The sequence below is a fragment of the Ammospiza caudacuta genome, chromosome 8 (assembly GCF_027887145.1).
Source record: "Ammospiza caudacuta isolate bAmmCau1 chromosome 8, bAmmCau1.pri, whole genome shotgun sequence".
Taxonomy (NCBI): domain Eukaryota; kingdom Metazoa; phylum Chordata; class Aves; order Passeriformes; family Passerellidae; genus Ammospiza; species Ammospiza caudacuta.
This window is the reverse complement of record NC_080600.1, coordinates 26,558,794-26,684,766: the sequence shown is the minus strand read 5'-3', so window position 1 is coordinate 26,684,766 and position 125,973 is coordinate 26,558,794. Positions and strand designations below refer to the sequence as shown.

General features: G+C 37.5%; 1 protein-coding gene across 1 annotated transcript; it reads right to left on the bottom strand.

Annotated features, from left to right (window-relative positions):
• Positions 1 to 4,407: 4,407 nt before the first annotated feature.
• FIGN (fidgetin, microtubule severing factor) lies at positions 4,408 to 101,071 on the bottom strand. The gene is made up of 3 exons (XM_058809850.1): positions 100,877 to 101,071; positions 45,226 to 45,280; positions 4,408 to 6,656 (listed from the first exon to the last, which is right to left on the bottom strand). Exons 1-3 carry the CDS (start codon positions 101,069 to 101,071, stop codon positions 4,408 to 4,410), a joined length of 2,499 nt encoding a protein of 832 aa, XP_058665833.1.
• Between the last annotated feature and the right edge of the window lie 24,902 nt (positions 101,072 to 125,973).

The window sequence follows — 125,973 nt, the reverse complement described above, 5'->3', positions numbered from 1 at the left end:
AGTAATTCCTTTAAGTCAAAAGGGTTATACCACCTTCAAACTGGTGCAAGTGAAACTGTAAGAGGCCCTACAACTTTTGGTGACCTTGTTTTGTGACAAAGTGTATCCTTCAGATCTGAGTAATAAACTTTCCCTCATGACGGAGTGCTTGAGAGAAAAATGCAGGGGGATTATAAGAACAGCCCTTTACCTGAAGTAATTTGTATTTGCAGACAGTGAAAACCCTGGTCATATCCCCAAATTTTCTTTCAATGAATTAACATCTTGATGCAGGAATTAATTTGTTACTCTTTAACTAGACAATCCTCTAAAGAAACATCCTATGAAAATCCACCTAAATATGACCTTGTACCATTTTACAGAGCACAGCCTCCAAATAGCTGGTAAAGACACCCAGATGGTGTTTAGCCTATGTATTTTAGTCAGATGGTTGATTTTTCCCTTGGTAGGTTTGTAATGCTCAAGAAAACATTTTGCCCATCTATCTGCATTTGAGTAGAACGCAGACTGACTAATAGATAAATAATCCATGTGAAAGTAAATAGCCTTAAAGTAAACTGCCTTCACATTCCATTGATCAGCTCAGTCAGCAAACTTTTCTATATTGTCACTAACGTTCTAAATATTTTGAAGAGAAACATGCCAGAAGTACAGAGTATTTCCATTTCTGTTGCACATAAGGTCATTATGAACTCCTCCTTGAATTGATATTGATCCTTCAGCTTGCAGGAATATTCCTCCAATTTATTTTATTTTTGTTGCTATAGGAATTGTTACTGAAGGTAAAAAGGAAGAAAAGGAGCTGATGCAGAATGGAACCCACACATAAGAACATGACGTAAAGCATCTGCAGTGATAGCCTGACACAGCAGATGCTTTTTAACCATTTCAGGTTCCTTAAAATTCAGGGTTGCGCCAGTGGCAGAAAGCCCCAGCCAACCAATCGGACATTTCTGTGGCAGGGGCCTCCAGCTTTGTCCAATTGTAAAGGACAACAAACAGTTTTCTACCATGGAAATGTCTAAGACCAGCAAATATTTCATCCTGAAAACACCATTAAATCATATTTTGTCTCTCTTCTCAAAACCAATCCTACCCTTTGGAGCCCGCTCAAGTTCAGGATCATGCTTCAGCCTTCCTGGACGCTCTTTGACTAGAGGGCTGCTGAGAAGGGTGAAGGACCAGCAGCCTGCCAAAACCTGCTCACTAGGGAAAAAACAGGGACTGAATGTGGGGGAGAAGGAAGGAAAGCAATAAGAAGGACAGGACACAGCAGGGAATTTTGCCAGCTCAGGCCTGAATTCCATCAAAGGACTGGCCAAAAACCAGGCTTGAAGAAGGGCTGAGGTACCTCCTGTTAGCATTTCCTGGCCAAGCTCTCACCAAATTCAATAGGCACCCTCCCGAAACTATACCAGGACAGCTGCTGATAAGGAAACATTTGGCTAACAATCTGGCTCTGTTTTCCTTCCTCCACAGCAGCTGTGATAGAGTGAAGTTTTGCACTTCTGCTGCCCCAAAGCTGAATTGAGACCTGGACAACGTGAGCATGTGTGTGTGGAACCTGCATCTTTCACACCATTTCAGCTTCTGCCTGCTTCTCACTTTGGTTAACATTTGAAAAATCCATTTCCCAGAGTGACTTTTCAAAGAGAATGACTTAAAGCTGGAAGCCAAAGGGACTGTCTATAATTTTGTTTGCTTTTGGTTTTGCTACAGGATAAATAGAGCAGGAAAAAAACACTGTGCGTAGTTTTCATTTTACAAGTTGCAAAAAAATCTGTTAGGAGTATAGTCGGGAGAAAGAGTTTATCAAAACTTATCTGAGCCTTTTAAATGAGCACAGCTCAATAGCAGATATGAAAGGCAATGTCTAGGACAGAAATTGGGTCAGCAATCTGCAACAGTGTACTCGCCAGTGTGATCACTGTGAACCTACAGCTAATGGGGACATCAGCATCTCCCAAATATGAGGATGGTGGAATGACCGGGGTGAAGAAGCAGTCTGTAGAGGTTTGGGGAAGCAGAAAGACTGGGTCATAACAAGGATCATAGACTGTAATTGCTGTTGAAAAGAAAAAAAAAAAAAAAAAAGAAGAAAAGCAGGTGATGTACTTAAGTCTTACTTTCTATATCCTTAATGAAAGGCACTGTTTTAAAAATGGTACTTTTATGCTTAAAACATAACATTTTAGATAGACAAAATGTTTGCCAGGAATCCATCTTAAATTAGATTTTGGTTTATTTGCTCTGTTTTTAGCATGTTCTATCTAAATATATATATATATATATCTTAAAAGAAAAATAAAGAAAGTAATAATCAAGAGTCATAAATTTCCAGCAATATCACAAAATCCCTTGTTAGCCTTCTGAATGCTAAACGTCTCCATTGATTTAACAGAATGGACAAGGTCTGTACAATTTTTGAGAAGACAAACATGACCTAGTAACAGATTGGTATCTCTCTTCTTGGGGCTTTTCAGTGCATTTATTTAATGGTCTTGACGTACATTACTTAGGAGGAACATTAAATGCCAGTGCTTTGCAACAGTTTTGTTACTGTTTTCTAAAAGTAAACAAACAAAAAATACATTCAAAAAAGCAAGGCTGTTTTGTTCATGTGATGGCAGAGGCTTTGGGCAGCTGCAACACGCACTGCTCTTGCTCAGAGATATTACCCAACATCAGTCAGCTGTCACCAAAAGAGTTGCACGGAAAGCATTGAAGGATAAAAAGAAAGGGGGGCTGGGTGGGGGAGAACTGAGCAAAATGCCACACATGCCAGCTAGTCTTTCCAGAAGGAAGACACCAGAATATGTATATTTGGGGGAGGAAAAAGGAAGGGGGAAAGAGCACTACCACAGAGAAAAACTTGACTTCAGGGGAAAAAACAGCAGCTCTGAAACTTGTTTAGCAGGTTTGCATTCCTAATGTAATCTGACTTGTGTTGATGGTGGTTTTTGCCCTATTCCTTACTTTGCTCTCCAAGAGAAACGTAACAAAACTGAGGTAGAAATAATGGTGGGCACACTCCAGCCTGAAAGATTTCTAATGGATGCTAAATGAAGATTGCATTAAGGACAATGAAGCCATACATACACAAGAAAAACTCAACTTTACAGTTTGGGAAGGGAAGTAAATGTACTTTGAGGGTTCAGTTTTGCTTTGTTATTTGTACTGTTTGTTTGGTCACAGTCCACTGCACTGCTATAAACAGCTCTGCAACCCATAGCTCTGCCAGCAACCTACACTGATTCCACTCCCTACAGCTTCGCCAAAATAGCCTCAAAACTATGACTGGAGCCATGCAACCAAGGCCAGCCATCACAGCTTAAGGTAATTTGCCTCTCGGAATTCTACCAAATCTTACGTTTGACTGTTTCAGATGCTAACATAAACCAATTAAGTGGCTCTTTCATTCATCTATGCACCTTCTAAAGACTGTATCACCTTATTATCAAGGAGCAATATGCTGAAAACTCTTACAGTTTACCAACAAGAAAAATCATTCTGCTCTGGTTTGATGTGAGAAATTGGCAAAAGAACCATTCCTGAACACTGGGAAACGCTTCTGTTTCTATTTTTAAAAACTGTAAAGCTTCAGTCATATCACACTTTAGTTTTTTTTCCTGGATACATTCAAAGTAATTTTCCTTGCCATATTCCAATTGTTGAGGTAAACATACATATTTAATATAAAGTAACATTGAAGCCTAGCCTATAACTCTCAGCAGTACATAGTGCTTTCAACACATTCCTTTGAGGTACTGTACAAATCACAATCACTTTCCTGAGTTTTTGCAGACAGAACATTAAAAGAAATGAACTGCAGAAATTAAGGTCCAGATTATCATTACCCTGTTTTACCTGTTCTTAGTTTAACACCACAGAACAGACAGGATTGAGGAATACTGTTGCTCTTAGAATAGCAAAAATCTGGCTCTCTGTCGCAACACAACCGTTCATCTCTTTAGTCCAATAATGTTTGAAGTTAAAGCTCTTTATATTAGCACATGCCACCAATGTAATTGTGAGGCAAACAAAAAATAAAGCACCACTTCAGGCACTTGACAGCAACTAAATCTCAAGAACAGCAGAATGGAATCAACACACAGGGTTCATGTCCTTCTGAAATCAACCCACTTGCACCTTGCTCCTTGGTGAGTATTGTCTAGCTTGAACAGAACTGAGCATCAACATGCGCTTTCTGTCATGTGTGGCTTTTTCAGATCAGCAGCTCTTGTTTGATGCACTTTTCCTTCAAGTATACCCTGGCTCTTTAGAGGCAAGGTAAATCGTAGTCTTCCCAGTACCCTTTGCAATTTTAACACTACTGAAAAGGGTTCTCTACCCCTATGTAGCAGATTCTGTGTGTGCCAACATTCATTACTTTTTTTTAAAGTAGCATCACTGACTGCAACCAAACATTTTGTTCCATTCAACGTATGTATCAAGCTCTTTTTGAGATATGCTAGGCTGTATCTTGCAGAAAGCATTTTCAAAGTCTTGATATGTAACTGGCCTCAACTGGCTGGGCATAATGGCTGAAAGGTCTGTGGCTGGCATGGCATGGAGTGGGCCCACCACGGCTTCCTGACACAAGTGAGCCACATCTAGTCCAGAAAAGCCTTCTGTGCGCTGGACAAGCAGTGCAACCTCCTTGTCATTGAGACAGTAATTGTGCTGTGAGAGCAGTTGTACTATTATCTGGTGTCTCGCTGTGCTGTCAGGAAGTGGGATTAAAAGTCGTTTCATGAAGTACCTTCGAAGAGATTCATCAATTTCTTCTGGTTTACTCGTGGCGCAAATTACTACTATTTGGTCCTCAGCAGAAGTCAGTACAGTGTCCAGCTGCATAAGGAACTCGGTTCTCATCCGACTTACTGGACTATGTTCTTCACTCACTTGAGAGGAAAGGAGCATGTCAATGTCACTAACAAAAATCACCGAGGGTTGGCGACACCTTGCCACGAGGAAGGAGGCATGGACAATTTTTTCTCCTTCCCCTAACCACTTTGTGACAAGGCCAGAGCCAGTGATTTTGAAAAACGTGGCCCCCAGCTGACTAGCTATACATCTGCCCATTAACGTTTTGCCTGTTCCCCGAGGTCCAAATAAAAGGATGCTCCGAGGTAGAGCAGTCAGTCCATTGAATGCATCTGACCTCAATACTGGCCATAAAACCTCCTCCTTAATGACGGCCTTTACTAGATCTAGGCCAGCAATGTCGCTCCAGTCCACGGGAGGTCCTTGGTTGATAATCTCATTGGTAACAAGGTCAATGAGGTGTGTGTCAGTATTCTTCAGTTGCTCGTCCACAGAGTGGTTGGATGAGGTAGCTGCACGAAGTCCCGGGCCTTGCATTGGGTGAGGGAGGAGCTGCCTGTGCTCGTCACCGTGCTCATTCATTACTGGGGAGCTATACTTCCCAAATGAGTCACTTGATCTCGAACCCAGTGAGTTTTTAGCAGTACTATAGGATGGGGGTGTTAGAGCCCTACTGGACTGGCTACTGAATTTCCTTTGCTGTTCAGAGGACATTAGCTGCTTCGTTGGCTTAAATGCTAAGGATGATGTTTCAGCACTTCTGTCAAAACCATTCCCTCTGTTTGCATTTGAAATGCTGTTGTCTGGCATTCGATACATTGGACTCTGTGTAGATCTCTGTTGGCCATAGCTGTAATTTCCATAACTGGAGTCCATTTCTCCTTGCCCTGCCATGTAGAAAGCTTTCCTTTTGAGAGAGCTGGCTGAACTGTTTGTCAGGGCAGACGGCGCGATTGGCGTCAGACCGTGGCCCTGGTAGGAGTAGCTGGGGACAGTGGTTGGGGGCAGAGGGGTTGGAGCAGGGATTCCTGAAGGCAGGTAAGCTGAGGGTGGCGGGGCACCCCCAGGGCTGTACCCAGGGCCAACAGCAGTTTGAGGAGGATAACTGGCGGAAGGGTAGCTGTAACTGGAGAGATTGGAGGTCCCGTTGTAGCCAGGGACGAGGGCTGGTGGTGGTGGCGGTGGTGGGGGCTGTAAAAGTCCCGAGCTGTGCAAGGGGGATGGATGAGGGGATGGAAGTGCAGGTGCTGGCTGGCTGCTGTAACTGGTATGCAAATATGAGCCATTGTATCCTGTGGCATATTCCTGAGATGGGAGCCCTGAATGAAGACTGGGAACGGTGTGACTTCCACAGGTGCTGCTGGAGTAACTGGGTTCAGCCAGGTTACTGGCCACCCCAGGAGAGCTCCCGATGCTGGCTGAGACATCTGCGGGAGGGAGGGCTGCACTTACCCCAGCTTTGCTGGCGGTGATGACATCTGGGACACAGTTCATGGGATACACGCTCTCCGAATTCAAGGATGGCTGCCAAGGCTCACTCTCATTCTTCCGACCATTCACCAGCCCTGAGGGAGCTTCAGAGTAATTGCTGAGAATGGGTCGCTCGGCCGGGCCTTCCAAAATCCCGGAATACTTTTCTGCATACTTTTTCAGAAGGTTGGAGGCGGTCAGAGCCGAGATGTCGTCGTTGGCCCAGGCATACTGGTATGTGCGCTGCAGGTGCCCCCGGTAGGCTTCCACCTTGTGGGCTGGGGACCGGGTGGTTGAAGTGATATCGAAGTGCTGTTCTGGCCACTGGGCATGCTCCGGCGTCCACTGCATCTTCAAGCCTAGGGCAGTACGAAACAACAGTTAACACTGACCTCAGCTTTTTCCTTATGTTTTTAAATGAGTTCGCAAACATACAGTCTGTGAACTTCTTCAGCGCTCTGAAATACTGTACCTAACAGCACAAGTCCTTAAGGAGAGAAAAGGTAATGCCCTTAAGAAGTGGTATGGTTGGTTTGTTACAGGCACATCCACGCATAGACAAATTTTTTACCAATTCAATTGGGGGGCAACTTTTTGTTTAAAAAATATAGGTAATGCTGTAGCTCTCAAAGTAATTAAACAAAACTAGGTATATTTTAAACACTCAGAGTGGAGATTTACTGTAAATACACAAGGCATCCAACTGCTCTGTCCTCTTTCATCCCCGTTTCAGTTTTATATTTTAACCAATATAAAAATATGAGACACAGCTGACAGATCACATCTAGGATACCTCTCTTATTTGGTACTGAACACCTAGTTAGCAGAGTATAATGCACCCTGCGCAGAACAATATGACACAGACATAGCAGGTCATTCCATAATCCAACTCTCATCTAAAGTGGTCCACGACAGTTTCAAATCTGCTTCGTGGAGTGCAGCAAAGCAATCTCCCAGGCAGCGCTCTGTCGCTTTCATCACACAAAGCCTACAACTCGGTATGAATTACAACTGGCTCCTTTCTGCCTCTCAGTTCTGTTGTTGAGGGTCTGGAAAAAAAAAAACAAGCATGACTTGTCTGTCGGTCTCCTTGCTTGCTTTCTCTTCCCCCCCTCTGCTTCACAGCCTCCAGGGTACAAAGAAAGAGGGTTAAAGAAAAAAAATTTGGGGGAAAAAAAAAGGATGAAGAAAAAGAAAAAGAAATGAAACTAAGTCCCTAAAAGTTCTGTAGCTTCCACAGCTAGCTATAAAAAAACCCTGAAACAAACAATACAAAGCAAAACCAAACGTATAAAAAAAAGGAGAAAATGTAATTTGAAGCAATTAATCTTTTAATGACGTGATGTGAATTATCCCTCCTCTTTGTAACCCACTGCAATAGGTAAGAGCAATTTACAAGCATTAAGATAACCCCCTCCAACTTGTACCTATGCATGGTAGACACATTGCTGGGTTTTGTACAGCTGTATCAAATAGACCTCCTTAATCTCTCTCGTATTACCAAAAGTGATTTTTGCAAACAGTCTTGTGCCCTCTGGCACAGATTCCCTGATAAGGAGGAGGCCCAGTCGAAATGAAGCATCTGTGGCACTAGCTCCCCTCTGAATTACTGCAGTCTATTTTGACAGCTTCTACTCCCTCCTGTTTCTCTCTCCAACCCCTTTAGCTCTTCATTGCCTGACTCTGGCATCTGACATGGCCAGCTTAGCCTCGCTGAGCTAAACCTAACACAGCACACAGTTTGGTAACAGAATGGCATGTTTATTCCCTTCTGACTCCCTCTTCCTTGTTTGCAAAACCACTGCACTAGACACTGGAAGTTAATTAGCAGGATGATGCTGTGCTAATTGTGTTAATTTACAAGGTTTTAGTCAAAGAGAATCATGCCAGGGCTGGCACTGCTGTCATGCTTCCGACTTAATGATTAAGAAATACTGAAAACAAGGTGGGAAGGATTGCAGTAATTACACAATAAATGAATAAAGCAACAGATTCATTTGCAATTATATTTTATTGTGGTTGCACTCATTTGCATTTGGATTCTCTTTTTTCTTTTTTGGATTCATGTATTTGCAAATCACCAAATCATTTAAATTTAGGCTGAAAATGGCAAAGTACCTTTAATTGAGCCTTATATTTTATTAGTACAACTAGTCCAACTAGTAAATCTCACTCCCCCTGAGCATGCCATTGATTACTTGTGGATTTTTTTATTCCTGAGCATTCTCTTTCTCTCTCATTTTTCAAACACTTTGACAACTTGATAAAAATGTCTGTTAACAGTTATACAGTTATCCTAGAAAAGTTAATTCAGAGAAGTGCTTTTGACAAATGCAGCTTTGAAACTGAGGTTTTGTCAGATTTATTTCTATCATTTTACATTAATATAATATTTTTTGCTAATTGTTTCTGATGTTTCAACTGTTACCTTTCAGAGGGAGTAAGTATATAACGAAATTGGGAGAAATTATAGAAATAATGTATTTAAATAACTGCACTTAAAAAATGCAATTTTAATGAGAAACTATCAGAAGTTTCCAGAAATCACACTTTGTTAAAATCTGCTGGAAATCTGAAGAATAAATCACCAAGAGCCAATAATTGTCAGTAATCAATATCTGAAATTATTCTAATGTCATGAGAAATACCACAAATTATTTTAAAACCCAAAATTATTAATGTTCCTGTAACGTAGAACTGCACGACAGCATGCAAGTTCACTGCCCTATTTAAAAAAAAAAAAAAGTCAAACAAAACCAACAAGCAAGCAAAACCTATCTGTGTTCTGCAATGTTTTGCTTATAAGGTTACCAAAACACTGAAAGCTTCTGTTACAGAGATGCAGAAAAACTTGAGTAGGTTGATGTTTCACTAGATACTAACGAACAGATGCCATGGGAAAGACTTTGCAAAGAAAGCACTAAAGCAGCAGTGAAACTTTGGAAAAAGAAGGCAAAATAGACATGGATGGAGCAAAGAACCTGACAGGCTGTATTTGTACTGTAGTTAAAAACAATGTGCCAAAAGCATATTCATTAACTGCTTCTATAAGAAAGCCTATTCAATATAAAGAGATAAAAGAATGCACTGGGTCAGAGCTCAACAACATCACACACTACCTACTCTGTAAGCTTTTTAAAATAACTTTCACAAACACTTAAAAAATTTAATCAGTTGGTCTTTTTTATTTAGAATGGATCATGCGTTTTTAAAATAAAATAATTAAATTTATAGTCACAGTGGGGATGATGTATTTTGATCGTGCAAAAATTTAATTCTTTGAATTTTATTGGTCTAGATTTATTTATTTTCCTTATTACGAAGCTACAAAAGAATGTCAGAAAATCTAAATTATCTATTATAAGAGGAGGGAAAAAATCACATCATTGGCATTCTTTATTTAGAATAATTGCCAGATAGACCAGTAGTTTCACACTGTCATGCTATCTTTGGATATGCTCACTGAACAATAATTGAAAGTTTATTTATTGATGCATATTAAATACCAGTGCATTTAACAAAGGCTGTAAAGGCAGGATTAGGCTTTGATTAGATAAGCTTAAGAGAACAGGACTGTTCTCATCCCATGAAACATGAGCATTTATTCCAGCACATCGCAATCATTAGTGTTATTTGGAAGCATAGGTTAATAGTTAACCATAAGCATATTTTTTGCATTAGTAAGCAGTGAAGAAATCTGAATTTACATGAAGTCTGCTGGAATGGTCTGGACTGGGGGGCACAAAGAGCCATTTCCTCAATTTGATATTAATTGAAAAAGCAGAAAACTTTCGCTAGGTTTGACTCTATTTGATAATAGTTCACAAATTGTTTGACAAAAGTCAAAGGTGTGATTTGGGAGAAAAAATGAAGCAGCAGCAGCTGTTGTAATTTTTAATTATGCAAACATTCCCCTTCCCTCTGCCCACCCTCAGCCCCAAATTGCTTAATGTTTGTAGCCACTTCCTCTCCATATTTCAAATCGTATTTTATTAACTCCTTTTTGTTTGAGCTGATACATATTTCTGCTTTTTTTTTTTTTTTGTTAGGAATCCAAATGCTGATATAAACATCTAAAATCAGGTAATTCAGGGCACATTTAGAGGTTGCATTTTTTTTTATTTAATGTAATTTAAACTCTGATATAAACCACAGTGTTGCAGATAGTGTATTTGGTTAATAACTTTCTGAAAATCCAGAAGCAACACAAGGCTGAACGCATTAAAAAACCCCACTTTGCTAACTTAGGAATCCTCTGAACTATCGACATTTTTGAACTGTGTAAAGTGTGCTAGTATGGGCTGTAAAAGGCAAGAGGAAAGGGCTCTGTTCTTTAAGTACAGGTATGTACTTACCAGAGAATTGCTTTTAAGATAAATTTAATACATTTTATAGATAGGCAGTGCAGGCTATTTTAGCAGTATCTGTTTTTCCTTGTCCTGACAGCCTTGATATACATTCCTGTTCCATAATTCTTACAGTTGGATCTATTCAGATTACATTTAAAGTAATTATAGTCTACAATTTCATTATGGAATTACTTCAAACTAAGTGTTCAACCATATTTCCCCTTCTAATATTGTGCACTTAGCCTGAAAATGGAAAATCTAATACACAACACTTCATCAGTTGCACATATAATAATTCCATATGGCCAAAAGCCACTTAAATATTCAATTATATTAATTCAAAGTAAAAATAAACAAAGAAAAAACCAAACAAAAAGGAAAAAAAATCCCAGAGTTATGAAAAACTAACATTGCAATCCAAACATAAAAAGGAACAAGCAACATCCTGTCCAAGAGGGCCTGATCCTGCTGGGAGCTGAGATGACTTTGTGCATACAAAGAACCCCCAGTGCTGGTGCCCTCAGTACCAGGTCAAAACTTCTCATCCCCATACAGGATAATATCTGTCAAAAAAGATAAATAACTAGCCTTTGCTTTCAATTTAAATACAAGGGTTTCTGTCGAAAATAGGCATGGAAACGTGGTCCAGAAATAGGACCACACTGGGTAATACCACCACAAAGGATTTACAGTGTCTCAACTCACCAACTTGCCTAGCAACAATGTGCTTTAGAGAAAGGATACTGGGACTTTAGAAAACCTCTCATCTATTCACATCTCTAATAAAATAATCAAACTAAAATTAAATCATATGCAGCTGTGGGTTTCTGAAGATACTGAAGAGATTGCACTGCACTTCTACAGATGTTGGTGAAAAAAACCTAAATGTCCCAGAGCTGCTGTGCACAAGGCACTAGAAGCAAGGCAGTACACCAACCTTCCCAACCAGCTACCACAGTTTCAGTTTGGATCCGAGGCCTTCAACTGTTCCTTCAACATACCTGAGGCAAAAGAAAATAATTCTCTTCTTGTGGTCTCTCTTTTCCTGCCCCATTCACCCCTGCAGTGCATAGGTCCTACCTAGCACAAATCTGAAGCTTCCTTTGCAAGCATCAGGAGTCAAGCAGGTTCTTAACTTTAGGCCTGTTGTTAAACATGATCTGAGCAAATGCCTAATGCACTGTTGAAAAGGGCTGCACTGCACCAGGGGTGAAAGCAAATGCATGCTTCTGTCAAGTGCCCATAGCAGGCAGCTAGGAGCACACTGCTGCAAGGTTAGGAAACAACTCCAGAACCACAGCTCCAAGTACCACCAACCATTTTCCCTCTAGACTTGAAAGTGCATGTGAACTTCATCACTTTGGATTGTTTATACAGTTGGCCTAGGACCCCAAAAATTGTCCCTGCCCACTGAACTACTACCCTCAGCCCTGTTCCCAGTTATTCAAGACACTGAGTATTTCCACAACAGATCATAATGATTTTAGCCAAGGTTTGCTTCTTGTGGACACAAGGAGATTGGCTCTGCCAAAAGACCCACTGACTTGAATACCTGTTTCATTTGGAATGTACCAGTGCGCCTCAGACCCCTTACTCCAGTGTGGACTGAAGGTGTTAGTACCTTGAGGATCAGGCCCTAAAGTCACATTTTAAAGTCTTTCTCAAGTATGAGGCAGAGCTGAATAAATGAGTCATGCTGTAACCGCTGTTCAAGATGTAGGACACACAGCTCCCTGGATTTATACTAAATCTGATAATATTTTATAAGACTGTATACTGTCATATGTCCCATAATAATAAAAATTAATTCAAGATAAAACAATTCTTTTACACTCAATTTTTTATTAATAAGCGTAATTTCAGCTGTTTGAAGATAGCGCAACTGATCTCTCTTAATTGGAAACAGGAGGGATTTTGAAGAGTGGATTGAGCTAATTATGTTTTGCAGGAAAAAAAAAAAGGAAAGAAAATGATTCCCACATTTATTTTCTAATTACTCAGTGAAGACCTCTGCTCTAGTCCATGAGGAACTCCTTTGACGTCAAAGGACTCGCTGGGAGGATGAGCCTCCAACTGAGATGCCCAGCTGTACAGTCCCAACTTTGTAAGCTTTTTTCAGTAAGTGGCAGCCACAAACTCACAAAAACAGGCCGGGAAAATGCTCTCAGCATTTTCTTAGTAGGGGTCTGTTCTTCCTCTTATTATATATGCAAGCCCTACACATCAGTGGGAGCACGCTGTTGGCAGGGTATTTACAACGTGATTTCCATCTAGCAAGGATAGTGAAAGTATTTCAATCTTTAAAACAAAACACTTAAATCACAAGTAATATTGAGGATCACATATATGTCAACAGCACTTAAAGATGAAAGCGGTAAGAAAAATGCAACATATTTTATGTGAAACTGGAATGATTAAGAAAGAAATTACAAAATTAAAAACTAATTCCAAACTGATACACCCCAATTATCTAACTTTAATACTGTCAAATGATTATTCTTTTAAAACCACACTTTCACACCTTACAACAGCAAATTGCAATACATCTACAGCAAATGAGTTCTCTTCCCACAAGCCCCCTCCCTGCCATTTACATAAAGCAGCCTTTGATAGTCACAAAGATATTTCTGGCTAAACAGCCTTTAGAAGATCCATTAGCTTCAAAGGCCTGAAAAACAGAAATAAGGAGAAGTAATAGTCAAGCAAGCAAAGGGAAACTATGTGCAGAGATGACGCTGGCATATTTTGCCAGCAGAAGCAGGCTGGATCCGGAGGCCAGCCTCGCAGCAGCCGCGGCTGGCGGGGACTGGAGCTATTCCTGGGGCACTCCCGGGACCTCCCTGTCCTCTGCCCACCTCAGAGGCGCTGGTTTCTCTGCAGCAGCAGTCCCTGACACGAAAACATCCTTGCCGGGCAATCACACTGATGCACGATCACCGTGTACCAAACGTTAAACCATTTATGCACGTGCTTTGGAACCCATCTATGTAGAGGATTGGTCATATTTGTGATTAAATGCAGTTTATCTTTGAAATATTTTATTATGTCAGTTTGCCCTCACCATACTAATTTGCTCATAACACCTTTCTAAACCAACTATAAAACACACTAACAAAAACAGAATTGAATTTCCTTTTAGTTTATTATGATGCTTCCTCTGGCCAGGATTTACATTTTTAAGCTGTTTTTGTCAAGTACCTCTGAACAGTACCATGCCTTTAAAGGACCTAGCATGCTTTGTCAGTGCCAAATGAATAAGACAATAATAATTTCTGAGAGAATACTCAGAAAAACAATAGCTGTAAACAAATGTAAGCATAACTTACATGAAAAAATTACTTTTTGCAGTCATCCGAACAGACACAGCCATAATGTATATTTAAAAGATTTAATACACCACATAATCTGCAATTTATGCCCATATAAACATGATAATCAATATAACTGATGTAGGATAACTAGTATTGTAATTCTGAGAATTAGAATATTCACATGATAAAATATAATAATGAATGAATACAGAGTTTGGTCACTTGACACAAGTATTTATGCATATTTGAAAATGAAAAATATTTTAGACTTGGACTGTGATTGTGCTCCCACTGAAGTGCTTATGTCAAGGCTCAAATAAACCCAACTGAAGCTTTTAGAAATGCAGAAAAATGCATACTCTTTTTTTAGGCAACAAAATAGCAGAAGTAGCCTTTTATTTGGTTTTTCTTCAAGAAGAGGAGTTTGAGGCACATTTACCTTGAAAGAGCATAACACAAATCCTTAAAGCAGAGCAGACAAAATACCTTCATGCTTTATCGTGTTTCTCACGTAATCAGCTGAAGCAGGTGAAACACAAAACCCTGAACTTGTTTTTTAGCAAGTAAGTGAGAGGCAAAAGGAATAAATTTTCAGCACTAGGGAGCCTGTCATGGAACATTTGGATCTTGACCTAAAAGCTTCTAGGAAAAAAAACTCCTCTAATATCTGAAAATTCTGATTTTTAAATAATGGATTCTGTTATTTTTCCATTTCTGCTGCTAATCATGTTTCAGCAAATAATTTCCTTTTACTCTTTCATTCACCCTTAGAATTATTGCTTTGGTTCCTTGCCACTAATAAAGCTTTTTTAAAACCCTTTTCTCATGTATCGTAAATCCATTAAGACAATTTCCTTCTTAAGCTCACTTCCTTTTGCCAAATGAAGATCATCAGGACATACCACCGTGTCCAAAGGGACAGCAGAGCTAATGAATATGTATGTTTTATGTCACAACAGAGCACTCCCCTTGTTCTGCAGTATCGACCTTCTCTTATGTGAGTAAATAACAGGTGAGCACTTGTGCATGAGGATAAATGGGGTTAAAACTGCTATACAGGGACATACTTTATTTGAAAAAAGTGGGTGCACAATAAATACAGATTTAACTGATGCTGAATTATTTTTATATCATGTTGTTCCAAAATGTTAGATATCACCTTGCTTTAAAACATAAGACCAACTTAGACAGCAAGAGTAATTTAAAATATATTTCCCTTCAATTAACAGCAGCAGCACTCTGTATAAATTCCATGGTAATAAAATTTTAATATATTTTTCCCTCATCATATCTAAAAAAAGTAGGTATGTATTTCACAGCTTTATGTATAGCAACAAAAGTTTAATTCCATAGATTCATCTAGTCAGCTCTATTTGTTTTACAAACATGAAAGTAAAGTCCAATTTCAATAAGCTTCAAATAATTGTAATCAGGTTTGACCTATTACATTCAACTAACATAAGTGAAAAAGCAAATTTATATGGGCCAGTAGCACAATGGAATCTTGTAGCTTGGAATTAGGAATACTGCTTTCCTTTTAGAGCACTTATTTCAAAACCTACCCTTGTAGGATAGGTATGAACAGTTGCTTTACTCAGATTAGAGTACCTCTGCTAATTAGCTAAATGAGAACAAATACTGATTAAATGTATATATAGAAGTAATCTGATACTCAAGGAAAAAAAAAATCCTTAACATGCGTCCACAGTATACAAAGCTTTCACAAAAATTGTTTAAGTTATTTATGCTTTTTGGCAATCTGCACATTAATTTTTAATGAAATAGTAAAGAGATGTTGCGTCTCACACTTCAGTAAAAATATTCTATAACCAGGACTGGTTGACATAGTGCATTAATTCAGTGTCCTTCACTCCTGGGACCTGTGTATAATTTAGTCCAGCCTGAAGAAAATAACTTTGATCTGAAGGCTGTGGAAAAAGCTACATATGAAATGAGTTTTGGTGGGTTTAGTGTTGTTTCTTATATACAAGACGACATATGAAGATAAACTGCTTTAGAATGCTCCTGACATGGCCCAGGATTAAGAGCAGGGAGCTCTTAGCAGAGCTCATCCACTCTCTCCCTTTTTCCCATCGTACCAGACACACATCACACACATTTCTCTCTCTACGCATCAGAGCAGCTACTGCTGGCACACACTGCCTTTCCAAGGAGAAGATCCTGTGCACAAGGATTGTATTATCAACCTGTACACTGATTTGGGGTCTCCATTAAAAACCCAAACAAACAACAACGTCTGTATTACAACATGGGAGGGAGATCACGTTGTTGTAGGAAGGGATGATGTTACCACATGGAAGATGAGATTTCCTTCCCAGGGTAGGGAACACCTAAGCTAAGTCATCAGAGCTGCACTAATCATGCTCTTAGGGAAAAAAGAGCTCCAGCACAGCTCCTTCCCCGGCTCGGCCGTGCGAGCAGCTGACCCTGCCTTTCCTTCCTGCTCCCCCCAAAGCAGAGAAACAAGATTAAAAGCAGAAGCACAACCAAAGAACTGACATCCTAGAAAAACTAAGCTGAGATAAATCTTTCCCCCACTTAAACCTTTCAATTACTGTATTTCACAAATTCCAGAGATTCTTTCTTGCTCCCTCAATAAAATGTATCCGAATTAGCTACTGAAAAATGGAATATAGCCAATTTTTTGCATGCTCTTGGTTTGGGACTTACTGTATTATTTCCTGAGCATTTGAAAGGAACGATATAGATTGTTCAGTTGGCTTGACAAATTATCTGGGGGACAGGGAAAGGAGGAACAGGGAATTTTCTATAGACAAATATAGAAATCTCTCTCTCTCTCCTTCTCTCTCTCTCTCTATTTATATATTTTAGACACACAGGCAGCAAAGCACCAGAGAGAGAATGTCTCAACTGAGAAATTGAACTCTGTGTATGCTGATATTTTTTCCATATTCCTGGAGAGAGTGGTAAGGAAAAGAGACTAACTCGTCATACTAGATGTTGGTTCTCCTTTCTCAAAAAAAAAAAAAAAAAAAGTAAAATTCATCCTGCAACAGGAAAAGTTAAGCCATGTCCAAAGACATACAGGGTGTCACTGGGAGGGTGCACAAGCAGAAAAAGAGGGGAGAAAAAAAAAAGTGCTGGTTTTAAAAACAGAAAGAAATTATAGAGCCCAGCTGATAAAACGTCACACTCCTTTGCAGCTATCACACAAATTTAGCCATTTCTGTAAACAGCTTTCAAGATACAACAAAAATCTAAACCATGCAATGATTATATCAATAACTAGCTGAGTACTATTGATAGCTTAAATAACAATAATCTGTGTTATTTTTCTGTAATTTTGTCCATAGCCTTATTGCATATGTAGTCACCTAATGATGAAATACTTTTAAAATTTGCTTCAGGGTACAGAAGTCAAGCTCCACTGATTAGCATCTCAAAGCGCACTACAGGCACACATTTGTATAGCAGAATAATAGCACTTGTGTTTGTATGCTGCTAAAAAAAACCCAGCTCCCCCCCCACCTCCCCACTATTTTACTTGATGCTTGATGATGCACACTGATGAAAGTCTCCTCACAAAATATATACAATACATAACAGCTAACTGTAAGAATGTCAAAAACAAGGGAGAAAGGTAACATCACAAAAAGGAGCCAAAAAGGGGTTTTGGGGACATGCATGATATTTAGACCCCAGGTTCATGGGCTTAATTCGTCTGTCACTTCTCTGGTTTGAAGTCAGAAGAACTACTGAAGTTTACAATTTATTGCAAAGGAGATAAATGTGCCACATTAAAATGTGTTAATTACATAAATTATATTTTATTCACCACTGTTTGGGGTTTGGGGCGTGTGCTTAATAAAAATTCATCACAGAAAATATTTCATTAAGATCTTGATAGAGAGTTCTGATATTCATTGCACAAGCTCAGTTTCTGATTAATTTCCTATGTCTAATTAGGTGGCATTCAAACTTTATTGAATGTGAGCCTTCCTAAAATTTGCTGTAAACTGACAGGACTGTGTCTGATTTCAGTCACATTTTGAGACACCAGTCCAACAAACTCCCTTCAGCAGCCCCGCATCCTTCCCTGTGCATTCCCCTTCTGCCATTTCTCCAGGCAGAATACTTTATTACAAGGTTTAAGTTACAAAAGTCTCCATCTAATTTTGTATTACATATTAGAAAAGTGCACACACATAGATTTAGCATTAAAAATGCTACACACTATCAACAGGAACACTAGAATCTTACCAAGTATTCAGCAATTATAAGCTTAAATTATTTTTTATTAACACTTATCTTTTTATCCATAACGTGTAAGTAGCATCCAAGAATGACTTAAAGAGTGCTTAGCACTAATATAATTAAACTTAGCATCACTTAGCATCAAGAATTAAGTTTATAAACAAACAGATATTCACTGAAGTATGATATCAGTAGTAAGCATTCATTAAAAGTTGCTTTTACTCCAGAAAAAAAATTAAAGTTAAAACAAAGACCGGATTGAATTATGAGGTTTTGTGAACACTGTGAGAGTTTTGTGATTGCATGTAAAAGATTTACAGATCTGCAGAAGATGTACAGATAACAATTGAAAGGTGCATTATACTAATCAGAGAAATGTATAGCCTCTGCAAAGCAGGTAGGAGTGAATAATTTTAATTTTCTCTCTTCTTACAGTTTTATATTATTACACAAGGGAAGCAGAGGAAACCTAAATATGACCCTATTTAGATATACTAACTGAAAAGCCTTTGTAGAATTTTTTAAGCAAACAGGATTGTGCTTCCAACGCTGCCCATCTAGTTTTCCAATGTGTTAAATTGGATGGTTACTTGGACAGCTCTCTATTCATTACTGAACTGTGGAAAGGAAACACAGAGGTGGCATTTTCCTTTTAAACCATCTAATGCCTTGTAACCAGATTCCAAAGCATCAAGGAGAGATTTCTTTTTTTTTTCTTTTTTTCTTTTTTTTTTTTTTCTAGTAGACAAGCTGTCGTAATTGAAATGAAGTCTAATCAGACTCATTACTGTTTTCAGCAATTTGCACCACCAAAGATGCTTATTAGGTAACAGTGTTTAATAAACCACTCTTTAGAAAACTACCAGTAATGAGCTCTTAACAGCCAATCTTTAGCGTGAATGTAATGTGAAAAGTGTTCCTAGCACTGAATAGATTTTCACATTTAGTAGTGTCATAATTAAGCTCAAGGAATTGGTAGCTGTGATGATAGATATTTACTGCAATATAGACTTTCCGCCCCATGAAAATATATTTGAAAATACTTGGGGTTCAATATTTCCAGAGGAAATTTCAAAATTGCTTAACAAAAGACTGTGTGAGGCTGGATTAGGTCTATAAATGATACTTAATCATAGAGTATTTAGGGAATGCACAGAGTACTGTGAGTCCAGTATCAACTACAAAGCATGCATAAAGTTAATTCCACCTAGCTTTGTTTGACTGCTTGTCCATCACTTAAGAATTCCAGTCATTAATATACAAATAATAAATGTTGTCACCAGCTGAATAATAATGAACAAAAATGGCCAATAACAAGAGATACTTGAAAAAACAATTGTCAGCTCTCTTTCCACAGTAAAAGATGAAAATGCCCGAGAAAAAACAGCAAATTGCTTGGTTTCAAAACAAAATTACGGATCTCTAATAAATATATATATATATCTACACACACACACATATATAGCTAATGCTGTTTTCTCCTACATGTTTCACATACTAGCAAGACCTAATATGTACTTAGGACCAAAACCCCCCAAGTTCTTAATGTAAAGAATACCACAGCTTTGAAAATGAAATATTGTGACATATATTATTCCTAAAAGCCCCCCACAAAAGCTAAGTTTTTATCGATAGAAGGTTCAATTTAACTAGATGTACACCTTGCCACACTAGTCCCATCAATACTACTACCTAACAAATGCTGAAAGTGGCAAAAAAGAAAATAAATTGCATGTATAAACTCCAACTAATTAAATATCCAGAGTAAATCTTGAGGAATAGCTTCTGTTCTCTCATACCATTGATTTCAGCTTGACATAATATTTAAAGTTATCAATAAGAAATGACCGAGACAACCTTTTTCTCTCCCACTAGGAGAAATACATAGGGATGCAAACGTTGTTTTGCTTACTAGAGATTCTGCTGGACAAGGTTTGTGTTGGCGGCCAAGACTTCGGAAAGAAGTGCATAAACATGAGTAATCAATAATAAAACCACTAACAAAATGATGAAGATCAGTTCTCTCTGACCAAGATTTTTATACTGGAATTCCATGTTAAGATGTTAAGAAGAGTTCCTTGCTGAATGAGTGCTCTCACTGCATGCTTTGTATATCCTAACCCCAAACTTCAGCAGCCCTAAATGCAGCCTCTAAGCCTCTGTATCTGTTTGCAGCTTTCTGAATCAATAGGACAATGAGAACTGAGACTACCAAATTAATGCCAGTTTCATTTGATTTTGTGGTTTGTGCTTCTTTGCACTACAAAGTGGAAAAAGGAAAAAAATCCCAACACAACCCCACACCCTTAACTTGTTCCCAGATGGGTTTTTGTAGCTTTAAGATCAAAATATCTTCCAGTTTCTTAAGTCTAAAGTGAATTTTACTTAGATCCAACATTTTTAGTGTGACTGCTGTTTATCCTATTATGCAATTCCAAACTCTGCACCTTTAAGTCACATACTTAGCTCCTGCTCTTTGCAAAATAACGTAACATAAAATACGATAAAATAAAATAAAATAAATAAAATAAAATAAAATAAAATAAAATAAAATAAAATAAAATAAAATAAAATAAAATAAAATAAAATAAATAAAATAAATAAAATAACGGAGACTCCACAACTGCTTTGGACTGCCTCCTCTTGTACTTGTGAATAATGCATTAAACTTCGCATCATTTGTGAGTGACAACCCGATGGTTCAAGATGCATAATATGCATTTTGTACTGTTGATTTTAGTAAGCACAGATGCTCTGAAGCATCAATTGTTCATCAGTAAGTCCTTCAATATCATACATTATGGTATTTTTTCTAGTTTAAGACTGGGGTTGACATAAATGTAGCATCCATAGCAGGTATTTCAGGCATTATTATAAAGCTATTGTTACCATCCTTTCTTACTCCTAACACAAAATTAAAGCAGGGGGGAACCTTCAGCGTATTCCCTGTGCCTAACACTACCACAAAACAACAACAAGTTAGAGAATCACTTTTCTGCCTCAGATCCTCTGTATTTTATCAAGTCTACAAAATACCACTGTGCTCACCTAAGATGCTGACCCTAAACAATGCCTGACTTTCAACAGAAATTGAGATTTTTCCTCCTGGTATCTCTAAGCCTTCTTAGCCCGATCACAAAAGTCTGATCTGACTTTTAGAGAAGTTTCCACTGAAGAACTAGGACCTACCAAATTTCACACTACTCCAGGCTGCTACCCTGAGATAGTGTGTCATATATACATGAGTATGGACTAGCATAAGAAACTGCAAAAGCGTAGGAAGTCAGGGAAGGAGGTGAAGCTACAGGGGCAGGTTGAAATCCAGGCAGAATTTGCCTCAAAACATTGAATTGGTCAGAAAGAGCAGCAGCATCCTATAAAAAGGACAGTGAGAAAAACCTTAACGCCCATATTTAAGGTGCTGCCATCAACCAAAGCCTCCACGGTGTAGATGCTGAGGACTCTCCACAGGGCCATGCAGATGATGACAGCTTAAGTGGGAAATGTCTTCTGTCATCAAAACCAGTGTGGAGCCCTGGAGTGGCTTGTCTCAGGACAACTCCACCACAAGACAGCATAAATAGCAGAAAGAGGATTCCATGCAAAATTTATGGCTCTTTCTACAATAGCATAGACACTTTCTTCTCCATCAATTAAATTACAGTACTATAGCTCACCTTCTCCAACTAGGACCCAGCATCAACCACAATTTGCCCTTCAGCAAAAGGTCCCATAAAGAATTGTAGGGTACCTTTGAGTACAGAACACCTGAGATTTCTGTTCTCTCTTCTCTCTCTTTATGGTGACTTTTCAGTACATAAAGGGGGACTACAAGAGACCTGGAGAGGCACTTTTTGCAAGGGCATGTAGTGACAGGACAAGAGGGAATGGCTTCAAACTGAAAGAGGGCAGGTTTAGATTAGGTATTAGGAAGATGATCTTTACTGTGATGGTGATGATTCTCTCTTACTCAGAGAATCTGTAGATGCCCCAACCCTGGAAGTTTTCAAGGCCAGGTTGGATGCACTTTGAGCAATGTGGTCCAGTGGAAGGGCACAGCATGTCCGTGACAGAGAAGTTGGAACTAGGTGACTTTTAAGGCCCTTCCAATCCAAACCATTCTATAAATCCATGACTTTTCTTTTTCTTCTTTTTTTCTTTGTGTGTGTGTGAAGTAGAAAACAGCTTAGATGAAATATCATATGAAATTGTTTCACTTGATGTCCAGCATGGGCTTTTTTTGCTGGCTTTTTCAAAGGAACAAATCCTACCCCTCAGCCCCCAACCCAAAAATAAACTCAATTGTTCCAATATGAGCAATCACTTGTCCAAACAACTGCACACAAGCCAACTTTACAGACTGCCAAGGCTACTATTCTATTGTAACACATTTACAAAAGCTACATAATAGATGAGTTGCAGCAGATGAGAACATTTGTCCAACAGAACTGCAATCCTGTATCTCAAGGGAGACAATATTCCCTGCATTTCAGACTGGTTTAAACACACAGACTTGCCTAGCAGTGCTTTCTTTAAAGGTAGTCTAGTATACACTTTCCTAACTGAAATTGCTCATGGAAATATCTCCTTATGAAATGAAGGAAGCAAAAGGAACATCACCAGGTCCTATACAATACAGCTGTAGGTTTTTCTGGGGGATGGAGGTTAATAAAGCAAATGCATGTGCAAGTGAAGAACACATTTGCAGGCTTTGGAGGGATTGGGGTAAGTGCAGCAGAATGTAGTAGTCTTTGTCTTTATTTTTTATTGAGTATTTTCTCCTTCTCCACTATAGGGCTTTCTATTTATTTTAGCATAACTCTGTATCTTTGTCATTAAACAATTGAGTTCTAATAAAAAACAAAATGCAAACAGCCAGTTGTGTAATGAAAAACAACACAGGGTTGAAGGGGGGCTCCTGCCTGATCTCAGCAGCAGATTAGCTTATGCCCTGCAGCATGAGATGGGAAATACGTTCCTCACTATAACAGTTTTGATTCTGTATTTGTATTTCATGTGGATTTTAAAGAGAAGAATTATAAAGCTTTGATTCAGAGAATCTCTCTCTCTTTCCACATATACATACGTATAAATGTACACACATATTTTATTTCCCCTCCCAGAGCAAAGATGATGTTTATCTCTAGTGAAGGCTCAATGTTTAGTCCAGAATTAACACACAGAAAAATCACACAAACAGATAAGCACCCCCATGTTCTGGACTATCCCAGTGCAGACTATATCAACTGCAGTCCTGTATACATATCCTTTTGAGAAATTCTAAGCAACCCTTTTTTCAGCAACCTTCCTGCTGCACTATAGTATACTATATTTCAATAAATATTATTTCTTTTTGAGAATGATACAGTTTAAACAAAAAATGTTTAAAAAATCAGTTAATTCCTTTCATACTCAAGCCATGTTAAGAGTTTATTCACTGGCAACAAGACGGGAGATCTCCAACAGACACAGATCTTTCAGATGCATCTTTCTTCCTGTATCTGACATACATGACCTCCTTCTCCCCTTCCCCATTCCTCATTCTTTACATGCATTTCTGCACTGTCCTCTATCTCAAACTTAAAGCTGTGCCAAATCAAGAGCAGCAGTGCTAAAGGGTGGTCAGAAAATAGGACAGCAAAGGTTTTTGAAGTGAACAAAGCAGCATCCTGTTCCTACCACCTATCAAGCTTGTTTCTGGTTTCATGTACTGAAGGCCAGGTTGGGTGATTGCCACTCACTTCAGGAATTTAACTGCAGATACAGCACAGCCCTTCAACACACTCAATCCCAATGGTACGTGAAATTCATGTGGAGAAATCCCATCTCAGTCTGTCAGTGCACTTGCTAAGTGGCGAGTGAATACCTAACCTACCATACAGTATGTGGGGTTAGCTGCTCTGAAGATATAGTTAATATTGGGAATAAACAGTTAAGCAGACAGCAGGAACAAGAAAATCACATTTATGAAGACTTTAGAAACTTCAGTCCACAAAAGACAGGAAAATAAGGTAGAACCTCATACTCAAGAATTTTCTAAGTACAAAGCTAAGGTTAAGAAAAACTTAAATTTGCCCATGGACTTAGCTCAATTTTTTGTTAGCTGTTTGCATTTTCTTCTCCTTTTTTTTTAACTTCTCATAGTTTTCATTAGGCACATAATTATCTAGGCACATTATTACGCAAAGATCTTTTGTCACCTTTTCAAGAACGCATCCAAAATATTTTAAGTAAATATCCTATATTTGATTTACTAAAAGTTGCCTTGAGTCTGATCCTTTTTTTTTTTATTCTATATATTAAACTGATTTTGCCATGACTGAACTGAAAGGTACTTGATAACAAATGGTTACGGGGCATGGGTTGATATTTAAGAGGTAAGGTTGCACCAAGGTAGGTTTGATAGGCCGTTTTGTATTGAGGATAACCAGCAATGACATTTCTTGAAAAAGGTCTGGATGCTAAAGAGGAGGAATGCTCTAAATGCATCAATGAAAACTGCTGCTGAGCATGACTGCGTTTTTTAATATTTGGACTATTTTCAAAGGAAAGACAGTCACGGTACAAATGTTTTTTCAATAAATCTCTGGTGAGTACCGGGCACTTCCAAGATCAGTTACACAGCATACTCTTAAAATGATTAAACTGTCTCTCACAGCACTTTAAATGACAGACTGCCCAGAAAAAGCACAAGTGCCCCACAAATTAGGAATTGCAACAGTAGTTGATAAGCTAGAATGAGCTCTGGGGCGTTTTAGGACACACCTCACCCTCATTACTGGGCTGGCCCTCTTGGAAAAATGCTTCCCCTTGTGTAAGGTCATTCAACTAGATTAAAATATCTCACTGTAATGTTACCTCTTTATAACACCTAACATACTTGGGTATAGATGTGCTGGTTACAGGATGAACAATGAGCTTACTTTTACATGCACTGCATAAAGATACCTGTGTGATTTAGCTGAAAAGGAAAATTTCATCTGTATTTCTGGGATGGCTCTATCTAGAGTCACAAGTTGCTATAACAGAGAATTCAAATTGTTTAAACAGTTCCCCTGCTCCCTTCTTCAAGTTGTTATGAATGTCTATAATTTAGGCCTCTGTGTTGCTAACATGCATGTGGATATCTCGTTAGTCATATGAATAAAGCTGCATAATTAGGCAGTGGTGTAATTTGTAGCCTCCAACTCTTTCTTCCACCTTCCTTTCCTGATGCTCCTTGAAGAAGCTGTGATTTATGTTGGTGGCAGATCGTGCCACCGTTATTCACAGAAATACCCTTTGCTTGAAATTCTTTGAAATTAGTCACAAGAATTAAACCTTCTACCAGTCACGAAGGACAGGGATATACCGCGACAACTCCTCCACCGCCCACACGTGTGGGGACTATATTTGCTGGGATGGGAATTTGGGCAGGTGACCAAACAGTTAACTATGCTTATCCTTTCATCCTCCAAACTGACAGAGACTTCTTTAAATTCTTAAAACTTCTTTTACAGAATCTCTGTTTGACAATTTCTAAATGTGCCCAAATGTGCACCAAGTTCATCTCTATTAACAGGAAATGAAACTGAAATAAAGAGGGGCTCTTCATGTTGACTGCAGGCATTTCAGATTTCATGGCAGCCGTGTCTCCCCCAGTGCCTTTTACATGGAAAAGATAATGTGTGTGAAGAAGAACAAAATTGCAGGTTTAGTAATGTCAAAATCTGATTTATGCCAAAATAGAGATGTCAACAATAGCAGAATAAGTGACAAGTGTTAAATTACCCAAAGAAGTAAATTCTGTAATTATTTACCTCCCTGGCATGTGATCCTTAACGACCTCCAGACCTATAAGGAACAGCAGGAATCGCACACATTTTGAAATTCAGCATTTTTTCTCTTTTTTTGAGAAAATACTTTTTGCCCCCAATTTTTTTTTTATACAACCAAGTGCCATCATCAACATTTCAAATAAAACGTCAGCATCAAGCCCCACAGCTGAATATGCTGGGAGCTGAGTATACAGTCATCTGCAAATGGACAACTTTAATTCGATTCCTGGCACCAATGGCCACGCTGAGAATTCTTCTATCTCTTCACACCAGGGGTTTGCTCTTTTAAGCATTGCTCCCTGAAGGGAAGGCAAAACTAGAGAAAGAGGATTTCCAATGACCCTGCACAGATGAATGAATGTGTCAATGGTGAATATTGGTTCAGCTTTGAAACAGGGAGTCCTGCAGTGGCTTCTCTGCTTCATCCCCACTAGTGAGTTTCACTGTGGACTTCAATGTGTAGGAGGCCTTTGGGGAACACATAATAAATGGGGGGGAAAAAAGGGTGCGGGGAGAATCAACAAAATGGTTTGAGAAGAATAGAAAGGCCTTTCTCCAATTATAATCTTTAAATTATTTCTTAGAGATGAGCATCTCTTTGGCATAGCTGGTTACAGAAATTGGTTTTAAAAAAGCTTAAATAAATTAGGGGTCCTTGCCAGACAGTCAACATTAAAGGCCAGCATGCCCTTTCAGCACATATTTAATTTTGATGGGTTTCCATTTTTTCACTTGTTTGTTTCTGGTGTAAAGATGACATAAATAAGTTGTGAAATTTTTAAACTGCGCTCTCTTTCAGGGTGAGCCTGTTCCTCTGTTTATGACTGACTGCATGGTGGGAACGCTGACGTGAACCAACTAAACATGGAAAGGAAATATACCTCACCTCCATAACTCTCCTATAACTCAGGTAAACACAAGAGCCTGTGTCTAAGCAGCAGAATACACATTTACTTCTAAAAGCCTTTCAGTTTGTTTTCATTCAACTACCTATCAATCAATAATAACAACGTAATTCCCTAGTTGTGCCAATATTCATGGTTTTAGCTCTTTTTAAATCTAAAGAACATATGTTTCAGTAAGACAGACATCTAAGTATTTTAACATGATTTAGAGTAACATTTCTCTAAGGCCATATTTTTTACAAGTTCTAGCTTTCTAAAGTTGCCATATAATTTAATCTGTATAGCAAAATTTATTAAGGAAATAACACAAGCTTCAAGTAACGAAGGTTGTATTGTTAAATTCCCAATAAATGCTGCTTTTCCTCCTTTATGTGTACAAAAGTTTTATTCTTTATCAGAGAAAACCCAATATTTTCAAAGTAAAATGTACAATTTATCAATGTTAAAAACCACAGAAGAGCAGGAACATCTTTTTTTTTTTATATGTCATAACTTTAACATATAGGAAAACCAAATCAACCAAACCACAGGAACCCACTCAAACTCTGAACAAACAACAACAACAACGAAGCCCCAAATCCAAAAATCAAACAAACCTTAAACACACCCCAGGAACTCTGCACAGGTTGCTATAGGTTTGAAAATTAGATTTGCAGTCAATTACTGTCCAAAGCTGAATGCATGCTCTTTAACTATAACAACCTTATGCAAATTAAAGTTTCTTATTATAGAACTGCTAATGAAATATTTACATTTACCACTAATGTTGCTGAGAATTAAAAAAAAAAAAAAGGTATCTAAAGAGATTGGGCAGCTTTAGTCATTAGAATAATATGCAGATACTGAATATTTTTGGATACTCGGGGGTATTAGCTATACATTTCATAGATAGCATCACATATTGCTCTGTTTAAGCTAAGAAAGAACTTGGGTAATCGGATTTATATAGTCTATAGCATTTCCTAAGGATGCTGCCTGGGATTTGTCACTTTTCAAACAGTTGAGATGTCAATCTTCTTTTAAGACTACTTTTTAAATACTGAGCAACAACTTTATGAAGAGCTGTGCTCATTTCCAATTATGTAAAAATTAATTTGTTTAATCAAGCTACAAGAAATTGAACTGGAAAAATTCCATCACATTAAGTAAAGGATTATTACTCACAAGAAATATTTTCAATGTCAGACAGACTTGCAGAAAGACGCCAGCTCTATGTCTTACAGAGAAGTCTATGTGCCTGTTTCTCCTGCCTGACCAGTTTTTTGAAAGCCCTCCACAACAACAACAAAATGAACTCTAAATACAGTGTTCACTTGCTTTTTAATTTTGCTTTAATCACAACCAAAGAAATTTCCAGGGATAAGGCTTAAATAGTTACCTTTTACAAATGTGCATTTTCTTTTACATGGCAAAGTGCACAGGAAAAGGAAAGGAGATTCCTGACAAGTTGCTCTGCCTCTTGTCTCAGGAATATCTAATAAATAAGCATATTAGTTCATCTGGCCCACTCTCATTATTTGGTAATAAATGCTTCCCTTTTAAAACGTATTTGAAAACTGGTAAAAAAAAAAAAGAAAAAGGCTTTAAGTTATCACAATGCATGAAATCCTCTAATTTTATTATTCATGATCATTATCAAGTAAATTGTGTTGAAAAAAGGGAACAAAATTTTGGCATAATTTTGGGCTGATTGCAGTACAAATGAGAATTGCTCCCATAACCTCTTTCTGAATGGTGATATATGCAAAATAATCCAAAATGAGTTGCTTTCCAGTCCCTTTACAGACTACTTGATATCCCCTGCTCAAGTGTTTCAAACCTTCAGTCGCTGACTGTAACAGTGCACAGATGGAACAATATTTATTCTGTCAGTGGAAACTAATTAGGATGACACTAACTCTGAACATTAAACCAGAAGGAAAAAAAAATCACACTTTATACAGTATGGCACATGATCTGTGAGTTTACAAATAAATACTATAAATTTTAATGTATTTCTGTAACATGGGATGCATGACCATCTTTGCTGTTGCTGCTGCACATGGTAGCCAGAGATGGGCTTGCAGACCCATACCTGGATTTGTGCACAAACACCCCATGTCCACTATAAACTCACTTCACATCAGAAATTGCATCCCAACAACTCCCACTCTGCCAGAAAAGGAAGTCAGGCTTGCATATTACTTCACATAATTTTTCAGGTCAGCCACACTGCCCCTGTCACCAAGATGTCACATCACCCCCCTCAGCCTGCAGTCCTTCAGGTCCTGGCTGTGCCAATGTCAGAAGTTGGGCAGAATCAAACTCAGTCATGGAGACAACCAGCCCCCGCATTCTGCTTTTCCTCCTTAACTCCAGCCACAGGCAGGCATCAGGAGGTTGGCTGCCCTTTAGAATAAAAGATCTCATTTGGTAAATCATGAGGTCTGGTACCTATATCTACATATAGATGTGCACCCTCCATGCAAAGACTGGCTCACAGCTCCTGAAGAGTCAAGATCACACATGTGACCACAGGACTCAAACTGGTAATTTTCAAAACCTCATTATGGACCTAAATCTACATCTTTTGCTCTCTTTAATAGCTTTAAGTCTCTTGATTTTGATGTTCATCAGCTTGAATAAATTAGTTCACAAATGTTTAATGTTTTGGAGACCTCCATGGTACAGCTCAAATTCACAAGATTATAGACACACCTATAGCATGGTAGTTTACTATTAGACCCAACTATCCTATTGTCTTGCAGCACTATTCTCTTTAAATGAATGGACATGTCAGAGGAGAACTGGGTTTGTTATTAGTATGCATTTGTGAAGATTCACCATTCTAACATCTTACTCTACAATAACAAAATTTTGTAGGGGAAAAAACAAAGACGTATATGCTTAAAGCAGTGTTAACTTTTGTAATTTGAAATAGCAATTTCTTAAAGACCTAAAAAAAAAAATGGAGGAAAAAAGAATATCAACTACCCACAGTTAAGCAAGTGTTAACATTTGGGAAGTAAGGCATGATAAAAAAGTCATCCCATTAATTCTGTTAATCTAACATGAACTAGGAAGAAACAGAACTGCCTGAGAAGGTGCGATCTCAAAGGCTTCTTGTCTGTGCAATGGCATGATTCTCTAGAGGTGTTTAAAAAACTAGATTTGGAAGTGACACTTTCTCTATTGGTAGTGTTCTTCACTTAGCATTTCTCAGCAACCAGGAATGTGCTGGTACAGAATTTCATTTTGACTCCATCCATATTACGTGAAAAGTAATGGTAGTAATGAATATGCCTTTTATAAAAAAGATGTTAAGCAAACACTTCTTCAACAGTTCTGTCCAGAGCCACTAATCTAATAAAGGATATTGTCTATGTCAACAAATCTGTTTTTTTCTCAGGTCAATGGGACTAATTCTGAATTTTAATTATTTTAATCTGAAAATATTTTTTACAGCATTTCTAAAACTGGGATACTGAATGTGTTCCATGACCTTTGTTGATATTGATATTCATGTCACACCTCAAAGGCTTCTAAACAGCAAACTTACATTAAAAAAAAAAAAAAAAATTACAAACTTAATTCAAATGCAGGGCACAAGATAATAAGCAAACTTGCAAAAAATGATGAAGTGCGTCTTATTTCTAACCGATGATAATATCTTCTGTGGATGCCAGACACCATCTCTACTGAAATCATACCTTGGCTTGACAATAAAACTGGAAGTTACTCAAGTGTATTGTAGCCAACTGTCAGGTTTAAAAACAGTCACAACATACTATTAGTGGCATTCAGCCAATCTCTTAAGGAACACAATGACCCGAACTTTATTTTGAAAACTCAGTTTGAAAGCAAATCTATTCCCTAAAGTAATTTTCAGCACTGCTTAAAAAGCTTGGAAAAATCAGATTAGAGTAAACCAGATTATGTAGATGTTATGAGACTGTAACTTCTAAAAATAACTTTATGGATCAATTCAAGTAGAATTCAAATACAAAGATCTCACCTTTCACACAGCCCTGCACTTCTATGTTTTATAATTCTGGCCCCAAACTATCAGATTGATACAGTCTGTACAGTTAGTACAGTGTTTAGAAAGCCTAGAATATAAAACAACTCCTGTGCATTCAAGATTTGTGCCTTGAGAGGCTTATGTGAACACATTACACACAGTATCTGATAGAACTGATGCACTGCACGCTGTATTTGAAACGACTGTGGATGGCTAAGAAAAAAATTATTCTCTCAAATAAACAGGCATGCATATCTATTAGTATGATCTGTAACAGGGCACAAATTTCCTTCCATTTTTTAAATGAAATATTCCTCTCACTGGTGCAAACTTCCCTGAGAAATAACACTTCATACACAAACATGTATAAAGATAAAAAAGGAGATAATGCTAAATAGAGACAATGAACAAGGTCCAACCATTGAATGCTTGCCATAATCACAGAAAATGCACCCAAGTAAATGCTTAATAGAAACTCCTATGAACTAACAGGAGTGACACATAATCAATGAAACCCCTATTAAAGCATTATTAAGATGTAACCTTGTTTATTCTAGGTAATATAAAATGTAGCCACTCACACATAAAAGCCATCCATGCACTAGCCAGCCCATCAGAAAATGGTCAGATACAGTCTAAAGGAAAATGCTCACAGATACTTCAGGAAAAGCATTCACCAACACTTCAATGCATTTGATTCAGAAAATAACTTAGATGTTATTAATGTATGACAGCATATATTGAACTTATTCTTTCCAAACAGCATCAACTAAACGTCTCTGTACAATTGATTCCAAGAGATAGCAGTTTACTACTTTGTGTATTCAAATTAAGTTACTGCTTAGCTAAAATATCACATGCAAGGAAGAAATTGAGTTAGCCTCAATATGTGGCTAAATAAGATAACTTGTTTCATGCACAGCAACTCTAGAGACTTGTTTGTCTGCTGATTCATGACATCTCAATTATAATGGTAGTATTAGGAGATTTACACAGGAAAAATATCATGTTTAGTTTCATTTTCACTTCACTAGTGAGAAATACTGCATCTATTCAAAGCACTGCTTACCTTACTCATACTACAACTGAGTCTTTGAAAAGATTTGTCAACATGGAAATTGAAGTTCAGATTTCTCTGCACTCTTACACACAGTTTACTACCAGGAAAAGATGTACACTCAGCTTCAACAAAGTAACTTATGATTTAAATTAAGCACATTTACATGTTCAACATTTTGGGTGCCATCTATAAAGTCAAAATTATGCCTAATGCTTAAGCATGATAATAGAAATATAGCAGTTACTTTACCTGGACAAGTACAAACTAAGGAGCAATTGCAGTTCCTAGTGGGCAGTCCTCCTCAAGACCATCACCAGATTCCCACTGAAAATGCTGTTACTCTACTTGAAATCAGGAATTTCAGCTTTGATCAAGGTAATGGTCAGAGGTAGCTCCCAGTGAAGCAAAGCTAATAGCTGTGTTGTAATCACATGTAAATATAACAGAGAATGGTGAAAAAATTCTAATTGTATTTATCTGACCTCTATCTGAAGTGTTGCTGAACACATCAGAAGATGCAAAACTAGTAAACAAGACAGCAGAAAGGTATCAAATGAATCTCCTCAATTGCAAGAACTCAAAAGAAAAAGGATCCAAGAATGGGTCAGGTTGGAAGGGACCACAGCAGATCACCTGGCCCAACCTCCCTGCTCAAGCAAGGTCACCCGAGAGCACATGGCACAGGACTGTGTTCAGAGAGTTCTTGAGTATCTCCAGTGAAGGAGAATCCAAAACCTATTTGTGCATGAATGAAAGTTGCCATGGCATTGCATAGACTTTAGGTCCATTAGTAATTTTAAAATTTTCTTTTTCATTTCTACAGTTTTTAACTTTGGATTAGGCTATTTTCCCTTTGAAAACGATACCCCCAGTGGAGCCTTAGAATTTCATCATTATTCTAATTATTTGTTGCCTTTCTGCAATTTTCTTACTGAAATTACCTGTGTTAGCTCTGTAAGCATCTGAACTGTCTTTGTTAATTAGCTATATCTAAAAAAGTGTCCTCATACAAGTTACTCCTTGCAGTATTTTTTTTTTCACCTGTTCTATGAGATAATACAGCACTGTGGCACAGAAAAATGTATAAAATCCTTTTGTGGCTAAAAATATACATATGTTCTTCTTTTGTTAGCTTTCCCTTTCTTTTCCTCATTCTAAACTACAAGACATTTTGACTTATAATTGAATTTTTACTGACATGTTTGTTTTATGATGTTTGTTTCTTAAATCTCTATCAGAACTCTGTAGAACTGATATACACATCAGTGTCTGCTCAAAGTAACAAAAGTGCAATCCAGTGGAATTAAATGCAGCTGAGTTTTGATGCTAAAATAATCTTGTAAATACAGCTTCATTGGAAAACAGTGGTAAGAAAATCTCAGGAGGCTCAAGCAAAATCTGTTTGGTTCAAAGAAGCATCCTAAATTTTTTTTTTTTTCCTACAGGAAACTATGCTCCTTTTTCCTCCCTCTCCATGCAGAAGTCGTTCATTTAGAACAGGCTAGCTTTACTTCTCAAGAGGACAGAGAAGAGGGCTTCCTGATTGTCCAGAGAGAACAGCAGCATCTTTTCTCACAGTAAAGACTGTAATGTACAAAGAGGATAACTTTGGTATGAACAATTTGTGGAGAAGAGTTATGAGCATGTAGAAAGAATGAAAACTAGGACAATGTCTTTTCATCAGATATGCAGGAACAACATTCTTCATTTTAAAGGACCCAGTTCTCACACAGAGCCTGGGACAGTGCTTCTCTGTCAGAAATTCAAGAAAAAAATACTTTCCTTGCTTCTCCCCATTCTACACAATAAGTTAATGCAATTGATATCCAAGTAGGCTGACAGCTGGAAAACTTAACAGCTCAGACATAAATGTTCATCCCAAACATGATTACCATCAGTCCTTCTTACTAATTAAGAATAAAACAAACATTATTTACATCTAGCTGTGGGGGAAAGATATTTCCTGTGCGACATTCAGATAGGAACTTACTCAGCAAATATTTCTTTCCAGAAATAACTTTTTAACTGCTAACAAATAAAGTGGGCCAGGTCAAAGTCCCAGCCTGGAGGACAAGTGGGACAGAATGGAGGTTAGTGGTCTTTAGTCCACACTTGAGTGTATGCCCTGGCTCCATTTAATTTATATGGATGTAGCCTGGGAGACTGCAGAGGAACAGCAAAACTTTGAAGAATTTCACTGAGATGAAGTTACTTAGTTATGACAATGAAATATCTATGTCAATTTCCTACGTATTAGACATTTATTTTTTCATGGGTATGATACATGGTAGGTCAACTTAAAACACAGTGAGACATATTCCAAGTTCTCCAGAAGTCTTCACTAGAATTTATTTTAGTTTTAAAAAAATTAAGTCCAAAATAGAGAAAGAGCTATCAACAAACTCAAAAAAAATTTTCAGAAGGCAAATTTTGAGTTTTAACTTTGCAATACAATGTACAATTCTACATACTGTTTCCCCAAATTTATATTGAGATCTCTCCCTTCATTAATGAGGACACACCTATGCATATGTTCATGGTAAACTAGACAAGAAAGGAAGACTGTTGGGAGAAGCACATATTTTCAACATCTGGATTTGATTCAAGGAAGGGGAAAATCAGGAAAACAGAGTCACAATAATGGGTTCAAGAACAGAAGGGGGAATATGAGGGACATCTAGAAGAAAATAATTTTCATGCAAATAATTGTCAGTTAGATAGCATGGTTCATGAATAGACTCATTAGGGGACTGGATCCAATCAGTAAGAAATAATTTTAAGATTTGTTGTTCCGCTACTTGTGTTCCTAAACAAAACGGGAAGTTTGGAGTGCTGCATGATGAATAAAGCTATTGTAGGAAAGCAAAATATATTGAAACAGCAAGAAGGGCTGGAAGACAGATACCAAAATGCTGGAAAAACAAAAATAGATGGAAAGGAGTGTCTGATGACATTATAGACTGTGAAAACATAAAAAGGGATAAGTTGGCTAAAGCACTCAGGTCATGTCAAAATAATAGACATGGGGGGAAAAAATGAAGTGTGCTGGAGCAGTTGTAGGAATTATTAATTAAATCTCCACAGTTTTATTGGGACTTGGCAGGAATTGAGGGGAAGTCACCAGTATTTAAGGAGGCAGAAGAGGTAAATTGATCCAAACAATAATTCTTCTATTAATTCAATGCTTAAAATACATATGTAGCTATAACAGAAGAATGGAACGAAGCTCATAATGGCTGACGTAAGGCAATTCATGCCAAGATAATTTCTTTGATAATATGGCTGATTTTATGCAAAGGAAATTCTGAATCATCTAACTGCACATCAGCATATATATATACACACACACACACATATATACATATATATATGTCTGTGTGTGTTACCTTGTTACAGCTAGAAAAATAGGAATTAGCAAAAGAACTGTAAATTAGTTAGGGAAATATTAAAAGGAATATAATGACAGTATTGAAAGGACATCTAATAAACTGAAGGAAGCTTGGCAATGAAACTCCTCATTGATCGGTCTGCAAAACTCCCCTAACTTCATTACTGAGTACAAATATCACAAAAGTAGAAAGACACAATGGAAGTTTGCAGATGACACAAAATTAGGAGATATAACCAGTAGAAAGGAAAATCAAAATATCATACTGGTAAAATATCATGGTCCAATTAAGCAAGTTAATGAAGAGAAAGTAGTACTACCAACTATGAGATAACAACAAAAAAACAAAAGGTACAAGTTGAAACTTAAGCACAAAGAAGAGAAAAAGTAAAAAACTCTGAAATGTATAAACTGATTGGAAGATCTACTGTCACCAACTAATTAGATGTGAATATGAAGACAAGCTATGCAGTTGCAAAATATACACAGGAATATTTTTTTTTCCATATAGTATTAATGTCATTTCCAAGTGAAACCTCACAAGAACAGTAATTCTGATTTTATTCAGGGAAGATTAATTTTAACTGGTAAAAGGACAAGGAAGGGCTATAGGAATGACTCTGGGAATGAAGAGTATACATCCACAGAGAATAAAAGAAATTGACTTGGTCTACCCTGCCAAGACTGAATAGGAATATGACTCTTCTGTAAAAATATAATCAGCAAAGCATATACACTGGAGATGAACTATTGAAGTCAAAAAGACAACATTGGCACAAGAACAAATAAGTATAAAACAGCCATAAATATTTTTATGCTGCAAATTAGAAGATTTGTAACTCCCAGGACAATAACATTATTGAACAGCCAACTGGAGTCCTGAAGGACAAAAATAATTAGCTCATGTTAAGACACAGCTTTATCATTTTATATTATAATATATAGTGACAGTAACAGACCAGACTTAGAGATTCCCTAGGCCCTTATGTGTTTTATGTACCCATCTCAGGGCTCTTCTTGGCCAGTGGAAAGCTGATGGGACTAGGCCAATGATAAGAACATTAAGATAAAGACAGGAAATATTAACTTGGTACAGAGCCACACTAAGAAACGAACTATTGGTTCCAAGCTGGCCCAAGCTCCATTATATGCACCTCAGAAAATGGGCAAAATCCATTTTTGATTGTGCATGTCCATATGGGGGTATACTTCAAGATGATTCTGGGTATGGAAGAGTAAATAGAAATATGAATACATTTTGTCTCAGTTCTTCAGCATAACTCACTTCCCTGACCTAAGTTACCTAAAGGTTGAGCTTAGAACAACATTGCAGAGTGCAGCATTGCTTTCATTTGCATGGCACAACCATTCCTTCTTAGATATACACTGCCTGCTGCACTCCTACTTAAACATTAATGCACTTTTTTCCTTCTTTTAACTTCATCATTCACTCGTGCCCTCTGGTGTTGGCACCTACACTGCTGGATGGTATAACTGTTAATTTATATGCAGAGACCTTCAAAATATCAATTTTGAAATATATGTTTTTCTGTTGGTTGGTTTGGGGTGTTTTTTTGGGTTTTCATTGGTTGTTTTTTTGTTTGGGTTTGGTTTTTGGTTTGGTTTTTTTTATTTTCTCGTTGGTTTGTTTGTTTGTTTCTAAAACAGTTATCTTCAAATACAACATAGAGATTGTGCAAAGTGGTTTCCTTTTTATGAACTTCAAGCATGTGGCAGTGATCAAATGGGTACAGCTGTCCTTTAAGGACATTGGCAATTATTGTCATCATACCTCCTGTTAGGCAGTTCAAATTGCTTAAAACTTTGATAATGATTACTTGACTGCATTTAAATGAAGGTCGTTTACCCTTCCATTCCCTACTTATATAGCATCTTTCGTGCAACATGCCTCAAGGCCCTTTCCAAAGTACACTAATCAGTACACAAAATTATATTGAAGCAAATAACCTTGTCACAAATTCCATTACACAGTAAAAGCTAAATAAAAAATAATAGCTTTCCTGTTTATATTTAAAAATATATATCCACTTAGTGTCAAGCTTTTCAAGTAGAAGAGAATGCCACAGAAGAGAATGAATCCTACTGCACAGCAAGGAAATGAAAAGTAAAGTATTGCTATTGCTACAAAATTGCTACCAACACTTGTTCTACCTTACCAATACAATGGACAATTGCAAAAATGAGTATTCTTAAAATGCTGCCTCATTTTAAATTCAAAAAATTTTAAAGGGAATTTCAAAGAGGCAGCTGAAACCATATCCAAGTCGGCCAACCAGCCAGTGAACAGAAATTGCCTTGTCTTGCAATAACTGCTTAAAGGTTTGCATGAGGCAAGACTGGCGTCAATCTTGCATTTACTGAAGGAGAACTGCAACTGTTTTGCTCAGCCTGCCAGTTTCAAATGGAAGAGGGATTCCTCCCCATAAATAAAGGTAATTTCTTCTTATCTATGTACACATACAACATCCTACACTAGCTCAGACAAGTGAGTGTACTTCTCTTGCCTGCAAGTCCAGACAGGAAAAAAGATGACTGATAATGTCACTCCTGTTCCACAGTGGCCTTGTTGGCCACTTACTGGTAACACTGATACCAACTGTAAACACAGCAGACTCCACAAAATCCAGTAGGCTGTCTGAGTTACTACAAATTGACATAAGTAAAATATCAAGTAAAAACAGTTTGGAAATTACCTTTCCTCGAAACTAAACCAGTGATGTGATCCCCTTTAGTGGCAAACTCAGCTCTTGCCACAAGTCTGGAACCACAACAGAAACTCCAGAAAAACTACACAGACAAGAAGCTGAAATAACAAACATCTTAGTTCACTGATAGAAGGAGCATTGTATTGATAGTATTATCTCTGCTGCAGAATATCACATACACCACAGAAAACCAGGGATCATTCTTGCAGATATGTATTGTGGTAGTTTCTCATCTGAAAAAGCAGAAACAAAATGAAAACAACTGCAACCCTTCTGAAGAGAGAAAACACCTGAAAAATCCTCCCATATCCCATCCAGTTTAACTCCTGTTTTGGATGATAGAAATGTAACAGGGATGGGGAATAAAAGGAAGATTAAATACAGAGGGTAGCAATAAAGATGTCCAGAAATAAGACTGACTCACTTAAAGCTCTTAGCCAAATATTTGCCTTATTGCTGATTTTAGCTAGTGAAAAACATGAAGTTGAGAAAATAAAATACAAATTATAGAAAAGAAAAAGAACATTTGTAAAATTTATTTTGAAATTAGAGAGAAAGCAACTGAAATACAAATAAATAAAATTCACACTGCACAGTAATCCACAAGATGCCTGTGCTTAAAGTGATGAAATGGTCTTTGTTCAGAGAGTCCTGTCTGCCAACATTTAAACAGAATTTGGCATACTATGTGGTGATCTTTTCACATACAAAAACAAACAGATTTTTCTTGTGCAAGCTACAGACCTCTTCTGCATTTCCAACTGAAATGATTTATTGGCCAAGTGACACTTCTTGAATTAATTCTTCTTCAAGTATAACCTAGGAAATTCCATCTTCTATCAGTTATGTCAAATTTGACAGCCTCAGGTGAAATTTCTCCTTTCTTAATTATTTTATTATCCCATTAATTCTCTGAAACCATTAGAAACATTCCCATGTTCCTCTCTGAAGAATTTCTCTGCTTCCTTGACGTCTATAGCTTTCAAGAACCTCAAATAAACAATGTCCTCCCTTGGCAATCTCTTTGCTATACTAAATATGTTTCACTACTGTCATTTCCCTTCAGAAAATAACTACCGCTTATGCATCAGTTTTTCTCCACCTTTCCATTAGTGCCAATTCCAGAAAGAACAAACAAAGTGATCCTCTCTCAAAGGCAGAGGTGCCTGATTTTCACTACTGTGCACCATGATAGTTACATAGATATTTCCTCATCCCAGGCCAAAAGAGTACTTTTGAAAATTGTTTTTCAAACAATATATTGCAAATCATATATCACCTGCTGCCTATTGTTCCTCTATGGCGATAAAAGGTAAAGTGCACCAAATCTATATACTGAAAAAACAGCGTGTGTTTGGTGGCCATGCTGAAGGAAAGGGCATAGCACAGGTACCACTCTCAACACTGCTGGTCCCTGGGACAGGCAGCCCAGGGAGGCTGGGCACCTCCATTCCCGGAGAATGTCAAATCTCAACAGGACCAGATTCTGGCTGATCTAATTTAAAATTAGTCATGTTCTGAGTAAAAGCTTGGGGTCCCTTCCAAACCAGCTTTCTTTCTGTGAATCCTTCAAGAACACTTGATCACTCCAGAAATACAGCAGAGTAGCTCAGATTAGCTATGCACTGGGTTCCCCATTGGATCATACACTGTGCTATTATTTCCCTTGCAGCTTGATACTAGATGCAAGAAGTACAATGACTGGATCTCTTCTCCCAGCAGTGTTGCCAGGAGATTTAGGAGACTATTCAGCTTCTGTTGGACCATTTTTACAAGTTGTGAGAACTGGAAAGTGGGCTGGATTACACTGAAGCAAGGAAACGATCTCAAGGCAATATGCAAGACAGTACAGTGGCTATTACCTGAGAGAGGAGATAAAACTTGGAAATATCCATTGTTTTGGATAATTCCAGAAGGGTAAAGGTCAACAAAGCCACATATAATGTCACCATCTTTGCAAAATGATCCAAGCTCTTTCTGGAAGACAGGTTTTGGTTCTTTTAGAGAAGGCATTATGCACCTTAGGGTATATTACTCCCTCACAACTGAGAGCAAAAATGGACCCTGCCTTGCCTCAAACAATACATAACCTAGAAATACTGCTGTCATTCTAGTGGATATTAGGAATGACTAAATCTCTTCACTTTATCTAAATTTTCTCTAGAATACCCTTTTTTATGCTGACTGAATTGTAAGACCATATACTTCATCTTCAAGACCTTCTGTCCTTTTGCTACTCAGTTATGACAAACCATCAAACCACTGTAACACAGTTTCCCAGTCACAGGGATCAACTCAACGCTTTTGGGGACAGTTCCTGCTCACAACTGCATAGAGATTACTTTAGACACAACTGGAAATGGCAGAGTCCCTTTGGGGTTGACTTTTGTCAGCCTAATATCTAATACAGAATAAATATGCTAAGAGCTCCAAGTAGAATATGCTCAAAAAAAAAAAAAAAAAAAAAAAAAGAAAACAATAACTAATAAATCTAATGGCAACATAATGAAGAAAAAAAAACATTCAAAAATTAGTAGCAAATTAAGTAAGACCAAAATCTGAGAGAACAAAGACGTGCTCAAGTCCACCAAGTGCTTAATCCTAGGGAGTTCAAGCTTCAAGATATGAACATCACACAACTGAGTTGGCAAAATAAGTATATAAATCACTGCAAAACCTTGTGTGTAAGAATGTGACTACCCTAAAGTCAAACTGGAATTTTTTTTTAATTTGGGTTTAGCAATCAAGACAGCAGCTTGCCAGCCTGGTTCTTTTGAAATGTTTTTCCTTAGAGAAGACTCATATTGGTAAAATCTTCCACAATTGCATTCTCTCTGGAACTAATTAAAAGACAACATTTTTCATGATCATATTTTTAAAAGCTGATTTTCAAAAATCAGAGAGAAACAATTCATTTTTAGAACTTTAGGCCAGGCTGTCAGAATAATATAACAATGGAAAATATTTTCAACACAGGATTGAATCTTATCCACTTGGGTAAGAAAAAATAAAAAGAAAATGAAAAATCAACACTTTAATGACCTTAATGTAGAGTTTTATGGTAGAGGTGCAGTAATTATTTTGATTATCTGACAATCACAAGTTTTGATTATTTGATAATTGCAGAAGTAGGGCAGGGTTATTTCTTACTTTGCTACAAATGTGTCATCTATATTATTGTCTCTGCAAAAGGAGCTTGGGCAGCCCTACTAAAGATTGTACGTAATCCCACAGTATCATCTTTATTGTTGTACAATGTTGTATGTCACCCTCATGCCTCTCAGCTGCTATCATATGATAGATACTCTGTTTTAAAGGTGGTCACCACAGTGATGCCACTTCTGGAGTAGAGTGACATGTGCTATTAGCACATGGCAGATTATGATCCCTGAGCAGAAGAATGCTGTCTGCCTGAAAGTACTGCTGAAGAAATACAGGTGATCTTCAGTAAAAGACAAACATGACATCTTCATGACAGAAAAACCAAACCATGCAACTCAGAACCATAAACGTTTAAGACTATAACTACTTATGATATCACTTATTTAAAAGGTTATATATCCAGTGGCAAGGTAACTTTCCTACACTGTCTGGACAATTGGTTTATCTCAGTGGAACTTCGAGCATCCAGACATGAACTGGCGGAACTGTTAACCTGAAAGTAACCTGAAAGTATTGCCCTAGAATTAATTAGTTCCACTTTAACATGGAAAAGGGTTTCAGTGGGAAAAGTGCCAGAATAAGAACCATCAAAACAGATCACTGGTAATCACCAGAGAGTAGGAGTATTAATCTATCTGATTAATCTGTTGAGCTGTAATAGTTCCTCAAGGGCAGTGTGATGAGTTGGTGAATGAACCTGGTGTCATTTTTCTGGCCCCTGCTCCAGAAGGACAGAGGTCTGTACAGGAAAGCTTGCTGGCCACAGCAGTGCTCCCATTTTCACTGGACTGAAGAAAGCAGCTGGATACATCTCCAGATGCACTTGATTCTACCTTTGCTAAAAGTTTTGTAATGCTTTCACCAGATCCATAGTATTATTGTCAACACAGAATTATAGAAAGGCTTGGGTGGGAGGTGTACTTGAAAGATCATCTAGTTCCAATCCCCCTGGCATAGGCATTCAACAAGACCAGGCTGCTCAAAGCCCCATCCAACCTGGACTTGAACATTTCCAGGGATGGGGCATCCAGCCTCTCTGGTCAACCTGCTCTAGTGTCTTACCATCTTCACAGTAAAGAATTTTTTCCTAACATATCTAAGCTACACCTGCTCTCTTTAAATCCATTTCCTCTTGTCCTGTCAATACATGCCATTGTAGAAGGTCCCTCTACAGCTTTCCTGTAGGCCCCTTTAGGTACTGGAAAGTCCGCTAAGGTCTCCATGGAGTCCTCTCTTCTGCAGGATGAAAACTCCAACTCTCTCAGCCTGTCTTCAGGAGAGGTGCTCCAGCCCACTGATAATCTTCACAACTCTCCATGGGACTTGCACCAACCTTATCATAGAAGCTAATTCTAATGAAAGAATAGAATATACTCTGGTAATAAAGTTGATCAGAAGAAGTCTCTCTGCCAAGGAAACAGCACAGAATTTTGACAATCAGAGGAGAAAAACTATAGAATAAATATGATCATAACTGACTATACCATTACTATGAGCCACATTAAAGCAGGTGTGCTACATTAGTACACCTTAACATTTTTGCCTTCCACTGGATATCTGATTACTGTGAACAGCTAAGTCTGAGAAGGAAATGAGATTTCACTGTATTTCAGAGAAAATTCCCTGACCACTCTTTTAAAGAGGATAAACAATTTATATCTTGCTTCTGGTCACTAAGAGAAAACTTATAAGTCATCTGAAACTCAGATGCTGAAGAAAGCATGATGGCAGAAACAGCATTATCTATCAACTTCCAATAAGGATTTTGGTGACTGAGAAAAAATGTTTATGGTATCAATAAACTCCTACAAGCATTTGGACTGACACTATGGGTAAAAACTAAGACAAATGACAGTTAATGTCAAGGATAATCAGCTATTAAGAATTTTACAGACAAAATACAAGACAGAGGGAATACACAGTAAATGATTATTGAATTAAATAAATGGAACAAAAATTTAACTTATCAAAATATGTTTATATATATCAGAATTTAACATATCAAAATTTAACAGATCATATTCCAAGCAAAGACAAAATGACCCCAGTGACTTAAAAGCTGCTGATGCTGAATCATCTAGAGGTATAATTTCATCTGCTCAGATTCCTGATGTAGGAAATGCTTACACAATTTCTGTCTTTTAAAAAGAGTATTTCCTTCTGGGTCAAACAGAAACCAATCCTTTTTAATCAGTTGGTCTCCACTTGGCAGCTGCATATATGTAGAATATTTCTAAGAAGAAACCAGGCCACCAAGGGAAGCATCTTTTGAGCATCTTTTCTTTTACTCATTCACTTCTTAGTTTTTGCCTGTGCATTACATAATTTTCCCCGGCTGCGTTGGCCATCTTGGCTCTGGAATCAAACTGGCAGTCAATCATTTTGCAGTCTCTGACCCAGAATATTGATTCAATATTCTGACAGAAGCCATTCAGTTATAATCAGTAACCAAGCCCTAAAACTATACTGTTTTTCACGTTCATTCATTCATTCATTCATTCATTCATTCCAGTAACATGACTAACAACCTTTAACTTCTTTCGTCGACTCTGAACACAGTAACCACATCATACCAGGAAGAAAAAAAAGTAAAGCAAAACATAAACCATAAAAGTCCAAACAGGCCTCTTGGAGCATGATAAGATCACACTTTACAACACATTCCCCTCAGCGAAATAATACTAGGTATCCCTTTAATATCCTTCTTTGAAAGACAAATTTAGTCTTGTAATTTTCAAATGGGTCCATATGCCATTCTCTAAACCTTTCACAACAGACTCCTACTTTTTCTGGTGTCTGTATACAGATACCAGAGTCCCACAAAATATCCTATTAGACCCAATGCTAAATTCCAGTTTCACCTGATGTCACCTTTCATTACCACAGGCAATTTAAAGCTCAGGCATTCTGCCACAGCTGAGGAGACAGAAACAACTAAAAGTTACTTTAGAAAAATTATTTCTCAAAAAAAGTCTAGGAAGAACGTACAAGTCTACTCTCTCCATTCCCCGCCACCCCATCAGAAATTATTCAAAAATGTGTTTTTCCATTTATTTACCCTTGCATTAATAATGAAACTATTATTTTCTTAACTTTAAATGCCTACAAGACATAAAGAATTTTGTAAATAAACAAAAGGTGAAATTTGATAGAGCCAATCCTTAAGCTTAGAAATGAGAAAAATACAGGTAATTAGTTCTATCTTCTCTTCCATAGCTATACCATGTCTTGCCAACCCCATACAGACAGCAACAAGTCAGACCAGTATTTTCAACACTGAGGAGGGGGAAAGGAATCTCTCTTTTTTTCAGAGAGAAAAAGTTTAATAAAATACTTTAAACAGAAATTACTTCAGTTACAGAAGACCAAAAAAGATGGTAAAAGAAGCAATCAAATAGCATGTTGATGGATCTCAAAGCTTTTTTTCTTTCAGAACATCCTAAGAGAAGGCACAGAGAATTATTTTTCTTTATACTGTTCAATCATTATATGTTTGTATGATAAAAGTATGTAAAACAAGTATGATGGACTAAATCCCAAGTCCAAGGGTCTTGACTGGACAATCTGTAAACCCGAATCAGGAATCACTCTACCAACGAGCCAACAAGTTTGAAAGGCTTGCCTCCTCGTGGAGGCTAAGCCCAGGACAATGAACAGGCCAACAATTACTGCCTGAAACAGTTATCATCCCAAGTGCAAAGGACCATATTAAAAAAAGTATCTCCCTTTGGCATAATGAGCAAAAATAATATTACACAGTTATGCCTTGAAATAAAAATCAGACATCTAACATCAAATGGTTTCTGACTGTTGTTAACTTCAAGTGAGGAAGATCTAGGATATGTTCTCCTTCCAACCTACAGGGGAATTCTATTAAAACATTAAATTCTAATCATAAGAATCTTATACATATTACAATGGGAACAGTATCCTCTAAGTTGAGAGAAATAACTCCGAAGGATAAGTTCCCTTACCCCAAGATGAATCCTTTAGTCTCTCTTCCTCAATTCCATCCTTCTTAAGATGAAGCTTGAAAGAAGAATCCATAGTTAGATGGATACAAGTTATGCCTAGCCATGAAAATGTATCTTTCAGCAAGAGAATTTAAGGGAAGAGAAAAAAGGGTTTGAGGTTGAGCTGACAGTTTTATGGTAGATGGTCAAGAAGTCAAATCTAAACAACCTTTTCTCTCTTGCTTTTATCAAAACATAAATTGAGAAATGTTGTAAAATATGAACAGGAATTTTGAACCCTTGATACGTCTAAACAACTTCTCCTACCTAACTGCAGCAGAGTGATTTTTTTGTAGTAATTCATACTTTGCCTAAGAATCTGTAAAGTGGTCATATTCAAATATGATGGGATAGCCCATTTAAACAAGTTGTTTTGGATCCTTAGGGTTGGACCAAAGTCTAGAATGAAAGTTTTTAGCTAGTATCTACAAAGAACTTATTTGAAATGGGTGTGTGAAACTGAAGTTTATAAAGGAGAGATTTAGGACTTGGTCACTGTATTATATCAAGTCCCACATGTGTTGTCTCATTCTTTCCTCTGGACATCTGATTAGTCCCATTCCACTACAGCAGTAGCAAGTTGTAAGATAAGTGCACCAAGATGTCCAGTGCTACTCAAACAATGTAAGAATATTATCTTTGATGTGAAGTAACTACTTAGGTGAATGGCTAGATATCACTAAAATCTTGTTACACGACATAGCAGAAATCTCATTCAGACCAAGTGACAGAGATAAGGAAATCAGCAGAGGCAGAAACCAAGGGGAAAAAAAAGGGAAAAATACAGGAATAAGGGAAGGACTTACATCCATACCATTCCTATCATTTTGATGTAAATGGAAGTAAGTCATTTTCAGAGCCTGGAGAGGGATCTCAGGTCAGCAGGAGAGCAGAACAGCATAAAGGAATTCCAGCCACTCCAGCCAGTAAGTCAGCTTCACTGGGGATCCAGTTTAAATCTCCCTATACAAATTCACATAGAAGGGGGAATAAACATGGGACGTGATGAGACACATCTGCAGGTCCTGAAGAAAGTGGCAGATTAAGTGGCTAAGCCACTATTCATCATATTTTACAAGCCATGGCATTTTCGTGAAGTCCCTACTGTCTGGAAAAGGGGAAAAAAATCCCCATTTTTACAAGCAAAAAGGAAGACTCGGGATGCTACAGGCCAGTCAGTTTACCTCTGTTCCTGGCAAGATTTTGGAGTGGATACTAATGGACACAAGGCTAAATAACATGGAAAATAAAGGGGTGACTGGTCACAGCCAGAACGGCTTCACTAAAGGCAAATCATGTCTGACAAATTTAGTGGTCCTCTACAACTGGGTTAGAGCATTGATGGATAAGGGAAGAGCAACTGGACTTGTGCAAAGCATATGACACTGTTCCACATGACATCCTTGTCTCTAAACTGAGAAAGGCATGAATTTGACAACGGAACACATGGTGGATATGGAGTTGGCTGGATAGCTGCTCTCAAAGAGTTGCGGTCAACAGCTCAGTATCCAAGTGAGACTGAGACCAGTGCCAGATGGTGTTCCTCAGGGGTCAGAATTGGCACCATCGGGGTCTCATATCTTTTTCAGCAACACGTACAATGGGATTGAGGGTATCCTTGGCAGGTTTGCTGATGACACCAAGCCGTGGGGTGTGGTTGACATGCAGGAGGGAAGGGATGCCATCCAGAGGGACTTTGACAGGTTTGAGAGGTGAGACTATGTAAATCTCACGAAGTTCAGCAACTTGCGGCTGCAAGGTTCTGCATGTGGATTGGGGCAATCCCAAGCACAAATGCAGACTGGATAGAGAATGGATCAAAAACAGCCCTGAGGAGAATGACTTGAGTGCTGGTTGATAAGAATCACAGGATCATAGAACCATTTAGGTTGGAAAATACCTCCAAGACTACTGAGCCCAACCTCAACATGATCTGGCAATGTACTCTGGCAGCTCAGAAATCAAACTGCAATCTGGGCTGCATCCAGAGCCAGCAGGTTAAGGGACTCTGTTCCTCTGCTCCACTATTGAGAGATCCCATCTGGAGTACCGAGTCCAGTTTTGAGGCCCACAGTATAGGTAAGATGTGAAAATTTTCCAAATTAAGTTGTGGTTTATAGAAAATCTGCAAAGTTTCAGAGTGCAACAGAAAGCTTTACAAAAATGCAAATCTCAGTACTGGTTAATACAGTGTCTATAAGCAGCAGACATAATAAACAACTGAAGTAATATATACTGCTGCTTCACAGTGGAAGGAAAAAGCTACACATAGCTGACAGACCAAGAGATACTGCTGAATACAGGAACATCACACATTACCATCGAGACTTACAATACCTTCAACTGAAGACCAAGTCCTAGCTAGCTAGAAAAGAATAGTATTCAAGCTCAGATATACTGAGAATTCAGAATATTATACTATAATTCAGCAAAGAATATATTAAAAAAATGCTATTCAAAAGCATTAGCTTCCATGAAGACTCATACCAACATGCTGTCCTTATTTATGTCCTACAGGTATTGCAACAGCTCTGTACTGGAAGCTCATGCCATAGATGTTTTAGCCAAAGGTCTCAATAATATGATTACAGCTCTTCTATAGCAGTCCGAAATATTACTGCTTATTTGCCAAGGCCCTGTTAACAATCCCCAACTCCGGGAATCCTTTCAAACAGTTTTGCACTTTCAGGAGTCATTATGTGGGGGGGAAAAGTTGTTTTATTTTACCTGTACTACTGTTGCAAAACCAGCTCTTTTTGGTTGTTAAAACACTGAACTTTCTGAAAACATGCAAAAAAACCCAAGAGATGCTGTCTCTTTGCAAACACAGATAAAAAAAAAAAAAAAAATTCTCTGCAGAAAATAATGAGAAATTAATTACATATTTTTAATAGACTATTATCTAATAATACAATTGTTAAAATGAGGGGATGGGGGAGCCCATTCTCTAAATTCAATGGAATAACAATCCTTCCCTTGGACCCTGAGTTTATGCCTTCAAGTTACAAAAACAAAAACCCTGGAGAACTGGCAAAAAAATTATCACATTATTGTTGGCACCAAAACAAAGGAACTTTTAATCTATTTCAACTGAAATCATATGATCCAGTAGCCTGGGGGAAGGGCTATTAATAGCAGTCAGAGCAAAGCAGAGAGGACAGCAGCGTTCCTCAGCCGGGAGCAAGGCAGCAGGTTCTCTGCAGCCCCTGCGCTCCCTCCACCCAAGGGCAGAGGCCAGCGGGCTGGGCAGCCCAGCAGCAGTGGGCTTGCAGAGGCAGGGCTGGGCACCTGGGCTCGGCAGCTTCTGACAGCCATCCCCAAACACAGCCTCACACCACAATCCTCCCAATGCCAGCTGGCCCCACTGTTGATCGTAGCCCATTTGAAGAGCTTTTAGGCTACTTCTGCCACACACTGTGTGTTACTGTATTCACAACTGGAAAAGACAACAGAGGCAGCATGGTAAAAATAAAATTGCCTGTGAGTAAGTCCCTATCTCCTACTTGGTATCAATAATATATTCCTTTAATAAGGGGCAGGAGAAAAGAAAAAAAAAAACACAAAACAACCAAGGAAGATGGAGAAATGGCTTTCATCAACAGAAATGCATACATCAGCCAACAAGCTGAATAATCACAAAATGGGGGAAAACCCTGATCCAAGCATTAATAATTCAATTAGTATTCATTGAAATAACATTGATTTTAATTAATCTATTTCACATCACTGTTCATATCCTATGTGCTTTCTATTACAGTTTAAAAATCATTAGTGTATGAGCCTGCCAAGTACTCATACCTTTAAAAATAACAAAAAGGCGACATTAACTTTCTGAATGAATATTTTAAAGCCTCAAATAGTCAATAAAGAAAAATGAAATGTAATTGCTTGTTGCTGTGCATTACTAATATGGAATACACTAGTATGTTGCCAGCTGTACTATATACACAATTAGATTCATTGGAATTTCAGTATATTAAAATATTGGAAAAAACCTGCATTAACCTCCAAAGAATATTCTTACCAACCTGTATTTCACAATACATTAGCTGGCACTTTTCAGTGACTGACTGAAGCAAAACACTTCATTTATTCTACTGCTCCACTCTGAGCTCATCCAAAATACACAGGAACAAAAAAAAAAAAACCATGTTTCTGCCTGAAGTAGACACAGCAGATCGATACAGAATATCAATGTCCATGACAGAGCTTTACTGGAGATGATGTGGAACAAGGCACATTTCTACAGGAAACTCCAAGAATCACTGTAATTCCTAAAGCTCTTCACACCATGGCAAGCCAGAGCCAGCAAAAATGAGCTACTTCACTTCCTTACTTTAGGACACAATTTCTCTTTTTTTATGTTAGGCAATGCTGACACTCTGGCCTTGGCCCTTTGGCAGAGGACCTTACCAGTGAGTCCCCACCAAGTTGGATAAAAGGATGAATAGTGATGCATAGGCAAATGTAATTTAATACAGAGCAGCAAGATCAGTCTGGACTATTTGGTGTATTAAAATGATTTTATAAGAGATAAAAATAAATATGGTCTCCTTTACATTCCCCTGCCATTATGTTTTATGTCATAATGATACAGTGAATTCACAATTATTGTTACATTTCATTTTAGCTTAGTTTAGCTTATCTATTTTTGCAATATATTAAGGAAAATTGTGACTTTGGATGCCATCTGATGTTTTTCTGTCTGGCTGGGTAACTACAGAGATATGACAGTTCAAGTGCTCGGTTTCTAAACAAGGTTTTTTGCTACCTATAGGTGTCTAATTAAGCTCAGTCAATTTTTATTAGTTTCCACAGTTCAGATTTCATTGCAAGGCAATCGAAATACTTTAAATCTTTTCACTGTCAGTCATCTGTCTTTGCCTAAGAGAGTCTTTCACATCACAGCTTTTACCTCATTCTCGAACAATGCTCATACTTGTTCTCTTAATTGATACGTGTTTACACTAATGATTTCTGCTATGTGTGAAATACTTTCATGTGTAAAATAAACTGTAAGTAGCATTTCTCCATCTCCACCCCAAACTCATTATCTAAATGCTACAGGTTATTCCACATTTCTATATGCACAGAACACAGAAGTGCTGATTTTCTTATTTAGTAACAGTTGTGGTCACCTCAGGTGTGCCAACAGTTCAGCAAGGGGCACAGGCTGCCACTGCACATTATCACAGGATAATAGGACAGAAGAATTTACATTCCAGATATCTTTCCAAAAATACCATAATTGGTTTATCAACAGTACTCAACCAAGTGCAACATAAAGCTCAGGCACAAGCTTATTTTATATATGCATACATCTCAAATATATGTGTGTATAGATAGCTGTCTACATATTTTTTTTCCATATCATATGCAATATTGAAATACATTACATTTTCTATTGGCATACACACCTTCCACCAGCCTGCAGCATGTAGATACAGTAAACACTATCAGTAAAGCACAGAAATCTTCGCACACCACCCTGTAAACAACCTCGGTACACTTCAGTTTCCACAGAACTATGTATTTGTTAAAGCTCTTTTACTGAAAAAAGAAAAACACTAATAGCACCATGGGAGTTTCAAGAAAGGCAGGCAAATTATGATCACATTTACCATCTAATTTGCTCTCTGAGGCTTGTTCAAACAGTGCAAACATTGTGCTCCTCTTCTTCATTTGTTCTGACAAGCAGGATGACAACTAATCACCATCAAGAGCTTTCCCACTCTCCAGGCCCCCGTTTTCTGTTTATTCAATTTGATGCCTTCCAGCCAAGGAAGCTGTTAGCCCTCCCTGCCACCCCAACTGAGAAGGCCAGCTCTCCAAGGCCAGATTTCAACTAGAACTCTTTGTAGGGTGTGAATCCAGTGCTAAGCAGGAATAAGACAGGCTCTTTCTCCTGTGCACTATGTGATGCCACCAGCAGTGGGTTCTGTACAGGTTGACAAAACCACCTAAGGAAGGCAAATTAGTTTTTAGATTGGCACAGAAAAAGGAGACAGAGGAGAGACATCCTCTACCGTCTTCCTTCATTTTCCCCCAATGACAGTTCTGTGATCTACCAAAGCATTGCCATGCATGCCTTAAAATACAATGCAAAAATAATAAACCAAATTAAAAAAAAAAAAAAGCTTGGAAAGTTACTTCAAGAATGTCTGTCCTTTGATAGATCTTGTCTTGACAACTGATGCACTGATTTGCCTTGATAACACTCAGCCAAACAATCAAATTACCTTGATTTACGAGTTAAGCAAGTGTCATTGTCCACATGCCCCCTCTTCACCCAGAGCTTAAGCAAGACAGGACAAACTGAAAAGAAAAAGTACTAAGCCATAGTACCTCACATGCCCATTGGGTTATAAGAGCGTACAGTATGAGATGCATAAGCCACAAAGACAAGCCCTTGCAATAAACCTAAAAGTAAAAGTTATGTTGAAATTCTGATATTTAAAGATGTAGAAAGTAGGTATGTGCATGCAAACAAGGACTCACTACAATTCGACCTTATTGATCAGAGGTCATATCAAAATGGAGTAATATGTTAACATATATGGCATAAATAATTATAAAAATTTTCACTGCTTCAGCTGTCTGATATTCTATTATTTCTAATAATGCAAATAATGTTAATAGGCTAAGTTCAGACTCAGTCTTAAGAGATCTTGAGCTCTGCATTGACCAAACCCATGGCAAAAATTCTTTCTTTTGCTTTATAAGCACTTGAAAAAATGCAGCCAGGCATTAACTGATAAAAAGTACACCCTCTTACCATGAATTCTATCCCTTTACCTTCAGGTAACAGCCCATAACCCCACCAATGTCACCAGTATCACTAACCAGCACCACTGCATTAGAGTCAGCTATCCAAAAACTGACATCAGGAAGATGCCTGGCTCAAACATTATTCTGCTCTTTGAAAGGTTTTTAAATGTTTTCCTGGATCTTGCCAGCCTTCTGCTTACACACATAATTAAACAAACTGCACTAGAATGCATTTTGAGTCAGGTGATTGTTCATGAAATATTGTGAAAACTTGTCCTAATACAAAGTGACTGCATAGGTGTAGTATTTCTCTCTAAAAAAAAAAAATCACTTCTTTTATAAATGCCTGCTCAGGTAAAGATCTAGAAATATAGTATCACGTGCAAATATGTTTAGAGCCTCATACATGGCAAAGGGATACAACAGGCCATGTATAACCCACCACTTCTTAGAAAAACTATTTGAAACAGAGAGGAATTTTGCAAATTAAAGATGGCAAAGGTTTCTGTAAAAGGCACAATAAAATTCTTTACTAAGAGGCTGGTATGTTCTTGGGAAGGACAAAGTGGGGGGAAGCCATTCCCCTTGTTCCTGCTGCTTCCAAAAGTATTTGCAATCTCTTTTTCTTGGAAAATTTTAGGGGACAGGATCATTAAGACTGTTGTCTCTGCTGCACATTTCATGAGAGCCTTCAGTATTTTCTCTATTATGATGATAATACCTTCGTGGCAGTGAGAGGTTCCCTCAAATCACTCTGCCATCCATGCATTACACCAGTCTATGGACCAAAGAGGTGTATTTCCTGATTTAATGATAAATCTGGAAGCCTAATGGATTTCAGATTAGACCAGTCCTCTCTCATGTCAGTACATAGTCTTCAATAATTGTCTGAGTCTGAAGATATTCAATGCTGAGCTACTGTCTCCAGATACTTCATATGCAATTTCTGTAGGCTACGATACTTATATGGTCCACATTAAATTCAGAGGTGCCTTTTCCTTTAACCATTACTACTGTTTTCTAGTGGGCTCATTTGTGATTTTAATTTGTAAAGGTCAATTAAGCCACCATCCCCAAAGTTGCACGACACTGTAGAGCTGCAAAAGATGAGTTACGGATTTCTTTCATCTCATCAGCTTCACGGCATAAACTTCAAGGATCTGAAATTTTGAGCTTTTACATCAGACACAGATACTTGCAGAAAGAAATTGAGCCCAAAGTAGCTTTCTTTAACAATTAATATCCTATGCAACTTCAGTGATGTCAACAGAATCAAGAGTGAGGTAAATCAGTGCGCATTTTTGGCAGGTTTCCCTTTTCTGCCAATTAGAACAATTAGAGTCTAAATTTCACATTGAGCTAAAAGAAATTAGCAGTGTTGTCCTGGTCAAACATTCAAGTAAACAGCACTTGCAGCATTAATAATAATTGCAGTTCTTCAAGGTATCAATATCACATTCCCATTGGCTCATTTTCCTATGCTTACTACAGTGAATGTATTTTGATGAGTGACATCTGCTTACTCTGTGTCAAAGGAGAGAGTTGGGTTTCAGCTGCTAAAGCAGCAGGCTGCCAAAGCAGTCGGATTCACCTTCCCTAGAGAAGATTTCAAGCGCTTCTGGGAGGCACTTGGGTACAGAGGAGTAGAGGAGGTGGGAGGAAATAGTAAGAAGACAACTGATTTCAGACATTCTTCTCCAAGTGGCAGGGAGAAGAGAGCAGGGTACAGAGGTGGGTAAAAGGTAGACTTGGGCTCCTAAGGAAGAAAACACATCTGAACCCTTTGTTTATTCTTAAATGGCTCATAGGGAATACATTTTTAAAAGTATTACAGCCACCGCAAAGCTCTATGTAAGAAGAAAACAGACTTTTTTGATGGGGAGGCAGGTTGTGCTTTAATTATGGTACTCTAACTAATTTCTGACTATAGCCACTATGTATAAACAGGCACAGACCATGAGATTTCTCATGTTCTTTAATGCTAGCTGAAGGTGACATGATAGGTGAAATTCAATTAAAAACATAAGCAATATATTTTGATGTGTAATAATTTCCTCTTAAAATCGTTTGAGAGATGCTTTTTCAATACTGTAGATGTGCAGAGGATACTGTCAAAAATCTGGTCTGTGCACTCCTAGCTCTGTCAACCTCTTTGAGGCCAGCTCAGACTAAATCCAGGTGTTTGCAGCAAATGTCTTTCTGTGCTGCATGGGAATCATGAGAAGTGGAAAGCCAGAGATACAGTGGCAGCACATGGGAAAGGAAGCAGCTCTGAGCAGCCACAGACTGAGAGCTGTTCTTTGAGAGGAGTTAAACTCTGAGTCCACTGAAGTCAATGGGAATTTTGCTACCAACATAGACAAGACTTTATTTGTCTCTAAAATTCTGTCAAATAAGCAAAGCCAGTTGACTCCAAAAGAGCTTCAGCATTATGCTTCAGATACAACAATCCTAGGTGGAGCTTGAAACCATTTTAGATCACAATTTCAGGTGGAAGTCCTGTCAACTCTTTTATCCATTTAAGGGCAGATTTCCTTATATAAAAGTACTCTCTTCCATTTGAACAGTTCATGAAAACCCATATTTCCAACACATCAAAGTAAGTTTTTTTACAGGTCAATAGGTTACTACAAATTAAACAGCCCACATCCTTGCAGTGACTTACACACCATGAATAAGAACATGTAAGAATAGACTGAAGCAGAAAGGAGTCAAGAAGTAAAAAACTAGGAAATGCAAAAATTTTACCTTGTCATACTATTAGCAAATTGTTTTCAGAGGAACCACAAGCTACACAAATACAAAACAAAATATAAATACTAATTGTTCTTATCTTTTGTCTGTACTCAACATGCCTGAGGTAATATTTAAGCAAACATTAACAAGTGATCTTAAGTAAAATGACATCTTGTTTTTTGGTCTTCTAAAATGCCACTAGAATTTCTTATAAAGTGGACCAGTCACAAGAAGCCACATCACATAAAATAGGAAGGATCAACTTTCTGTTCAGCTACTTACACTGCCTATCTCAAAAGCAAAAACACCCCAAGTATATCTGAAGATGGTATATTTCTGAAGAAAAGTATATTTCTGTCTATAAAGGAAGCACTACTACAAGTCCCCTACCAAAGTACATGGGCTGTTAGTAAAGCCAGTGTAACAGCAGCATGTCAAATCTAAGGACCCCACCTGCAGAGCCACCAGCCCCATATGAATCAACACTGCTGCATGCACATGTTGGTCCAGGGCACTGTGCACCACCCTGTGTCCAAAGGACAGTCTCACCATTCTTCCATTTTTAAGTTAAAAAGCTAACTAAATCTATATTGCAGAAAAAAGTCCTCTGTAGTACATTTTTTTCCCCTAAGTTCAGTAAGAAAAGTATTGTATCAAGTGGCAGTAGCTAGGTAGTCTTTATTGGGCTCATAAAAGATTATGATTTTGTCCTATTCTCTGTATAAGTGAATTTCTTAAAATATCATTTTTAAAACGGCACTTCTTCTTCTCATGATAGTGTTTCTTTAATATATTAACTTTCCCACATCCCATACTTTGATGGTTCGGCAATTTCCTAGTTCATTTTAAGTCATTTTTTGACAAAACAATACCAACAGTTCATAAGTGTCCCACTGCATTTTGCAATTTACGTTTCTTTTTGAAATATCCTCTTACTGAATAGCTTTAGCAACTAATAAAATTCTTCCATTTCAAAGCCAAAAGAATCCCATTAAGCACTAAACTCCTGAGGAAGGGGGAAGGACTAGTGTTACTGACTGTTGAGGGCAGATTTGGGGTTTAACACGAGTAAAGCCTTTTTAAAACCAGTAATCCATTGCAATTAACAGGTTTCATGCATAACCTACTGTATGGATTTTTGTACATTTGATGCTTTGGCATACAGATGTGTACACATACTTATAGATATATGCATACAGGCATGCAAATATATAACTGTGGAGATATATATATATAAAAGTATATAGTGACACACAGGCATATATATACATGCATATCAGCCACCACTGGTGATTTTCTCTGTCTGGCTAAACTATAATGAACAAGGAAATATAGTGGGAAGTCACCATTATGAAATTAAATATATTCTTATGTGATTGATAAGATGCAATAACTAAGCAGAGTAGAACCCTGGTGAAGGTGCATAAACCTTGCTAACATAAATTCTGTCTGTTAACAGTGAAGTGAACCGCTAATAGGATCACTCCCAGTCTGTGATTTATGGTAACTACATCAGTAATAGTATGATACTAACTTTCATGAATTATGAACTCCTACTGTATTCATATTTTGGAAAAAAAATTGCACCCTTACAAAGAGCACGTGTCTAAAAGTAGGGACATAAGCAGAGGTGCAGATCCAACTTTTTAAAAAATTCACTCCATTTAACTCCTAATACGTGTCCATCCACTGGAGACAACCTTTCCCACTTGAGATGGGAGCAATTTCAATCTGCTTCAGTTCGAAGCAGAATATCTTAGGTTAATAATTTCTTTAGTTTGCCTGTGGTACCTTTCTTCAACTTCCATTTGAGAGAAAAATCTAATGGTTGAGGACTGCACCTTCCCCAAGATGTAACTGGACTTTCGCAAGAAACAAGCACTGCAAAATCAAGTTCTGTAAACATCTCAAATAATATGTTTTGATTCTAGCATAGACAAAGAATGCTTAAACTCTCTCTAGCCTTAACATTAAATAGTAAATACATCTCCTTTACAGTCTATACAAGATTATTTTCTTTTAACATGGACTAATTATTTTATTAAATACTTGTGTTAAAGAGCAAGGTCAGCTTCAGTATTCCTAGAAAAAGGGCACTAAAACAAGCCACCTAAAGAATGATACCAAGAGAAGAGCATGATAGTAATCAGATTTGAGAGAGAAAGGTAGTTTAAAAGTTTAAATTTGCGTCAGTCTCTTCCATTTTGATGAGTGGAAATAACAGCTACAGAGTATTTGCTATTTCACTATCATTCATAAGATGTTTTGGTTGTATGAACTACAGGAATATATGAATATGTATTTTCATAAACAATACATATGACAGTTTTAGGTTTAATTTATTTCACAAACAGAAATGTTTGGCCCTTTACTCTAATACCCATTGTCCCTAAAGACAACTATATTAATAACTTCAGTTTGGTTATTGTCCTGGTAAATCACAGCATTACAAAAGGGGTAGGTTTGTAAGGAGCCAGAGTAAGGTACCATAATATTTATGTTACTTATGGTAATTTATGTTACTTATGGTCACATAAATATTGCCATCATTTCTCTTTCTTCTAGACAGGATAAAATACCTGGTTAATGAATAACAAAGATGCTTCCAATTTCTCTCATCACTTGAAGCAATCAATGTAAAAGACAAAAAATTCAAGAACTAAAATAAATCCTGTGAAGGGTCTGCTTTAGTGGCACTCATTTTAGAACTCCCTGCCTTTGCACTTGGATCTATAAATGCTAATTATCAAGGTCATCACAGATTTGTGTGGTATTTTAGGTTTTTTCTTTGCTTTTCTATTAACCTGAGAAATAGAAGTGTTCGTTCTAAAATTATTATTCTAAAACTCTAGAATATCTTAGAACTACACTAGAGCTGTCTAGACACTCTTCAACAATTTCCTCTTTCCTAATTTTCAGAGGTTACAAGAATCAACTGCTGTAGCTACTGCATTGAGAGATTAAAATGCTGTTTCCCCACAACTAATAAGTCCTTTCATTGCAACATTTACTTTCCAAAGTATTAGTATCTTCTTTGGCAAACACCCACATTTGTTTTCCTATTCATTAAGGTATTTGCAAAAAAAGATAGAGTAATTCTCCTGCAGAAAAATATCCCTGAAGTAACTTTAACTAATAAATCTAGCTTCAACCAAGACCTGGGCATTCTTCATGCCCACATTTTACCAGATAATTCTGGCTTGAGGTCTCTAGAATCAGTAACAGGTGGATCATCTAACAAAAGCAAGTAACTTTGGGTAAAGCTAAGCCTGCAAAATAACTTTTGCTGCTACAGCAGTGGGCTACCATTAGGGAAAGAGAGAAACTAATGAAAACTTTCCTCCACATGCCAGGATTGTCACTGACACAATGACAATTGGCTTACAAGAGGCAATAAGACTACAGATAAATGATAATATCATGGCCTTGACCTTTGTGCTGTCCTCCCTTGTGTCTTTGGTATGTCCCTCCAACAGGCTATCTCCAGGAGTGATGAGGAGGTCTCATTTTGGAGAAAGATAAAGTGGAGATTTCATGCACTTGTCAGGTGATTAGGTCTCACTGCATACATTGTCGTACAGTGAGTGGAAGATAAGTAAAACACCCCTCCAAAAACAAACAGAGCAAATATGGTGCCCAACCAACTCTGACTTCCCAAGATAACAAATAAGCAACTGAAATTCTACTTCTGCAGAACAAAGGTGCCAGCAAAACAGAAAGGTAGTCAGGTCTGTCTCTGAGCACAGGACACACATCAGTTTTAAATAAATTCAGTTGAAAGTGGGCATGAAATTATTCCAGGATTTAAAGAATGCTGTTCTCTACACATGTGTGATATAGCAAAACACGTGACAGCTGTTCGAATTAAAACCACGGAAAAGTAGATTTAGAATGTTCTTGGATTGAAAAAGACAACCAGGGCAATTTAGTGGACATTACTGAAGACAAAAATAGTCTGATGGAAAGGATAGTCACTTACAGAAGCCAACAGACTTTTAGCATTAGAAAGAATTCAAAATACCACTAGAAATGTTACAAGCAGCATAGATCAGTATAGAAATTACAAGCTGAAATTTAACAAAAACACATCTTTGAATTGTACCTGCTTTGACAACTATTATATGGAAATACACAGGTTAATATGCAGGGAAAAAAGGCAACAATTGCATGAGTTTGGAGACAATCAGTAAAAACCCACAGAGCATGTATGGTAGGAAGAAAGTACCACTAGCAAAGAAAAATTATTCAAAGAAGCAGTAAACACCTTCACAAAAGAATATTTTTGGCACTATCTTCAACAAGACAACTTTGATGACATGAAAGATACAAAGATTTTTATTTGGGTGATAATATTTGGGACAAGAGTGGGGTGAAAAGCAATAGAGCATGGCCAGAAATTTCTGAGCAAGAACCTGTACTTTCAAAGGCTAAAGCTAACCAAACATGTTACATTCTAGAGAACAGAAACAACAAATCTAGGCAAGAAGTTAACTGGAGGATCTGATTTCACAATGAGGCTGTCACCAACCTGCTCTACTAGATACACAATGGGTATTTTGATGCTATGGAATGAGCTCTGGAACAAGGAAAATATGTAAAGAACAGGTGATTTATAGGCAAACTCTTTCTAATGAAAATCTTGGACAACACAACCAGTATTTGCATCAGAAACTCTTCATATTTTCTATGGGAGCATGAGAGATAATATTTCTGGCATAATGACCCTACAATGGTATTATCTAAACACAGAAGTAATAAAGCTAAAAATTACCTACTGAATAAGTCTTTACAACTTTTTAGTATTGAAAGGAACCCAGAATTGACTAAAATGGGTCTTAAGCTGTCTCTGTCCTTTGCTAAAAATCCTCAGCCAACTCTCCTTCCTTCCCAGGTAGATATTTTCTTTTTTTCCTCTTCCAGCAGTGGAAGATCTGCAAGCTAAGGTCAAAGCTCAAAAAGCTTCAGCAGTTGTAGACACTCTCTAGAATACTGGACAAAATTTGATTGCTAAAGCCTTTGTTCAGAATGAAACAAACTTAGAGGAGTGCCTACTCCCCACATCACCAAGGAGTTAATGTTCAGTGCAACATTGGGTATTTCAGGATGTACAATTTATTATATGTGAAAACTACTCAGGGGCTGAAAAAATATCTCAGATAAGGGCTGGAAATACCCTGAACTGGCCTAAAATGAAAGGCCAGAATTGGAATCTTCAGTTATCCCATATTCCGAAAACAACAACAAGTAAGTCAACACAGGCAGTATAAAATATTGACACTGCAGCTCTAAGTAGGATAGATTTGTTTATGTTACTTGGAAAAAAAAATACACTTCTTTTAGATTAATATTCTCATTCTGTTGAGGCAGCACCTCCTAATAAAATGACATCGAAGCTTGTGATGGTGTATATGCAGTATTTTTACTAGATACAGCACAGCTGACAGTAATATCCAATAAAGGACAACTTATTAAGCAAAAGTATAAGTTCTAAGTAATCGAGCAATTTAAAAGTTTTATTCTCAAGAATAATGGATTTAATGACAACAATAATGCAGATATTGAAAAGGGCATCTAGTTAGATTCCAATCCATGTTATAACACAGCAGTATCACTTCTTTCTTAATCAATGCAGGTAACTGGTGGCAATTTTTAAAGTGCTACCCGAAAACACATATATAACAAAATTAATAGATAAAAATAATTAACAATGTTATTAATATTATAATTTATTTAATGGGAGTTTAATATCATAATTCATTTAATGGGGGGAGGGTCCTTCCCATTGTCACTGTATATAATGTTGTGTCTTCATAGTGGGAAATATTTGTTGCAAGCCTTAAAAAATGCAAGTGAAAATATTGGAATTGCTGGGTACTGTAACATGGGAGGAATAGGGCACCCGGTCACCCGGTTTTTTCAGACTTTCTAGGCTTTCTGATGTTGACATTCTTGTAGTGAACTTTCTCACATACTTTCTGTAAATAACTTATTGTTTTGCATTCTTTTATGGAGGAAGAGAGAGTTGATGGACTGTTGGTTTGACCAGTGTCTTTGGAGAGGCAGCACTGTCACCCTCCATTCTGCTATCACTTTTGGAAAACTATAAATGTTAGAGTCAGAAAATAAACTTCCTTTTTTCCCTTCACCTTGAGAACAGCAGTGTGTGCTTGTGTTCTTTCGTTTCAGAAAGAAACCCTATTTCAGTTTCAGAAAGGAAAAAGATAAGAGGCATCAAGTTTTCCTCTTTGCTTAATGGGACTGAGGGCAAATAACAATAATGCAATAATTAGACAACTGAACATCAAAACACAATGCAGTAAGAGAAAATGGGTTTTCTGGCTTTGCTCAATACTGGATTCAACTTCTCAAGTCTAAGTAAAGCACCAAAGATCTCAAACTCTAACTGGATTAAGTAATAGAATCATTATCAGGTTGGTTGTCTATAACTTGAAATTGTGTTGAATGCTAATGTGTTTATTTAGCAAAACTGTTACAGAAACTTGGAACGAAATGGCATTGTGGACCAAATGTCCAAGTTTCTAAACCAAAAAACCAGCACTATAAAGGCTCTTCTACTTGAAGAAAGAACTATCAGATAAGGTGTAATTTTTGAAAGCAACTGATCAGGGATAAACTCATTTTCCAGACTGCTGTGCATTCTTCATCCATAGTCAAGGATGTGGCATTGGACCCTGTCTTCTGTCAGAGGAACAACACTCCTAAAATTATAATTTACACTCATTCAGAATTGAAATGCAGGGTTTATTACTCAAGAGCCTGGCAGCTGAACAGCAATATGCGGATCTACCCTGTGAACAGTATGTACTGTAGGCAGAATTGTTAGAATGAAGGAAGACTAAAGATAAAGCCAAGACTCCTGGTGAGATCTATCAGATGCTTATTAGCGCAAGAGATTTCAAAAGCTACATGACAGAAGGGATAAAACAGCTGAAAATAATCTCATATACTGTACAGTCAAGGAGGAGACACAGAAATACCAGTGCTATGTGTGAATATAAGCTAAACATTTGTAAAAGCAGTTCATCCTAACAACTAATGTAAAAAGAAGACAAAAGTACTGACCTACTTCACAGCTCTTCGTGTTCCGACTACCTCATACAAGCTTTAAGGCTAACAGGTCATCTTCATCCTCATTCATTCAAAATCATCCTCCAACTTTCCCTTTCTCTTCATCTGCCAAGAAACCTGCAAGGCGATTATTAATGTAATGCAATGTGGAAAAGCAGTTGAATGAAACAGTGTCACTGCATTCCAAGTATGGTGGAAATTTCTTCCAAGAATCTCTATCAAGTCACCTTTGATATTTATAGTAGATTTGCAGCTCCTTCCCCCCAGTTAGCAAACTTCTGTGCATATCTACTGAAGAAGAAAGAAAGAAAGGGAAAACAGTGCCTTTGCCTCAGGATAAATGAAAAGCTATTTCAGTTATGGTTGTTCTTGACAGTGTCTGGTGTGATAGGAACTTGCTGAAGACCAAGTTCTCAGCAACATACACAGGGAGAGTGACCTTTGAGTGTAACAATAGTTTTGTTAGGATGTTAATTAAAATCCATATTGATTCACAGAGCAAAGTATACAATAGAAAACTGGGATATACTATATCTGGTGCTGGAAAGTCATTCATAAGAGTACTCAGGCTCCACACAAAACACAGTGCTATCACTGACACAATAAAGGGCCCAAAACTAAAATAAGTTTCATGGCCATGACGGCACTATGGGCACTTGAAAGACAAGGTGGGGAACTATGATTCTATTCTAACTCAATGGCATAAAGCAGAGAGTAGAAAAAAAATAGGACACGTACTACGTGTTTATAAAGACTTCAAGGGAGAAGTGACTTAAGCAAAATTCTTTAATGGAAAAAAAGCAATATGCCAACAACTTTGTCTAAAAGCTCCTGCACAAAATTGTCAGAATCAGATATATTGCCCTATGTTGTTGTGTATATTTTTTCTTTTTACATAATATATCACCACAAATATTGATTTCAATAGTGTATTTCAGTGTATTTCAATTACACACTATGAACTATTTTAATCTCTGCTGGAGATTAAACAGTAAGTACCTTTTCAAAAACAAAATACAATCCATCCCAGTATTTTAATGGGTAGATAACAAATTTCTTTGTCACAGGGATTCAGACTTTCATGCAAATGTCAAGATATTTCTCAGTTTAACTACCCAATTTTCAAGTATCTACAAGTGAACTATACATACAATGCACAGACCTTACATGATTTCCCCTCCTCTGAATAGCTGGAAAAGACAGAAGGTTTCAGAGTAATTTTGTTAGAGGACACTCTTATATAACCATGACTATATACAGTAAAGAATCAAAACATATGGTAGGAACTGCAAGGTCCAAATTGTTAATCCACCAAATGGATGACCAGAAAATGCAGCATGTATTTACAGTGTTGATTAGGGCAAGAGAATTGAGAACATTCTGAAACACATGGAGCCCAACAATGCAATATACCCAACCAATATTTATCGCTGCCTCTCTAGAAGCAATTTCCATTTTGATGTGTTCTCTCACACATGATGTTCTGAAACAGTTAAGTAACATGAAAAATACAGGTTCAAGACTATATCTGTCACAGATGAAAATACAGCATTTATGCAGCATTACATAATAAAGCCTCTGGCTGACGGACCCAAGGTCCTCTCAGGACTGCCACAAATCTACATATTGTCACACATGAGAGATTTTTATGTTTGCTTATGAGAATTAAAAAGAATCAACATAAAAAAATCAAAGGAAAACCCACCTAGTTATTAAGTCTAAAGGGCTGAGGAAATTTAACAGTGACATTTGGTTGCCATAAAGGTCACTAATTAGTTCACAAACATCTGCCTGGAAAGCCACCTATTTTAGCCAATGTTTTATAGAGAAATCAAGGACCATGTTAAAAGCAGACTGGGGTGAGAGGGGGTGGACAATACTGAGGGTAGATCTGTATTTGTTCTGAACTTAAATGACAGCAGAATTGTGAGAAGGGGAAAAAATCGTGGCAGCTCTTTGCACACTTATTTTAGAAACTAGGGATGAATTAACCCGATCAAACTGTTTACCTAACCAGTATATCTAGCTGAATTTTCTACTATGCTAATGTAATTGCAATTAACACTGATTTTTGCCAAATTAAAAATAAATAATCAATGTTAAGCATGAAGCCCTGTAAATTTATGGAACCCAACAAATTTAGGGAAAAAATCATATGGCATGCTATCTGCAGGAACAGATGACTGGACTGATGATCCTAGAGGTCTCTCCGACTCATGTTTTCCCAAACTACTACATATAAATTAGATACCAATTTTCACTAGTAGCTCAACCAAGTTTTGGACATGTATATTTAGAGTTGAAACATGAATGCATCCTCTCAGTACATGATCTGGACTATAAGATGATTATTTCTGCTCAAGTCCTGCACAGCACCATAGCTGTCCCCTTCTGTAATGCTTTATCTAATGGCACAATTAGTCCAGTTAAGGATTAGACATTACATCCAGAATTTTACAAGACTTCTCCTAACCCTAAGTATCAGAGAATGCAAAAAATACATCAATCTTGCATGTCTTAGCTGGTAAGAATTAAGTACTTTCTACCATATATAAAAATTAGCATGAAGAGATACTGCTACAAAAAGCTGTACCTAACCCAACATTTTGATACATCTAAATAAATTTTAGATGTATAACATAAAAAAGTATGTATATACACATAGCTATGCACATCTGTATATATTGCCACATGATTCTGGAATAGTATATTTGACAAACACACACAAAAAAGGAGGCAAATACTCCATAATTTACTAGTAGCATGCACTTATTTAGAATGCTTTATCAGGTCCTGATTTAACCTACCTGATATCCCTATAGAGCTGGAAAGTATAAACTAATTTTTAAGGCACCAAAAGAGAAGTAAACAAAAAAAAGGCACCAAAATAGGCACCAAATCCCAGGTGTTCCAGTTTTTAATAGCGAACTTTAATCCACTAAAAAGATACAGGTCTTATTTTGGGATATTATCTTCAGTTTTTGACCAATTGTTAATGGAAATCTTTCAATCCCCCTATCCCATGAGGAAAACAATATATTCAATCTAAGGAAACCACTTATGCTTTTTAACAGCCTTATCTGACACAGAATAAGTCTTGCAAAAGATGAGATGCATAAATGGAAAACCATTCAACATTTGAGAAAGGTGACTAAATTCACTACCGTAGTGTCAATTTTTACTTCCTAGGTTGTTTTTTGAGGTTTTTTTTTTAAAGGCCATTCATGAAATATTAGAGATGCCTGTCTTATATTAATATTGTGTCCTCTGACATCCACTCAGTGAAAGATAAAAAGATGGCATTAAGTTTTAGCAGTGAAGTGAAATGTTGCATGGTGCAAGGTGACCCAGTCTCATTTAACAGATTACCAAAATATAATCAAATAAAACCTATGATCTTTACACTGGCAAAAACAGTGCAGCAAGAGGACAAATGTGATTTTAAAAACTTAAAAGACCAATTGAAATGAATCATGTATATTTTTACAATGTAAGTGAGTCCTCTGCAGCTATCCAGTCCTTGTAAGAGCATCCATATTGAGGGCAAATTTTAGTACAGGCAGGTTCAGCTTTCCCTACAATCTTTCCTGCCACTGTACCCAACTCAAAGCAAATATCCCAAACTCAATTAAGCTGTTTGATTACACTAAAAATAGTCCTTGCTCTTCATCTTATTCTCAGTATCTGCTGACAGATAACTCATAGTTCACAGGGAATGTATTGTCTAACTGCGTTAATGCACATCTGGGGGAAAAAAAGGGAAAAGAAAATTCATGCTAGTCTGGTGATGTATGTACATTTCAATTATACCACAATAACCTCTTGTGGGTTAAGATTACCAACAGAAATCTTTAGGGAGCACAGATTTTGTGAAACGGATCTAGACTAATTGATAGAATTCTTTTCACACAGCTTGATTTTGATTGCTACCACCATTTCCATACACCTTTCTCTAATGTGTTTTCTGATAGCTACTGACAAACTGGAGATATTTCCATGACGGACTTCAGCTGTAATCCACTATAACAATTCCTCCTTCCCAAATCCTCACATTTAGTCCTTCAAATCCATTCACTGAGAGCTGCCTCACCTGCCACTCTGATTGCAATGCCTCCCAGACCCTCATCAGCTCACCTCATCTATCCACTGTCACACAAACTTGGGCTCGATTTGTTGAAATGGAGGAAACTTCTCCTGGGGTCGAATGATGTAATTTGGGGCTGAAATTAAGTGAAGCTAGCGGGTTTGGATAGAGAGTTAGGTGAAATTCTGTCAAACAAATCCTGAAAAATAAACCAAAACAGAACTATGAATTCATGCCTGTATTTTGCAGGCAACAACTTGTGGTTGTGGCAAAATAATTTTGAGTTTTAAATTAATCACAGGAGACCTTAAAAAGCATAAACAAGATTATATGAAATTAAAAAAAAATTTAGATTAATTTTTAGAATTCATTTTAAATATCCTTTTGCAAAGAAAGTAAGGCAGAATATAAGAAGAGTCAGTGAGGGGAGAGGTGACTGAAGCTGCAAAGTTAAAATACCCACGAACATCCACAACTTCAAAAACGTCCTCTTAACACACTGGGAGATCTCTCTCAGATTCATGCCACTGAACACAGAGCTTAAGAGCCTGAAAAAAATATCCAAACATGTGAAAGTAAAAAACACCCCTCCATATAACAAAACAGCGGTAAAAATCCCTTACCAATTTTTCTACTGTGTTCTCAAAATAGGACCAGCGTCTCTTATGCCCTAATTTTATCATTTCCTTTGCCCCATGTTAAAACACCAGTGTAATTATCCTTTATAAAGGTTGACTGAGGTCCCTGAGAAAATCTGCTCAGGGTGATAATTTAGCTGGCTTTTTTATTTGTGGAATTTAGGCAAGAATGTTTCGAGCTTTTTGTCGAAATAACTGCTTGATCTGTTTTAGTATTTTTTAATTGTTAAAATAATAGCATTTCCTAATAAAGTGAGGAAGAGTAAGGTTAAATACTCCAATTACCAACCTGCAAGAAGAGTGAAACATAAAAGTTGTGCAAAGTGATTCCCAATATTGATGTACTTGGAGTCAATTCTTAATATTTAATGATATCTGGAAATGTAAGTCTCAGTAACAGGATATTAGGGAATATTCTTTGACTTTCCACAATGCATTGAAGTGCTACTGAAAATGTTCTGTTTGTCATTAGAAATTAATAAATTCATTACTTCACATTCTAATGACTGTCAAAGTGCCAGACTTCAGTTGACATAAAAACTTCCATTTTAAGAAGTGAGATTTCAAGTAACTTGGCCAAAAGGAAGATTTGTACAGTGCTGAAAACTTAACTGCTTTTTCCAAATCACATTACCTGGCATACCAAGTAAAAAAACCATAAACCAAACCCACAACAAAACACTAAAAGCCCCCCTCCAGCCAACCAACACCCCCCCAAGTACTCGACACCAGAGATGCTGAATGGGAATTATTAACATGGCTACACTCCATCTAGGGGGAAAATCTCACTATCAAAACGTTGAAGCTTCTTTATCTACTTATTTAAACACTATTGAAAAATGAGTTTCCTGAATGAGGCTGTTATTGTATAAGCAACACAAAGATTGCTTCTAAAAAGCCATCCTGCAAATGATGAACAGCAACTGAAATGACACAAAAGTAAGTTAAACTAATGACGTTTTTTTCCAGTCATACATTTGTTCTAGTTCTTTCTCCAAAAGCGATTGACTTGGCAGCTGAACAATTCTTACAAACATAACACAACTGCACTTGCTGCCTCTCTGTCTCTGACATCAACCCCAACCACCACCATGAGACAGGAGAAGGTCCAGAGCAGGTGAGAGAGCAAGGACAGTGCAAAGCTGACCCTCAAAAGATGCAGACAACCACAGTGTCCCACAAACTCTCTCTGTCGAGCAGCCCATCAGCAGGACCACAGGATCTTTCAGACAAAGGACAACCAAAGCAAAACTCACACATGTATTCCTCAGCCCTTCCTAGTGGTCACAAAATATTGCCAGAATACAGCAGGTCTCTCTTTCCACTTGGAATTTTGAGCCTTTCAAAAAAAAAAAAAACCTCCAACCAAACAAAAAAACCCCACATTTTTTCCTTTACCAATAAAGATTACCATTCTCTTAATCTCTCCCTTAAATACAATATTTTCTTCTGACAGAACATTTTTCAAGGTACCATAAGCAAGACTCTTTTCACTGAATGATTCCATGAAGACTGTGTCTTAGAAGGCTCTACTTTAATATTTTTTTCCTTTTAAAAACTTTCTAATTGAGTACTCTTAGCAATATATGCATTCCTATGAAAAAGTCTACATAAATTTATTGGAAATTACAATTTTAAGACATTTCCCATCTATGAAATTTGACAGTAGAAAAATATTACTTCTCTAGAAGTTGACAGTGATTAAGAAAACTATAGAAGGATTATCACTGCCTATTAAACGTGATAGGATTCCACAGAAATGGTTCAAACTTTCTTATTTTATTCCTATTAGATCCATTAGCATATTTCCAGCTAATAGCTAACAATTCTCCACTGAATTAAAAAAAGGCTCTCCCTAAAACTGCTTCAATGGCTAGATATTATGGCAATCAGTTAAAACTTTCCTATTTCTCATCCAATGGCTTTACACACTGCAAAGAGTTTCATTTCTTTGGAAACTAAACACCCAGCTGAGCACTGCAGCCTGTCCTGCAGAGCTTGTGGTGGTGTGGGTGGACCCTGTTGCTGCTTCAGTCTGCAGCTCCTGCAGAGCTCCACACTTGGGGCATTTCACACTCTGCCATCCCCTGCTGACCTATGCCAAGAGACAGACAGGCAGGTCTTCAACCTAAGCTTGCATGGCTCTTGTTACAGTCATGTTTGCAAATGTACATTTTTGTTTCAGACAAGTCTTCCTCCCTCACCGAGCTCCTCCACATGTGTGCTTGATGCACCTGCTGTTTAGCTACCTGCAATGGCCAACAGGCCTCAACTGCCCAATGCTTTAGTGAGCAGCCTGCTAGGGCTGCTTTGTGGCAACTGCAGTGCTACGTAAGAACTCAGATAACTTAGTTAGACCCACTTTATCTCCCTCTAAGACAATAGATTAGTTTGGGTTCCTTCCATTATTTTGGATTCATTTAGTGAAAGGCAAAATATTTTTCCACACAAACAACACTGCAGTACTGCGTAGTCACTTACTAATTTGTGAACTATTATTTCACTTCAGCCATTTTGTCAAAACATCATGCAAAGGCTTTCCTTGCTCCACAGTGATAGTCAATGTTCTCTCAATGAGAAGGACGCCAGCCTGGTACAGTTACACTACTTTTTTCCTCTAATTTTCATTCCTGTGAATACTGCCACAACACATAAAGTTGCTCTTAATGTTCTTTAAGTGTTGTTAAATGCTATTTAAAGTTTATATGGCAAGCCTGTAATTCTTAATGCAGTGGATTTTCTACTTTAGTGGTTGTTCATCTGCTATGATTTCTTAATAGACTCCTTTAAAAAGATTGTAATTAACTGCACTCCATGATTATATACATGAAAAGGATTGGTTTGAACTTTTACCCTTGACATACACCAAGGTGAAAGAAAAGATGCAGGTTATGGCTTAATAGTTTTACTTTAATAAATGGTGACATTTCTTAATAGAACCAAACAATTCCATGTTTTGTTCAGCCAACTCTTTCTTCTTTTATTATGCTGTATCAAGCAGGTACCAGAACTGAGAAGGACTCATGTCACTCAATGGAAATACGTCAGCATTCAGCACCTTACTTTGCATGGAATAGTTTCCTACATTGAAAAATTTGACAGGATGCAATTGTTAAAGAGTTTTCAAATATTTATTTAGATTGGGTGTCAACTTTTACCATAATTATCTTTTTTTTTCTCCCAGTTACTAACCTTCACCTTCTCAAAGCAAGCTGAAATGTCATGTAGTTGGTTTGTCCATGGGAGAGTTTTCCAGAACATAAAAAATTAAACCCCAGAACTCTGCTGTTCATTTAGTTCTGTTTGCAGGCAGCTGGGGGACTCTACAGAGCATTTTCACACATATATTCCTACCAAAGTGCTCACCAGGAACAATTTTAAACCAGTAGCTAGTTTGTAAAATATCTGAGAGTAAAGAACCAGCATAGTTAAAGACAGAGGACTTGAGCTCAAATTTTTCAGATTCTTGTCATGTATTCACAGGAGGGCTGTTTTGAACTTGTCAAACTAAGTCTTGGAACAAGAGACTTGAAAAACAATGGGTTCTTCTTAACATGACACTCATTTTTCCAGTCTAAGTTTTTCAGCTGTAATGATCTGGAGTTTTGTGGACAGATATCCAACAGATTCTACCACAGAATATGAACATGCTTGAGAGGTCTAGATTCATTGTAAAAAAGAAAGCTGCTGCTATGTCATCAATCTTCTACTGTCTGAACAGAAAACAATTTCAAATACACTAATAAATCCTTTCTGTTTTTCCCCAATACTTTCTCAAAATTTAACCCTTTTACAAGATCACCTTGTAATCTCATCTGACAAGACTCACTGTCTGCCAGATCACAATACTACGCCAGCAACTTTCCTCAGCCTCTATTTTAGCACCTGAAAAATAGGGCAAGACTTTTGGAAGTGTGTGTACAAATGCCTGAATTTGAATGACTGAAGCTTTTATATTGCTTCATGTGTATCAGCTATATTATGAAAAGAACACAGTTTTACAGGAAATTCCAACTACAGCAGCACCTGAGGCATAATTTCTGTAGTTTAATCAGTGAATCACTTACTTAGCATTGTACAGTTCCCTTTTCCTTGCTCAGTATGCCAAAATTGCTCATCTCTCCAGAATCATTCAGCTAAACTTATTTCATCATAGTAGGAATATTAAAAATTAGCTAGGCTTGCTGTGTCTATTCATCAGAACCAGAAATACTGTGAATGTTGAAGTTTGAATTTATTGCTGTGCCAGTCCTGTCTCAAGAGTAAAACTGAAAGACATGGTTAACAAAACAACCTGTAACTGCTTTGAATGCTATCTCAGAGCCCATGAACATGCATCAATGTTTTTATTACCATCTAGCAGGGGCATTTATCTTTAACAGCAACAGATCATGAGCAAACTCAAAAACAAAAAAAAAAGAAATAAAGTTGGATTTCCTGTTTATTATTTATTAAAATGTGCTCTCCACAAGTGACAAATTAAAGGAGAGCTTTATGAGCATCCGGAGAGAAAGGAACAGGAGCTCAGCAGCAACTGTGCCAGCCCCATACGGCACCATGTGCAATATGGTCCTGAGCTGCCCATGCAGTGCTCCATTTGTAGAGCTGGACACAAACCAATTCCTGCAGCTCAGGACAGAGGATGGAATGAAATCAACCCCAGCTCCCTGTAAAACCTGAATGTAGCCCCCAGAGCCTGCAGTCTGTGCCTGAGAGAGTACTGGAGCACGAGGCGACGAGGGAGCCCATGAGGTGCCCTCATGGACATTTGGGATTGCCTAGAGCAGTGGGAGATTCACCTCCAGCCAGGTGGGAGGAAGAGCACATTGGCCCCTTTCATGGCTGGGTGAGCCGCCACAGCCATGGTTTCCAAAGAAGGTTGCAAAAAAAAAAACAAAAAAAAAAAAAACCCAAACACAAAAAAAAAAAAAAAACAAAACAAAAAACCCACCAAAAAATAAACAAAACAAAAAAAAAAACAAAAACAAAGGCAAGAGAACTGTTTCTCCTGACATCATTCCTGTTGAATTTAACTGATTCCTCTTCACACATGCTCTTACAGAGAAGTGGGGCACCCAAGACAGACACCTGAATCTCAGCTAAGGACCTTGTGTGTTATAACTATACAAGAACATAGTTCAATAGAAAATTTGCATTCAAAAACAGTAACAAAAAAAAGCAAAATAAAACATCTGACCCACACTAACATCAAAACTGAAGTGAATTCACAGCAAAAACACACATTACTGTCAGCAACCTTCACTGGAAATACGAGAGCTAAGAATTTTGCTATTGTATCTTAAGTAACCATTGTAGTACTTAATAAAAAGAAGAATTGGAAGTTTATTTGAAAGTGGTGTGCTGAAGTATGAACAAGCTAGAATCAAGCACCCCAGAGCCAAAACATAGCTTTGACATGGAAATCTTCTGCTCACTTAGAAAATTAGCTCAAAACATATTTTCTTAACTTTGCTGAAAAAGGCTCTTCCAGTTAAACACTTAGGTCTGCCTACTGTTTTACAGCTAAACACATGCACACTTATCAGTGTGATCGAGGCTTTAATCCTTCCTCTGGTGGGCTCAGTAATAAAGTGGGGATAACCACGCTTACCTACTTTGTAGGGTGTTGTCAAAATTAATGCTCACAGAGCCGTCAGTAGGTGAAAATCATTATAGCTCCCATCCTGCAATTGCTAATGCATGGGCTGCCTGCTGCACACACACTGAGCCTGGCAAAAGCTAATTGAGTCCTCTGAAGGTGCAGCAGTTTGTTCAGGCCCCATCAATAAACTGTTAAGAGTTTAAAAAACAAAACAAAACACCATCATGCTAAATGTGAACACAGCACAATTTTCGAATGATCTTGCAGACCAGAGTCTCTGGGGCTAAGCATGGCACAGGAAAAGCTTTTATAACAGAGTACAATACTGGGAGGTTTATATATAGATATAGATGTATGTACAGGGATATAAAAATACAGCTATTAAGCCAGCTATTTGGTATTACCCTGTGGATACACTTCCTAACACACACTCCCAGGCTAACACAAGCCAAAGTGCAGACAGCACCTGAGCTACAATAAATCAATGATTGTATGCAAAGAGATGAAAATATAGACATAGTACTAATGCACATTACTACCTTCCCTGAACTTAACTCTGATATGCAAGACAAGTCTGGAAAAAAAACTCTACTTGATTGTTCATTTTGAAGAATGCAAATCAAGCAAAGACCTGTGTCAAACCAGTTTGTTCATAAATATATCCTACAAAACCAATTTAACTGATGTCAAATTCAAATAATTCACCTGACGTCACAATGGAGAAGCCAACCACAACACCTCACAGACTATTATTTTGATCCAATTGTTAGACATAAATGATAGCAAAAACTGCACCTTCTACAGCTGTTAAAACAGTGACCCTGGCAGAGCATGCTTTTGTGCTGAACTTTTTATATCACCAACCCTATTAATCAGGTGGCAGTTCAAACTGATGCACTTTACATAGGTGACTCTGGCCAGTGCTTTAATTACTTGGTATTAAATGGTAATTAAGAATTTTCACATTCAGGTTTAATCCAAAAAAATTTAGTGTAAAATCCGCTAATTTAATAAAGAGTTGTGTTCTTTACTGTGCTTCAGCCTGGACACTAAGGATGCAGCAATTTACTATTGACAAGCACTAAAGGAGCAGGTCATTTCACAAGTATAGTGTGGACAAAGGTGAACCGGGCAACTGATGAAATCTCTGGCCAAGGCGAAATAGCAATCTCTGAGCCAAATGGTAATAAAGTTACTGAAATGAAGCAGTGTAGCTTCTGAAGTGAACTGTCATAAGGAGGATACAGGCTTCAGGACAGCTTGGCCAATGTAATTAAAACTTTATTTCCTGAGAAACAATCAAAGTGGCTGGCCATACATCTGATTTTACATAAAGCAAAAACAGGTATGTAAGTCAGCAACAAACACCAGCAGCTGTAGCTAGTACTCTATGGAACAGCATCTACCTCTCCAGAAGTATCTGCAAAATTTGCAGTAAGTGAGGCAAAATAAGAACCGTGCTTTTAATGTTCTCTGCCGTATTATTGCACTATATCTCTCATAGATTTCTACGACATGCAAAAACCAAGAAGAAATGCAGACAAATATCACTGTCCAAAACTCCCTGCTAAATCAAAGACAATTACTTCCCTCAATAGCTATTAAAGGCAGATAGTTTAATCATTGGAGAAGCAATCTAGTGCATAGGAGTCCAGAGATGTAGGCTTAACTCACGGCTCTGCTACTGACCTGCTATATGACCTTGGGCAAGTCTCTTCACATTTCAGCGCCTCTTTGTGTCCCTATTAACCTTTGTGCGTCTCAGCTATTTAGAATGTAACCCCTCTGACGCAGAACAGTCTCTCACTACATGTTTTTACAATACCAGCACAACAAGGTCACCATCTTGGTTGAGACCTCTAAGTGCTACAGTAATCCAAATAAATAAGAACAATATATTCAATTATTCAGAATCCCACTTAGATTTATTCAATTTTCCCATAACATCTGGATAGCTGAGACATCACCGCAGATTAAAATGTGCATCCTACATCCTTTTAATTTTAATGTCTCACCTGCTGTTTGTGTAATTGAAATTTGTATTGATTTTCATAAAGCGAAGAACACCTAACTCACTGCCTAAAACACAAACAATGAAATGAGCCATTGGTATCCAAGTTATTCAGAACACATAGGAAATAAATCATTGTCTGAAAGAAGAAACAAGAAGGTCCACTCAGTATAAAGTTTTGACTCAGCAAAGCACTTAAGCATGTCCTTGAGTTTAAGCATGAGTAGTCCCACTGAAGCTCTTAAGTAAGCTTAAATAAGGAATTTGAGCTTTTCAGAGTTCGGGGAATATTCTGTAAAAGATGTGAAACAATTATAACAGAAGCATGAATATAGGTATGCTAATACACATTTTGTGAAACTGCAATATGAACAGATCCCAAAAAAAGGGAACAAAACTATGCCTACATTTAAAAACTGCTGACTAAACAATGGATGTTTCTAGAGACTAACCATGCTTCCCAACAAGCACACACTACACCTTCATATGCAACTCAATGAGTATTCCAAATAAGTGCATTTTCTTTCTTTACTTAACCTGTAATTTAAAGGGCATAGATGCAGGAAAAATTTAGCACCGATATTACTATCCACAACATGAATTCTTCAAAAATATTTTTCAGTCATGGTACATTTATCACAAATTTTACCTGTACTTTTAAGAAATATTCAACCTCAGCTAAATGAGGTAAAATATAGGTTACAAGCAGAACCTAGAAATAAAATTAAAGAAGAAGAAAAACTAAGAATTGTACACTAAGGATATTATCCAATTTATTTATGCAGATAATTGAAGACAATGAACAACAAATATCATAAGATTTGGTTACTTAAGCAAGCTTGCAAAATGGAATGCACATTGACAGGACTCATTCTTCTTTTCTTGATTCAGATATAGATACTTGAGTATGCTCACCTTCAATTCATGCTGTTTAATTTTGACTCTTTGGAAACAAAAGCAAACAAAATAATGAAAACATTAAACACTCCCAACTGAAAATTGTTACACAAGCACCAGTAGTAGAAAGGAATTGTAAATAAAAATTTACTGACCACAAAGGAAGCAATAAACAATCATTCTGGCAATGCAACTTCTTTAAATCCACTAAAATCCTACCCAAAGAAAATACTCAAGCCTATGCAGGTATTGATATATCAAAAACATGTCATGAATGACAGTATAACACTAAAAATAAAATAAAGAAAGTAAAAGAAAAATCCATATGTGGCTTAATAGCCACCTTCTCAAGAAAACTGAGTTCTAGGAAAAATAGCAAAAGTCTTCTGTCTTCCTAGCCTCATAAATTTTTACTGTCCAAACTCAAGCTTGGAGTATATAATTCTAATTTTTCACAAAAGGTATCTTGTTCATAAGTACGGCATGAAGGTAGGATGAGACAATGGTAAAATTGTTGAGTAGGTTGGAATCTGTACAACTTATTACCAGTATAAAGGTACTATTAACGGAAAAAATATTACATAAACCACTTGTCTTGAATATGAAAAGATTGTAGCAAGCATAAATGCTAGTGGAAAAACAAGAAGAAAAGACATCAAGAGCTTATGCCATAAAAGGAATGTCCTTAAAGATCTTTTTATCTCCTGGGAATTTAAACATAGCAAAAATTTGGAAGATGCAGTTTCTTCAGCAAGGAGCTCAGTTACCATAACTGATACACATTACCAGCTTTAGAATTCTAATTGTGTTTAATACAGTTTCATGTTGCATCAAAGTACAAAATCAATACCATTTGTCCAGCAAACAGGAAAAATGGAATCTATAAACTGCTCTTATTGAGTAATTAAACACCTATTATTGTCATGAGTGGTGAAACAATGAATTTGATAAGACAAATTTTTGCGACAAAACACTGCAGTGATTAATACCTCCCTACGTATTAAATAAAAATGACTGCCTTTTGTGCAGTACTGCTGGCAGAAGAACAGGAATGAGAGAAGTAGTTGCCAGTGCCACAATAACAGGCTAACCTTGAACTGAACTCCTTTCCTCAAGAAATTAAATGCTGTAGCAGGACTTTAAATCCCTCCACTTAGAGCTCATTTGTGTTTCACGTAACCTGCAGTTCCTGAAGAGAACTCATTATCTTCAAAAGGAGAATCCTTTTATAATTTCTTTACAAATGTGTATATTGTTTCTGCAAAAAGTATTTCATATCAGAAAAGGGATAAGAGTATTAGCAGTGTAAGCGAGGCAAAAAGGCTCGTATCATTAAGACACCATTTCTGCTTCCTGGGAATTCAAACGCCAACTACAGTGGTAGGGGAAAACGAATGAGAATGAGGTTAAAGAAAATGTACCTTTACAGCAAAATTTTAATCTGTTAGATTGATGCTAAACTGCCTTGGTCTTTCTGCTGCTATATGCTGTATTTCTATGTATAGACCTCCCTCCCCCAATGCCCCTCCTGTAGCTTTGGCTTCCTATTTTTCTTTTCACTTAGAATGATGCACTAGGAACAACTATAGAGTACAAAAGATGAATCTATGGATGTGACACTTGTAAAGGGTAACCCTATTTCACAAGTAAGATGGGACAAAAAAGAAAGAAAAAAGGCCACAGAAGCAATAACTGCTCACTGAATTACCATTAAATTGTAAGATTTACAATCCAATGTACAGTAAGTGCATATCTAATGGAGTTTGTCCTCTAAAAGAATATAAAGTAGATCTTTGCAGCATATGATGTATGCAGGTTATTTTTTTTTTTTAAACATGACACACAAAAAACAGATGTGCACATAAATTCCAGAATTTTTATACATATTAGAACTGAGCCAAAGCCAACATTAAATATGATAAACACAATATGATTAGTAGCATCTAGCTTTCTACTTTCAAAACATGCTCACATTCTACAAAGAGAGATAAAAGATGACTCTAACACAGCCAGTCAATACTGCTTTCACAGATATCATTGGTAAAAGCAGATCACATATTATAAATTCAGGTTATTGCTCTGATCTACTGGAATTCAATTAAATTACTTTTTGTAGAGGGTGGCAAAGCAGCTGCTGACCATTTCCAACATCTTCTAAACAAAACATCTGGACAGAAGTTTCAGGTCATTATATATTACAGCCTTAAATTGCCAACAATATTTATTTTCATATAATGAACATAGTATGAATAAGGCTCATTCACACCAATATTATTTGCAACATGTTTGTCAGTAATTTCACTGCTTCTACTCATATGAGCATAACTGTTGAGTGATTTAAGTTTAGAAATAAGCAAGGCGTGTAAATTATTTAAATAGAAGCAAATTTTTACATTAAATACCAGGCATATTGCTACTATACAATATTTCAAGGGTATCAACAATCACATATTTTACATGATGACTCTGGAAAATTCCAGCTTGTAATAAAACCCTAAATTATCAAAGAGACAAAGGAACTTTTGGCTGGGTGTGCCATTCAAATAGCAACAAGGCATGTAATGTTCTGCTCTCTTAATTTAAGTTTTATTTTTCTTAGCTAGAAACTTCAATTTTCCACAAATGGCATTAAAACTTTCATTCTCCTACCAAAAAGGAAGTTTGCCTACCACACAAATTTTACCATTATCTGGCTTTTATTTCAGAGGATTAAAAAGCAGCACAGAAGATCAGCAACGATAGCCTTGTTCTCTTCAACCTTAGTGAATCAAGTTCACTGGAGGTGAAGCAGTGGAATTATCAGTACAAGTGGCTGTGTCATCAAAGCTTTCTCAGAGGTAGTGTATGGAAATACCTAAACAAACAGAAGCACAAAAGCTGTCTCTATATGAAAGGGCTCTCCCAAGGTTTTTCATTAAAACAATTCCAATTGCACTTTCACGATGCAGCATTACATTATGTGAGAAATATAAAATCTTGACATTTTTCTAAATGTGAGTGGGTTAAAGAACCTCTCCACGCTACAGTGAGCCTGAGAATTTCCAGCAGCTGATGAAGACCAGTTGACCACCTGATACTTTTTCAGCAGGGTGATAAAATTAAAGGATTGCTTTGATTTGCTTGAAGGATTACTTTCTATAGTTAATTGTTTAAAGTGCACAATCTTACGAAAGGGAAAAATATCAAGAAGGTTAATGTAGAGTGAGCTAATTGCAAGCTGATTACATTGTGCAAAGGAAGAGATATTACCTGTGTTACATACCATCACAAGGACGAGCCTATTCTACCCTGCTGCGGCAGCAAACAAGCTGATTTGCTAACAAAGTGGTCAGCTCAGGCACTTGCACAGCATCTCGGTAGGTCCACAGGCGACTGCTTCACATGCAGAGAATCTCAAGCTCCATTTTCCAATCTGATTACACGGCTCCTTATTCCAGCAGCCTTAAACCTTCATGGCAGTTTACCAACATTTTCATCACTTTTTCTTTTACAAATCAAAAGAACTGATAAGCTCTCAGGTACCCGGGATTTCATAGTCGATGGCTGGCAGGCAGCCAGCTTCCCTCACAGCACAACTGCTCCGTGCCACAATGCAAAAAGCACGCTGAATTTAACAGATAGCACAAAACTATTAGAATTTTGCAGTACGTACAAGCAGGCAGCATGTTTCTGTCTCTGCAGATGTTAACAGTTCTGTTCAGTCACATTTATAACATGCCTAGACCCCAAAGAGATGCGTTTAAAAAGGGGGAAAAAAAAAGAAAAAGAAAAACCAGAACAAATGAAGACATAGCACTGTCACTAAGTCAATCGCACTACAAAGTGCGCACCCAAGTTACTTCATTGCAGTGCTTCCAAATTACCACAAATTAGAGACAATGCTAAAATCATTTGAAAAAAATTAAGAAATAGGAAACAAATCTTTACATCAAATGAAACTGTTTGACATAAACTGAAACATTATTTTAACAGGAAAACAAATGCAAAAAAAAGGGACACTATTGTGTATTTTTGGCATGTGAAACACTTACATAAAGCATTAAAATAGCCACAAGGCATACCTAGGTTTACTTATTCTGTGGCTCAAAAACACCACTTGAAAAATGAAGGAACAAAAATGTGATTCATACTGGTGAATGCAAAACATCTTTATAAAATGCTTATGCTGAGGTATATCATGCCATGTCTAAAAATTTGAGGTACACAGGAAGAAATATTAACATATACATGTAAATTTACATATATAAAGGAAATGACAGAAGGCAGTGACAATTAGAGAAAAAGATTATCTTACAAATTTTATGGATTCCAGCAAAGAGAAATTCAATAAAAAAGCAACAGAGAAGGAAACGTCCTTATTTTTGGTTTAAAAAAAAAAAAAACATTAATATTAAATCATTAAGTTTTTACTTATTGCTACTGAGACTTGCTCTCCCATTGAAAAAAATTGTCTATCCATGTATTATTTGCATAATATCCAAAACAGTCTATATGGAACTAACTTAGCACAAAGTTAATAGTGTAGAAAACAATTCTCCCATGTCCCCCCAAACAAAACATTTTTTTTTTAATTGGGTGGATCAAACTGAAATCTGAAGAAATTCAACCCATTTAAGTATTCCTAAAAGAAGAAACACAATTTTGCGTATCATCACTTTTATCGTAAGGGAATGGGGGCGGAAATGTGGAGAGTAAGACAGTAAGTTATGGAAGGAGGGGGGAGAAAAAAAAAGTACAACTAAGCTGGTGCAATGGCTCAGTACTCCAGATCACCAGTGCATTGACCCTCTGTATCTCTGAGTCATTAGCTGCAATCCCAGCTCTGCCTTCAGGAGTAGGGATTTGAACTCGCACACCGATGCGGCGCGATTCGGGATCTCGAGCGCGCCAGACAGAGGGGTCATTCTCCTTGGTGCGGAGGAGGCCGGCGGCCCCCGGGGAGGGCAGGGCTGCGTGAGTGACTGTCGCCCGGCACAGGCAGTGGACATGCTGCTGACTCAGGCAGGGACACTGACAGGCACCGCTGCCTCTCCCCATCACTCCTGGACGCAATGGTTTAAGGCCCCTGGTGCTGACAGGTACATGCAAAATTCAGGGGCAGATTATCCACATCTCCTTACTCGCTCTGTGCACGCACACACGTGTATTTGTATGTGTGCACCTCTGTGTGCAGCTATACTAATGTTTACATGTATTTATGGAGACATACTGAAACAGGCTAAACTGGCTTCTCTGCAGCCATACGTAGTGCTCAGCACTGACAAAAATATTCCTACACCAATTCTTCTCCTTAATATAGCTACAATGGACATATTTATGTGTACACAGAAGCTACATGTGTATCCTGCACAGACCCCAATCACATACATGTAACACCGAGTGCAATTAGCCTTACCTTTAAAATAATAGTCTCTAATTTACATAAAAATTTCCTCTCTGATAAAATACAAACCACATTTTAACCAGCTTCTAATATCAACACATTATTCCCATGAATGATTCCTAGTAAACTGTTTATTACAACTGTAAGGTTTGGGAGGGTTTGCTGCTTGCAAATGCCGGTTGTAGGGTTGCCTTTTTTTTCCTCCCACCCCCCTCCTTTTTTTCCCCTCTGATTTATTGGATGGTGAGCAAACCCACTTAAACTATAGTTGTCCATATGAATCACTAATTTTCATGTTTCTAATTAAAATGTAAACAGTGTAATGAAGACATCAAGTTTTTAGGCAAATGTCTCTTCCAGTGCCACTTGGGGTATGGTAATTACTGAAGCAGATCTATGGATGCTCCCGAATCCTCTACAAGTCCAGATTAAAAGCATTACTGCTAAACCTTGCTTTTTACACCAGGGAATTGTGTTCTCTAACCTATTCCCAGTTTGCTTACAGATGCATATCTGTACAAGCCTTTATAAGTAGTCATTAAATAAATAAATAAATAATAGAAATTTATCACATAAATGGAACAGTTTGTAGGAGAAAAACAGTGATTTCATTTACAATAAAATTTGATTTCACTTCTCAGACTACACATAACTAGCACAGTAAAAGCTCTGCTGAAAACTTATCACCTTAGCACTTCCTTCAGAAAAAGAAAAATAAATTAGGCATTACTAAGAGAATTTTTTAAAAAGCAAAATTATATTTCCAGCTTGTATTAAAATTCCTATTGTCCCAAAATGCTTGTTTCACAGTCAATTAATTTAAAAACATATTATTCAGGAAAACATTAATAAAAAAGAAATCTATTCACTGAGAAAAAATGTAAATGACCACTGCAAATACAAAATGCTTGATGTGCAGCTGGAAATCTTTTGTCATATTTATTCCAGCCTTTATGTCTATATCTGAAATTTGTCAGATTTTATCCTAAAGCAAATGACCTCTCCTACATTTACCGAAGGAATACAAGTCCTCTCCTGCTTACAATTGTTAATTGAGCCTGTCTGCTACAGCTTCTCTTTCCAAATAAGCCAGGATACTTGTTTTACATATATACTGCCAAGCACTTGAACAGTCTTCTATTTTATTATAATACTGGTTTTCCCCCTCACCCCCTACAAGTCCTTCTGGAAGATTTTTTTTTTTTTAATGTACAGCAAATAGTTAAAGCTGCAAACCAATAAAGCATCTAAAATGCCTAGTACAAGAAGAGGTTTTTTTCCCCCCTCCCTTCATGGACTCAAGTCCATATTCTGAGTGGTATAGCCAATTTTCATATTATTTTTACATAAATGCTAGACAAGCATGTCTGCACTGCTAACCTGGATCATGAAGATGAGAGTGCACAGAATGTACGTGTGCATATGTGCATATGCACGTGCATAAACATTTTAGTGGGTGGTCCACCATTTCAGTTCTATTTTACTAGTAAAGTACTGTATGCAAATATGTGAGTACTTCCCAGTAGAATATATATAGGATTTCAGATTACATCAAATCCTAAAACATCTTGTGTCTCAAATCATAAATGTGTTAGCAGAATAAAACAAAACAATACTCTATTTAGGCATTTCCTTTAAATGCATTGTTCCAGCAAAACCAGATTTAATTAGAGAAACAGCATTTTAAAGGCTATTGCTTTATAACACAGTACTCTTGAAAATGATGGGGGGTTGCAAGTGAAAACACTGCTCTCATTTAGCTCGGTGGTTTAAAAAAAAAAGGATTACCCTTACACATGCTAAACATTTTTTTTCTTTTTTTTTTCTTTATTATGGACTGAGACGATGGGGAAATCTTATATCTTCACTGCAGTTCCAAGGCCATACTAATCAGGTGTAATTTTTAATAAACACTGACTGTTTGGTGCTCATTCGAGGTATTTCATTAGGAGGTTATTCATTTAAAATAAATGTTTCAACCACATCAAGCTGTAACCTTTCTTGAAATGTAAATGAATGGTTTAAATGAGAAGATTAATAAAGAAGGGATGTTCCAATTCCAAGCATGGCATGCTATGTATTTTTAAATTTGTCTATGCCAGATGCTGTCAGTCAGAACAAAAAACTGTCCAAGCAGACAATCTGTGCGTCTGAATGTTGATCATGTTGGAAAGTAAAGGGGGAGGGGGGAGAGAGTGTGTCAAGGATTCATGGTCCTTCATCTTTGCAGTAGAGCAAACACGTCTCTCAGTATAACGACAGACAGCTGCTTCCACTTTCTAATGTGCCCTAACTTAGATCACTGAAAGAATTGTCAGCACTCAGAGAAACACACAAAGATAACACAGCCAGCTGCCATGAAGGGGGAAACAGCACAGCTCAGAAGAAATGGGATTTGTTCCATTTGCATGATGCTGGCTCCCTTGGGCCCCTTTCTTTCAAATCCAAAGCACAAAAGACAACACTTAACATATTTGCTTAAAGATGACAACCTCATGTTGATTTCATTTGGATGTAACAGTGTCAGGATTACAGATATAAGAATATATTATATCTGTAACGGAGACTGACAAATGTACCCATCAGTGAAACTGTCTGATTCATCTGCTTATACAGCCATTTTACCATCCCAAGGGTGCCATCTAAGTAGTAACTTTAGAAGACTGAAGGTCTAATTTTATTACACCACATTTCAACCTACTAAACAATATTATTTCTAAAATAGATCATTTTTATTGGAAGTCTCCCTGATGAAAAATCCAGTAGACATGAGAGAATTTATGAACTGTATGGGTCCTTTGAACTCAATATACTGCCCATTTTAAGCAACTTTTCTTACACACAATCAAAACCTAAACTCAGATAATTGAAATTGAATTAAAAACACAGATAATAATGGTGCCTATTTTAATATTACATCATAGTCTACAGTTATTTGAATGTCTGCTGATTGGCAGTCCATCACTTTTTAGAGTGCTTCTAGATACAGTTCTGTATCTATAAAAGTTTCTCCAACAGAAAACCTATGATTAATTATTTTTCTTCAATATACTTTGACCAGCTACACAACCCAACTTTTGGTTGAGGTTTTCATTGAGGACTCGAAAAGTCACATGGAAATGACTGAAAGCCAAACATGTTCCTCGCAGTATTGTGCTCAGCTGCAGAAACAGAAAACCAAACTGAAGGGTACAGATCTGCAAGATCGCCTGTCAGCATAGTTTTATGGACCAGCCTCTTTTTTAATCAGATGAAACAATCAGGCCATGGTCAGCCTCCCTCTAGTTTCAAATGCATTACACTGAACTCTCTGATGGCACAAGTATCCCCCCACCATGCCAACACCACCAAATGACTCTGCATAATGCTCCCTACATTAACTGCTTTGTCTAGAGGAACTCGAAACTGCTTGTTGCTATCTGCTGCCACCAAGAACTGCACTGTAATTCACTAGATTGAAGTTGTTTTGTAAAATGGAGTTAACTGCTGTACGTGGAATTTCAGCACAGCAGATGGTTACCAATCATTATTTTCAATTTGTTTAGTTTCAAGCATTGGGCTGTTTGGGAGGAGCAGTAAGCAGGACAGGAATGGAGAGAGCAGCAAGGTTAGATGCACTGGCTTGCAATGCAAGTCATGCTAGATGGCAGAGCATTAAAAGGAGGGAAGAAAAGTCTCTGCTCAGAACTGCAGTAAAGCTAAACAAAAAAAAATTAAAAAACAGGAATGTATATAACCAGATTATATATACAATAATAGAACAAAAAAATGAAGAACACAAAAATTGAAAAGGGGCCAATCTATCATTCTCTGTTCAAGAGTCACCTTACATTTTAAATATTGGAAATGGACTTGAAAGTTTCCAAAGGTAAATTGTCTCTATCCACAATTTGCCATCATACAAATTTGAATCATGCTCTACTATAAGTTGTTCAGTGGTTGAACTGGGAATGGAAAAGGAACCATTTATGGACAAGTGCACATGAGCAGAAATTAAGCTGTAAATATCTGGGCTGGGCCATTATTGTAGTCAAGAAACATCTGGGGCTGAAGCTGAGGCTAGGCCCCACTCCTTTTGTGTTCATGTAATTGCTTGGATGATTTATAACTTAGTGTCTATTAAAATGATTTAAAGAGAGATTTGGAGCCTGAATTATAAAATCAAGGTGGCTTTGCTGGTGCTTTCATTTGTTCAGGAGTGAAAAAAAAAATCCTTTGCTGTTCTTCTCTCCTGTCCTATGTTTAAGGAGTGCAATGTTGCACCACAAGGACAAAATTCACATTTCTCTAAATTCAGACAAAAGACATGACACATACACTTCCAGTAACCAAAGTCAGTGACCTGTCATTTAGCTTACATTGGACTCGCTTGGTGCTTAAATATTCCCCATGAAAATTGACTTTGAATTATTTTCCCAATAAAACTTTCTTGTTTTGTTTTAAATCCTATAAACTGTATCAATACATTCACATCATATTCCTTTGTTCCTGCTATTTTGAACCATCCAAGACTCAGTTAGCTCTGCCTGCCACCACAATGCCACAGGTGATGTTGGCAGAGCCTCTCCATCAGGCATCCCACTGGTACCCAGGCACTGTGTCCCTCATGGGGACATTTGTGGCTCTAGGACTTGCTTGCTTCTCCCCACTAACTTCAATACCGCCTGATTTTGTTTTGGCTTTTACAACAAGCTGTAAAAGCCACAGATTTGACAGGGTGGAAGAGAAAGGCTGAGGATATTTGGGTTTGGAGAACAAAAGTAAGGGAAAAACTTGGATGATACCAGTCCTCTACTAGCAGTTATCAAAAAAAGAATGCTCCCTCTCAGGCAGAACACCAGGGCCAGTGTCTGACTGTAAACAACTATGTCATAAAAAAATTTGGTTATTTAAGACTGAACAGATACCCTAACTATATTTCCAACCTATTTCCATGACAGCAGAAGCTTATTCTAAGAGTATACCTAACCCTGCAGAGATCAGGTTTATAAAGGAGTTGACCAGGACACCCTCCAAGCATTACACCTCCTTGTTTCATTGAGGTTTCAGTATGTTGGGCAGTTTTACTGCAGAGCTCCACCCCACAGCGTGGAATCAAGAACCAAGTTTGCAAACCTGGGAGTGTGCCAAGGCTGAAGTGACGCACTAGTGACTGTCTCAGTCCCCTGGGAAAAAGTGGATTAGATGAATCACAAAACAATGTCACAGTTATTTCTCCACTAAGTTAACTGTCTCTTGGTCACAGGTGATGAAGACATAAAAGTTTGACACAGCACTTCCACAGATTGTACTCTGTCTTGGAAATTTTTCCCCTGCATCTCCCTAAACTGCCATTACTCTCAGACTAACAAAAACTTCTTGACATTTTAAAGCAATGAAAAACTTTGGAAATGGGATTGCTTCAATACAGTAACTTACTACCTAAATTTTCCAAACTGTTCACAGGAAGCTGTCAAACTTCCCCAATAAAATCTGGTCTAGTACCACCCATAAAGCAGACACTATACACTTCATAAACCAAACAACTTTAATTATTTTTGAAGAAAAAGTTAGGAAATGGGAACTGAGCATAACAAGTTGACCTACAAAATAAACATGAACACAATCTTCCTCCATTTTTATGTTGCACAGAAACGTAGAAATCCAACAATGATGTAAAGCTCTATTGCTCATCACTAAATATATAGCTAAAATGCTGCATTTATGTAATTTCTCAAGCAGAAATTGCCCAGGTTGTACCACTACTAAGAAAAGTTGTCTACACAATTAATGACACTCAGCAACAAATTTTTCTTCAATATGTATTTCTCCATAAACATAAAGTCTTAGAACAAAACTAAAGTACAGATTGGGGAATGTCTTTATTCCTGGCATCAAATCCAGGAATACTTGCTTTTCTTTTGTTCTACATGAGGACATCTAAGGAAAATTCAAAGCATACCATCAGATTAATTTGAATCATTGAAAACCTGATTGCTAATAGTGATATACTAAAGTAGAGAATCACAGTGAACTGGAGAACAAGTATGACTCCACATGAAGATCAACATTAGTAACATTAATCTATAGGAGAATAAAAAGCTGTAATATGGTATCTCACAAAAGAAAAGACTTGAGCAATGGAACCTATGCAACTGCAGTAGAATTAAGTGGGTTCAATCAAGTGGGTTCAATCCCATGTGGATTATTTATTATCCAGATTTTAGCACATAAGGAATTTCAGTACCTAACTGTGGAAGTCTCAATTGCTCTGCACTGGCTTCTGTTGTCTTTACTACAGCAAAGAGTAGTGTATACCTAAAGAAATGTTTGTACCAGGTGAAGAAATATCTGCAAGTCAGCAATATCATGGATTTGAGTGTACTCTAATAAAGATCACCATCAGGTGGGGGGGGGGGGGGTAAATAAAGCAAATACAGAAACATTTTCAAGATTAAAGAAGAAAAAAGAAAAGGAAATAACTTACTATAGCAAAACTCCAGGAAAATGAGGAATACAGAGATTTTTTTTTTAATGCAACACAAGCGGAATTCTCTTTGTAGGTACCAGCATTAAAACTTTGTGCAGATGATTGTGTGGGTGAGGGTCTGGCAGAGCAGATTACTGCTGTGCCCTCTAGAGGCTGGATGTCTGCCCAAGGAACTCTTCAGCAGCTACTAAAATACAATGGAAGCTACCAGCACTAGATCTGTAAGTACAGCCTCTTGGTCTTACCCTGCCATTGTAAAACTCCTGTATTTGAAATGCAGTAAACAGAAAAATAGTGAGTTTATAAAACACAGAAAACTGCTATTCTGCATGGTTTTACTGACACCTCTACCATATTTTATGTGCTCTAATACACTAAGCATTAATACAGCAAACCAAACCTCTAAAGGATTTCTGTCAAGTATAAATACATGCATAAACACAAGATATAATTGAAAAAGTCTTTGCTTAACAAGCTCATGGGTGCTTTGGCACAGTGCATAAAATGTAGATTTAAAATTTTGAGATAATACAGCAATTCCCATAGTTGAACTTTGGAATCAACATAAGAAAATAAAATCTATTCAACATCAATTCAGTAAGTTACTCTTACTATAAGACAAAGACACACCCCACAAATAACAATTAATTTTTTGATCATCTGAGTACTCATGAAGTGTGGATATTTTTAAAGGCAAAAACATCTCAGGGTAAAACTAGGGTCAAATTTTGCATTGGCAGTAAGTAAAAAGCTCCAATATACCTAGTCAATCATACAGTAGTTGAAACACAGTCCACAGAACACTTAATAGCTCAGCCCAACAAACGTATCACCAAGTGAAATTTGGTGGAAAAATGCAAATGGATAGATTTTTTTTTCATTAAATTATACATTATTTTTTATCCTTATTATGTTACTACTGAGCAAGTAAGTCTTACTACAGCTAACTAGGAAACTTTCTTGCCTGAAATCCAGCATTGAACTACCCACACCATTTCACAAACCATACACCAGTAAATTATTTTACAACACAACAGCAATCCCTTCTGAAAATAGTAATCCTGTAAGAAACATGCACATACAAGGTTTCATTTCCTTCAGTGCCTTCTTACCCCATAATGAACATATAAATAGCTATACACTCAGTTTTTTGTTTAAAAATTTAGAAAATATCCCAATTTGATACTGGGTTTTTTTTCTGTTTGATATAGTAAAAAAGAAACACCAGAAGAAAAATTTTTTTTTCTCCTCTAAAAGCATAGATAAATGATAAGTTAATACCTTTCATAAAATCTTCATTATTCTAACTACACAATAACTATTTCTACTTAATTTTCTTGTAGAAATTACATTATACAATGTGGCATATAATCAGTTCTGAGTGGGGGTAGGAGAGAACCAGTTGTTAACTACGACTAAAATGATCAGTTTTCCAGTGCAGTTGTCTTCTAATTAAATTAAGTGTGAGGCACGGTCATTGAAATGTGCTATAATGACTTGCTTGAAAGTTTTTTCCCTTTGACTTTTTTTCCCCCCTTTGCTTATTAGAATACCTTACACCTTTCAAAACTAGAACAGCGTAGTGGGGTGGGGGGGAAGAGAAAAAATGCTTTTGGCAGATGCTATGCCAAGACACATATTACTCACCATCCTTCCACCCACAGTCAGGAACGCAGCTCATCTATTTCTTAGCTCCTTCCACTAACTCAAACACTCAGCATTACACCTCAACTGCTATTTCACAAAGACAAGCCTCTTAATGACAAAGTAGGCTGCCATTTTATTAGCAGCAAAATAAATACAGCTGTAGTGCTCAAAGCTGCATCAAGCTACAGTAATGGCTGTATTTACTCTCAGCTGTTAGGGATTACACCCAAAACCAGTTCTGTTCCAGAATAGCTTCCAGCTGAGCATCTCACAATGCCAGCGTACCCAGGAGATGAAATCCAGAGAGCCTGACAACCCCAGGAGCATGTTAAGGGAGCACAAGTTTCTCCTCATTTTATGGTTAATATTTTCTATAAGATTTGACTTTTTTCCCCTTTTCTGAGAAGAAATAACTTATTGTATCAGGGGTGCTTATCTTTACAACAAACTACTACAGGTCACCTGGTAGAGGACACAACAGATATTAAAGTGTTTATACCTTGCTCTTAGTCAGAAGATAGAATTACCTGCGTGTTGGTAGTGATGTCAGTAAAACCATGCAGAATGGCAGTTTTCTGTGTTTTAGAAGCTCCCTATTTTTCTGTTTACTGCATTTCAAATACAAAAGAGTTTCACAGTGGCAGGGTAAGACCAAGAGGCTGAGAACGAAGAGGGGGGTGCTGGGGCATGCAGGCACGCAGAGAGAAGAAGGCATAGAATGGCTTTGAAAAGCCAGGAAGGAGAGATTCTATTTCTCTGCAATGGGTTTGTATCAGCCAGGCTTAAATAATGGTATTGCAAATTAAGGCCCAGGGGAATTTGGAGCATACAAGTAAGCTTTTGTTCTCCAAACCCCAAAAGGTATGTGGGAGATTTGGGGGTTTGTTTCCATTTAAATGGCATATGTATTTCTAAACAATAAGTCAAACTTTTTTGCTCTTTTTATTGTACAGCCTTGCTGATTCAGTACCTGTTAGGAAAAATAGTATTCCCAACCAATGCAGCAACAACTCTTTCAAGTAACAATTATCTGTTACTGTACTTATCACTTTCATTTACTTGCCTTCATAACTTCTGAACAAGGAAGAAAGCAACAAATCTAATGTAATAAACCTCACAGGGAGTGGGGGAGGAGGATGGGAGGTGGGGGAAGCAACAGATCGAAAGAAGAGTGTGGGTAAAAGTCATTTGAAGGAATGCAAGCTTTCCAGTGTAAACACAGAAGCTAATTAGTATGTTGTGATTTTAAAACATATTCTGTTATCAGAAAGCAAAATAGAAATCTGTACTAAAAAAAAAATCTTCTGAAGTCTTTAAAGCAGGTGGACAAAAACGTAGGCACACAGTCAATACACCTCCAGTGCCCCCACCCCACACACATGAACAGATACAAAATTGGGTTAGTTTTCTGTAAATAGGCTTAGCTCCTGTAAATATACCTCAGGATTTTAGATGTACTTTTTCATACTGTAAGGTTTCTATATGAAACCAGTTTAATCTAAGTGCTTCTGATTATTATTAGAAACTCATTATTTGAGGACATCTATCTTTACAGTAACTATGCACCATTAAGGAGCACAATGCCCATAATTGTTTAAAAAAGCCATGAGAGGGAGGGGGAAGGGAGAAGGATCAGGAGGAGGGAGAAGATAACTAAGGAAGATCTTGTAATTAGAACAGCATAATATATTTTGCATTTTGTTTCTTGGAATATCTACACAGTAATAAACAGTATAAAGTCTCCTCTGAGCAAAATCACAAATTATTATACCTTTATATATGTATGTATTTATATACATACATATATAAAGGTATATACCTTTATTAATGTATGTATTATTGTATACCATATACCTTTATTAATGTATGTATTTTTGTCCTGATGAATTTAAAATGGTTTTACAACCACCAAGAAAAATGAAAAACTGTTTCTTCTATCATATCATGCAGCATTAATACCTCAAGAGGGAGACTGGAACATTTAAGAAGTGCAAATAAAGCTAATGCCTACCATTTTCTGGGGAAATTCCTTATTACACCTAGCTTCTGAAATTTGCTGCACACCTGCATATCCAAAGTCAATAGAAATTGCAGGGACTCAGTGCTTCTGATAACCAAGCACCCAAAAATGGAAAGCTGAATTACACTTTCTGAGATGCAATACTATTTGTGATGTTATCTCAGCCACTCAGACCCTTCAAGCTCAAACTGCAGCTGTTGTAATGCTCTGAAACAGAGAGGAACAGTCACTTTAGCCAAAAAGGACTTGCCTGTCATGAATGAAAGTAGTGAATGCTACAGTTTCTAAGCAGATGACATCCTGGGAAGTGGGGGTGGAGTGGTGTTTGCTAATTACTCAAACAAAACACCTTTCCTTAATGCTGAAAATTATTACTCCAAATAAATACTAGTGTCAATTTGTTATTCTGTACTGCATGGATAACATATTATAACTGAATTATAACTGAACATTTCTAACTAGTGAGAACTTGAAAACTGTCATGCATTAAGGCACTGTTTATTCACAGTCTCTATAAGCACACTATGAGATATATTTTACCTACAGCTCATAGTGAGATGTATTTTACCTACATCTAACTTTAAAAAACAAAGGCTTCTGATATTTATTGAACCATGTGTTTCAACAAATATGTTCTCCGCATATTAAGGTGTGCCTTTGATATGACTGCCACACTGACAAATGCTAGGGGCTGAATAATGACAAGTGCCTCATACCCCTCATTACATTGGGTTTACTGGCATTAATCTGAATAACATTGCTTGATACGATGACCATAGTTACCTATCACAGTTCATGTTACCACTAAAGTTTTTAAAGTGTAAGTGGAAAAATAAATCAGTTTTGTGGTATAAAGAATGCCTACACAGGACAGGAGTATGTAATACAATGAATGAAAGCCAAAGAATAAAATGAAAATCAATGATTAAGAAAGGTTAATTGCAGCATGAACAGTTTCCAAAATATATCTATTACTGCTTTTATTGAAGGCAAAGAGCAAGAAATAAAAAATTATCAGAAATTCTATGAACACATGAAAAATTATTATCTTTAAAATTAAATATCTGCTTATTTATTGTACGCTCAATACAGTACCACTATAGTTATGAAGTTAATATAAAGCCTTATGATATAAAGACCTAACATCAGTAAACACAAAACCTCTTAATTTTCTAAATCAAATGTTCATTTATTTGAAGAGCTAACAAATTTATAGTCTTCTTCCATATTAAAAATAACAGAATGTTTATGGTTTAAATTGATGATGTTTAAACCCAACAGTTCTCTGACTGAATGGAGATAGTTCGCAAATTATCACAGGTGACTTTAAGTCTATATTTTTATAAAAAACACAGACTATTTTAATTTCTCTACTTTTATCATGCAGATGACCTATCTACTATGCTTAAATATTTTCAGCAAACTCTATATGTATATTAAATAAAACAATTTCATTTAATGCAAAAAAAATTAATAAAAATGTTGTCCAAACCGACTTTTCATATAGCCACATTGCACTGTTATTTTAGAGCTGCAAGGGGAAACAGAATTATACCCACATACTAAGAGTGTATTTCTACAATACTGTATCTAGTCATGTGGTCCACAAATGCCAACAACAAGGGACTGAAAATAGGATCAATTCTTTTCTTTCTCAGAAACAATCTTGTAAGCATCTGAGTTCCCAAAGACATAAAAGAATAGTTACTTTTCTGAGATCTTTTGATATTGCTCTTCATGGTGGAGCTATCCACAAGTGATGGGAAAGATCTCTTTTGAAAGTAAATGGTGCTCCTTCAAATGTGTTCAGAAACATCTTTGCTGTTCCTTTCTCTGTTTCTCAAGTTTAACTTGAAAAGGATGCTTGATTTTTTAAAATTTGGTTTAGGTATCACAATGGGATACCTAATATCAGTCGGTGCTTGCAAACCTTATTCTTCCAGCATAGAATCTAGCTGTTTCTTTCTCTGTGTCAACACAGGAGGCTGAAGTAATCAGACAACTCTAAAGAACACAGAGGATGTTAACCTGCACTTTCTCAGAATCTGTGATGAGTAGGCTCATACTTTCAACATCACCACACTGAGCCATAAGGCATATAAATAGCTACTTTCACCTAAAAGCACAGCTATCACAGCAGTTTGTACAGTAGGCCTATCAGTTCTTAATATTTTAAACGTCAATATTGATACTATTGTCATGGATTCATAATTTCTGCATATCATTTGATCATTCCCATCCACCCTCTGCTGTCGTTCAGCAATATAAAGTAATTTTTGGCTCTTGCCCTCACCAGCAGACAAGCACACAAAATCAGTTGTACTGTCTAGGAATATCTTTGCAACACTATAGGATTTAAGTTTTATTAAGTGATAATTCAAGCTCACTGTATAAATGCTTTTTAATTAATGACTTGCTTCTATGCTAGAATGGAGGAGACAAATGAAAATACAGATGTTATTTCTAACATATTAAAAGGCAAGCAGCTGTTATTCTAAATCAGGTAAAAAAACCCCAAAACATCTTAAATGAAAGCATGCAGATACATTCCTGCTGCAAACACCTGTGACCCACCAGGTTCAGTCCTTTCTCCCATCTCCTCTCAATATTCATTTACAAATTCCCTCCAGATTAGTAGGAGTTACGCAAACATGCCTTCATGTGTCCCTTAAGCATTTTATCACACTGAAGAAGAGAAACAAAAAGTTCAATTTTGACCTGTATCAGAAAATCATTCATTCAGATCCTGCTTAATTAGATGTGAGACCGCTATCAGTTCATGAAGTTTGACCACAGTATGGTCTTGCTGCTAAAGTATTAATGCATGTAAGATACATATTACTCAAACAAAGTTATCATCACCAATCTATAACCAGCGTGACACATGCATACATTCTAAAATATCACACAAAATAAACTGTGGCATACATCTTCATACATTGAGCAATTCATCTATAGAAGATGACCCACATGCTTTAACAAAGAGTACAGAACAGATTAAAAGTAGAATACAGAAGGGTTAAAAACAGACTACAGAAAGTCCGGGTAATACATGATTTCAAGGAATCTGGAAAAAAAACGTACTTACATCACCAAAATTTATAATCATATCAAAATAATCTCAGCATTTTGTCCACATACCTTTCAGGCTATTTGAAATTTAACTAACAATATGCTAGCAGTAGCTACATTATAAAAGAACTGAGAAAAGAGTTTCTCAGTTGCAGTTAAATAATGACTGGCAATTGCTATTTCAGTATTTCATGGCATATCAGACTACACACTTAATAGACTATTATAGAAAAAAAAAAATTAAAATTAGCCAGTGGCATGACAGTCAACTGTAGCTGCATTATTTTTAATTACAGCCAAGATACATGAAACTTTGTCCCCTCTGCAGAAAAAATGGTTTAAAGAACAAAGTTTTAGTCCATTATTCAAATAATGTATGGCTGTTCTTTCTATTGTACAAATACAATAGCTTTTGTAGTAAGGAGTGTTGCTTATATGATTAAAGAGATAGTTGAATGTTATGATATGTTTGACAGGTACCACTCCACGCACTATCGGAACAGACACACAATACTGTTATTAACATTCTGTGTGTGCCGATACCTCATAGCAACAGAGCTCGGCAAAACGAAAGCAGAGACTCAACGTTTTCATCACTGCAGACATCTCCGTATGCCCTTAATCAGTGGTGCTTTCTGCAGATTACACATTTTTGTATTCATCCCATTCTCAAACTGAGCCGTCAAAGCCCAATCTCTCCCCAGTTTCTCAAGATTTTGGTAACCAAGACTGACCAGCTATTTTTCCTTCCATTTTCACTCACTTGTCACACAGCAGGGCCAACCCCAACAGGTATTTAGAAGCAACAGTAGTGAAGTCCACTTGTGTTTAGTAGATTGCTGCAAATACAAATTATCTTCCAAGAAACATAATATATATATATGCATTTTCTTTAACATGCCAATTGAGGGGATGGCAGGTAGAATTATTAAGGTCTGAAAGACTTAGGTTTCCTTTGACCTCCATTACACCTCCAGTGCAGGATTCCCTGCTCCTTGAAGGGTAAGACTGTATTTGTTGAACCTACAGTAACATCTGGCAAGTGGTTGTCTCTGTTTCTCTCTATTAGCTACCATCCTTTAAAGGAATACTGTTTCATTAGTTTCATTAAGGGAGATCTATATGTTGTTTTGATTGAGAGAATTTTTTTTTCTTTTTCTTTTTTTTTTCTTTTGTTTATTTTAGAAAAAATAAAAAACTGAATGATCTTAAGGAATTTTCTTTATATGCACATTTCTCACACACTCTATAAAAATATCATTGACATAGGGTGAAAAGGTCACATACCTCACCGAAATGGAGCCAAGTACTCCCGTAAAATTTTTTTTCACCTGGAAAATATTCCTGTAACTAATTCTATGTATTGGAATTTTTTTTAATTATTATTTTAGCAACAACAAAAAAAAAAAAAAAAAAAAAAAAAACAAACCCAAAAAAAAAAAAAAAAAAAAACAAACCTCTGGGCCTTTTCCCAGCTGAGAGTTCCCTGAAGTCATCTTTCCCATAAGGAAGATAAGTTTTCACTTAGAGGATAGCATCTCTAGCAGCAAGATTTTAATACTCTGCAACAATATCAGGGATACGCAATCCTGAATTTACCGCTCTTCAAATTGCTTTTATAGCTATACTATTCATTTCGGATCAGATGCTTATCTAAAATTCCATACATCCATAATATCTAATTTAAAACAGCTTCCAATGAGTCAAAGAATAGTACTGGAAAAAAAAAAAAAAAAAAGACACCACAACCAAAACAAACAAAAAAGCCACCATGGTCCAGATTCTGGGAACTGTACATTATTTTATCTTTTCAAAGCTAAATATTTTTTACACCACTTAAGGATTGGGCCCAATAGGCACAATTCCACTTCAAACTTCATTTTTTTCACCTCCATAGTACTGCTTCTTATCTGCTCTGTTACTAACACATGAGAATTTCTAATTAGCTTATTCCAAATTATTTTTACACTTATTTTTATGTCTTATCAATAACTGAGGAGGAAAAAAAGTGCTGATTTATCAATTAATCAAGCTTTATGGACATACGATATTCCTCAATACTTTAGAAATGTCTGCAGAACAATTTCCTCCAATCATAAGATCAATGAATCAATGTAAAACCCCAGTAATTAAATTTATCAACTTAGTATCAATACATCTAGCACTTTATGAAAGTATTGTGTGAAATTTTTTCTGTTAATGGATATATTGATTGAGGGCAAAGAGCCAAATATTTCTATTATTAGATCTGGGGATGCAAGATCAAAACTCAGTCTGTCATAAACAACATACAAGTGTTTCATATAGACAGATCTCATGCTGATTTTGTACCATTAAACCCACTCCTAACAAGCAGATAAGCCTATTAATTGATTATTAGGACTACAGAAAGATAAGTCATCATATTCAGTGCTTCATGTATGCATTCATTGAATAAACTTATTGACAGGAACCATACAGAATAATTCTCCTCTAGGAGTTATATTTTAAAAAGAAACTGAGCATCTAAACAACAGCAGATTCCAAACCTAGTTCATGCAGCATAAAATAGCCTTATTAAATTTTTAAACTAAAGCTTTGTATTTTGAAAGTGATTCTCTCTCCATTGTATATAGCAGTTATTAATAGACAGGTGAAAAATAAAGCCCAAAGACAACACATCTAATAAGAGGCGTAATAGAAACAAAACTAAGAAAACAAAAACACCCTCCAAGTATTCTGAAGATCAATTTTTAAAGGGTTAGTATACAAACTATTCTGGAATATATTTTTAGTTGCCATCCCTTACTATATACACATAAGCAAGTAGGGCACAAAAGTTCATCAAGTACCATTTTTTAATTATAAGAAATAAAAGTAGTAGGGCTTATTTCAAGAAAATAAACCACAAAAAGTGTTTGGCTAGGCTTAACTATAAAAAAGCTTAAAGAACAGCTAATGACATAAGACTAGTCATTTTTTCCCATTAACTGTATGATGCAAATATCAATAACAATACGACCTTAATATTTTTAAAATGCTGATACAATAAGCAACATTCCTGTACTTTCACAATGTTCAATAAACAAAAACAATTCGAGCTAATAGTGAAGGTATCTTAATATGACGGGAGGAAATAACAACAAAACCTCCAAACCCACCAGATTCATGTAGGAGTCACATCCTGTTACAAACATCAAACAACAATGAGCCTTTATTACCATGCTATGATTCCTTCATTTCAAACATGATTAATTAGCAACTATAACACTCACCAAAACTCCCACCACGCTGCTGTTTGCTGCCTATTTTCAAATGGGTCTCTATCAAGTATTCATAAGCAGTGTTATCTCATTTACGACACTGAAGAAAAGAAGTCAAAGCATCCTGCTTTAAGGAAGATTTCACTCATACCCTAGCCAAAAAAATAAAAAGCACAGAGAAGAAAACAGAAACCCAACAACCAAACACCAAACCCTTGTTTCAAAGGGATTCCTTTATAATCCAAACACAAACTTTATGCAAAATGAAAAACTTTTTAGTGAAGTTGCTACACAATTTAGATGGTTAAAAATAGAGAAAGATAAAACATCAGTTTTAGACTTTGTTTTGGTCTTTTTTTTTTTTTACTTGAAATCTCAACTTTACATTCAATTTGAAATACACTGCTCCTGTTGAGAATGAACGCATGGTTTATGTGCTAAAAATGGATGGAAAAAGAAAATCAGAAGGGGAAGAGACACTTAGCAGTACTCTTAACATGTTTTAAATTGTGCTAACAAATACCTTTAAATGCACCTTACTTGCTATAAACATTACTTTGGCAGTAAAAGAAACTTTGCTTCACAGGGATGAGAGGTGGAAACTGAGATTACAAATAGAAGAAGACGAAACAAGACTGAGAGGAGAGGAAAAAAATTGCCTTCTCAAGCAGAACTCTATAAATACCATCAGAAAGACAACAAAAAAAGGTTCCATTTGGAAGCAACAGATGTATTCCTAAGCAAGAAAATATCCCCGACGAAATAATGCAGAGAGTCATACAGACAGGATCTTTAGAAGCCTGAAAAGAAATTGCCTGTGTGGCAAAGCTAAAGTTTCCATGTGAAAATAAAATCAAGGTAGAAGATCCAATACCTCCTTAGTTTACCAGCTCTTATATCAGAGATACTTGATGATTTTGTCACGCCCAGAGCAGAGCAATTTTTAAGTGCAAATCAGTCCTACTCTCTCCAGCTTTCTCAATTTTATAAATTTGGCATCAAAAACATCAAAGCAGCTTCCACTTCGGACCTAACTTTTAGAGGATCAATGTGACAAGTCACTGCTTGATAGATGTTTCTCTTGATAAACGACTTGTTCAAAAGAGACATTGTAGCTTTCATTTCCTGACCACAACACACTTTTAATTTGCAACAGCAGAGCTGCTCGAGTGTGACTAGTTCCCACTTCCCAGTCTTTCAGGACTGTGGCACTGTCAGGCCACATGCACGGGCAAAACAAAAACTCCAAAAGAGATGAATTTGCAGAAAGAATTTTAGCAAAACTTTTCCTCAAACAGGAACCTGATTATATGTGATTTCTCCTAACAGTGGGCTCTTAAACACCCCCTCCCAATCATCCTCAATCCTTAACATTTTAAGGGAAGCAAGAAAAGAGAGAACTCATATTGAAAATATATACTTAAGCACCATAGAATATATATAGCTGCCTAATAGTATCATGTTTATTATACATACATATATTACTGCTACTATAATTATTATTATTATCTGGGAATTGCATTTAACAGTCCAAACCATCCACACCATCCAATTTCAGCTCTCAGCGTACTGTCCGATTCCCGATTTAAAATTTATAAATGTAATATCCTCCTCATCACAAGCAGCAGTCCAATCTGCTCTGAATATATATTACAGCTTTAACATCACAGAGGGAAATCTCCCATCTGGCAATCACATTTGCTCCAACAGCTCTAGGAAAAAAAAAAAAAAAAAAAAAAAAAAAAAAAAAAAAAAAAAAAAAAAAGCTCCGCTCTCGCTTGCTTGCTCTTCTCCTTAAAACATTTCTCAGAGCAAATTATGTGCATCTAAAATAAACAGTTGCCTTATTGATCGTTCCAAAGTCAACAAGTTCTAAATGCAAAATGCAATCAGATCATTTCCATCATATATCACCTGGGATATGTTTAGCAATACAGTCACCTACAACACCAAAATAGGAGTGTACATTGTGCAACTGTCTCTCAATTTCTTTCTTGCATTCAGATATGTTATTACGAGAGATCATCAGCCACACACGGCAGACCTCCCCTTATCCCAAACACACACACACACATGCACACTCTCTCTCTCTCCTAGGGTCTCTCTCCATCCTTATTCGTTACTATCACACACAATTAAAAGTGAACATACCCCCTTTTTGGTAGCACAAAACAGACTAATAGTCACTTTTGTTGTTACTTCCTTAGCCTCAACTGCATACCTAGAGGCGCATCTACTGAACCACAAGGAGCTCTATTGAAATTCCCTATGCTCCATTTTATCTGACTTTTTTGGAGGAAGGGGCAGCACGGGGGTCTGGAGAGTGACCATTAAAACAGAGCCAGTTTCAGCACCTGATTATTTCATTCTGTTAAGCACTGAGAGCAGAGCAGTGTGAACCAGACACTTGTAAACTGAGCACAAAATACTCCTTATTAAATCGTATTAAGCATTCGGCCACAACAGTAATTTTGTTTGTTTACATGCAAAACATTCCCTCACCCCACATCAGTTAGAATCTCTAGCAGCTGATTACACTGAAAGTAAGAGAGGGAAAAGCAGCTGGAGTTTAAACAACTACTAAAAAATATTCGTTTGCAAAAGTAAAAGATGCATTTTAGGCATGTATGCACGAGCACATAGATGTGTAGGTGTATATATTCACTGCTACACGTTTTTGCCCTCTCCACTCGCCGAGTTTTACTTATTTACATACCATTGGAGTTCAGTGGTGTGTATAGTGCACTGCTGGTAACATGCAACTTCAGGTTTTACAACTGAGATCAATACAATGGACAAAACTAATGCCATAATCGAAGCACAAACGATAAACAAATGATAGGAGGAGAAAAAAATGCTTATATATACACAAGAAAATATACTACTAAACATTAGGTATTTCTTACAAAATATTTGCATGCAGAGTCCTCGGTGCGTTATCATGCTATTTAAATTTGTCTTTGCTATTTAGATGCAAAGGAAGTAGATCCCAAAACGGACATACCATAAACACTGGTGCTACTGATCATTTCTTGCGGGCAGCACAAAAAGCTGAATTGGATTTTTCACAAGCAGGAATTCCAAAGGTTGCTTTTCATTAAAGCCACTTTTCCTCTCAGCTATCAAATGTCACTGCCTTGAAACGTGGGCCCTTTCGTCAGGTATTCATTTAACCTACATGCATATAATTAAGTGGGAAAGCAACATCAACAAAAAGGGGATCTCAGATCACAAGAGAAGAAAGAAAGGGGGAAAAAAAGCACATGACCAGGAATGCAAGTCCATGTCAATTTCACTCACTCCCATTGAAACTAACAAGAGCTCCAGGGAGGATAGTAATAGGATCAGTGGATTGTATATACCATTAAATTATACATCTTTCTCTCCCTCCTGAGCCAACAATACGCCCACCACGCTGTACCCCCTCCAAGATGATGTGCTTACATTTTACTGCAACAGCTCCTCTGACATATTCGTGCCCCCACCCCCCCACCCCAGCCAAGACACAGCAATTTAAACCTAACTTTTGTTCTGCGAGATTCTTATTTGCACTTATTTGGTCAGAAGTTAGTTGCCTCAATGTCCAGACCCGCGTTACCTGCAGTTTATTATTTTCAAAGCAACTTAAAAATAAATCCAATTAAGAGGAGGAGGAGGAGGTGGGGAGGGAGCTTGCAATCGCGAACTCTTAATCTGCCTACTATTGTTGGCAATGATCAAGGAGGAAAAACCATGCACAGCGATTGTATATCTGTACTTTCCAGACTACGATCAGGCAAGCAGACCGGAGTACTTAGTATCAGAAAACGACCGCAAATTAGGCAAAATATTTAGGGCACGAACAGGCAATTAATACGCGGCTGTGTCGGAGATCTTTAAGATTTAATAAAATTTAAAACGATGGTAGGGAGACTGGGGGGGGGGGGGGGAGGGAAAAAAAAAAGATCCTCTTACCTGGAGATTTGGTACAAGAACCCGATAGGTTAGAGTAGCATCGATCCGATGTGTTTGCTGATGAATGGGGGCTCGGGTTAAGTGAAGGTGCCTATGATTTGAAATCATTCCAAGTTTTTGAAGGGAAGACTGACTGCAGCCTCTGCCATGTTGGAATTTCAAACCCAAAACAGCTGCTTTGCAAGGAGCCAGCATGCCAGCAGCTGGACGCCTGCGCAGAGCGCCGCCGAGCCAAATTCAAATCACTTTCACGCGAAGAGCCAAAGATCAGTTTTCAAAGGGGGAGCGGCGCGGGGGGCGGGGGCGCTCCGCGGTCCTGCGCGCCGGGGCCGCCGCTTCCCGCGGGGGCCGGCGGGGTGTCCGCGCCGCGGCTCCGCTCCCTCTCCCCGGGGCGGCGGGACGGGGGCAGCGGGCAGCGGGCTCCCTCCGCGGCGGCAGCGGCGGGGCTCCCCTCGGCGGGGCCGGGGCCTAGCGGTAGCCCGCGGCCGCGGGGCAGGCGGGCGGGCTCCGGCGGCGGAGATTGCCCCCGGCTGCGGCCACCTCCGCTTCGCCGCGGCCGCCCCGCGTCTGCCCGCCTGGGGCCGGTGGGGTGTCCCGGCTCGACCGGCAGCGGCCTGCGCGGCTGCCCTGGCCGGCAGCTCCTGCGTCGCGTCCCCGGGCGGGCGGGCGGCGTCGGGGCTCGCCGGTCGCCACCGCCTGCCGCCCGAGGAAAATGGCCGGAGTGGAAGTGCCGTCCCGGCCCGAGCGGCAGCGGCGGGGCCGCGCAGCCGTGCCCCGGCCCCGCGCTGCTCCCGGCGAGCCCCGGCCGCTGCCCGCCGGAGCCCGGCTGCTAGCAGCCGCGGAGAGGCAATCCCGGTAGCCGGCAATGGCTGAGGGGCCCCGGCAGCCACACCTCCCTCTCCCCGCACTTCCCAGCCCGGCTCGGCGGGGGATGGCAGGGAGCCAGCTCAGCTACCCCGGCCCACAGCTGCCGGGGACTCCCCTTGCATCAGAGGGATTCCCCGGGGGGGCTGTTAAACGGGCTTTACGAATGCCTCACGCTGGCAGGGAGGGCGTGCGGTGGCCGGGCGGCAGGCACAGAGCGGGCCCTGCCTCTCGCACACGGGGCTCCCCGTGCGCCGGGGCTCCCCAGCACCCCGCTCCATCCCGCTCCATCCCGCACACAGCTGCGCGCCCGCTGCCCTGTCACCGCAGCTGGGGAAAGGGGAGTGAGGAGAGCTTCCCACGAGACAGATCCACGTTCCTGGGCTTGCATCTGATGGGACTAGCAGAGCATTTTTACCTTCTAACGGGGAAGAAGCCGCGCTGTCCGGATGCTGTTCCTGGGCTTTGGTTCAGAGTCCTGGAATGGTTTCACTTCCTCTCTTCCTTGTCCTGCTGTGGAGTTAAGGATGACTTCGGAGGGTTGTCTGGCCGTCCTGCATATAGAGGAGACTGATTAGATTTTCTTAGTAAAAATGGAAGATGTAAGAGGCAGTTAAGGCGCTGGAGGAGGCAGAGGAGACCAGTCCCAGGGGATTAGCATCTGGAGGAGTGGGAATAGGCTCGTTTCCCGTCTGTTTCCCTTTGCAGTAATATAGTAGGCCTAAATAAAACTCTGAACTAGTTGCCAGCAGAAGCTGCTGTGAGCCGTCAGCCAGTCCCTATCCTACCCGGGTAATGGAGAAGGAAAAGAAAGAACAGGAAGGCCTGTCTGGTTGATGTTGTCCATGCAGTGATTTAGTTAATCCAAAATGATTTTTACCTGCTGGTGAAAATAGGCACCTTTCACACTTTTGGAAAGCCGTAGCCAGCCTGTGTGAAAAAACTATGCCTAAAGATTGGAAATAAAAAGAGCAAAAACACAGACTTCTGCTTATTATGAATATGGAAGGTGTTCCTGGCTCACTTGGGACAGCTGGGGATAACTCTAGTTACTTCTACACGAGGAAAGCACTGCCAGTGGAATAACAAAAGTGTCCTGAAACAAGGAGCTGGTTTGGAGCAGATACTGCTTTTGCTTCCCAGTATGTCCCAGGTGTAACAAAACATACACAGGAAAACATGGTTAGACTGAATTTTGGGATGTAGAGAGCTATTTTTAGAACTGGCAACATAGCTATAGCAACAGGAGTCTATTGAAATAGCTTTAGACAGCTGTCCAGAGCAGCCAGCAGGCAACACCCAGCCACAGCCCCCGCTGTGGCCCGGTCTGCACCATGCTCTTCTGACGCCTTTTCCCTGCCCTCAGCATCGGGTGGCTCTGAGCAACGGGCCCAGAGCCTGGGTCAGCCCATTGCCTGTGCCCACAGCTGCTCATTGTCCCTTCTACAAGAGCTTGTGGGTATTAAACAGCCACCTTGGCAAGCAGACAACTGCTCCAAATGCAGGCAACACATCAGTAGCCTCTGGTATTCCCTAATTTGAACCACCTACACAAGTTACATCTAGAAGTCTCTGATGCTGAAATCTGCAGCACAGCATATTGCCTCTGCCATAAAAAATATTTTTTTGTCTTTACTACTTTATGCATCTAGATTCTTTTCCTATTGTTTTTTCATGGTGCTATGCATTTTTCTCTCAAGAGAAAGATGAGGTTCTTGCTCTGTTACAGAGCTCTGTGACTTGTGTCCATAGGAAAACAACAACTTGCAATTACCATAAGGCATTAGTCGATAAACACAAGTGCTTTTTAAACTTTTTAACCAATAAAGAATGTATTTAACAATCTTTGTTGTTTTCAATTTTTTACCTTTTTTTTTTCCTTCAGGCTTCTCCTGCCACATTAAAATAGCACAAATTGAAACAATGGGCATGCAGCATATGTTTGTATGGGCTGACATTCATCTCTGTGCAGAAGGTCAACATAAGACATATACTATATTAAGTTCTTATTTTGAGGTGTGAATTAGGATGAAGTGAAGACCTTGTTGGGCTCCTCTGTACATGGATAAATTCCACTGTTTGTTTAAAATGACACCAGTCCTGATCCTTCTGAATGGGAAATTCTCATAGACTTTGCAACTGGGAATGTTTCTTGGAGCCTATTTCAACATCTAGGTGAAATGTTTACAATGAAATTCAAAACCACATAAAACTTGCCTGGTTTCAGGTTTTGTTACAAACTCTGAACTCGGACCAGATCCTCTGAAAGGTTCACAGACCTTTTCAGCAAATCTAGATTAATAACATTTAAACCAAGCGAATTGTGGAAACAAAACAAAAATCACAGAAAACAAAGAATAAAACCATCTAATTATGTTCCTATGGGATGTTGATGTGATACATGTGAACTTTGTAGTTTCCACTCAATAGGTCTAGTAAAGGCTTTTAAGAATTATAACAAAAACAACAGTGTTCAGTGATATATTCTTTAGTGAATTTAAACTAATTATATTGATTTTATTTGTAAATTAAAGCAAGTTTTCAAAATGGCAGACAATGTCTGGGTTCTTTTAATGCTGAAAATTGGCAGCACCTGTACCCTCCTTGTGTGCTGGAAGTTCAGACCTCCCTGGAAGTGGAGACCTCCAGGGCAGGGCCTCCTGCCTGTATCTCTCCCTCTGTGCTGGGGAATCCTTCCTAGTCTCCCACTCTCAGACCTCATGTGGGGCAGCCACAGCTGTCATTGCATACTAGGATGTGCTGCAATAAACAGGCTGCAAGGGCTCTTTTTTGGAATTTTGGTCACTGATGGCTGCATGTATTAATTTATTCCTTTGTGAGGAGCACAATCTGTTTAAGAGCTCAGGCAACTCAAATCAGATGTTTATACCACCTGGATTCCCACTGAGCAGCTGAGGTGCCTCCATGTCCCCCATGTTGGGACTTTTCCAGAATTTGTGTGGCAGGATAGCCCCTCCTGGGCCTCCTTTCTCTCTCTGACTGGAGTGGTCATCATACTGAACCCCAGTCTCTGCAACTCAAGGTTCACTTCTGCCTTTTCAGACAACAGTCTTGTGTGTCAGCTTGAGTTTAATGCCTGCCTGAGCTAGCTGGAGCTCAGATTCCAAGAGGCAATGAAACCTGTGTAGACCCTAAAGTATTTCTAAATATAGATCAGAAGTAATTTTCTCTTTTTTGCATGCTAACATCTAACATTTAGATGAACTAACACCCTATAGAAGTTCCATAGCAAAAAATGGGATAATGGTAAAACACAGAGGTAATACATTCCAAATGTATTACTTCTAGGTTCTTCCCAGGAGATTGCAAAGGATGAAATCCCTTCTAGCCATGCTGCTGATCTGCACAGTTTCACTTCAAACACTTCCAAGCCTTAGGTCCGTGACTAAGCCAGAAATGCATAAAGACTTCCTGGACCCCTTAGCACACAGCCTGCTGGTTTAGGTACAAAACAAAACATCACTTGATCTCTCAAACTAAAAGGGGGTATTCTCAGATTAGATATTAGGAAGAAGTATTTTGCTGTGAAGAAATAGGCACTGGAATGGATCACCAAGAAAAGCTGTGGATGCCTCATTCCCAGAGGTGTTCAAGGCCATGCTTGGTGAGGCTTTGAGTAAGCAGTTCTAGTGGGAGGTGTCCCTGCCCATGGCACGGGAATTGGAGCTAGACAAACTTTTAGATCCTTTCCAAAATCACTCTGATTCTATGATCATAGGCCATGTTTTGTGTAATTCCTGACTGTATCAGAAAGAAAAAAAATTATATAGAGAACATCTGTCCATGAGGCACTTTTGCATTTTAGCTATGCCAGTGTAAAAATAGATGACTTCTACGATTTGTATCTACTTTAGGTTAGATACGGGGGTTTTAAAGAGATAGCATTTCCAATATTTTTGTTCACTTCTTTGTACATTTCCCCTTCTGTATTAATCAATCACCTTGGTTTCAGTGAGATTTCTGGACAAACCCTTCACTGGTCATTCTCTACAGTCTTGCTGAATATTTGATGCTTTTGGCATCATAAAAGTATTGGTCCTCTGAAGTCACTTCTATTTTCCATTTCAGTCCTGGAGGAGAAGTTGTTCACTGTATCTGACAAAAAAATATTAATTTAGCGAGTGCTCTTTATAACAGAGCAATATATAGATGTTTGTCACATAAATATCTGAAAAGACATATGCCTTCTGGCATTTCTTGAATTTTGAGTGCTTAATACTTTTTACCCTGGTCACAAATGCACTTTTATTACAATTTTTCCATTTTTTTAAACCAAGCTTTAATGCAGAAAGTTCCTCTTGGGGAACTCTAGGAAGGAATTGAATGTTTTTCGGGCTTTTGTTCTCTGTCTTTTGTTTTTCACAGTCTGGTTCATTAAGTGCTTAAGAACCACACTAATCCCTGTAGTTTGACTTAACAAATACATTAATAACTTGTTCTCACTAAAAACCTTCTCCTTATTTGAACTAGAGGAAGATGAGGTGCCCACACAAGGCCAGAAGAATTCAGAGACATTTAACAGTTCCAACAAGACCAAAACACAAGAATGACAGCTAGGAATACATTCTTCCTCTTTTCCTGTCTCTAACTCCTCCTTAGCCTTACAAATACTCTCTTTGCCTTGGTGGCAGCATCTTTCTCCCTGATTCCATATCTTAATCGCAGTTCTTCCCATTTGCACCCCTGTCTAATACCAGTCTCATTCATAAGTCCTTGTCCTAAACTATCATCACATTTTATGACCTTTGACTTGTGCCTTTTTCCTGTGTCTGGACACATTTTCTTTTGTTGCTTTTCTTATTTTCACTTTCCTTGATGGTCTCCCTTTTCTGCATTCCGATCAAGCTGCTTCTTATTCCATGTTTTCTGTTGATTTGCAGGAGGAAGACTGAGAACATCTGATGGACACCTTTATTATCTTTATTTCTCTTTAGCACCACTGGCAATTGAAAAGAGAAAACTGAGAGAAGTCCTGCTCATATTTACAAGCCCCAGGAAAGGGTGCACCTACTGCATACAGAATCTTTGAAGAAACGGTAAATGAAATATGCAAACAATTTTACAGAGGCTCAGATTTCTCCAGACTTAGGAAGACTTTCATAGGCTGGTGTGGTGGTAGAGGAATATGCCTTCCCAAGCACCAAGCCAAACTACAAGCTATTAGTCAACAAAATATTTTAAAAATTTCTTAACATGAGCAAACCAGATTTTCCCTCAGTGCATTCTGAGAATCAGCTGACCATATTTGCTGAAAGTTTTGAAATAATAGCCCAAGGCAGATATTTGGCATGAAAATTGCTGCCCAGTTGTTTGTTTGACAAACGAACAAGCAACTGGAAACAGGTTCTTACAATGAAACTTTGACTCTAAATATGCCCCAAGAAAACCCACAATTAATGATTACCAATAACGGAAATGTATTTTACATAATCCTTAATACTTAATGGCTTAATCTAGACAGTGTCTAGAAAGAAAAAAAAAAAAAAATAAAACCCCAACATTTTATCTTGGCGAGTGAGTGGATCAGGGAACAGTAAAAAATCAAATAAAAGTATGCTTGCAATTTTTTTCCCAAGTGCTTTTTCCAAGCCCTTGATATCAAAAAGTCTTTGTATATCATCTTGGAATGTACATTAAAATATCTCTAATTTACCCTACAATGGAATCAACTTTAAAATCAAAGGGGAAAAAATTTAGCAGAGCAGTGGACTTGCTCAAAGTCACACACACACATGAAAAAGTTTCCCTAAAAAATTACATGCTATAGGATCTGCATGTCTGATAAAATACTCACAGGGTTTTATTTGCTGTTGCTTTAGAAGCAACTTTTACTCACCTTTTTTTCTTTTAATGTCTAAAATTTCCCGTACTCTTAGACAAATATCCTCCTCAAAGTAACACCCTGACACCATGTTATTGATCTTCACAGTATGAAATTATTTTAATAGTAAAATTAAAACAAGGTTTATGACTTATAATACAATATATATAATAATTAATTATTAATGTTTTAAACATTGCCTTTGGTGTTGATGTGGGTGTATTCAAGACTTGAAATAACATTATCAATCTATCTGTGCAGTCATCTCTAAAGCTGTTCATTCTCTACAGGTTTTTAAACAAATGAAATATTTTTTAATTCTTGCTAGGTATTAATTGTTAAGAATGTCATGTTTATGAGCCTTAATCAAATACCCAAAATAAAATACATTTCCAACATGCAAAAGCACCAGCATTTCAGACAAGTTTATTTTACATTTTTGAAAAAGAAGAAAACACTATTCAAACACCTCTATTCAGATAACCTGAGCAACACAGCTGTTCTACATATGCTATTCTTCCATTACAAGAAATATTGTCTCACTTAGAATATAAAGAACTTAACAAAGTAAATTAATACTGTTGGGTTTTGTGCTATTAGAAGGAGCATCCTACGCCACTGTGTGTAGTATAACAATTAAATCTTGCTAACTTGTACTTTCTTCTTCTAACTTCCTTAGGAAGATCAAATTTGCTAAATGCACAGCACTGACTGTAGTCAACAAGGCACTTAAGTATGTGCTTAATTTTGTGCACATGAGTAATCACGTTACAGTAAATGGAACTCGAATGCTCAAAGTTAAGCACACACTTAAGTGCTTTGCTGGATCAGGGCCAGAGCATGACAACTTGCAGGTCATTCTTACTGCACAGTAAGACATCACAAACCTTAAAAATCCTGTAGAAACCTTCTCCCCATTTCAAATCAACAATACCAAAAGTAAGGACAAAAATTAGTAGCTGCTGCATTCTTTTCTTCTGTTACAAGTCACTAAACTGGCAGCAGTACTTATAGCAAATTACAATAAATTCTCTTAATAAGTATCCATAAAATTACAATTTATTTTAAAGATCATAATTTGTAATTCTATTCTCATAAGACCATTAGACACGTGAGTCTTTTTAATTTTAAAAGACCTGCTACTAGTTCTCACAAAAGAATTTATTCAAGACCTTGACCTTAAATTGATACAATTGCACAACTTAATCAGAATTAAACATGAGTCAAAGTACCTCAGAATATTATCATGGGGGTCAACACAGCCTACAGCAGCCATGCAGAGGATGCCATTAATACCACAACCCTGGGTGTGTATGATTCTGATTCTGGGGATATAATATGCCAAACTAATTGTTTTTATTATATGTTTTTTGCCAGTTATTATGGCAAATATATCGGGAGGAGATTGTTGATGACATATTTTCTTTCCATGCAGCTGAAAGGATAGGTAAATAGTCTAAGACTCTTCAATTCAGCAGCTTTCTAATAAAGTGAAACTTTATACCCACTGTGTTACACAATTACTTTATTTTCTGGCTAAATTGACACAGTTCAGCACTTATCCAGGACTGTTTCTCTTTTCAGTACATGAAATTAGTATTTTTTTTTAGGATCCGAAAGTACATTTTAGATCCAAATTTGCCTGGCTGTTGACAGCATTCAGATACAGGGAGCTTCTATGTTTTTCCAACACATAAGTTTCTTCACAAAAATTAGCAGGATGAAACAGCAAGTAAGGACACATTGCCAAGTCTGGTTTTCTACCTATCTACAAAGCAGTTTTCACACTTTCCATGACTGTGAATGTCCTTCTTTTTCTATCTTTTTTTTTATCTTTTAAATTTTAATTAGGAAGAACTGAAAAATCCTTCTCTATACTCAGAGTGTTTGTATTGGGGGAGGAGTATGTCAAGGAACCAAAAGCACATTCCAAGCCAATTCTGATCTCATTTACAGGGATGAAAATCTGGAATTAATCCACTGAGTTTAACAGACACGTTCTGGGCTTACGTAGATGAGATCTTACATTTATAAGTGAAATCAGTGTTTTCCCCTCTGACATTCACATGGCTCAAACCAGAAACATTTCCTGAATTAAAAAAAAAAAAGGCCAAATCATCCAGTTGGGAAGACTGGCATAGTTCCATTGAAGTTAATGGTGCTGTAGTAATTTACATTAGCTGATGATCCAGATGAAAGTATATAAAAGTTTTCAGAGCAGGCTTCTTTCATTTAAAATTGCATTATGTTAGGTGCACTGTTGATGCTCAGAATTAATGTGCAAGTTGTTAATCTCGCTAGACCAGGATTTAAAATTAGACAATGCAATAATTAGTTTGGCACTATCATTCTGCTACCTAGAGGGTAATAATGTAGGTCATAAAATACCAGTGATCAGCACAACTTTTCATACAAAACAAAGAATCTGTATTGAAAGAGAGGAAAGGAGGGAGGAGAGAAATTCAGAAATCAGTTGTCATCAGAGACCAAAGTGGGCTATGAGGTTCTGTGCCATCTCACAAGATGCTGTGTTGTGTAGCTCTACTTATCTTTATCAGCTCCCAAATGCACAGGTGATTCTGTAGAGTATTAGTGACTCAAAGCTGTCTATATGCTCTCTTTATGTATTATTTTTAAGATGAATGTTTATTATTCTTTACAAATTTGTTATTAAAAATTGAGGAATATTATTTATTTTACAGTAGTCTTCTTTTATTTTTGCTTTTACTTGAAATATAAGCATTATGCAGCACAGTTTACAAGCATACAGAAATGTAACACTACAGTATATGTATCTTGATTTCTTGATAAATGACTACTGGCAACATCAATAATTCAAAGGGAGAACAATGAAAATATAGAGAAATTGCATTTGTATATGTATACTTCTTTCTGTCCTGCCAGTCATTCTTGCTAGAATTTATATAAACATAAAGAAAATTAGGAAATTATCAAGTCTGAACACTAGGCTTGATGAACGCTTGCATATATTTTGTTCTATCTAAATAGTCAGGATGCTTAAATATAAACATTTTGATGGTATCTCACACATACATCTATAAGAAAACAACATTGCAATAATTTTTATACAGTCAGACTGTGTTTGTGTAAGCTACCCAGCAGAGTTCAGTGAAGCTGAGAACGTACATACAGGTGAACATATGTTTGAAATATCTCTATGCCTCTTGTATGTATAGTATTAGAAAGTGCCCATTCAATGTTACAGATGCATATATTCATATATCATTTAAAGTTGTGCTTTTCATGTGGTGTGAGGCACAGATACAAACTTACTCATGATAATTATAGAACTGATGCTGATTTAGTCATTTCAAGAAAGCCATGGAGGCATAATTAGTGTCTGAATGGCCTCAATATTGCATTATTAGGAGGCTAGGGTGAAACTTGAAATGAGAACATCAAGGCTGATAAAAGAAAAGAAAACATGAAATACATACATAATTCATTCTGAGATATTATAAAGGTTTATAACCAGAAACAATAATTTGCAGAAGGCATCTCATGTACTGGAGCCAACTGCAATAATTTGGTCAACCTGTTTAAGATCAAATAGTATTCTTAGCTATTCTCAGTGGTATCTTTCTAATAAAGTAGCAGCAAACAGACACTGTTTGCTTCTGGTCACTTTTAAAGAATGTTCAGTTTATCAGTGGGGACTTTAATCTCCAGCTTCATAGAGTACAAAAAGAACATTGATCCTACTGTTTTGTCCTCTAGGCCACAAGGCATGCACATTTTTATATTCATTTGTCATAAAACAAAAAATACATTTTGCCCTTTGAAAATACCAAATGCCAGCTTTTAAACAAAATAATTTTCTGTCACATTTTTCCCTTTCTTTTAACCTTTCCATCACCACCACCACCCCCTTCCTTTTACCCCAGACGAATCTCCTCCCTCTGTTAATGCCTTTCGTCCATTTCAAGTACTAGTAAGAACTTTGCATAATTTTTTGTTTTGGACCATTGCCAAACTGGCCACAGTTAATGATTTGACAAAGTAGTTTGAATTAATCAGAATTCTTGGCAGTCCTCTTTCTAATTTTTCTTCAAGATAGGCTTCAGAATGTACAAATAATACCTTTTTACTCAAGTTAGAAAAAGGAATGTGTGCTGTCAGCTGGGTTAGACCAAGTCTACAGGTCCAAGTGTGCCAAAACCCATCCTTTGCATATCATTTACTTTAAATTCGTCTTCTTACCTTTACTTAAAGAAATGTAATATGCAATATCTTGGAATTTCATCCATTATTACATACAGAACAAATTAATTTGTTATTTTTTTCGGTACTTCTTTTTTGAAAACATTTTTTTTCACTTGCTAAAGTTGCCATTATTGGAAATATGTTCAATAGCTTGCTTTCATAGTCACTGGATCAAGGGTCTATATCCAGTTCCCCATAAAGAATGCAAAGGTCATGCCTTCTCCATCTCTGGAGAGACAGTTATTGTATATGGTGAGTGACTCCTCCTCCCAAGCCCCGATCAGTCTTTAGTCCAGTCCTGTGTTACTCTCCTGTACAGATTTTTTTTTTTAATTTAACATGTATGGGGTTTTTTGTTCTAGATTTTCTGTGATGGAACTATGAAAAAAACAACAGTGTTTTCTACACCAAAACTGCAGAAAATCTTGAAATTTGCTTTTGCTTGTCAGTATCTGAAAGAACCAAGCAAGATAAAAACTTCATTAAAAGTTAGGGAAGATAGGAATATCTGTGTCTTCTCTCAAAACATGAAATATATTTATGAAGAAAAAGTCAAGCATTCAAGTTCTTAAATGCTTGGAGGTTTAAATTTTAGTGAGGAAGATGCAGATAATACAAATATGAAGCTAAACCACCCTCTATGAGACTCAGTAGAGAGTCTTTTATTAGTAAGTTTGCCTTACTTACAAGACTCATCCATGTGGTCAATAAAAATATTGAGCAGTACTGGCCCCAGCACAGATCCCTGGGGGACACCACTGGTGACAGGCCACCAGCTGAATGCAGCACAATTCACCACCACTCTCTGGGCCCATCCAACCAGTTCTGAACCCAGCACAGAGTGCTCCTGTCCCAGCCCTGGGCTGCAGCTTTTCCAGGAGTGTGCTGTGGGAGACAGCCTCAAAGCCTTGCTGAAGTTCAAATGGACAACATCCACAGCCTTTCCGGCATCCACCAGGTGGGTCACCTGGTCATAAAAGGAGACCAGGATGGTTGAACACAACCTGCCCCTCCTAAACCCCTGCTGGCTGGGTCTGTGACCCTTGCCATCCTGTAAGTGTTTTGTGATGACACTCAATATAAACTGTTCCATTACCTTACCAGGTATTGAGGTCAGGAAACTGGCCTATAATAACCAGGATCCCCCTTCCCACCCTTTTTGTGAATGGGCATCACATGGCCAGCTTCCAGTCATCTGGAACTTCACCAGTGAGCCAGGACTGTTGGTAAATGATGGGCAGTGGCTTCACAAGTTCATCTGCCAGTTCCCTCATCACCCTGGGGTGGATCCCATGTAGTTCCATAGATTTATGAACATCCAAGCAGCTCGGCAGTTCTCTGACTGCCTCCTCCTGGATAACAGGGAGACCATTCTGCTCCCTGGCACCATCCACCAAACCAAGAGGACAGTTGTCCTGGGGACAAGCCATCTTCCCACTAAAGGCTGAGGCAAGGAAGGCATTAAGCACTTCCACCTTCTTCTCATCTGCAGTTACTAAGTTCCCTTCTGCATCCATTAAGAACAAAGGTTGGTCTTACACTTTCTTTTGCTGTTAATATGTTTGTAAAAACATATTAACATTTTTATTTTCTTTTACAAAAGTTGCCAAATTACATACGAACAGAGCTTTGGCCTCTAATTTTTTCCTACATAGAAAAGAAAGAAGGAAAGGTATAGACTTACTGAGGCTCATCCAGCAACAGGCCAAGGATGTGCTTAAGGCTTTGGAGCATCTTTATGAGGAGAGGCCGAGAGAGACGAATGTTCAATGTCTCATCAGTGTGTATAAGTACCTTAAGAGAGAGCAAAAAGTAAATTAGGCCAGTGGTATTTGGTGGAAAGACAAGAGGCAATGGACACAAATTGAAATATAGGAAATTTCATTTAAACATAAAAACCTGCCGTTTTACTGTGATGATAATCAAACACTGAAGCAAGTTGATCAGAGAGGCTGTGAAGTTTCCATCCTTAGAGATACTCAGCTCCCAGCTTGAGATGGCCCTTAGCAACTGGCTCTAGGTTGCTAGAGCTCATTGACCAACCATTGAGCAAAGGAGTTGGACTAGACAAACTCTAGAGGTGCTTTTCAACTTCAGCCTGTTACTGTTACATTGGCTAGAAATTATTGAATTTTTCCTTATTACAATTTAAGAGTCATTACAGTGAAAATTTAATAGACACAAGAGCATCTGAGAATGGCTAATGAAAATCAGGTTTTTAACTCCTTAGCTGCTCTGTCTTCAATACCAGCTAGCAATGCAGTTGTAATGCTACTACCATTATTATTCTTAAGATTGTTGTTATTATTGCTTTGAGTATCCTCTTGATTGCTACTGAGATTGTATAGCTCCACTTCAGTCTCACCAACCTCCTAGAGCAAATGCTATTTATTTTGGGATAACAATAGCATTCCATTGTGTGTATCTGACACTTGATATGAAAAGACATGGCATTGAGTACTGAAACCCATGCATATAGGAATAACATGGTGGGTGTTTTCCCAAAGGGATCTTAGAGGAAAAGATCTTTCACAGCACTGTGTTTTGAAGGTTCAGCTTACAAACTTGTTTGTGCTTGGCAAGTATCTTTGGCTGAATTTGTGTTATTACCTTGCAAGTGGCACAATGCCACTCCAGCAGATGGGCATCAAGGTAGGCGTGCCAGAGAAACACTATGTGCATTGAGTTGGAGTGTTAGGGCCTGGATACCTCTCCAGGTATGACTGCCCATAAATATGGGCATCCTGGCTGAAGGGAGCATGTAATTGCAATTTCAGCAGAGTTTGGCTTTACTTTTGATGTTCTCAAAATACTTCTGATGTTACTTAAGAGTACAACTTTCTTTGTTTGTCTATTTTCTTGGCAAATAAGGGCTGTGATTGCAAGGGTACATGAGTGAGAGAGAATATATTACAGCCATCCACTCTTCCAATATTCCCTTGGGAAGCATACAGAGATGTACGTAAGTACGGCCGCAGCCAGGGTGAATTTTCTTATTTAATATAATAGCTCAACTGAGTGTAGAAGGCAGATTCATGACCTTTCATGCAGCGGAAGTGTGCATATACTGCAATTTCTTCTGAATAAAATTGCTAATGTTTCAAGGTGCTAGAAGAGTCTTTACTTCTCCCTTGCAATTTTATTGACATTTTTCTCCTAGTTTTCATTTGTGCTATAGTCTAAATTTTACACTAAATCATTTAAGTTTGCTCTGGAGAGGCTGCAATGCTGCTCCCAGGCACACTGCCATGATTGAATCCACAAGTGAACACTTTGTATGTTCTTAAAAACCTTATATCCTAGTACAGAATGTGAAACAGAGCTCTCAGCCAGTGCACTGCAGTTAAATGCATTTGCCTGGGGGTATGAAATCAAAATAGAATAGATATTTGTATTAGGATGCAACTATGGATAAAATCAGGAAATAGATACAGTTCTCTGCTTTGAAACATAACAGATACATTTTTTCCAGTAGTTTTATGTGGTCATGGGTAGGGAATATGTACATGCAGAAAATTTAATGTTTCTTCAAATTATATGCTCAGGTTCCAGAACCAACTAATGTGCTGGATCTTGACAAAACTTATTGGATATTAGTTTGTAGCACATAAGTATCCACTAAGCAGAAAACTGGTGACAGAAGTGAGTTAGTGCACTAAAACACCCTTTAAAGTTGCCCCATGAGCACTGGTATCTCTTAACAATCACAACAGCATATGGGCCAGCAAATGCATTCCAGGTATCACACATATCTCAATCAATCATTCATTCTCATCAACTCACGAAAAATCATAAGGCAATTCAGATGTGAAAGGACTATTCAGATGAAAGGGCCTTTACTACAGATGTGTAGTCCAAGACCCAGCTCAGGCAAGGTAAGCTTTATGATCAGGTTGCTCAGCATGTTTGACCAATTCATCATGTTGGGCTAAATTTGAAAGTTTTTACTCAGTTCTTAGGCAAACTACTGACATAAAGGATTGAGAAATTGTCCAGTTTCTTAGTTGCCATTCTTGTGGCACATTTTTATTTACATTTGTCTTTGGTTTAAAGCCTCTGGTTACATTAAATAGTTCTACATGCACAAAAAAAGCCTGGAGAACAACTTCAAGTATAAACTCAAGAAGCACCAAATAACATTTAAAATCTGTGACTGGCTTTCTTCTGTTAAATACCTGGTGGACAAACACAGACTCAATATCACCATTTCCCTGGAACTAATGCCTCATCAAATCATAATTTCATCATTTGAAAGTATGAGAAGTACAGGCAGTGGTGACCAATGATACACAAAGTAGAGGGACAGGAAAGCTGCTTTAGGAAGACTTGAATAGGTTCAGAGAATTCAGCATTAATTTTACTGAGATGAGGAAAGGAGGAAGGTTGTGAGGAAACCTTCTGAAAACACCAGAAAATATTTTCTTATGGCTGATGAAAAGAAGAAAGCAAAAGCAGTATCACTGTGGATTTACATAAAGCACATAGCCATAAAGATAGCTAAGAGAACAAATTGCAAAGAAAGATATTAGAGGGAAAGTCCAAGCTGAGAAAGACATTCAGAACGGAAAGCGTGATAAAACTAAGCCATATTCAGAACTTGTTAAACACTGAGTATATGATCAGTGCTGAGTATAAAGAAGGGCTGGACCTATGGACCCTCTCATTGCAGGAGTCCATGTGCTAGAGTTCCATATGTGGATGGAACAGGCAATTAATTGCTGGAGAATGACTAGAAAACACCCAAGGAGAAGTTGTCTGTAAACATTAAGTCATTAACATGGCTCAATAATAATGTCTGAAAAATCCCAATGGCAGGACAATTTGTGAAAAATAACTTCACATATCCTGTTTGCCTCCACTCATTTGAAAGCTGAATTAGTTTGTGATTGCTATGAAGAATTTGAAATCAGATTGCTCAGATGTAATTTCCAAACTGTGCTTTTTTACAGAAACAAATAGCATCTTGTAGGGCAAATGCAGTTTGCCTGAATTTTGACTGCTCTGTCATGACAGCATCCCATCAGTTATTAGCTTAAAATCAGTGAGGTACCAACAGATGCTTAGTAAAAGTTGACGAGGTACATGGCTTCTGCTGGATATAAATTCTATCAGTGCAGATAACAGTGAGCTGAGAAACAAAAACAGCTGTATGTGATTATTTTCTTGATAGCTACAAAGTAATAAACCATTTTTTCCCCAGAAAATTCACTAAAAAACCATGGCACTCCAAAAAATTAGAGGCTTTACATTTCTGGCATCCTGACAAGTCATGTTACCATCCAGGGTATGCAGCAACCCAGCTACAGATCAAAAGGAAATTAGAATGCAGGGGGTTTTTTGGTGTTTTTTTTTTTTTGTTTTGTTTTGTTTTGTTTTTTTTTTGTTTTGTTTTGTTTTAATTCTCTACTTTCCTCTGAGACATCAGAATCTGATACTTTTTTGAGATATTTGTAGCTACCAGCAACAGAGGATAGTTCTTGAGTGGCTCCATTCCTTTGCCTTTGAAAACTCACAAGACAATGATGAGTCATTGCTCCCTTGAAGAGAGAAGATACCACAGGGACCCATGTTACTCCCCTTGTTCAGCATGTGAGAAAAAAACTCTAGATGTTTAGAGATGAGACATCCTTGCAATATATTCACCTGAGAAATCACTTCTCTTCTTGTGTCAAACTGCCAGCTTTGGATCAGAGGCGGTGTTGGAGCTCGTTGAATATGAAAGAATGGCTTAGCCAGCAGGGTTTTCTCTGTAAGAGGAATTAGGCTTGGGAATTAAGTCTGCCAGGTCCATCAAATCCCATTGCCTTTGGGAAGAGAAACGGTTTCTGAAATGAAGAGGCTTCATTGTTTGCTCTGGAGGGATTTCTTACCTCTTTTCTACTCTCTGAAGAATCTTTATATACATATTTGGAGAAATTTCATCAGGGAACTAAGATCTTTAGGTGAGCATAAGGCTATATTGCATAAATTTTTTTTTTTTAATCAACTGTTTTATTTCAAAAGTTAAAGGACTGATTTTGGTGCACAATATGAAATATTGGCCCGATTCTAATAATGTGAATTGTGCAGATGTCGGTGACCAAATATAATGACAATTCAGTTTTGTTTCTGGGATCACTGGTACACATAGTAACTTGGCTCTCTGAACTTACAATGGACACAACTTTTCTAAAAGATATATTTGGAGTCCTCAGATAAACAGAGAATGGTTCCAAACTGACAGCACCAGAAATAACAGCAACTTACTCACTATGCAGACTGAAAAAATTACCAATTCCTCCTCAAGGAAGGAAAGTGGGAAATAGGCCTATTTTGTGGGGTTATTTTCTGACTTTTGTAAAAACAGATTTGTAGGTTGTTACAAGTGATATGGTTTCACACATTCTTTTTTGCTTCAGAGCCCCTTTCAGAAGAGTGGTACTCTCTGCTCTTAGAGCAACACTGGGGTCCTTCACTAGACCCAGTGTTTGCAGTCAGACAGGTGCTATCTCCACAATCAAGAGCGTATATTAGATAACTTGAAATCTTACAGCCAGTCCCAGAAAAAAAAACTCCATTCTATTGCACACTCCAAACCTCCAAGAGGGCTTAGGGAGAAAGATGTTCATATTGTACACCAGGGCACAGCACTGCTGAGCTGTACTGCTTCTCAAGTTTTACTTCGGGGGCAGTTTGCTTTTTCAATAACTAGGCTATGGCACAGGCCCCAGCAAAGCAGGAAATACAGTTGGGTTTTTAATTACCATCTGAGTTATTGCTTATTTTTGTGGATGCTACTTACTTTTATACAAGATTTGTGAGGGAAGGAAAATTATTCATTTCTTGTTGAAAATGAACTCCAAAATGCTCAAATGTCAATATTATTTCTTTGCTTGTGCTTATTTTCATGTTCCAGTTTCCCTTTGCATTGCAGTGTAAGCAATGACATTAAACTCTTGCTCCATGGACTAGTTCTTAAAATAGAACTATCCTAAAATACAAAAAAAGAAAAGTTTTCCTTTCCCTTGAGTGAACAGGAGAGGGATATTCTGGTGATATACCCTCTCTCTGTGCTGAAGTATAAACCTTTACATTCTGCATAGAATCTAATGAGAAGTTCCAATCTTTACCTTAGTGTCAGCAGGAAACAGAATTATTATCCTTAACATAACCATTCTTTCAAAAAAATGAAGAGTGAAAGTTACAATGTTTTTTCTGCATGAGGAGATAATAGAACTTTTTGAAATTAGAAGAGCAGTACTTTAGAAGTAAAAAATTAAACAAGACTGTTTAATTCTTTTTGCAAAATTTCTACTTCTCTATAGCAATGTGCAAAATAACAACAAAAAACCAAGCAAACAAACTTACCAACAGTAAGAGTCATCCTTAAGGTTACAAACCCAACTAAAATCACAACCAATTTATGTCTTCAAAGAAAATACCCCATCAAGTACACTAAGCTACTTGTATATAACACCAGGGGATTTTACTGCATTAAGGTCTAGAAGGAAATGGAATTCCTATACTCCCCTATTATGGACCTAGTCTCTGTTGGGTCTACATAATTTGAATTTCATTACCCAATTTACATTCACTATCACTTCAAAATTCTATAACGGAAGACTGGTCTGACAGTATTTGGGCCTCTTTTTCCTCATCTTTGGTTACATTAATTCATAATTCTGTGATTTGCACCCTTCTTTTACAGTATTTCAGTCTGTTACCTATCTGAGAACAGCAGCTTAAATGAAAGAGGAAAACTAATTAATTAACATAAAGACATACAAATCTTCAGACACATCTATTTACATAAAACCCTATAGTTTTTGTGAGCCTACTAAAGCAGGAGATTCTGCATCAGACAGCAACAGTTGTCATAGAACTTATTATTTTCTAAAATATATCATGCTAATCTCACCAGTTACAAGTGCATCACTAGGTACTGCTTTAGATGTAACTAGCCAGACACAAGGTCACGTAAGTTATTTCAATTAGGAGAGGAATCTGGCAAGGGAAGCACACATCTCTGACGTGAAGATGTTTATATATAAGGGAGCAGAAAATCTTGCCCCTTGTTAGAAGTGAAGTAGCACACAGTTAGAATGAAGTGAGAGTGCACAGAGAGGCAATGTTACACACAGCAGGACAAAGCAAATGTGCACTCTGGCTTATCTCACACAAACTTTTTCGTGTACCCGTGGCCTCAGTGGCACCTTGAAGCCAATGGTATCCTTCACAAGTTAAAGTCAGGTACTTGAATTACATGCTGTAGTAACATGAATAAAAGGCTCATTTAGACTGCAGTGCCATGGCTATAACAGTGCAGTAAACAAAAGCTTTCACATCTTTGGTGTGTAACAACAGACTTACAGTTTGAAAATTAGAATTTGAGAGTATTTCTTTCCTCCTTTAGAAATATAGAAAGAAAAAACTGAATTTTTTAATGTGAATCCTTTATATTCTACTTTCATGCCACTCCTTGAGAGTTTTATGTTTCTCAAGAAAGGCCTCAGAGAAATGAAGAAAACTGTATTCTCATGAACTGTTTTTATGTGATTTTTCTTTCATAGAGCTTTTGATGAGCTTAAAATACAAATTTCTGGCAATATTTATCAAAACACATTAAAAATTACATTTTAGATATAAACAAGGTTTTGTCTTTTGAGTGTTCCACTTCAGAGAATGCTTGCACGGGATCAGGTCTCCTCTGTCATGCATGATGCCACCAGCTACGCTGCTTCACTGACATGCTATGCATTCCAGTCAGATCCCATCACAGAAGACAAACTGGGGGTCTCAAACAGCAAAACAGAAAGCTGGACTTCCTAACTGACAGTATATAGTTGAGGCAAGGAAGAAAATTTTTAAAAAGTCTTTTGTCAGCCTCTGTAGGAAAAAAACCCCAAATTTACATCGCAGCATTTTAAAGTAAAATTTGGCACCACTACCCACAGGTCCCTCTTTACAGAAACTGTACTATTGTTCAAAAACCTCACACTAGTAAAAAAAATTGCAACTCACCTATCCTAGACTGTAATTTCAGAAAAAAAATCTGACAGTGGAAACCCCAACAACCTACCAGCAGCATGGAATGTCTGACGGGCTATTAAGTTTGACTGACTCTGGTGGGTTGCTGCTCTGAATATAGTTGCTATGGAGGGAATGTTTAGTGCTGTCTGTCTTCTGAAGGGGTCATGATTTCGAAACATCTCAAATAGCACTGATGGCTTAATGTCTGCAAATAGTACTACATTTAGCATTTTCTAAGCACAGTGAATATTGTTGCTCATGATTTATTATTCAGAAATTACATTAAAATATTTTTATGAAAAGAATTAGGGAATCTGCTTAAATATTCATTAAAATAAACAATACATAACAAATTCATTTTACAATGTAACAGGTAATAAGAAAATAATGAAAGATACACTTAGAGCTTTAACAAATAGAATTTCAGTACATGAAAGACATATTTTGAATGAGACAAACTTATTTTTCTCCAAAGTAACGACAATATTTTCAATTACTGTCCACCTGAACATCATTACTCTGCACTATTTTTCCTCTCTCATTCAAAAAAAGAAAAAAAAAGCCTCCAGAGTAGGAGCTTTCCATTTCAGTTTTCTTCAAATTTCTTAACACAGTATTTGGCTCTAACAAAGATAAAACATAAGCAATGGTTTAAAAACGAAGCCATTTTTTAAGCATGTTGCCCTCATTATGATCTTCTCTACCAACTATTTATATACTTCAATCCCTTAATTAGCATCTTGCTAGTTCTCAAATTACAGGCTCCAAGAGAGGACTGGTATGGGATGGATGTTCCCCAAGGTTCAGGGATACCTTAATCCTATGCAAAAATGTAGCATGACAGAGAGCCAAAGGTGGTGGAAAACACCACTGGAAACAGGATTGATGACTACATGATGCTGCTTTATGCTGGCTGGACATAGCTGTTTAGAATATGGTCTCCAAGCCAGTGCTAGGAGGCCAGATTGCACACTTGCAAAGAGCATTTCAATTTATGAAATTCTTTGCTATCTGAATGAAAAAATGAGTGCTGCTCCGCATTTTTTTGAATGACAAGGCATGGCTCGTCCAGGAGATACTAATATCTGGCTGGCACCATGCAAAATTCAACTGAACTGAATATTTTATAATATCCCTCACGCTTTATACCAGTTAGTCCCCAAAATTATGGCTGTTATTTTTGCTTGCAACCTTCTGTTAGTTACGAAAAGGAGTTTTGCTACACAAAGAGCCAGTCAAGATATTTTTATGCTTCCTAAACAATAAACAAGACCAGGTCTTTTAAAACTGTCAGTTTAATACCAGGGCAGACAAAGAATTAACTTTTTGCAATGAAAAAACTTTTAATTTTACAATTAGTACTAGAAAATGTGCCAAAAAAGGTTACATTCCTACTATAGAGATTTCTCAGGCTGGGATATGAAGCATCATACATAAACAATTTGATCAGCATAGCCCTGTCAAGTGTTTCTGGTTCTCTTAAAATTCATCCCTTTGTGTCTTAATCTGCAGTAAAAAGGGCAGTCTGTCCTGCTGGCACACTTACTTTTCATGATTTTTAAAAAGAATTTGTTCACAGCTGACTTGACGTTTGTATTCCACATGCCAGCAATGTCTTCACTAAGCGTGTGAGTAGAGTAACAATACATATACAATGCAGTATGTCACTTAGTAATATATCATGGTGTAAAAGAAGATTAATGACATCATCCAGGTAAGGGACAGGATTTGCCTAATATGAGAAATGCAATCATTTAAAAACACAGAAAGAAGAAGAGTGATGATGGAATCTGGGCAGGGGGCATGTAAAGGACAAGAAGCCCATTGCAGATGTCCCTATTTAGGAATATGTGGCACTGATTTGGACTCCTAACTCTACAGGAGAAAAACAGTGGCAGAAAACTGGTGACTTGACAGACACATGCTACAGAAGATGACTGATGTCTTTCTATTCTTCATTAAACAAGATTTAGGAGTTTCTTGCATTTTACTGATCACATCATAAACAAATTAGAAGTAATATTGTAATAACAGATGGTTTGCCCTACAGTGAGGCTGTGCTTACAATGTTTAGTTTATTTTTATTACCATAGAGCCTAGGAGTGTTTGTTGCAGAGCAGGATTTTATTGTGATGAGGGTTGCACAAAACCAGATCAAAAAGATGACTCCTGATTGAATGTCCTTCAGTTTGAGGACTAAACAAAAGGCAATGTAAGGACACAGACTTAGGGAGAATTATGACATGACAATGTTCATCAGCAGCATCACTGACATCAGTTCATTAGTGACCCAAAGGTCTACTTTTGCAGGCTCCTTTGCAAAGGGAAGTTTTAAGGCAGACTTTTGAAGTCTTAAAGACAGCTTTTCAAATGTGCTTGGGGTTTCCTTTCTATAGCATGGGACAGGGAAATAGTGTATTTTAAAATATGTCAAGTAAAACCTGCAAGCTGAGAGCATTGGGGGACTTTTTCACAACACAGAACCAAAGAGGCCAATATCCAAACAGAGGAAAGTATCCAAGTACCAAGGAAGTGGAATAGTTTAGATTAGCAAGGGAAAAAGAAAGAAGCAAAGAATGATCTGGATATGGATGCAATCAGGAGTACAGGTTAGATCAGCACTGCCATCATTTCCACTGTTACTCTCCATGCTTATTGTTAAATAAATTGTGATTCATGCTTCTCAACCACTATCAAATAAAAGCAAACTGCATATGCCTAAATTCAAAATGTTTCTTGTACAATGCCACTGAATCCATCAGCATGCATGCAAAAAGGAACTATACCTGGCCAAACAAAGCAACTCAATGAGTGTCACATAAATTTAGAAAATGGAACACCACCATATCACCCAGCCTGGAACATACTCTCAAACATCAATGTATACTTGCAAATAAGACCCCTCCAAAACTAAAGTAAATAGCAATTTCTAGCTAAAAAGCTGCTGAGTTAAATATTTTATTAAAAATGGGGGGCAGAGAAATAAACTAAACTAATGACAGAACTTGAAATAGATTTCCTAGCATCCTAAAAAGAGATCCATACCCTCCACTTTACTATCATGGCCTGCTTCAGGAGGGCCATTTGCTTATGAAGTTCAGTTACTACTTACAACATGACACCAGCTGAAATGTAAAAGCATGATCAAAGCACAATAAAGTCCAATGAAATCAGTTTGTATACAGCTATTCAGTCTTCAACTGAAGAATTTTCTCTTTCCCTCTCTCATCCACATACATTTTGCCTTCCACTGCTCCTAGAATAAGTACATTTTCCAGGGCTATTTGACTCACAACTTAGACTACACTAACTGATAGCACTTATTTTCTTGGAAAGCATGTTTTCTGGGCACTGACAAGCACAATTTTTTTGAGTGCAGGGCCTAGCATTGGGGAAAAAAATCAAAATTTGCCACTTATTAAAATAAATGTCCTTGATGCTTTGTGCAGAAAAAAACCCTCTTCCCTTAACCCCCAAGTCCATTAACTTTGGGAGAGCAGTTCTGCAGTTGCTGGTCTCCTATGATGCCCTTTTCACAGCAACATGATAAGCTCTCAATACACAGCGAGCTGTTCTTTGTAGCTTAATGTAGGATATATGGTAACTTCTTACCTTCTTAACCCTCTGGGGTTCCCAGGATTTGTATACTGTGTGTTTTCCTTATCTGTTTTTCTAAGAGTTCCACCTAGAATTTAAGAATTTATAAATTTATTATCTTTCCCAGGCTTAGTCAATAGATAAGAATTGCACTTTAACTTTCCTTCACTTTTTTTTTTTTTTGTTGTCAAGATAGTTCAAGCTACTTGTTGCTCCAGGCTGCCTGTTAATTTGTTCATTCTTCCAGTGTTGGCATGCTTTACGTATCCATGGGCATAAATCATAGAATGTTCCTGGTAATAGGAAGCATCTTAATTTAATCCATAGAGCCTGAATTAAGGCAGGCAGCAGAGCCATGGCTTTACAGAAAACAGAGTCACACTGCCTGCATGGCCTGACAACTTTAAAGACAACTTTCAAATTCTTGTCCTAGTCTGTTCTAGTATTAATGCAAACATCAATTTCTGGGAGAAGCTCTTTTCATTCTTACCTAACTAGGAACAGAAAGTGGATACTCCTAAAAGCTTTATAAAAAAATACTGCTATGGTTTTCACTAACAACAAACTAGAAATACTAAGTTCAATACTAAAGTGAGGCAGTCATTTCACATTATGTTTTCTTGAATGATTCCTCTTTACATTTGGGCTGCCTATCTTTGCAAACCTTTCAATTCCTTCATTTACCTTCTCCCTTTAAACTCTTTCCTTTCTTCTCCTGAATATTTCTGTGAAATCCTGCCAATGCTTTTGGGTCATATATACCAATGATCTGGATTGCACCATTACTTATTTTATTATTTCTTCCTAAGTATAAACATTAAAAGCATACAAGCACACGAGAGTCTAGTTAGTCTCCGTGTCACATTCTCCTTCCTAGTCAAGATCCAGAATACATGACTGTATCCTGCTATTTGATATCAATTTGTCTGAAAGCACTTGCCTGCAGTTTCAACACTTCCCAAGTTAGGAAATATCTATCCATAATATAACCAGTTCACTCAAGGAAAGCCACATTAAAATGTTCCTTAGATTAATCTGTACAGACTGTTTTCCATATGTTCCTTAAATATGACAGTAGGATTGAATTCAAAATGGCAACACATTTCACACTAATGAAGTTTAAAAAAAGGTTATTCTAGTATATTTGAATTTGGTTGAACTGAAACTGATTGAGTAATCAGAAAAGTGTTGGTAAAAAAATTACCTCTGCCGAGGGTACTCCAGGGGAAAATCTGCATCAGCGTGCTTGCAACACTGACCAGAAGTGAAGAACTGTTGGCAGTGAGGATGAATGAATGGATGATTGAATAAAACCTTCCTCCGCTCCATCAACAACACTAGTTTGTATTGGGCATTGCTCCTTTTTCTTTTCCTTTCCTCCCTCTTTCCATGGTAAATCACACAGGCAGAGCAGCTGTGGCAATTTTGAGCTCCTTCCTAGAGTTACTACTACAGGAGCCTTCACTGTGCTGTGGAAGCCAGGACAGGCCTGGGTGTAATTCTGGTTCTTTGTTGATATCTTATTATACTTGCAATACATCTCCCAGTTTACTTGGAAATT

Excerpts from the sequence above, each read along its gene's own strand:
- FIGN (XM_058809850.1), bottom strand. The coding sequence starts at position 101,071 with ATGCTGGCTCCTTGCAAAGCAGCTGTTTTGGGTTTGAAATTCCAACAT. Across the intron at positions 45,281-100,876 it reads TTCTTGTACCAAATCTCCAG|CTTCATCTTAAGAAGGATGG; the intron begins GTAAGAGGATCT and ends TCTTCTTTCAAG. Across the intron at positions 6,657-45,225 it reads ACTAAAGGATTCATCTTGGG|GCTTGAAGATGCAGTGGACG; the intron begins GTAAGGGAACTT and ends GTACTGCCCTAG.